At 38.7% G+C, this 144,179-nt stretch overlaps 1 protein-coding gene across 2 annotated transcripts; it reads left to right on the top strand.

Moving 5' to 3' along the window:
* The first annotated feature begins 39,834 nt into the window (after nucleotides 1-39,834).
* On the top strand, nucleotides 39,835-115,012 carry PRRX1 (paired related homeobox 1). 2 transcript variants are annotated; one of them, XM_032291406.1, is made up of 5 exons: nucleotides 39,835-41,807; nucleotides 95,660-95,835; nucleotides 101,811-101,992; nucleotides 105,873-105,944; nucleotides 111,645-115,012. In XM_032291406.1, exons 1-4 carry the CDS (start codon nucleotides 41,567-41,569, stop codon nucleotides 105,925-105,927), a joined length of 654 nt encoding a protein of 217 aa, XP_032147297.1. In that variant the 5' UTR covers nucleotides 39,835-41,566; the 3' UTR covers nucleotides 105,928-105,944; nucleotides 111,645-115,012. The 2 variants fall into 2 exon arrangements, with proteins under 2 accessions (XP_032147297.1, XP_032147296.1); XM_032291405.1 differs by lacking the exon at nucleotides 105,873-105,944 and having other exon boundaries at nucleotides 39,838-41,807.
* The last annotated feature ends 29,167 nt before the right edge of the window (nucleotides 115,013-144,179 follow it).

Here is a 144,179-nt window from a genome sequence, read left to right as displayed (position 1 = left end):
GTTCTGCTGCCCAAGTTACCACAAGTGACGGCTTCACTTTTTCCCCAACTGAATAACATCAATTTCTTTCTTTCATCTCATGTCAATTTTCTCACTGCCTGTTTCCCAGTAATACACAGCTTGTATTTTAAGGTTTTAGTTTTAGCAACCACTCATTTCAAAAATAAATAGCTGAAGTAGGATAACTAATATAAGTGCCATAAGAAGAAGATGCTAAGATCTAAAAGACTTAAAAATAAATTTAATTTTCCTTATGCTATATTTGATGTGGATTGGCAGTCTTCCTCAAGCTTGTAGCTATGCCATCTGGAATATGTGGCTTTCAGGTTTGCCAAGGCAAGGGAAGATAGAGATGCAGAAGGCACATTTCTTTTCTTTTCTTTTCTTTTTGACATGGAGTCTCGCTCTGTCACCCAGGCTGGAGTGCAGTGGTACAATCTCAGCTCACTGCAACCTCAGCCTCCTGGTTTTAAGTGATTCTCCTGCCTCAGCCTCCCCAGTAGCTGGGATTACAGGTGTGCCACCACGATCAGCTAATTTTTGAATTTTTAGTAGAGACGGGGTTTCACCATGTTGGCCAAGCTGGTTTCGAACTCCTGACCTCAGGTGATTCACCTGCCTTAGCCTCACAAAGTGCTGAGATTACAGGCAGAGGGCACATCATTTCTTAACTGCATGAGTCATTTTTACTCACAGTCCATTGGCCAGAATTTGTCATATGGCCCCAGTCTGACTACACAGCTATCCCACACTAATAACTTAATATGGAGCCACTTGCGTTTTTTGCTGTGATCACATCCTTCTGTATATAAATAATATATTCATAAATATTTATTTAGAAATATAGCATTTCATCATTGTTTATTTTATAATAATGGAATCAGATTTATACTTTCTGCTTTCTTTTTACCAAATATCTACTGGAAATCTCTCCAAAACAACTGCTCAACTTCTCATCCTTTTTAATGGCTCCATAGTATTCCATTATGTAGTTGTAATCTAATTTGCTCTGTCATTCCTAACCTGAGGTACATTTACTTAACTATTTTATATTATTGCCAGATCAACAATGCTTCAATATATATATCTGTTTATACAAAGTTCATTTTTAAAAAATTAGTGGCTTTCACCTCATGACGTAGGTGGACACCAGCAGTGGGATTTACTGAGTTAAAATACATGTGTTTAATAAATTTTTATATTTTGTCAGATTGTTAGTCATCTGAAACTATTCACATTTTCACCAACAATTTATAAAAGAACTCTTGTCTCAATGAACCTGATAGCAATGGATATTTCAACTCTTTCTAATTTTGGGATCTAATGAGGAGTAAAAAGATGTCAGAGAAATGCAAATTAAAGTAAGAACATTTCATGTGTTGGTTGGGCATTTGTTTGCCTCTTCATATTCTTTTTTATTGGACTTCACATCCTATTTTTGTCATTCAATAAGAGCTTTTGATTATTATAGTTAGTAAATATCTGTTGATCTGCATTGTAAATATTATTTCCCAAATAAATTTTGTAAATTATTAGATATTTTGTATGATTATGTATGAAATTTATTTATTATATAACATGCCTAACATTATAATACATAATATATAATTATCTTGCCATTCAAAAGTTTAGGTTTCATTTGGTCAAAATGTCTTTTATGAAGACAAAAATGTTTTTCCTTCTCCTGGATTGTACTTGATTGTATACTAGGTTTTCTTCCCATATTTTATTTCTTAAATTTATTTAAGGGTTTAATCTGTATGAAAACGATATAGTCTAAAATAGGGTTTAATTTTATCTTCATTCTGATAGGTAGCATTCTGTGGCAGCAGTATTTACTAAATAATTCATTATTTTCCCTCTTAATTAAATATCAAATTAAGTATTTTCTGGACTTCTCTATTCTGTTCTACTGATCCTTTTTTTCTTCTTATGCCTTTGACTATATTAATTTTATTTCCATTTTCAATAGTATACTCTAATAGTAAGGCAAGTCCTTGTTCACTATCTACCTTTATCAAAATTTGTTTGACTATTCTCCGAAATGTTTGCTTTCCTATATATTTTGATGTCTTTTTACCTGCTTCCTCCAAACCCCTGTAAGGACTAAAATTGAGATTACATTTAAGTAATGATTTTTGGCAAATTAACATTTTCATTATTCCAGATCTTTTCATAAAAGAAAATTTAAAGACTTTTAATTTATGAATTTTATTTTATATCTATCAATAGATTTTACATTTTCTTCACATAGAACCCGTTCCTTTAAAAAAAATTATCTCTAAGTACTTTATAGTTTCCTCTATGTGACTTACTTGCTAAAATCTAGCTCCACAATAATGATAACAGGATTTGCACTTACCCCTATATTGTTCCTGAATTGTATTGAAATTGTTTTAGTGTTTTGTCATTTGGAACAACCTTAGATGTTGGGTTTAATAAATTATATTTTAAATATTATAAATTATAGCTGAATTATAAACTAACTTTTTAGCAGCTAGTGATATAATTACATGGGGTTTTACTTTCAAATATTTGATGTAATGGATTACCTTGATAGATAACAAAATAGTCTTTCATTCCTTCAGTGAGCCCTACCTTTAAAAATATATGTTTGATGTTTGTTCTTTTCATGCATCACAAGATTCTATTTGGTAATTCTTAATGTTTTGTTTTGTTTTTTCCATAGCTACCCACAGGTGCAAATGGCCTTTGTTTTTCTTCTGTTTGCATAATTATTGTTAGGCTTTGATAGGAAAACTCTGCAGGTTTTGTTAAAAAAATTAAAGAATTTTAAAATCTTTTTCAATGACTTGAAATAGTAACACTAACATAGAAGTTAACTATTTTTAAATGGTTAGATAAAACTTGGTTGTGAATTCATCTGCTCCTGGTACTGTTTATAATAGTAAATCTTTAATCGTTTGACAATCTCTTTTATGTAATTGATCTATGGATGTTTTCTGCTTCTTCCTATGTAATCTTTGGTAATTTTATTTTATTTTATTATTTTTTTTTGAAAGAAAAAGAGGGAGAAAGAAAAAGGGGGAGAGAGAACAGGATTCTTGCTCTGTTGCCCAGGCTGGAATGCAATCTTAAAAAGGTATTAAAAACCTCTTTTATGCCAATAATTGCACTTAACAACAAAGACAAGAAGGAATAAGGGAAGAAAATAACAAACAAATAGCCAACCAATATTTCATTTAAGTCTGTGAGATGCTATGCAAATACTGAAGAGTAATTTACTTCCAATTATATAGTCACTTTCAAAATAGGTGTAATATGATACTGAGAAAAATGTATGTTCTGTAGACTTGGGGTGGAGAATTCTATAAATATTCCCTGAGTTTACTTATTCCAGTTCTAAATTCAAATCATAAATTTTCTGTCTGATTGATCCGTCGAATATTAACAATGCAATGTCAAAATCTCCCACTATTATTGTGCGGGAGTCCAAATCTCTTTATATGTCAATAAGAACTTGTCATATGTATCTGGGTACTCCTATATTGGGTACGTATATATTTATGATCATTAACTCCTGTTGTTGCATGATCCTTTTACCATTATATGTCCTTCTTTTTTTCTTTTGGTCTTTGTTACTATTAAAGTGTCGGAGACAAAAGTTACAACTCCTGTTTTGTTTTGTTTTTCTCTCCATTTAATTGGTAAATCTTCCCCCATCCCTTTATTTTGAGTCTTTGTGTGTCGTTGTGAGTTAGATCTGGATACAACGTACCAATAGATTTTAACTTTTTATTCCATTTGCCTGTCTGTGTCTTTAATTGGGGCATTGAATCCATTTAAATTTAAGATTAATATTAATATATGTGAGTTCAATATTGTAATTTAATGCTAGCTGGCTATTTTGCCCATTAGTTGATGTAAATTCTTCATTATGGAGATACTGTTTACATTTGGTAAATTTTGGGGATTACTGATACTGGTTGTTCCTTTTTGTTTGTAGTGCTTCTTTCAGAAGGTCTTGTAAAGCAGGCCTGGTGGTAATGAAATCTCTGAGTGCTTGTTTGTTCTGAAAAATTTTATTTTTCCTTCATTTATGAAGCTTAGTTTGGCTGGATATGAGATTTTGGATTGAAAATTCTTTTCTTTGAGGATATTGAATATTGACCCCCCACTCTCTTCTAGATCGTAGGGTTTCTGCTGAGAGGTCTGCTTTAAGTCTGATAGGCTTCCCTTTATGCGTAACCTGACCTTTCTCTCTAGCTGCCCTCAGAATTTTCTCCTTTATTTCAACCCTAGTGAATCTAGCAATTATGTGTCTTGGAGTTGCTCTACTTGAGGAATATCTTTGTGGTGTTCTCTGGATTACCTGGAGTTGAGTATTGTCCTACCTTACTAGGTTAGGAAAGTTTTCCTAAATAATATCCTGAAGACTATTTTCCAACTTGGATTCATTCTCTTCATGACATTCAGGTACACCTGTCAGTCGTAAATTAGGCCTTTTCACATAGTTCCATATTTCTTGGAGACTTTGCTCATTCCTTTTTACTCTTCTCGAATCTTGTCTTCTCGTTTCATTTCATTAAGTTGGTCTTCGACCTCTGATATCCTTTCTTCTGCTTGATCAATTTGACTGTTAAAACCTGTGCATACTTCACGAAGTTCTCGTATTGTACTCTTCAGTTCCATTAATTCACTTATTTTCGTTTCTAAATTGTCTATTCTCATTAGCATTTGGTCAAATCTTTTTTCAAAGTTCTTAGTTTCTTCACATTGGGTTAGAACATGTTCTTTTAGCTCACAAAAGTTCCTTATTATCCACCTTCTGAAGCCTAAATCTGTTAATGGAACACACTTGTTCTCCATCAGGGCTTGTTCCCTTGATGATGAGGAACTGTGATCCCCTGTAGAAGGAGAGGCATTCTGATTCTGGGTATTCTCAACCTGTTTACGCTGGTTTCTTCCCATCATTGTGAGTTTATCCACCTGTCGTCTTTGATTGCCAACTTTCAAATTAGGCCTCGGAGTGGGCGTCCCACTTGTTGATTCCCAGCGCCAAAATTCCCAGCAACCCACTGCGCCGGCTAAAACAGCGGTATTAAGATTCGTGGTGCTTTTCTGCTCGGGAATCTCCGGTCTGGCTTCCCTCTTGAATCCCTTTTTTAATCAGGTAAATGGGTAACTCTGCCTTCCCAGAGCTCCAAACGTCGATCAAAAGGGGACCCAGTCCCTTTTACTCTGCACTGAGAACCACAGCGCCGAAGCGCCAGCAAAACCGCCACGCTGGCCACAAGAGTTGCGCTGGCGACCCATCGTGCTCCTCTGCTGGGAATCTCCTGGTCCGTGAGCAACAAAAATTCGTCTCAAAGTGTGGCGTCCTCTCTTTCTGTGAGCTTTCTCTGGGAGCTACAACCCTGAGCTGCTAGTAATCGGCCATCTTGGATCTCTCTCCATCTTTGGTAATTTTGCTTGGAAATTATTATTTGACTTTTTCAAATTTGTTGTTAAGAGTTGTGGGAAATATTCTTTTGTAATTATTCTCAGCTTTAATTAATCTATGATGTCTCCTTTTAAACTTCTGATCATTAATTATCACTTCTTGCTTTACCTTTTTCCCTTAAGCAGTTTGTGAGATAATTTAGTTATATTACTTTTTCTTTTTCAAAAATTTATTTTTTGGGGTTGTTTCTCATCATTCTTCAATTTTTTTTATTTTTTTATTTTTAGAGACAGGATCTTGCTCTGTTACCCAGGCTACCGTTGTGCAGTAGCACAATCTTACCTTACTGTAGCCTTGAACTCCTGTCTCAGACTCCAGAGTAGCTGGGACCATATGTCCCATCACACCCAGCTAATTTAAGCCTTTTTTTTTTTTTTTCCCGGTAGAGATGTGATCTCACAAAAAATTTTGCCCAGGTTGGTCTCAAACCCCTGACCTTAAATGATCCTCCCATCTTAGTCTCCCAAGTAGCTGGAATTACAGATGTGCACCACCATGTCTGGCCTCATAAGTTCTTTTAATTTGCAAATTAGACCTTTCTTTAAATGAGGAAAGTCTATTATTTTCTCTTCAGTGCTTTATTTTATTTTGTAGCTCCTTCTTCTAGAAGTTCTATAATTCACATTTGGGATTCCTGCTCTATCCTCTAAGTGTGTTGTGTGTGTGTGTGTGTGTGTGTGTGTGTGTTTGCACGTGTGTACATGTGCGATTCCCATGTCTTTGAGATATTGTGTGGTACTCTGAGATACTATTGTACTTGATATTCCACATCACTTATTTTAGTCTCATCCAATTCATCAACTCATTTACTAAATTACTCAATTCAGAAGTGATGGTTTTGGATACAAGAAGTCCTTTGTGCTGCATTTAAATCTTTTTTTAAAATTGTACTTTAAGTTCTGGGATACACATGCAGAACATGCAGGTTACATAGGCATACATGTGCCATGGTGTTTACATAGGTATACATGTGCCATGGTGGTTTACCCGTCATCTGCATTAGGTATTTCTCCTAATGCTATCCCTCCTGTTTCCCCACAGCCCTCAACAGGCCCCAGTGTGTGATGTTCCCCTCCCTATGCCCATAGGTTCTCATTGTTCAACTCCCACTTATGAGTGAGAACATACGGTGTTAGGTTTTCTGTTCCTGTGTTAGTTTGCTGAGAATGATGTTTTCCAGCTTCATTTATGTCTCTGCAAAAGACATGAATGCATTCTTTTTTATGGCTGCATAGTATTCCATGGTGTATATGTGCCACATTTTCTTTATCTAATATAGTCTATCATTGATGGGCATTTGGGTGTGTTCCAGGTCTTTGCTATTGGGAATAATGTTTCAATAAACATACATGTGCATTTGTCTTTATAGTAGAAAGATTTATAATCCTTTGGGTATATACCCAGTAATGGGATTGCTGGGTCAAATAATGTTTCTAGTTCTAGATCTTTGAGGAATTGCCACACTGTCTTCCATAATGGTTGAACTAATTTGCACTCCCATCAACAGAGTAAAAGAGTTCCTATGTCTCGACATCCTCTCCAGCATCTGTTGTTTCCTGACTTTTTAATATTTGCCATTCAAACTGGCGTGAGATGGTATCTCATTGTGGTTTTTGATTTGCATTTCTCTAATGACCAGCAATGATGAGCTTTTTTTTCATGTTTCTTGGCTGCATAAATGTCTTCTTTTGAAAAGTATCTGTTCATATCCTTCACCCACTTTTTGATGGGTTTTTTTTCTGTAAATTTGTTTAAGTTCCTTGTGTATTCTGGATGTTAGGCCTTTGTTGGATGAATAGATTGCAAAAATTTTCTCCCATTCTGTAGGTTGCCTGTTCAGTCTGATGAGAGGTTTTTTTTTTTTTCTTTGTTGTGCAAAAGCTCTTTAGTTTAATTAGATATCATTTGTCAATTTTAGCTTTTGTTGCAATTGCTTTTGGTGTTTTAGTCATTAAATCTTTGTCCATGACTATGTCCTAAATGCTATTTCCTAGGCTTTCTTCTGGGGTTTTAATGATTTTATATCTTACGTTTAAGTATTTAATCCATCTTGAGTTAATTTTTGTATAAAGTGTAAGGAAGGGGTCCAGTTTCAGTTTTCTGCATATGGCTAGCCAGTTTCCCAACACCATTTATTAAATAGGGAATCCTTTCCCCATTGCTTGTTTTTGTCAGGTTTGTCAAAGATCAGATTATTGTAGATATGTGGTGTTACTTCTGAGGCCTCCGTTCTGTTCCATTCATCTGTATATCTGTTTTGGTACCAGTATCATGCTATTCTGGTTACTGTAGCCTTGTATAGTTTGAAGTCATGTAGTATGATGTCTCCAGCTTTGTTCTTTTTGCTTAGGATTGTCTTGGCTATGTGGGCCTTTTTTTTGGGTTCCATATGAAATTTAAAGTAGTTTTTTCTAATTCTGTAAGAAAATCAATAGTAGTTTGATGGTAATAACATTGAATCTATAAATTACTTTGGGCAGTATGGCCATTTTCACTATCTTGATTCTTCCTATACATGAGCATGGAATGTTTTTCCATTTGTTTGTGTCCTCCCTATTTCCTTGAGCAGGGATTTGGAGTTCTCCTTGAAGAGGTTCTTCACATCCCTTGTAAGTTGTATTCCTAGGTATTTTATTCTCTTTGAAGCAATTGTGAATGGGTGTTCACTGGTGATTTGGCTGTTTGTGTATTATTGGTGTTTAGGAATGCCTGTGATTTTTGCACATTGATTTCGTATCCTGAGACTTTGCTGAAGTTGCTTATCAGCTTAAGGAGTTTTTGGGCTGAGACGAAGGGGTTTTCTAAATATACAATCATGTCATCTGCAACAGAGACAATTGACTTCCTATCTTCCTATTTGAATACCTTTTATTTCTTTCTCTTGCCTGATTGCCCTGGACAGAACTTCCAATACTATGTTGAATAGGAGTGGTGAGAGAGGGCATCCTTGCTTGTGCCAGTTTTCAAAGGGAATGCTTCTGGCTTTTGCCCATTCAGTATGATATTGGCTGTGGGTTTGTCATAAACAGCTCTTATTATTTAGAGATATGTTCCATCAATACCTATTGAGTGTTTTTAGCATGAAGTGGTGCTGAAATTTATCAAAGGCTTTTTCTGCATCTATTGAGAAAATTATGTGTTTTTTTTGTCATTGGTTGTGTTTATGTGATGGATTACATTTATTGATTTACATATGTTGAACCAGCTCTGCATCCTAGATATGAAGCCGACTTGATTGCAGTGGATAAGCTTTTTGATGTGCTGCTGGATTCAGTTTGCCAGTATTTTATTGAAGATTTTTGCATTGATGTTAATCAGGGATACTGGCCTGAAGTTTTCTTTTTTTTTGTTGTGTCTCTGCCAGAATTTGGTATCAGGATGATGCTGGCCTCATAAAATGAGCTAGGGAGGAGTTCTTTTTTTCTATTGTTTGGAATAGTTTCAGAAGGAATGGTACCAGCTTTTCTTTGTTCCTCTGGTAGAATTCAGCTGTGAATCTGTCTGGACCTAGGCTTATTTTGGTTGGCAGGCTATTAATTACTGCCTGAATTTCAGTACTTGTTATTGGTCTATTCAGGGATTTGACTTCTTCCTGGTTTAGTCTTGGGAGGGTATAAGTGTCCAGGAATTTATCCATTTCTTCTAGATATTCCGGTTTATATGTGTAAAGGTATATATAATATCTCTGATGGTAGTTTGTATTTCTGTGAGATCAGTTGTGATATCTCCTTTATTATTTTTTATGGTGTCTGTTTGATTATTCTCTCTTTTCCTCTTTATTAGTTTGGCTAGTGGTGTGTCTGTTTTGCTTATCTTTTCAAAAACTCAGCTCCTGAATTCATTGATTTTTTTGAAGAGATTTTTCTATCTCTATCTCCTTTATTATTTCCATTCTTTTGCGTTTGTTGAGGAGTGTTTTACTGCCAATTATGTGGTTGATTTTGTAATAAGTGATATGTGGTGCTGAGAAGAATTTATATTCTGTTGATTTGGGGTGGAGAATTCTGTAGATGTGTATTAGGTCTGCTTGGTCCAGAGCTGAGTTCAATTCCTGAATATCCGTGTTAATTTTTTGTCTCATTGATCTATTATTGACAGGGGGGTGTTAAAGTCTTCCACTATTACTGTGCAAGAGTCTAAGTCTCTTTGTAGGTCTCTAAGAACTTGTTTTATGAATCTGGGTGCACCTGTATTGGGTGCATATATATTTAGGTTAATTGGCTCTTCTTGTTGCATTGATCCCTTTACCATTATGTAATGCCCTTTTTTTGTTGGTTTCAAGTCTGTTTTATCAGAGACTAGGATTGCAACCCTGCTTTTTTTTTTTAATTTCCATTTGCTTGGTAAATATTCCTCCATCCCTTTATTTTGAGCCAATATGTGTCTTTGCACATGATATGGGTCTTCTGAATATAGCACACTGATGAGTCTTGACTCTTTATCCAATTTGCTAGTCTGTGTCTTTTAATTGGGGCATTTAGTCAATTTACATTTAAGATTAATATTGTTATGTGTAAATTTGATCCTGTTATTATGATGCTAGCTGATTATTGTGCCCATTAGTTGATGCAATTTCTTCATAGTTTTGATGTTCATTACATTTTGGTATTTTTTTTTTTGCAGTGGCCAGTACTTTTTTTTGTTATTGTTGTTGTTTGTTTGTTTTTTCATATTTAGTGCTTCCTTTAGGAGCTCTTGCAAGGCAGGCCTGGTGGTGACAAAATCCTGTAGCATTTGCTTATCCATAAAGGATTTTATTTCTCCTTCACTCTCTGAAGCTTAATTTGGGTGGATATGAAATTCTGGGTTGAAAATTCTTTTCTTTAATAATGGTGAATATTGGTCCCCCCTCTCTTCTGGCTTGTGGGATTTCTGCAGAGAGATCCACTGTTAGTCTGATGGACTTCCCTTTGTGGATAAACCCGACTTTTCTCTCTGGCTGTCCTTAACATTTTTTTTTTTCCATTTCAACTGGTGAATCTGACAATTATGTGTCATCGTACTGCTGCCTGTATGAACATGAGCCCCATTCTTAATTACAAGCTGTTTTTATTGTTGTTATCTAGATGACATCAAGATGTGTGAGATTAAACAGTGCCACACACACTGTGTAACTATTGTAGCAAAATACCATGTTTTCTCAAGAGCGTGAAGAGTGATTTCCTCAGTCGACATATTAATGGCTAGACTTTCAAGGCTGCTACCATTATACTGTTGCTATTCTGAAAACAACAACAAAATGTCACTCTGTTGAGTCAAAAGACTGTCTTGAGCTTATCTTTGAACTCATTTTATTCTGTAATTTCAATTTTTTTGTTTATGAAGTTTATGTCTGGGAGAGTTTGAAACATGAGTTTTGAAACAGATTATTATTAACATCGAAGACTATTGCGTTCACTTATATATAATAGGAATATAGAGTATATAATACTACACGTTTATGTATAATCTGTCTACTTTCAAAGAAAGAATTTGAAGTAGGCTCTTCAGAGTTAATGAGCTAAATACAATCAGCTTTTTCTGTCTGGAAATTCAAGAATCTAACAAGTGCATCCAAAGAATGGCAAACATGGCCATTTTCTTCAGGATTGTCACAGTGCCCTGCTTCCAAAGGATATGACACCCAAAGAGTTCACAGCTGTGCTGTCATTGCAAGCTTAAATTTAACACTGGTGATATCATAACCATGGAATATAATTTTTAAAAAATATCACAGCTGAATTTTTAGATTACTTAGTATCATTAAGTGAGCTCCACAAGGTTTGATAGAGACTACTGACATTAACAGCACACATGAAAGAAATTTATTTAAAAAGCAGCTGTGTCACATACTGTGTTAGACTTTCATACCTATGATCTCACTTAGCCTCACAACAACCCCGTAAGTTAAGTAGAATTATCCTTATTCTGTTCGCTAGTAACTTAAGATTTGAAGAGGTTAAAAACCCTCTCCAGGATCACACAGCTGGTAAACGACTGGTAAACGAACAAGGAGGCTTACCCAGGTCTTCCTGATTCCAAAGCATGTGCTCTTTCCATTACACATGGAATGTTGGGAATTCAGATTATATTTCATTTTGGCCTAGGTTAAAGCCCTTCTCTGGACATTTCTCAAGAGTCAAATAAAATAGAGGCTAATGAAAACAGTGAATTCATCTCCTAACAAAGCCTAACACACGTCTGTAGTAAGGGACAGGGTCTCACTATTGGAATAAAAATTAGGACATTACCAAAAGCTCTGTTCTCAGCCATTCCCTCTCATAAATGTAGTGATCTCTTAAAGTCCACTATGAGTGTTCCTTCCTATGTCCTCTTTAAAAATTAAAATTATCCCTCTGGGAGACAGGAAAGAATCATATATGAAATAAATTCACACTCAAGTGCTTAGTGACTAATAGCTTTCTTCTAAGAAGAAAGGCAGTCAACACATTCTTGGTGTGTGAAGGTGATATGGCTGAAAAGCAGAATGGAAATCTGGAAAGGAAATGAAAGAACACTCTGTCTATTTCACTTTCTGCTTAGGTCAAGTCTTAGACACAGTACTTGGAAAAAGAAGAGAAAATGAGATTCTGGTGTTTTTTTTTTCTTGAGTAGTCTGGAAACTTGCAATGGGTCAAATTTGTAGCCATGTGCTTGATTTGAAAGATGTCTACCTGAAGATAATCGTAGTTTTAAACATTTTATTTTAGTGGTTACTGATAATCGGTATTATTTTAAAGGTTAAGCGTTGGCATCAAGGTTTTTTTCTAAATCCTTTGCTTTTACAATTTTAATAATATTATACATGAAAGAAACATTTAGAAAACTTAGGAGATTTCATCCTTTCATCCTTGTGAATTTGACTTTTGAGCTGTCATTAAGTTTGAAGTCCAAATTATGGAGTTGACTAAGACTGGTACTAGATTAAAAAAGTGTGCAAAACCATGGGATTAAAAAACCTAATGAGTCATTCTGTGTCATTGACTTTCCTGCTTAACTGAATACTGGAGAGTATTACGTAACTAAATATAGGATGTACCACAGATCTTAAAAGTCAAGAACAAGATTCCAAGCACTGTCCATAGTTGATAAAACACTAACTTCCACTTTAAAACAGCATTTTTCAAAGCCTTTCAGAAATTACTCTGTTCTCAGGAAGTCCTGCCGAGGGCTGTCACAATGAGACAAGCCTATGGAGTTGGCAGCCATCTTGTGCAGTGAGAGACGAAGTGTCTGGCTCTGAGCCAAGGAAAGCCAAAGTGATCAATATTACATCCTGAAAGCACCAATGGACCCTTTGTCCCAGAACTAGCACTTCTGGGAGATGTGCCAGAAGATTCACATGTGCACATATGTGCACACAAGGTAACATGATGATTCAGGAAATTCAGTCATATGGGAAGATCAAAAGCACAGCAGGATATTCCTGTGACTCTGGCATTGGTCAGCAGTACTTCAACCTCCACATCCAAATATGAAGGCAGCTTAAAGAGCCTACAGATGAAAGATAAAAAGAAACTTAAAAAAATGTACTAAGACAGCTTATTTTTCTCCTGTTGTCCTTACACCTACCATGAACACTGGTGCCTTGCCAGTCACTCTTGTACCACTTTGAAGTTTGACTCTGTCCCTGAATCCTACAGAGTGGATGCCAGCCTGGCCTGATCTCACCTCTTTAAGCCTTCTGCCTGCAGTGTGCTCACAAGTGTTTGGAACATGTATTGGGGATAGAGGGGAATATGATCCCAGACCCAGGTCCAGACGGCTACTAGAACATGTCATGTGTCTGGCATTGAACAAGATCACATTGCCAATTTAAAACCAACGAAATGATCTCAGTTTTCTTTGGAAAGAAGAAAGAAAGACCATGTGTCTGATAAGAGAACAATGAAAAGATAACTTACACACACAAATATCATTTGCCTAAAAATCCAGGCCTTATTTGGGATCAGAAAAGTATATTCTAAGTGGATAGCATTAACAGGAGGGCTTAATCAGGCACTCTTGCTACTGTTGTCTTTATGGATACGTTTTAAGGACAGGTGGAGCCAGGCAGGAAGTAAATATTCAATTTAGATCGTTTCATACATTTAATATCTGCCTCTCTCATCATGTTTGCAATTTTTACAGTCTTTGTTATGAATAGCTTCTCATCACATTTCTAAGAGGGAGATCATCATAATTACAACCTTATGTTTTGGCAGAGCAGAAAGAAGTGACTTGGCAAAGGTCATGTGGCAATGCAGTGTCCTAGACAGGAAGGGAACTGATATATCTGGAAACCATTGTGAGTTTTGCATTCCAGTGTGCATGGCAGAAAGCAAGGCTCAAGTTGCTCCAGCCAAAGCTTAGAGCTTTTTCTGAAGCATGAGTGCTTGGTATGGATATTACCAAAAAGAAAAAGAAATTAAACTTTAGTAGTAACAAGTTGAGCAAAATCCAACTGGGAGAAATTTCCAAATTACCATTACTATTATGGGTATTAGGAATAAGATACAGAAAGGATAAACTGACCTTTAATAATAGACTTTTTGATTTGGCATTTAAGTGGTCACAACATCTACTCTTAGCCAACAGTTTACTCTGTGCAAAAGTGTTATTTTTATTTATTTATTATTTTTGAGACAGAGTCTTACTTTGTCACCCAGGCTAGAGTGCAGTGATGCAATCTCAGCTCACTGCAACCTCTGCCTCCCAGTTCAAGCAATTCCCTACCTCAGACTTCTGAGTAGCTGGGATTACAGGCGCCTGCCACCATGCCTGGCTAATATTTGAATTTTTAGTAGAGATGGGGATTCACCGAATTGGCCAGGCTGGTCTTGAACTCCTGACCTTGTGATCCACCCACCTTGGCCTCCCAAAGTGCTGGGATTACAGGCGTGAGCTATCGCACCTAGCCAAAAGTGTTATATTAATTTAGGTAAGGATGGTACCTCTTTCATGAGACTCTCCAGGGGTTACTTCTCAGTGTTCTTGTATGGTCCACATGGCTATATAATGAGCCAACACATATTCTAATATGCTGCTTTGCAGTAGGAATTAGATGTTTAAATAATTTTAGAAATGAAATATCATGAAGTCTATAATTTCTACACAATAATTGAGTCATTTTCAGATCCTTATAGTTATTCTTTTCGCATTAAGAAGTTCCAGAATAAAAATCCCCTATGAATAAATCCTTATTCCCACAACATCTAAGAGAATAAGACTGAAAACTCAGAAGAGAGAAACAAAGAGAATTATAGTCAGTATATTTTCAGAAAATACATGTTTCCCAGTAAGCAAATCTCCTCCTAAATATAGTCGATTAAAAATGAAAAAACAAAAAAAACTCTGAACTTACTGTATGAACTTTGGAATATTTAAAATGGAGAAACCAAGAATTTTCTGTAATCAGTATTAAAATTCTAACATATGGAAGTAAAAAATTTAAATCCTAAGATACAGGACAAGACCTTCATTCGGACAGAAAAGGTCTTACTAGGGAAGACTATGACCCAAACTGGATAAGGACAGATACATCTTCCTTGGCCAGATCTGACAAGTGGCTTTTCCCAGTTGTCACACAGAAAAGAATTAAATGTTAATAACCTATATGGTTTATGTTTCTAATATTTAAAAAAGAGGTGACTGTAAAATATTTCAAAAAACAGAAAATAGTATATTATCACCCGTCATATTTTACATATTTTAGCACCTTCCGTATTTGCTTTAGATTGAATTCATTGTGGCCAGGTGCGGTGGCTCTAACCTGTAATCCCGGGACTTTGGGAGGCTGAGGCAGGCGGATCACTCGATGTTAGGAGTTTGAGACCAACCTGCCCAACATGGTAAAACCCCCATCTCCACTAAAAGCACAAAAATTAGCCAGATGTGGTGGTGGGTGCCTGTAATCCTAGCTACTTGGAAGGCTGAGGCAGGAGAAGCGCTTGAACCCAGGGTGTGGAGGTTGCACCACTGAATTTCAGCCTGGGTAAGAGAGTGAAACTCCATCTAAAAAAAATCATCTTTGTAAGAAAGAAGACATAGCAGATATATTAATATTTGAAGGCTACAGTAGAAGACCATCCTTTCCTGCAATTTCATTTCCTTTTTTCCCTCCATGGTAGTACCTGAAATTGGTGTGCATTTTGTTGTTTTTATACCTTATTACCTCTAGATGTATCAACAATCATTATGTAGTAATGTTTGCACATTTTAAAATTTTACTTAGATAATATTTTGTTGTTTTACATTTTTCTATGTGTTTTTACCCTACCATAGTTTTTAACATTTATCCAAGCTGATATATATATTATATATTATATATATATATCTTCTAATTATGATAACCACTAAAACTAATCTACTTATGTGTGTTGGGGAAATACTATTTAATAATAGTTACCTATTATTACTTTTCATTGTTGTTGTACTTTTTATTTGGTATTTCCTTGATTATAGTGAGATTATTTTTCTTTTCTGTGATTTCCCTTTTCATTTCCTTTCCCCATTTTTCTCACTGGATTGTTTGACTTTGTGAAATTAATTTCTAACAGTTTTTTATATATTCGAAATGCCAATTCTTTGACAATTACATGCCTTGGAAATAACTTCTCTCTACTATGTCTCTTTAATGATTTATAGACTGCTGTATATAATGGCACATTTCACCTCTATTCCTTAAATCAGCCCCATCCACTATGCATAGTTGATGTAAAAAAGGAAATAGTACAGCAATTTCACTTTGATTTTCTATCAACCTCATTCTTGTTTAATTCCAGTTATACCTTGCTTCTAACCCTTGGCTCTGTTTTGCTTTGGCTTCAAATCCAATCTTTTGTATGACATCTGAACTTGCATATCCAACTTTTTATATTCTGTGCTTCCTGAAAAGGTTCTTTAGCACTCCACCTTTGTCATCTCATCTTTTTCCTTCTTGTGTAGATTCTCTGGATTTTACATAATTCATAGCCCATGTTTTCATGATGTGGCAAGCTAGATCCTTTGGCCTAGCATTGAACCTTCTCTTAAATGCTAAATCTTTAATAAATGAATGTGTTTTCTTCAGACATATATTTCTAGCATAAATCATCTTATTCATGTATTTTATGACTTCTTTATTATCTATTTCCATACTATCCATCTGCTTACAAGAATGTAAACTTTATGGGAGCAAGAACTTTGTCTTTTCACCATAGTATTTTCAATATTTTTCGGATGCAAGAATAATCCAGATAATGTTTTTTGCATGATTTCTGAGTTTTGGAAACCCAGCACAAATCTTTCTAACTAAGGTTCTATACCATTCTCACACCATAATATATAGCTAGTCAATCTTCATTAATTATTTTTGTTGTAATTTCATTCTCATAGCACCTTTGATAGGTATGGCAGTTTTAAAACATGACTGTAAATTATTTGCCATTTCTCCCATAAAGAGGTCTGATTTGTATCCTCATTCTTGATTTGGCGAGTTGGTGGTGCTACAGGAGTTTTGAGACTGAGTCATAAAAAGTCAATTTGCACCTTGTTTGCTGGAACACTTGCTCATGGAATCCTGAATCATCATGTGATAAGTCCAATGACATATCATGAGGCCACCATCTTGTGAGGAAATCCAAGCCATAGGGAGAGGTCACATGGCAACATGTAGGTCACATGGTCACATGTAGGAGTTCTAGTTGGCAGCCCCTGCTTAGCCCAGCCTTTGACTCACTCCTGACCAGTTCCCAGACATGTAAGAAGCCTCTAAATGATTCTGTCTCTCAATTGTTCAAGTCACTCCCAGCCATTTAAGTCTGTTTAGCTGAGCCCACATATACTTTGAAGCAAAGACAGAACATGTCCGCTGTGCTCTGCCTGAATGCCAAATGCTACCTATATAAAAAAGATGGCAAATAATAGAATTTTGAGGCCAAAATTATATTATGGTAGAGTGAAAAGACCAGATAAGCCACATTTTAAATTAAAATTTATAACCAAGCTGACAGTAACCTGGATTTATTGCAAATTAAAACTCCACCCCAATAGATAAACTTAAATAAAAAAATCTTGTTTTCTATATTTTTGGGCTATTATCACATCTCAAAGGTACAGAAGAAAAATAAAAAATTGAAGAATTCAGGAGGTGTTTCTAAGATTTCTGATTTGAACAACTCATCTTGGAAGAATACTTTATAAAGTTAACCATCATTACAATACCCTCAACCCCAAAAGCAGTCTAGAGCTTGTATACTGTAGGCCCAAGACTTCATTATAATGATGTAAACTATTGTGTCAATACCAAAATCCCCAGCAAAGGCTCTTAGTATATAAATGGATGAAGAGTCAATACAAACGAACCCATATTCAGCACATATTCTTGTTTTTCTGTAAATCATCCTCTAAGACTGATGGGACATTGTCAGCTCATGCTTTAAATATCACTCAGGGGCATTTTATTCTACTCATTACTGTCTTCTAAAAGCTCTCCTCTCCTTGGGAATCTGTGACACTACTCTAGTGGTTTTCCTGCTCCCTATCCAGGTTTTTCTTCCAAGTCTTCTATGGACACCTGTTCCTAATGTTACTCCAAGCACTGTCTTCAGCTGTTAGTTCTTCTCAAAGTCATTCATGTGAGTGGTGTAATCTACCTTATACATACTGATGACCTTGACATGTCTACCTCCAATTCAGATTTCTCTTGAAGCTAAACACATAATATGCCCTTGGACATACTCCCTTGGAGATAGAATCTTCTTTCTCCCAAGGCTGGCTTGCTTCAGGTGTACTGGTCAAAGCCTAGGAACCACCCCACCTCTGGCTACGTGTGTTGACTTTAGACCATAGTGAAGGTGCATGGAATCCAAGATGTATTTCAGGGCCTGGTCCTGGACTGGACACAGTTGTGGGTAAAGGAAAAGGCTGAGTCTCCAGTAAATGTTAGGGAATCAACAGGAATTTTAAGAGCTATGTATAAAGCTTCTTGTAGAAATGCCTACCTTGATGTCCTATAGAAGCTTTAATGTTTTAAAAAATTGAATTTGTTCTTAGACTGTAGGCTGTATGAGAATTTTGTCTAATTTGCTCAACACTGTATATCCAGCACTTAAAAGATTGCCTGATCCAGGGTAGGCAGACAATATTGACTGAATAGATTAATGTATGAATCCACAAGTGAATGAAATAGTCTCAGAATTCTTTTACTGCCAGTATTCTCTGTTTTTGGAATGGTGGCATCACCTGTTTCCATTTTCCCAAGGTAAAAATCTCAAAGTCCTCCTAGATCTTCTTCTCCTAGCCCTCACATAGCCATTTGATCATCAATTCTGTCAGTTCTACTTTCTGACTATCTTTCCCTCCTCCCTATCCCCATGACCATTGCCCGAGTTTATCACCAACCTCTTCATCTTCTACATGGTTGTCAGAGAGATAATTCTAAACACAAGTGCCACTATGTCACATCCTACCAGGCTCTGCCACTGAGCTGAATGACTTTGGATGAGTTACTTAACCATGGTGAGTCTTGCAGCAGATTGTGGGGCTTAAACAAATTAATAAATGTAAACCATTTAGAACAGAGCCTGAGACAAGGTAACAGTCCATAAATGTTACCTAGTGCTTTTGTTATTATAATCCACTGTTCTTCAATCAACCTGATTTGTCTATAGAAAAGAAAAAGGCCAGGCGCGGTGGCTCATGCCTGTAATCCCAGCACTTTGGGAGGCCAAGGCAGGCACCTGAGTTCGGGAGACCCACTAATTTTAGAGGATGGCTTATGGAAAAACAAGAATATATCCTGAATACGTATGATCACCCGAGGTCGGGAGTTCGAGTCCAGCCTGGCCAACATGGTGAAACCCTGTCTCTGCTAAAAATTAAAAAATTAGCTGGGCATGCTGGTGCATGCCTGTAATCCCAGGTACTCAGGAAGTTGAGATGGAGAATTGCTTGAACCTGGGAGGCAGAATTTGCAGTGAGCTGAGATCACACCACTGCATTCCAGCCTGGGTGACAGAGTGAGACTCTGTCTCAAAACACAAAAACAAAAATCAACACAAGTCAATTCCTTTGCCAGACATGCAAGACTTTTCTTATCTAACTCTCACTGGTCCAGCCTCAGTTCCCACTCTTCTCCTCTAAACTTGAGTGATACCAAATCACTTTGTACTCTTTTTTTTTTTCCACTCTGTTAACCAAGCTGGAGTGCAGTGGCATGATCTTGGGTCACTGTAGCCTCACACTCACAAGTTCAAGAGATCCTCCTGCCTCAGCCTCCTGAATAGCTGGGACTACAGGCTATTTTTTGTTTTTTCTTTTTTTTGGTAGAGACAGGGTTTCACCATGTTGCTTAGGTTGGTCTGTAAGTGATCTATCTGCCTCAGTCTTCCAAAGTGCTGAAATTACAGGCATGAGCCACCACCCCTGGCCACTTTACATTTTTGATACATGACATGCTTCTTTATACCTTTGCATACACAGTTGTCATCCCTTTGTAAAATCCTCTTACATTTACATTTCAGTTTTATTGCTGTGTCCTCTAATGAACTTTGCCTGATGTCTTTAAAGTCAGATGCTTCCCTAAAAGTGGCACTTAACTTGTGTTTATGACACTCATGTCTTTCACCTCATTGTATTATTAAATTCTCAAGCAGCATTTCTCTAGCTTTATTAAACGGCATATTTCTTTTGGGGAGAATTAATTCTTTCTATCTTTGTTCTTTTTTTCTATTAATAGTGCTGGAGTCTAATATTTAGCATACATTCAATAATTATTTGTTGAACAAATAAAGAACCCTATTATTAAATCATTAGAAATGACCTATATTATTGATACGAGAATAAAATATTGAGAACGTTAAAAATCATTTAGAATTTTTGATTGTCTTCTGAGAAAAACTTAAGTTCTGTGTATTTAATGATTTAAGTAAGTCAGCTCATCTTTTGAAGAGGATCCATAGTTTGTGGTATTTTACCTTCATATGTTTCTTCTCTAACACTCTGCCTTTCTTTATATACTTTCAAGTATCTAGCATATCAGGTTTCTTCCTTCTGAAAAAAAATCTTTTAACATTTCCTGCAAGGCTTCTGGTGACAAATTCTCTCAATTTTTGCTTGAGAAAATCTTTCTTTTACTTTCTAAGGATAAAGAATTCTAGACTGGTGTTTTTTTTTCTTTAATTCATTAAATATTTCACTTTACTTTCTTCCTGTTTGCATGGGTTCTGATAATAAGTCCAATGTAATTCTTTTTTATTTGTTTTTTGTTTTTTTCTTTATTCTAAAAAAAAAATGGAATACATGTGCAGAACGTGCAGGTTTCTTACGTAGGCATATGTGTGCCATGGTGGTTTGCTGCATCTATCGACCCATTATCTAAGTTCCCTCCCTTATCCCCCACCCCTGAAAAGACCCTGGTGTGTGTTGTTCCCCTCTCTGTGTCCATGTATTCTCAGTGTTCAACTGCCGTTTATGAGTGAGAACATGTGGTGTTTGGTTTTCTGTTCTTGTGTTAATTTGCTGAGGATAATGGCTTCCAGCTTCATCCATGTCCCTGAAAGGGACATGATCTCATTCCTTTTTATGGCTATATGGTATTCCATGGTGTATATGTACCACATTTTTTTTTATCCAGTCTGTCATTGATTGGCATTTGAGTTGGTTCCATGTCTTTACTATTGTAAATAGTGCTACAATAAACATATGTGTGCATGTGTCTTCATAGTACAATGATTTATGTTCCTTTGGATAAATACCCTGTAATGGGATTGCTGGGTCAAATGGTATCTCTGGTCCTAGATCCTTGAGGAATCACCATACTGTCATCCACAATGGTTTAACTAATTTACATTCCCACCAACAGTGTAAAAGTGTTCCTGTTTCTCTACAGCCTTGCCAGCATCTATTCTGATGTTTTTTGACTTTTTAATAATTGCCATTCTGACTGGTGTGAGATGATATCTCATTGTGGTTTTGATTTGCATTTCTCTAATGATTAGTGATGTTGAGCTTTTTTTTTAATATATGTTTGTAGGCTGTATAAATGTCGTCTTTTAAGAAATGTCTGCTCATATCCTTTGCCCACTTTTTGATGTTTTTTTTTTTCTTGTAACTTTAAGTTCCTTGTAGATTGTGGATATTAGACCTTTGTCAGATGGATAGATTGCAAAAATTTTCTCCCATTCTGTAGGTTGCCTGTTCATTCTGATGATAGTTTCTTTTGCTGTGCAGAAGCTCTTTAGTTTAATTAGATCCCATTTGTCAATTTTGACTTCTGTTGCAATTGCTTTTGGCACTTTTGTCATGAAGTCTTTCCCCATGCCTATGTCCTGAATGGTATTGCCTAGATTTTCCTCTAGGGTTTTTATGGTTTTGGGTTTTACATTTAAGTCTTTAATCCATCTTGAGTTAATTTTTGTATAAGGTGTAAGGAAGGGGTCCAGTTTTAGTTTTCTGCATAAGGCTAGCCAGTTTTCCCAGCACCATTTACTGAATAGGAGGTCCTTTCCCCATTGCTTGTTTTTGACGTGTTTGTTGAAGATCAGATGGTTATAGATGTGTGATGTTATTTCTGTGGTCACTGTTCTGCCTCATTGGTCTAATGTCTGTTTTGGTATTAGTATCATGCTGTGTTTGTTACTATAGTTTTGTAGTATAGTTTGAAGTCAGATAGCATGATGCCTTCAGCTTTGTTCTTTTTGCTTAGGATTGTCTCGGCTATATGGGGTCTTCTTTGATTCCGTATGAAATTAAAAATTTTTTTTTCTAATTCTGTGAAGAAATGTTAATGGTAGCTTGATGGGAATAACATTGAATCTATAAGTTACTTTGGGCAGTATGGTCGTTTTCACAATATTGATTCTTCCTATCCAAGAGCATGGAATGTTTTTCCATTTGTTTGTGTCCTCTTATTTCCTTGAGCAGTGGTTTGTAGTTCTTTTTGAAGAGGTCCTTCACATCCCTTGTTAACTGTATTCCTAGATATTTTATTCTTTCTCTAGAGAATGTGAATGGGAGTTCATTCATGATTTGGTGGTCTGCTTGTCAGTTATTGTGTATAGGAATGCTTGTGATTTTTGCACATTGATTTTGTATCCTGAGACATTGCTAAAATTGCTTATCAGCTTACGGAGTTTTGGGGCTGAGTTGATGAGGTTTTCTAAATATACAATCATCTCATCTGCAGACAATTTGACTTCCTCTTTTCCTGTTTGAATACCTTTTATTTCTTTCTCTTGCCTGATTGCCATGGCCAGAACTTCCAATACTATGTTGAATAGGAGTGGTGAGAGAGGGCACCCTTGTCTTGTACTGGTTTTCAAAGGGAATGCTTCTGGCGTTTGCCCATTCAATGATGTCGGCTGTGGATTTGTTATAAATAGCTCTTATTATTTAGAGATAGGTTCCATCAATACCTAGTTTATTGAGAGTTTTAAACATGATAGGATGTTGAATTTTATTAAAGGTCTTTTCTGCATCTATTGGGATAATCATGTGGTTTTTGTCTTTGGGTCTGTTTATGTGGTGGATTATGTTTATTGATTTGCATGTGTTGAACCAGTCTTGCATCCCAGGGATTAAGCTGACTTTATTGTAGTAGGTAAGGTTTTTGATGTGCTGCTGGATTTGGTTTGCCAGTATTTTATTGAGGATTTCTGCATCGATGTTCATCAGAGATATTGGCCTGCAGTTTTGTTGTTGTTGTTGTTGTTGTGTCTCTTTCCAGTTTTGCATCAGGATGATGCTGGTTTCATAAAATGAGTTAGGGAGGAGTTCCTCCTTTTTAATTGTTTGGAATAATTTCAGAAAGAATGGTACCAACTGCTCTTTGTATTTTCGGTAGAATTCACCTGTGAATCTGCCTGGTCCTGTTTTTTTGTTGTTGTTGGTTTTTTTTTTTTTTTTTTTTTTGGTTGACAGGCTATTAATTACTCCTTCAATTTTGGATCTTGTTATTTTGTCTATTCAGGGACTGAACTTTTTCCTGGTTTGGTCTTGGCACGGGGTATGCATCCAGGAATTTATCCACTTTTTCTAGATTTTTCTAGTTCATTTGTGTAGAGATGTTTATAGTATTCTCTGATGCTAGTTTGTGTTTCTGTGGGGTAGGTAGCAATAGCCCCTTTATCATTTTTTATTGTGTCTATTTGATTCTTCTCTGTCTTCTTTATTAGTCTAGCTATTGGCATATTTAGTTAATTTTTTTAAAAAAAAACAGCTCCTGGATTTATTGATTTTTTGGAGGGTTTTCCATTTCTCTGTCTCCTTCAGTTCTTCTCTGATCTTAGTTATTTATTGTCTTCTGCTAGCTTTTGAATTTGTTTGCTCTTGCCTCTCTACCTCTTTTAATCGTGATGTTAGGGTGTCTGAGATCTTTCTAGCTTTCTGATGTGGGCATTTAGTGCTGTAAATTTCCCACTTTTGGGTTTTCAGCATTGTTGTTTTTTTTTTTTATTCTTTTTCATCTTGGTGAGTTTGTCTAGTTTCAGTCTTTGAGGCTGCTGATCCATCGATGGGGTTTTTGTGGGGACTTTTCGCTGTTGATGATGATCTGTTGTTGTTGCTTTCTGCTTGTTTTATTTCAATGATCAGATCCTGTAGGGGTTCAGTCAGGGTGGTGGAAAAAGTTATAAGAGAAAAATTATAGAGCAAAGGATGCGAACCTTCTTGGAAGGCCAGGAGGTTTTTGCAAAAGCCTTAGGAAGGAATGAGCTGAAGGTGGCAGTTCTTACCCAGAGGCAAGTAGGCAAGAGTAGGTACAAAGGAATGTAAGGGAGTTTACTAAGGAGCTTGTTTACTCATGTGGTCCTAATACCGACCTTTGAACATCCATGGGTGCATGACTGCTCTCTACTTGGGGGGTCAACAGTGTTATTACCCAAAAATGGTGTTTACTTTAGTCCTTAGAACCTGGTCTTTAATCATTTGTAGGTCTACTCTCTCCAGAGAGGGTGACCACTTTAATTATGCACAAGTATGTTGACTCAAACCTCTGTCATAAAGCCTATACTGAATAAATGCCCGCAGTGCCACCTGGGGAGGGCCGTGGCTGCTAAGTCTTTACCAGACCCTTCTCAGCATCTGTGAGTGGCCCAGCTGCCTAGTCCACTCTTTCACTGGAAATTTGTGTCTGAGTGCATTTATTCATCTGTTGCTGGGTCAGGGTCAGCAGGTCAGACTTGACAAGGTCCCTCTTCTATAGTTCTGCTGCAGTTTCTGTGGGTTCACTTCAGGACCAATTAATCTGATTAACTCCCATGCCTGGAGAGGTCACTCAAGAAGGCTAGAGAACAGCAAAGATGGGTGCCTGCTCCTTCCTCTGGAACTTCTGACCTCAAGGGGCACCAAACTGTTGCTAGTAGGATTGCTCCTCTATAGGGTGTCTGACAACCCCTGTTGGAGGGTCTCACTCAGTTGGGTGGAACAGGGAGCAGGACTCATTTAACAAAGCACTTTGTCCATAGGTGGAGAGAGTGTCTTTTGCTGGGGGGAAACCCACTCATCTGGGCTGCCCAAATTCCTCAGAACTACCAACAGGAGAGGCTAAGTCTGCTGGTCCATAGAGACTGTGGCCACCTCTCCCTCTAAGGGCTCAGGTCCAGGGAGATTCCAATTCTGTCCCTGAGGCTCTAGCTGGAGTTATTGGAGATCCTTCAGGAAAGCCCACCCACTGAGGAACGATGGGTCAGGGTTAGGGCTGAAGATGCACTCTGGCCGCGGGCTGCCACAGCTGGTCTGTTGGGCTGTGGGGACAAGTCTTGGGACTGAGCCATCCATCCTCCCTAGCACCAGCAGGGGAAAAGTGCACCCTGGAGCTATAGACTTGGATGCCATCCTTCCCTCGCCCAAGGAGCTTAGTGTGTTAGGCAGTTGTGAGTCCCAGTGCTGGCTGCTGCCCCTCCCCAAAGGAGCTCAAACAACTTAAACAGCAGGCACCTTCTCTTCTTCACATTCAAGGTTGCTAGTCCTCCTCTTGTTACTCAGGAATGATGACACAGGGCAGGGAAGGAAGCAAACACAGACCAAAGTCATTCTGCCCATTGTTTCTAAAAGTCCAAGCTTCAGAGGAAATGATTGGTTGTGGAGTTTGCTGAGGAGGCAAAAAGATGGAAATTCTATAGCATGAACAAATTGAAAATGATTTCGATTAGGTTGAAAATCACTCTGCCCCTTTTGAGCTAGTGGGTGGAAAGAAAAGAGATTTGTGACTGTTGGAGTAGAAGAGACCAACATCCTGCTTCTCAGAGCACCAGAGGAAATGTTCTGAAACCTCCTAGAGGACATTGCTGAGTAGTTTTCAGCCAGAGGGACACACAAGCCATGTCACTAAGAAAGTGTCTGTGCTGGAGACATTCCAGAAGCAGTAGGAATCTGTTGGTCCTGAAAGGGTCATGTGGGCAGAAGACGTTTCCATGGCTATCAATGTGGCAGAACAACTGAAGACAAGATGGCTCACCCCCCATCTTCACCCTGAATAAAATCTAAAACTATAATATAAGCCAGTATGGAGAGGTCCAAGAAATATTAATGTTTATGTTTTTTGCCTCATGCGTTGCAATCTTAAAATATGAATTAAATTGATTTGACAGGGAGGTTGCAACATTTCTTTCTGACCTGAATTTGTAGACATAGTCACACTTTTATTAGATCCTTATGCTCTCTTTAAAAACTTTTATTTTTGCCTTAAAGAGTACAAACCTAGCATTCAAATAATTTTGAAGAATTGTTTCTTTGGCTCTCTTTTAATAGAATTCACCATCTTCAGAAACTTAATAGACATGGAACATGGAAATCTTTAGCAAAATAGACTTTATTGCTGCAAAAACTACCTTGGATTAAAGCCAGTCTAAATTAATTTAGTATAAAAGGAAAGGAAAAAACACCAGAATGACAATAAATAAGGAGCTCTGAAGGGTCAAACATGCTAATATTAAATAATATAGTTCCCTGATCGTGAACAGTGTCACAACTTGGCCTTGTTTTACACCATTACTACTGCAGCTCTCCTCCTGTTCAAATGTTTTTTTCTTATTTATTTATTTATCTATTTTTTGAGTTAGAGCCTCTCTCTGTTGCCCAGGCTGGAGTGCAGGGCACGATCTTGGCTCACTGCAACCAACTTCTGCCTCCCAGGTTCAAGCGATTCTCATTCCTCAGCCTCTGGACTAGCTGGGACTACAGCCACATGCCACCACACCCAGCTAATTTTTTTTTTTTTTTTTTTTGCATTTTTAGTAAAGACGAGTTTTCACTATGTTGCCCAGGCTGGTCTCAAACTCCTGAGCTCAGAAAATCTGCCTGCCTCGGCCTCCCAGAGTGCTGGGATTACAGATGTGAGCCACTGTGCCTGGCTCTTGTTCAAATGTTCTTGCTCCTTTAACGTCTCCTGACCCAAACCTTATTATCATTATGGACATCACATAAAAAATTACTACAATTATTGGCATTTCAGCTTAGGAATTATTCCAAGTTTCTGATCATTCAGGGTTCTTTGAACCCCATCATGAATGGGTTATCTTAAATCTCCAGTCTCCCTTGCCTTTGGATCTTGGCTTTCTCATCTGCTGCTTGCCCAACCTTAGATGATCCTTATTGTTATGGAGTGAATAGTATCTCACCCTCTCCCCTCAAAAGATATGTTATAGTCTTATCTCCCAGTGCCTCGGAATATGACCTTAGCAAATGCCTAAAGATGGAGTAGAGTATTCACAGAGGTAATGAAAGTAAAATCACTGGTGCTCAATACAACTGGTATCTTACAAAAAGGAGAGAGAAATACATAGAGGGAAGAGGATGTGAAGAGACACAGAGAGAACACAGCCAGCTATCAGCCAAGGAGAGAGGCCTAGAACAGATTCTTCCTCACAGTACTCAGAAATAACCACTGCTGCTTGCATATTTATTTCAGACTTCTGGCCTTCAGAGCTATGAGACAATTAATGTGTGGTGTTTAAGGCACTCAGTTCATGGTACTTTGTTATGGCAGCCCTAGCAAACTACTACACTGATCTTCACCTGACACCACCTTCCAATAAGGCGCAGAAGCTAAAGGCAGGATGCCACTACTCTATGAAACACAACAGCAAAACAACACACACTCCTTACCCTTCTCTTATCAGAAGAAGTAAACCGGATAGCCACCCCTTGGACTTCAAAAATATTTGTGCTTTATAACTCTATCTATTTAATAGTAATACTTAGGATTAGTCTCTTTCAAGCACATAATTCACTATTTCATTAACTCATAAACATTTTCAAGTGTATTGTTCACCATCTCACCCATATATCTAAATAAAATCCCATGTAAGAAACATCTTCGGAAATTTTAGTGTTTTACAATTTGGTGATATCTATAAAACTTTGAAATGTATTGATAATCTGTGACTGAGCAATTCTACATGGCTCTTAGGTAGGCAAAAGCTCGGAATGTTTGTGGAACATGAAAAAGGCCAGCCTTAGTCTTTAGGTGCTTTAAGATATGGATCTTGGCCAGGCACCGTGACTCGTGCCTGTAATTACAGCACTTTGGGAGGCTGAGGCAGGTGGATCACTTGAGCCTAGGAATTCGAGAACACCTGAGCAACATGACAAAAACCCCATCTTTATCAAAAAATACAAAAATTAGCCAGGTGTGAAGACAATTGCTTGTAGTCCCAGATACTGAGGGGCGGGATGCTGAGGTGGGGGAATCGCTTGAACTTGGGGCAGGGCAGAGGTTTCAGTGAACCCTAGTTGTACCACTGTACCCCAGCCTGGGTGATAGAAGAAGATGCTGTCTCAAAAAAAAAAAGGATATGGATATTTCTGGAACTGTCTGTTTGTTCTTCATCGTAGTGTACAATCAAGGTTAGAGCAAAGTCAGAAATATTCCTAAAACATAAAATGCACACCTATTTATTATCCCAGCACTTTGGGAGACTGAGGAGGGCAGATCACCTGAGGTCAAGAGTTTGAGACCAGCTTGGCCAGCATGGTGAAACCCCATCTCTACTAAAAATACAAAAATTGCCCAGCCACAGTGGTGGGCACTTGTAATCTTAGCTACTTGGGAGGCTGAGGCAGGAGAATTTCTTGAGCCCAGGAGGTGGAGGTTGCAGTGGGCAGAGATCATGCCATGTGCATGCACCCCAGCCTGGGTAACAAAGTAAGACTCCATCTCCAAACAAAACAAAACCAAAAAAACAAAACAAAATATTTTCTGTTTGGCCCTTTTGGCTCCTTGGAATTTAGAACGTTTAGACTGAGAGTTTCAGTTTAATACAGATCTCATCTATACCACATAGGTGTCACCCTTCACGTTGTGGGTCCTCAAATATGAGATTAAGGATAATGATGCTGATATGATTAAGGTAACAGGATAGAGGCAACCATCAGGTATGTCTTTCAAGCAGTTCTATAGCATAGCTGAGATAGCCCTCACACCATAGATATGACCATGATGATGGGCTGCTTGTGAATTTGTGTGTGTGTCATTTTTTCAATGGACAAGTGAAGATTCTATACATTTATGATGTACAGCATGATGTTTTGACATACGTATACCTTGTGGGATGTCTAAATTGAACTATTTAACCTAGGTACTACCTAACATACCATTTTTAATGATGAGAACCTGTAAAATCTCTCCTAGAAATTTTTAAGTATAAAATATATTGTTCTCAATTGTAGTCACCATGATGTACAATGGATCTCTTAAAGTTATCCCTCTTGTTTATCTGAAATTTTGTGTTCTTTGACCAATATCTCCCCCAATTCCCCACCTCCATCCTATGGTAACCATCATTTTACTCTCTGTTTCTAGGAGTTAGACATTTTTACATTCACATGTTAGTGAGGACATTTGGTACTTGCCTTTCTATGCTTGGCTTATTTCAGTTAACATAATGTTCTCCAGGTTCATTCGTGTTGTCAAAAATTACAGGATTTTCTTTCCTAGTATGGCTGAATAGTATTCCAGTGTGTATATATACTATATTTCCTCTATTAATTCACCCACTGATGGCTATTTAGATTGATTCCACATCTTGGCTATTGTGAGCAATGCTGCAATGAACAGAGGAATGCAGTTATCTCTTCAAGAGTCTAATGTCATATATGCCCAGTAGTAGGATTGCTGTATCATATGGTACTTCTATTTTTAATTTTGTGAGGAACCTCCATACTGTTTTCCATAATGGCTGTACTAATTTACATTCCTACCAACAGTGTGTGAGGGTTCCTTTTTCCCCACTCCCACTGGAATAAGCCAGTTTCCTGAGGCTTGGTTCCATCAGGGCCAAGATTACCTACAGTTCAGACAGGGTGACCAGAGATTAAGTTGGTACAGGTTTTTAAATGAAATATGAGTTATCAAATATGAATTATTAATATTAAAATTGATGCCTTATTATACACCCAGAAGAAACAAACACTGTACACCTGCTTCTGTAACCCTTATGTAAGTGAAAGAAGTGCTGTGCTTTAGACTTTATTGTGGTTTCTTTGGCCTGTCTCTCCCCCAAAGAAAACAAATACACACACAGCTGTTACAGCATTTGCGTTCTGCTCCAGAAAAGGGTAAGTGTGGAATAGAAATATTGGGTGCCTTCAGACATTGCCTAATAACTAAAAATGTCAAACAGCAGGACTCTCCTAGTTCCCAGTAAGGAGGCACTAATTCATTATAAAAGCAATCCTGCACCTGCAGTGATAGATGTTTTATGCTCATCTGTGTACTGGAGGCTGCCCTTGCATAACTGTGAGTATGAGCCTGAGGAAGTAACATCACTACTGTGACCCTGGAGAAAGAATGCACAATAGTGATTCCAAATCCAAAGGAGACAGGTTTTCAGTTCCACTAGGATAGACCAGTTTCCAAGGCTTGGTCCCATCAAGACTAAAAGTGCTGCCAGTTCAGAGGTGGTAAGCAGAGATAAAGTCTGTGAAGTTGTTTTTGAATGAAGCATAAACTAAAGACTTGAGAATTGCAGTCCATGCCCATTTGAAATTCTTTCAAAGGGTGCGTGGCTGAGGTTGACAATGCCAGTGAATTTAACCTTTCTTTCAACTGTTATTTCTCGTAGTAATTATTGGTGGTTTTGATAAAGGATTAGGTGATAGATGAAGAATGTTTCTTTGGCTTTATTTTAACACATCCCATTGGTAACAGAGAGATGGACTGTCCTTTGAAGTTTCCTCTAGAAAGCGCTTGTCTTTTCTTCCTACTATAAATCAAGTAATCTTGTAGTGATTTTAAATATGAATTATTTGGCATAAATGAAGATACTAATCACAAATGCTATGTAGCATTTTACAGAAACATATTTACTCATTCATCCAACCAACTTTGATTGACCCCTGAGGGCCAACTACATGCTGTGCTAAACACTGGGAGAACAGAGATAAGAAGAACAATCCGTACCCAGAAGAAACATACATTTTAACATGGGAAGATAGGCATGTGAACTAATAAAAGCAATAGAATGTGATATATTCTATGATAAGAGGGTAAACTGTGATTCAACAGGGCTCAAAGATGAGAGTGATCAAATATATCTGGATTTGTAGAGAAAGTAAATTGAGTCAATTTCCTGAAATAGGACCCAATACAGGTTTTCAGGAGAAAGATAAATTCTCCAGAGAAAACAAAAATATGTGAAAGTAGAATCTGACACAGTTATAGAGCTGAAGATAGATTTATTTAGAATAAGGGTGCATCTCTATATTTATTTATTAAACAAGTTCCTTAGAGTAGTGAACAAGATATGTTCAGTCTGTACCTATAGGAAAACTACATTACAGTAGTGAAGGTAGATTTTTAAAATCACTATGTAAATAGATAAATAATTACAAAGTGTAAGTGCAAATAAGAAAAAGAAAAGTGGGGGCTGAGATAGGGATTTGGACAAAGAAGATGAGGAGGGACAGAAGTATTCCTTGGAGTTCAGGACGTGTTCTTGTGAGAGGTGGCTTTGAAATTGACACTTGAAGAATGAGCAAAAGCTAATTTTTAGCAAAGTAGGTGAGATAACCATTACAGACAAGTAAAGAGCACAGCCTAAGTCCCTGATACTTGAAAAGGAAGGTAGAAGGTAATGCTAATCTAGTCAATGAAAGGAAGTGCATGTCATCACTGTACTAAGATACTTATCCTCTCTTTTATTGGCAATAATGAACCACTGGATAATATTAAAATAGACAAATATGATAATATTCATTTTAAGAAATCCACTTTGGTGGCGTGGTGGAGAGCTATTAGTCTTAATGAAACCAGTTACCAAATTACTGAAGTCGTCCAGTCAATGGAGACAGAATTGAGGCAAACAATACTAAGGAAAGAGAATTGACAGGACTTTACTGAAAAGAAATAACTGCCCTCCTGAAGTTCTATGCCTAGTGAAAAAATGCCTGTCCTAGTTCTTGATATTTTTAAAGAAAGCTAAAAAACATAAATTTATTTACTCTCTCCACAATGCCAGCCTTCTGAGAATATTGTCACAAAAATGACTAAAAAGTCCCATTTTTGGAAGTCAGAAGTTGAATGTCAACTATTTTCTTGCTTTTTTTCTTTTTCATTCCTATTTACCACTTTCTGGTAGATTAGTATTTCTGAATAACTAGAAAGTTGTGTGTATGGAATATAAAAGAAAGGTATACATTTTACTATGTAGACTGAGTAAGGCTCAATCTACATGCAATTTGTTTGCATTTGTAGGATGTAGCTTTCCAGTACTTCTAACATAGAGCCTGGAGTGTTTCTTATGGATTCTTCTCCTTGGCATGAACTTCAGTTTTAGTCTCCTTAGTATTGTCAAGTTGCAAAAATCTCTGATTTGCCATTATTCACATTGTGTTCTGCTTCTTAGCCTTTTGCCTGTGCAGCTTAATTGGCTTATTCCTTGTGGAGAAAACTGATGTGAATGTTGGTCTCACTTGTCTCAGCCTCCCTTCTCTATAAAGTCTCATCAATACCAAAATCCAGTTTCTCTTCCTGCAAGGGCCTGCAATTGCATAAATCTCTACTGTTCTCCTTTTTTAAACATATACTTTTTCTTTCTTTCCTTCTCTAGTTCTATACAAAAGTTCTCCAAATAACCCAACGATAAAAATAGAATAAAACAAGTCTGACTTGCCTCAGAACATCCTTGTCTGGAATATATGGTTGCTCAAGTCTTGATTGCCTTGGCAGGTCTCTGATATTTGAAGTGAGGAAGATATAAACATTTTTAGGTTCTTAGGTTGTTTTTGCAGGGAGCACTACTCTTCTGCTCTAAGCTACTACATCATCGACAAAAGAATTTCTGAACTAACTTTTATTGAGTATTTATTACTTGCCAGGAACTACATTATGTCTAACTTGTTATCTTTTTTTTTTCAGATGTACTTTGAGCTTCTGAGACTCAAAGTGTGAGACTCAGAGGAACTAAGTTACTTGCTCAAAATTTCTTTAAAGAGGTGGAAGCAAACAATAAGCTTTCAAAGCCTCTAAAGCCTCTAGCCTTTACACTACATTAGGCACAAAGTAGGATGTAATACATTATTTGGTAATGGTTAAAGATTAATGGTGAACTCCTACTTTATGTCATTTGGTCCAAAGTAGAATATAAATGTTGATACGTTTGATCCTGTGTAATGATTTTTAATGGAGACTGAAGCATACAACAATAATGAATATTAGAGAGGTCACTAAATCTCTTTTTATATTTTGAAGGAAATAATGCTGACTTCTGGCTTAAAGGAGCAGAAGATGGCTCAAAAGAACAAGTCAGGAAAGAGGAAAGAATAAAAGGGTAAGTGGCAAAAGGAAGTATTTTTTTGTTTGTTTGTTTGTTTTTAGTGTGCATTTTGGAGATAGGTAGTTCTGGTGCTTTAAATGCAGAGCTGGGTACCAGGTTCATGAAAGACAAAGATATATATTGTATAAAGAGGTGAATGGTGGCTTAACAAAGTGTGGAAATAATAGGTTTGTCATCTGCAAAGTGCTGATATAACAGATTATTTTAGACTTTTTAAAAATTAGTTTTATTTCCACTATATAAATCTTTCTTTTCCATAGTGAGGAAAGGCAAGAAAAGAATGTCAGGAAAGAATGACAGCTGAAGGTAATGACAAATGTAACTGCTCTGATATACAGTCACAGCTTTTACACTGAGTTCTTTACATACACATTATTTCAAAGCATCATTTTGAGGCAGGAAAGAAAAAAAAGTCTTTGAAATTTTGCTACTACTATTTACTGTGGAGAAAAACTTGAAGTAAGGTAGACCTAGTGCTTTTAACAAGATAAAAACAAGAAAAATTTGGGTAAAATATATACCTAACTTAACAAGTATTACAGAACAAAACAAGTTGCAACCAGCTTCGATGTTTACCTATGAACTAGCATTATAGGAAAAGTGGAGAACTGGGAGAAAAGAGAGAGACACTTTTAGAAATGTAGAGATTTATAGAAGGGGAAGAAAGCAGGTGGAGAAGTGGCCTGTACTTGGTTCCAGATTTATGGGAGCAGCAAGCCAAGGAGGGTTATCCAAAGTGGCACACCCGCCAGGTATGCTATAAATAAGCAGCAAAGTCAGCTGAAGGACCTTATGCATTTCAAATCAGCCAAACTTACCCAGGTCCAGAGCATTTTCTATTTGTACTGTCAGATTCCATCTCACATCTGCCTGGCCTGGAAACAGAGCTTCAGGGCCCAAAAGTTGAAGATCTTGCAGAGGCACCAACCTGGCCTGGGATCTCAGCTTAGATGTCTTATGCAGGGCCAATAACCTGATGAGTGTGCAGGTTCTCAAATTCTCAGAGTGAGACACACAAAAAATCCACCAGGCACGAGTCCTTCCTGCAAAGGAATGAGGGGTTGGCATTGATTTCTCTTCCAGCTCTGTGTGTTGCTTCTTGCCTAGAACCATTCCCAGTTTTAAGCATCTAAGTTACATGCATAGCCCGTCCTTAAAGGATTTTTCTAAAATAGGATGATAGCAAGAATTAAGTCTCCTATTATTCTGTGCAACCCAGAAAAATCTGAGCATAAGGTAAAGAATGGAGGAAGGGAACTAACATTTGTTGAATAATGACTATGATAAGGCATTTTTCCTTTATTCTCTTTCTTAATCCTCTCAATAGCCATTTGTGGTACATCTGAATCTGCCTGGTGAGTGAGGTTTAGGCTCCTCAAGACAGAGAAGGTATGGCACCTGCATACCTATATTTCCTCCTGGAGCACCTGACAAGACACCTTGCCTACTAACTGTTGTTATGTTTATATAATACAAACACACTATGATATCATACCTACATATTCACATACAGGGTTACCTATTTACCTCCTTTATTTTCAGTTCCAATTCCACAAGCATTTATTGGCTATTTTATACTGGGGTTGATGCTAGCCAGATAATATAGGCAGACCTGGAGGTGGTATCAAAGAGGAAGGAATTTGGGATAATTCCTAGGTTTTCTACTGGGGAAAGAGTTTGTTTTTTTCTTCAATAAATGTGCATATTCAGCAAGGAGATAGCTATTTCTTTTTTCTTCTTTGGGGCTTCTTTTTTGGTAAGCTTTGTGATAAATTGATTGCCTGCATTCTTATTCAATTTTCACAAATATATACAGTAGGTGCCATAATTAGCATTATTTGAGAGATGAATTAGCTGAGGCTTGGAGAGGTAACTTGCCCAGTTTGCACAAGATGACAGTAAGTAGATGGACAAGCTTAAGGTTTACATTTTGGACTAATTGACAAACAGGTGGTAGTTAATTGCTATGGTTTGGAAATGGTTTGTTACCACTGAAGCTCATGTTGAAATTTGATCCCCAGTGAGGGTGAGTTGGGGGTGGGGCCTAGTGGGGAGGTGATTGGGTTATGGCAGTGGATCCCTCATGAATGGCTCAGTGCTATTCTAGCGTTAGTAAATACATTCTTGTTCTCACAAGACTGAATTAATTTTCAGGACAATGGATTCTTATGAGCAAGTTGTTATAAAGCTGGGATGCCCCCCAAGGTTTCCTTCTCTTCACACATGTCCACTTCCTCTTTTACCCTCTCTTCTATATTGTGATGCAGCAGAATAGGTCAAACCAGAAGCCAGGACTTGAACTTGAACAACTTATCCTTGAACTTCTCAGACTGGAGAAGTTAAATAAACCTATTTTCTTTATAAAGTACCCAGTCTCAGGTACTCTTTTATAGCAACATAAAACAGACCAAGACATACCCATAAAAATGTATGATATCTTCTAAGAACAACCTATGTATTTTGAAGGATAGTAAAATAAAGACCAGAACTCTGGAGAATATAATATTTAAGGAGTGAGCAGAGAAAAAGGAATATACTATGAAAACCAAAATAAGTGGTCAGAGAAATAGAGGACCAGGAGAATAACATTTTTAAAAAAAAAACAATGGTCAACACTATCAATTATAGCAGAAGCATTTAGCAAGCTAAGGCCTGAGGAAAACTTACAGCATTTGTCAATGTGCAGGTCACTGATGTCTTTGGCTAAAGCTGCTTTCAGTGGTATATGCAGAGTGTCCAGCCGGTGGTTTGGGGAGAAGATGGGCTTAGTGAAACTATTCTATGTTCCAACTGAATATATTGGGCCTCCCAGCCTATAGCAGAGTAAATCTGTTACCAGATCATTACTTGGAAATGTATTTTTAGTCTGACTTCCTTTGATTATTAAAAAAATTTCAAAATAATTGAGTGGAGCTATTGGATAAAGAATAGAGCATAGGAGAAATGCTCCTGAAATAACAGTTATTGTTACAATAACCAGAATTGGAAGGGTAAAGGAGAGTTCCTTTCAGGCATGACATAAAGACTCCTTCTAAAAACACTAAAATATGAACCCTGCAGAATCCATCTTATATTTCAGTCTTTTTACCTGTGTCATTGTTAATGAATATGTACTAGATTGTTCACCATAAGAAGGAAAGCATTTTTATTCCCACAGCATGTTATTTCCTAAGAGCGGTGCTGTCTTCTTTTTGTGTCATGGAACCTGTGACCTGTCACCTGATTATCATGTCAGTTTATTAACATGTCAGGGAGTGAAACTCCTGGCTTCCACCTCAGAGGGGAAATTGCTTAGGGTGGGAGACATTCTGCTAGCCAGATAAGGCAGAGTTCTGCCAACTTTCAGTGCCAGGGAAACCCTAGACAGTAATCAATACCAAACCTAACTATTAATAGGACCACCCAAAGGCACATGGCTGGGAACCAAACCTCTGTCTTACCTTGGTCTGATCTATTGGCAAGTTTACTTGCTAGATCTAGCTTTGCTCCCATTTATATGGGGAGGAATTTAAAAACAGGAGTTATTTTAAAGGTGGTAGGGCAGAAGGAACAGTTGAAAAGTGGGTCTCAGATGCTGGAAAGGTCACAAGGGAGAAGTTTCTGGTTAGTTACATCATGCAGGGATTCAAACTTCAAAAAATAGTAATTGATGGATGGAAGTCAAAGCTAAAGCCAAAGAAAGGCCTACACATGTTTAGAGATTTTGAGTTAGAAATTCTCTTTTTCCAGCTCTCTCTCCCACCCACAAAAGTCACATGGGGAAAGCAAAGTGGTGATTACGGAACTACAGGGGTAACAGCCGGCTATTCTCTGGGGCCTTCTCAATGCCCAGGCCAAGTCTGCCGTCTGCTTGGGAGATGAGTATGTGCTCTCTGCCAAAGCTTCCTCAAGTCCCCTCTCCTGACATCTTTCTGCCAGATGGCCGTTCAGATTCTCAAGGTGCTTGGCCTTCCTGGTTCCTGCAACATCAGCCAAGCCCAGGGAACTTTGGTTCACCAATTTCCCCCTTGCTCTAAACCCTTGAAAGCAGGACCTGGAATCTGAGGGTCTAGTGGATGCTAGGAGCAGTGACCTGTGGAGCTCTGAGAAGGAGCTTCTGGCTTGCCTATGGGTGCCTAGAGCAGAACATCAGCTCTGGCTGGGAGGGTTCTGGGAGCGCCAGCTCAAGCATGCCTTTTGTGTTTATGAAGTGAACGCATTCTCGGCTCTGTCTTGAATTTCCCTGTAGGGCTATCTCGATATTTTAAAATTACACTTCAGACTCTCAACAAATTGCAAATGTGTGTAAACATAATCAGAGTGTGGATCCAATACACTTGTAATTGCTAATAGAAAAAAAGGAAAAGGAAAAAAACCCACAAAGACCTAAACAAGCAAAAAAAGAAGAAAAAAATTGGTGGGTGGAGAGGGGATCAATTCTGCAGGGTTTGCCTTTGTGATTTGCTCCCTAGGGGACTCTCCCAACACGTCCCGAAGCCCACCCTGCCTCCTGACTCCCTGCGGTGATGTCGGGGCTAGGGGAATTCAGGGATTGGTCCCTGCAGCTGAGGCCTACGGGATATCTCGGGAAAAGGCAGCCTCACCACTCTCTCCGAGTGGTGAAGTGTCCCTCAAGCCTTCGCGCTTTGGTGGCCTCCGCGGACTTCTGAGAAAAACACTGCGAAACGGCGGGAGAGGGCCCTGCTGCTTGCCTCGCGCTCCCCGGGGATGGTGACTAAGTCCCCGAAACCGCTCTTCCCTTTCCCCGCGTATCCTGGGACTCTGCCCCAGAGTTCCAGCTCCGAGGATTCAAGGACACTCTGTGTCCCTCACTCTTCAAAGGCCACCTCCATTTCTATTGGAGGGCTCCCCGACCTTGCGCTTTTAAAGCTGCAGGAGCCACGCTGCAAAGGTCGGACAAGCCCAGCACTTTGGCCAGTATTTGAGCTCCGAGTCCGAAAGACATTTGGGGAAAACATTGCACATGAAAATATATATATAGAGAGAGAGAGAGTCCATAAATTAGCAAACGTGTCCGGTGTTTTTCTCGAAACCGTTAGCATTCTAGTCAGTATTGGTAGGATTGGTTGATATTATCACGAATGACAAGTGGGACAAGTGGGTGATTTTCAAGAAGCGCCTGGTCCCTCTAGAACATGCGTCCGAATATCAGCGGAGACATCTGCGTTTGCCTCCGGATGCTCATCTATAAACTCTCTTCCTTGTGGCTACTCCACGCTCACCAACCATACTGACTGTTCACCCGAATAAGGCAAAACTTCCTCGGAAGGACGATCTCCCCCTAACTGACCGAGGACACTGGATCTTTAGGGGTAACATCGTGTCTTGGGGATGCCAAAAGTCCCCAGCCCTTACCCAGACCTTTGTCACGAGGGGCAGTTCGGTCCTTGTAGGGGACAAACAGCAACGTTAAAACGCAACTGTAAATGAGGATGGAGAAAGCCAAAGGAGGGAGAGGCGAGGAGCTGCTCCATTTCTAGGGAGGGTTTGGGGAGGCTGATCTGCTGCAAGGGCAAACCGCTGGGAAGGGAGAAACGGCCCACGTGGAACGGATGCCTGGTGGAAACCTCTCTACGCTATTAGATTGCGTCCAGTACAGCAGATGGCACGAGCGCGTGCGGCGCTCAGCTTAGGTTCTTGGAGGCAGCTGAGCTGGAAATCCCGACGGAAGGCACCCACAGGCTCCCACTCTGCGCTGGCCCACCCGCGTGCACGCCCGCCCCCTGCCCCACCACTGCCGTCCAGTTCGTCTTGGCTCAGGCGCGGACAGATGTTTACTGCTTAGAGCCGGTACCGCTGGGGAGATCGAGCGACCTGCGCAGCGCACAGTGCAGCCCTGGCAGAGCTCCGGGCTCCCGGTCGGGGGTTCCAGCGGCCCCGGAATGGGGGCGGGGGTGGGGGGAGTGGGAGGGGGGCAAAGGACTGCAGAGAGGAGCGGGGAGTGGGTGGACTAATGATGAAAAAGTCTCCTCCATCCCTGCTCCTTAATTAAATGCATGGAAAGAACCGAGGGGAGGACATCTGGTTTCAATCTGCAGCCCTTTGATGGCATCAAATGTTCTTTTCCCAGATCAGGGCTGGAAGTTCTGGGCTAACTATAGCTGTTGGAGCCCAGAAACCATTTACACACACTCGGACCCCTCTTTCTCTCCAGTCGAGCCTCTCGGCTATAGAACGAAAAAAAGAGTCTAGCAATCAAGGGAGGGCGGATGCATGTGTGTATGTGAGCCTTTAAAGAACATAAAACGCCACAAATAAGCACTTAATATTTTACTTAGTCATCATATAGTAAGTCATTTCTAATGAGACTATTAAAGCTGTTACCAAATTCCAACAGTTCATGAAAAAACTGCTCAGCACCTCTCTGTCTTCCGTCAAGTTAGGACTCTGCAGACGGACGACAGAGCATTATCCTTAGACTTAGATGGGGGTTCCTCTGCCCCTCTCTGTCCTCCCGCTACCACAGCCAGGCCTGACGCTGAAACGCACGGAAGCCTCCCCGACTCCTGCCTCTGGGAGTGCTCCAGCCAGCTCCAAGGAATCTGCGCAGCGGGACCCTCTGGGTTTAGCGTCCTCGCCTGGGGAAGCAACCTTGGCGGTACCACAGAGGTTACAAAATTGGCGGGGGTAGGGAGAAAGATTAATATATTTCTGGAGTCCTTTCCTCCAGCTTAATAGACAAGTATATTTCTCATTGCCCTAGCCCTGGTATTCCTAACGGCGGGGAAAGCCTCAAATAATTTCGGTGCCCTCTAGATCTCCCCAACCTGCCTTTAGTCTTTGCGAGAGGAGTGAGAGAGCCTCCTATTACTATCCCTTTTGTTATTTCATTACATTATTTAATAGGCTCCCTCTACAGAACCAAAAATAGCCTTATTTTCTCCCTGTACTCACCCCAAAACTGTTAAAACAGCAGAAAATCTTTTTTTTTTTAAGGTTGTGGGGGAAGGCAGAAGAAGAAAATTTGATTGTGATAGTGGTGGATTTTTTCCAATTTCCCCACAGCTGTTATCAAAACATGCAAATGAGATTTTCCAGCAGGATCTTAAACAAATCTGGAGGAGTTAATGCCGAAGCAAAATAATCAGCGCGTTTGAAGTGACTGAGTTTCAGTTTGTCTTTTCTCCCCGATATTATTGCAGGAGAATGATAATTAGACCTTTAGAAATCCAAAGGGTCTCTCTTGATCTCTTCCCTCTCTCATTTCTTCCCCCTCCTTTCTCTCTCCCTCCCTCTCTTTCTCTCTCCCTCCCTCTCTCTTGCTCCCTCCCTCTCCCTTTCTCTCCGGCTCTGAGGTTGGCAAAGGGGGTTTTCTTAATCAGACTGTTTTTGGACCCAAGGAAAGGAGGAAGAAGGAGGTTGTGATGGAGAAAGGGGGTCTGTGAAACGTCAGGCACGGCACAAAGGCTTTGCCACGTAATTACAGGCTCCTATTAAGTCGAGATCTGCCCTCCCAGGGGTCTCCAATTTTCTTGTATTCCCTACAAAGCCTCCTCTGCATGCCAGTTTGTGCCTTTTGATGTGCCAGAGAGCTTCTTGATCCAACTGAGAAGGAAAAAGGAGCCCAGCAAGAAGAGGGGGAGAGAGAGAAGGGAAAGGGGGGAACCCACCAGCACCCTCCATCGGACTCTTGAAGCCCAATTTTTTTTTAATTCTTAATTTTTTTTTAACTCCTTACAAAAAGTAAAGTGAGAATCCTGCTCTCTAATACATCTGCAAGACATCACCCTCTCCTCCTGAAACTTTAGTCACTCCTGAGAATCCACAGGAGTGCAGAGAGGGGGGAACACGTTTTCTTGAAGATGTTTTAAAGCTGGAACAAGCCTTCTTCTGTTGGTGCTTGAACTCTTGCCTGGGAATAACTTTTTTAACCTTTAAAAAAACCCTCCACTTTGATTCTTCTCTCCCACCCCTTCTTCTCTCTTCTTCTGTTTGCCTAACTCCCCCGCCCTGCTGGCCTCCGCTTTCCTCTCTCCCCCTTATTATTATTTTTAGTCTGTGCCTGTGGATGCTTTTGGAGAGTTGGAAGGGATTTTTTTCTCCTGACTTGAACATAGGGTGACTTTTTAATATTGTATTTTGGTGTGGATTATCTCTTTGGACCGCGCCGGACTTGGCCTCAGGAAAGCAACCAAGGCTACGGAAGGCGGCTGGTGCAGAACGCTCTGCTCTACAGAAGGGGGTCCCCCGCCCTCTTTTCCACTTTTTTTTTTTTTTTTTTTGGCCTTCCTCTCTTTCCCTCCCTCTTCCTCTCTCTCTCTCTCTCTCTCTCTGTCTGCACTGCCCCCCTCTTTCTTCCCCACTCGGCTCCTCTCCCCCCTCGCGCCCACAGCGTTTGGTGTTGATTCGAGCGGGAAGAGGGGGGTGGGTGGGATCGGTGGGGGAGACCATGACCTCCAGCTACGGGCACGTTCTGGAGCGGCAACCGGCGCTGGGCGGCCGCTTGGACAGCCCGGGCAACCTCGACACCCTGCAGGCGAAAAAGAACTTCTCCGTCAGTCACCTGTTAGACCTGGAGGAAGCTGGGGACATGGTGGCAGCACAGGCGGACGAGAACGTGGGCGAGGCTGGCCGGAGCCTGCTGGAGTCGCCGGGACTCACCAGCGGCAGCGACACCCCGCAGCAGGACAGTGAGTGAGGGGCGCATGCCCACGGGGGTGTGTGCCCAGGACAGAGGGCGGGGACCGGGGTAGGGCAGCGAGGGCCCGTCCGGGGCCAGAAAGAGAAAGTCCTGGGACTAGTAGAGGTTGTGGGAGACTTCAAAGGAAGGGCCAGTCACGGGGGAAACCAGATGCGAAAAGCGGGTCTCGGCCGAGGGCATAACCAAGGAGGAAGCTAGAGAGGCTCCGAGGCCCGGGGACACTCCGAGGCCCTGAGGTCGGAGGCAGGGACTCTGTCTGCCGCGAACTCTCTTTACTTCAGCCAGGCTCGGGTTGGGTTCATCCCACAGGCAGAGCGGCGGGGCAGGGCTGGAAAAAGGTCTTATCGCGGCGCAAACTCAGAGAGCCAGCAGTGTTTGGGAAAGCAGCGGGTTAAGGATGCTGAGTTGGGCTGGAAGGACTTCTGTCAGGCAGCGTATGACGGCTTCAGGGAGGGCACCAGGCACAGGCAGCAGGACTGGCGCTGCTCGGGCTGCACACTCCACGCGGGCACAGAAGGCCGAGCGCAACGGGGAGGCCACGAGAGAACGCCCTGCCCGAGACGCTGGGGCTACTCTCTGCCCCCTGCTGTCACCTCCACGGCAAATGGGTTTGAGACCCGCAGAGTCAAAATCCCGGCTGACTCGGGCAAACTCAGGCCAAGCCAAGGGAATGTCCTTTATGGGTGAAACCTGAGATTCAGCCCCGCGTGATCCCGCACAGGGGAGCTGCATCCTGGAGGCGCGGGCTTCTGTGCTGAGGCCAGTGTCACCTTCGAGGAGCAATCCCTATTGCTTCTTAAACGTCCGGAAAAGTAGTTTCCCTTCCCCATCCTCACCGACCAGCCTCGCGCCCCTGAAAATCTCGCTTCGCTTTAGTAATGGTGCCTTAAAAAGAGACGGCAATTGTATCCCCGTGTCCCCGAGTCTGTAACAGACCGGTCACCCAGTTCATCCCAGGTGCAATGTGCCAGACACGCATAGATATTCCCTCTTCTTGAGGTTGCAAGAACTTAGCTGTAAGTTCTCAAATGAGGCTGATCGCTTTCGATGTCAATAGTTGCTGGTTACCATTTTGTCTTAAAATTTGGAAACCGTGGAACCAGGGGTCTTGCCAGCATTCTGTGATTTTCGCAAAACATTGCCTATTTCAGACCTTCGAAAAATAGACATACAAATCAAACTGAACATAGAAACAATTGGAAACGGGGCCTGGGCACAGTGGTGGCCCCAAGGGCCACGCTAAAGCAAGCCGCAGAGAGAGCCTATGGCGTGCTCAGGGCGCCCGGTCTTCACCCTGCTTCCTTACTGGCCTGGGCACCCCTCGGTGTTTTTCGCCAAAAGAGGCCTAGGGCTGAACCACCCAATGCACTAGCAGAGGGCTGCAGAAGCTGGATGAGGAAGTCTGGCCTGGACACCAGAGAAAAGTGGCCAACTCTGAGGAATGAAGAACCGGGTGTCCCCAGGTTCCACATAAAGGGCTAAGTGCAGAGGTAGAGACGTTCTGTTTAGCGTTTTGGTGCTAGAGGGGCTGCTTCTGCTGCCCACACCGCAGAGTGAGTTAAGTGTTTGCATGAGCACTCTTAGCTCTAACAAAATGCACTGAGAAATACTATGGTTGTTTTTAAACGTTTTACTAGGGAAAATGAAAAACTAAAAGAGTAAGGAGAATAGCATTCCATGTAGACCCCAGCTTCGTCAATTCTGCACGTCGGGTTGTTTCTGTTTTGTCAGGACTACTTACTAATCGCGACATTTACCACTGTTCGAACACCAGAGGTTGGACTCACAACAGAAAACAGGGCCACGAAGAAAATTCTGCTTAGAAGACCAGAGTGGGGCAGGAGAGACTAGATGTTGTTTTGCCCTATGAGGAAACAGGAGGATGAGAAAAGCAAGGCCAAGGCCAGCTGCCTCAGCCAGCCTGGGGACCGACCCAGCCCTGATGGCCCCGGGATACTGCAGGGGAAGAGGGATGCAAATTGTACCAGTTGTTTGGCTCTGAGTGGACACCACGAAAAGGGAGCTTGGGATTCAGGGATTTGCTGTGGCCTTAGAGTGGGTATGGAGCGGGACTGGCCAGAGGAAGCCAGAGGTGGAGCACCCCAGAGCAGATTCAGAGGCTCCGAGGAGGCCTATAGGAGCATGTGGCCTCCACAGGGGCACGCGAGGACAAGCTGAGGATTGCGGGCAGAGTTGGGGACTGTGTGTCCCGGGAAAAGGGGAGATTCTAAAACTTGTGATACTCGGGCCCATCTCAGAGTTACAATGACTAGAGAGGCCTTGTGGGGAGAGGACCCTGAAAGGAAACTGAGGCTCAGAAAGAGGATGCTCATCGGAAGCATAACCAAGAGACAGTTTTGGGAGGAGGCCGCAGAAGGCAGAGTGATGTGATGGGGACGATGTGACAGGCACCTGGAGCTAGGAAAGTAGCGCGGGCGCACACACACACACACACACACACACACACACACACACACACCAGGCCTTGCTTCCCAGAGAGATGAGAGTAGTGTTCTAACGAATAGTTCCTTGCTTTTATAAGCACTTTCCTCTTTTTTTTCTCCACTGGGATGAGAATGGGAGAGTCTGGAACCCTAATCCCTAGTTCTTGGTCTCCCAAAAAGAGTCACCAAGAAAGCTGTTATGAGCCCTCTGGAAGTCAGGACCCCTTGGCCTCCAGCCTGAAATGACAATGAAGCTCAGACTGTGAATCAGGGAAGAGGGGAGTGTCGTGGTAAAGGATGGCTAGAGCAGACTCTCCCCCATCCCCAAAGTAACTCGGAGATGGAACCGGGAGTCTAGCGCTCTTTGCACCCTGCTGGAAATCTAGTCTAGTGGGAAATGATTGTCTTCTTCAGAGAGACAGAGAACATTAAAAAGAAGCATTTGATTCCTTTAGCTATATAGAAACAGTCCTTGACCTTTCTAAATTTTCTCTTCAGTTGAAATTAGCAAAACAAACTCCACTTACACCTTCAATATTGGATTTTTAATATTGCAAAATTTCTAATTACAACCTGGGCCGAATAGAGCTAAAAGGAATTAGGTATTGTCTAAAGTGAGGGCTTCTCCCAGACCCTCCCCACCCCACTCACCATCAGCAATTCTGTCCCCACCCTTACCTTGGTTGATATTCACTACACTGTCCTCTCTGAGGAATGCTTCCTTTCCCTTTTTACTGAGTCTCTCAGACAAGTAAATTCTCCAGCTTCTGGGCTTAAATACATTAAGTGTTCAAAGAAATAATTCTTTTAACACTGTTTGGAATCCAGTGGCTAATGGGATAGTGTGGAGTGTGAATGGGGGTGGTGGCAGAATGTGGTTAATCAGGGATAGGAAAGAGGAACGGGTCATAAAAATAAGCAGACCTACTCCAATGAGGACAGTGCATCCCGCTGTCATTTCTTAATTTGAACTTCTGCAAACTCTTAAAAAAAAGGGGGGGGGGCCTGCCTTCCACGTTCCCAACCTCTAAATTAGTGAAACCAGATTGTCCTAATAAGACCTTTTGTTGGAAACACATGTAGTCATAAAAAGGTAGACGGAAAGTCAATTAGACACGCGCGCGCACACGCACACATTCACAAGCCGATGCTAAGTGTATACCGGGCGCAGCTGGCTCCCGGGCCGCGGCGGGACGCAAATGCAGAACAGCAGCGCGGGAAATCGATTTGTCACAAAGGGAGAGGTGTAAACGCAGCGCGAAGGAATTGCCTGCCCAATCCACCAGTCACACTCTCCGGGGACCTTGCCCGGCCAACTTTTCTTCGCCAGAGAAACGCCCAGGAGAGCGGGAACATTTTCTAGGGCGCTCCCAAGTTGGAATTCGCATCACAGTAATATCAACCCCTAGAGTCTCAGCGTTTGCAACAACCCTTGCGCCAAAAATTTTCTTATGCAGCACCACCCTGGGGCTCTGGAGTCTGTGTTGGCAGTCTAAATTTGGACTTCAGTTATCTCGTTGAAGAGGGGAAGCAATGAAATATATCGTTTTAAGGTTAGCCTGGAAACATTTCTCTTTAGAGGAGGAGGTGAAATACAGGATCAAGGTGCATCAGTGAATCCCCAAAGCCGAATGTCAAGGCCAGCCAAGAGGTGGTGATTTTGGTTTATTTCACATGCAGAGGTAGGGGCCCGGGTGATCTCCTTCTCTTGGAATTTTGGAGAAACTGATAGTCCAGTGACTCCTACCCGCTTTCGGGTGAAGGACGACTTGGGAATTTGAAGTGTGGGGTGATAGGCCAGTGAAGTCCGAAGCCCTAGGCTGCCAGTACTCACTGGGGCTCCAGATCCCCCAACTCTGGAATGCAGTGAATTTCCACCTCCTCCGTGCTTCGGAGCGCCTCTCCCGAGTGTTAGACGTCGCTCAGTCCCGCATTTTGTCTGAAAGACTTAACCCCAGTGCGCTCAGGTCAGAGCGCCAGGGCTTCAGGGAGACAGCAATGGGTCACACGGGTCCCTATAGTTCTTTCCTCTTCCCAGGACTGTCATTTTAGATTTTACAACAGGAGGAAATAAATCATCTCCAAATCAACAAAACATCACCTTAACCTCCCCAGCCCTCGCAAAAAAAAAAAAAAAAAAGTCAATTCAGCAGCACCTATTCCGCCGACCCAGCTTTGAATGCCTCTCCCAGCCAGGAACCTTTTCCACGAAATAACGAAATAACAACCTGTAGATTTTCAACTATGACAATCTCTAAACCAATTTGATTGTTTATCTTAAAAGGCATGTTTCTTTTACAATCCCTCTCCTGCACACTGTTTCCCTCTCCATCCATCAGCCTACCACACCACCAACGCAGACCCCTAACTCCTGGAAAACCTTCCTCCTTGGCGGAAGCGCCAGGACAGCAGGTACCGGGTTGTTGGGAAGGTCTGTGCCTGCATTGCGACCAGCGCGCCTCTAGTTCTAGGGCCGGGCCCACTTTCAACAGCTCTGGGAATATGCATATATTTATTTCCTCTTTAGAAGAAGCAATATGAGGAACAACTTTTTAAGATCAAGAGTGGTGTTTGTAGAGGAGATAAGGATTGCATTTCGCTTATTTTTCTACAGGCGGTGGAAGTGTTTTAGGGGTCAGAATATCCTCTCAAAGAAAAAGTACAGCGTGGGGGCTTGGCATTCTCTACCCAAACCTTTGTAAGTTTAATTAACAGGATCCTTAAAGTATTCCTTAGAACTACAGATAAAACTTTACAGTCAATATTTGGATAAAGGGCCAACTCTTCATGTCCAAACATTTAGAGAACTGCCTGTGAATGCACACCATTGTCATCTGATTGGGCGCCCTTTGTCGAATTCCATTTTACTTTGATGCCTTCTGAGTACCAATCCTATCGTTTGGGTGCCCTTTTACTCCTTTTACAACAATATATTAATAAAGAGGATGCATATGTCAACAGTGTTATGTATCCATTTAAAAGAATTTGGATTCCTTTAAAATCAAATGGCTTGGTGAGCAAGCTAAGACTCAAAACCCAATAGTCTCAAACACTAATAATAATATCAACAAATGGCTGCAATGTCCCCCTTTTCTCCAAGTGCTGTTTATTTTTAAATCAATAAATTAGCTACACTGTAGAGAAATAATCATCAGTGGTTCAGCGTAGGCAGGTTTGTTTTTCAGGTGTAGAAGTTCTTGAGTAATACCTCTCCACTGTGGACTGAATATTAGTAGATTGTGTTGTGATTTTTCTAATTTACTGTGGCAGCTTCAAGGAAGTACTCATCCAGACAATTATGGGGTATTGATTTTAAGTTTAAGACTTAAAAAAAATACCATATTTCACTTGCTCTGGGACTACTTTTCTTGATGAAAAAATATCTGGGAAGACGATTTCAGGGCCACATTAGCATAGGGGAGGGGAATAAAGGCACAAATGGTGGTTGGTTAAGGAAATGTTATGAAAGAAAATAAAGAAAACATGTCAGAATAAATCAATCAGATGTACAAGTGAGTTAGAGGAATCTGAGGACAACCAGAATCTTGGGGATTCTTCTGTTCCTGTGGTTCTCAAATATAGGAATAAGGGTCTGAGTTATGCCCAGAATACATTCGTCGGGTACTGGATGTCCCAGTCCCTTAGCTGTGCCACGTAATGAAGACGGTCTAATTCCTGAGAACTTTGGGGCTATTTTTACCATTATCGATCCCCCCAGGCTCAGCTCTCTTAAAAAGGGATAAATCTGAAATTTGTGTATTAATTTAAATTCCCAAGATCCGAGTTAGGAGAAAGGGCAAGGGCAGGTTCTATTCCCATTTTGTTTACTTTCACGGAGTTACTGTGAAGTGATTGGAAACTTTCTTAACGGACAGAGAGAGAATATACCGAAACTCAGTTGCAGTAATAAAGTTGACATGGGGTCGGAACAGGAGGCTCTTTCTGAATCTCACCTTTGCTGGGGATTGAGGGTGTGGAATGGGTGGAAGAGTAATTAATTCAATGAAGAATTTTAACATTGAAAACAGAACCCACAGTATCTTTGGTTATAATGGTGTGGTCTCTGCCTTGGCAAAGAAACAAACACTCCCTTCCCATCTCCGCTGTTCTCGCTGCCGCACCGAGCTGGGCGCGGCTTTATGCGTGGGGAAGGAGCGGAGAGCCTCGCCAGACGCGTTCCTCCTTGCCTTCTTTCCCCAAAAGGGGGCGCGCTCCTCCCAGGCGGCGAGGGGACCTATTCTGCCTTCAAAAATCTTTGGGCTCCTGCAGGAGAGTCTCTTGAACACAAGTAACAAGACATGGGAAATAATAGCTTGAAGACACTTTAGGGACTATATGAATGTAAGCTGCACACACACTTGCATCTTAATGGAAACACGTAGAAGGCTGGCAGGCGCGCTGGCTGCCTGCCTCTCCTCCTTTGAAATGAGGGTGGTCTAGGTTCCAAGGTGAGCTCGAGGGGAGTGGGGCCAGATGACCGTGGATGGAATTGGTGGATGCTAGGACTGGTGCCTGGGTTCCATGGAGGAGAGGGTTTGTACCCATGGAGCCGGGCGGACTTTTCTGCATACCTACTTGAGGTATTTAAAGAAAGAGGGGCTGATCTGAGCAATGGAGACCTGGCTGGTATTAGTGAGATGTTGAGAAAACTGCCATAGAAGCCCTCACAGTGCCCGGAGTGTTAAGACACAGAGAAAACCTGGCACTATAGAGTTTTAGGCTCTGGAATCAGGGTAACCTTTCCTCCTCACAAAAGAACAATAACTGCCCTGAGTCTTGTGTGAGCCTGCAACTTGGGTACCTAAAGCCATTTCCATTCTGCAAATATGACTCCTGGCCGCCACTGATCCTCCCTTTTCAAACAAGAATTTCAAGAGACCCACAGGACAGATGAGGATAAATTCTTAACCCTTCTGTAAATTTAGGGATTTTCGACTTCATACCACACCCTGACATTGGGAGGTCAACAAATCTAGGCAACGGTGGGAGTAACAAACTGGCAGAATGAATATTTTGTCTTCATAGCATAGAAGATGGTTAATATGTACCTTCCAAGATCATCTGAGCTGAGGTGTTCACTAGAAACAGAAGCACAAGGCCAAAACTGTAAGGGAAAATGCTTTCCCACAAACGTTTGTCTGAGAATGGGAACATTCACACCATTCACTTAATTTCTCATCATCAGTCATGTCATTGTATTTTCAAGGACCTAAGAGCACTGGAAAGTGGTGTAGTTATACATAAGCATAAAAACAGATGGGTGCTCCCAGTACTCTAAATATATACAGGGAGGCCAAATCTTTTAAAAGAGAATTCAGATATACAGTTTAAAGGCCAAGGAGCCCAACTCAATCAAAATTTGAGCCAGGGTGTGCTAAGTTCAATCAGCTTGACTACAGGCAAAGTGTTAGATGTAGCCAACACATCAGATATCTACAGAAAACCATATTTTCTCAACTTTCTGTTGTTATTTTCACACAAATTTAGTGTTAGTCTGCAAAGGGATTGATAGATTTGGGTTGGACCCAGAGGGTGGTGAGAGTCCCCACCCCAGCCTCCTGTCCTTGTCTACTCCCCCTTTTTGGGTACTCTCTCTGCTTCAACAGTTGGCCGAAAATCTGTGTTGCAGAGAAAACTGACATCTACAGTCCACAGAGGTCTCCTAAATGCTGTTTTCTAGGATCCTTAGAAAACAAGAAGGCTGTTGAGCTCAATTGTATGTAATATACCAGGTATCTTTCTTCTCTGCTAATTCATTTTATAGTAGCCAAGTTAGAGACTTCTTGGGGATTGAAGTTTGGGGGACTGGATATCTTTCTGTTTTATTTTCAGGTAACTCATAAATATATGAGGTTGAAAATTCCCATGGAAGTCGGTATTGAATGTAAACCTTTATACCTGGGCATTTTCACATATCACCATTAATTCAGACTGGGAATTAACATTAAATAATTATGTACATTGTGACTTTTCATTTTCTACCAGTGCTGCTTCCCTAAATACTGGTCTGGATTCCAACAGTCATATACTACTGGGACAGTTGCTAAACTGTTGTCTGTGTTCAGGTAATGCTTACCAAGTGAGAGAATGAGCTCTCCATTCTTGGTGGAACACCTTTCTAATCTAGCCTAAGTACTAGCCACCTTACCCTCCCCTTCCCATTTTATACCTTTTGCCTAGGAGGTATCTTTTAGGCTCACCATTTTAATAGTCATCTATATGCTAATCACTCCCAGTTGATAGCTTCAAGACCCTCCATTGGAGCTGCAATCCATATCTGCATCCACTTTTTTGACATTTCCATTTGAACTTCATTGCAAACGTGCTTCGACCTCAAAATCAACAAAACATGGAACTAATGAGCTCTCCTTCCCCAATCTGGTCCACCTACAGTTTCTCTGTCTTCCTGTATGGTAACATGTGGGTGCAAGACTCAGGCACTTCAGACTCATCCTTGACTCTTTTTTCTTTACAATTCTGTTCCATCCATCCCCAAATCCCAGCAAGTTACCTTCTAAAATCACTTGAATTCATCTACTATTTAAATATCTATCCTGGCTCACCTGCCCTGCTGAACCACCCTCCTAGCCTGTGGAAACTCTTGCCTTTGCTGTACTGGTGACAAAGACTGGATATAATAGATCCCTAAAGAATATTTGTTGAATTTCCAAATGACAAATGCTAGTGTATTTTTCTACAAATACATTACAAAAATCATGTCATGTTCTTTCCTTACAACTCACAATCACTTTTCATTCTTTACATCAAAACTGAATTATCTTGTTTTTTTAAAATGACATTTGATAGTCTACCTTCCCATCCCTGCTCTAGCAGCCTGCCTGATACTCTCTCTCTCTCTCTCTCTCTCTCTTCCTGTTGTTCCCTAGTATGCTAGCTAGGCTAGTAGGCTAGTATACTAAATCTATGTGCTCTAGTCTCCTTTCATGTGCTCTGGTCTCATTTCTGCTTCTCTGACTTCTGATGCGAAGTGTTCTTGCTCTGTGCCTCATTTTTGCAAAGCTTTCCATGCTGTCTTCCAAGGTTTTGCTCCCATCACACCTCCTTGGGAATCCTTCACTGACTACTTTATTCCAGACCACACGAATTTCTTTTCTCAAGACTTACTATGGAAATATCAATCAGTAGCTCCACAGTAGTGCTCAGTTATTTTCTAAATATTTTATGATTATCTAGTTTTTTTTTTTAAGATTTAGAGACTTTTGGGGAAAAGGCATATTCAGCAGTATATAGCACCACTGTAGTAAGCAAATAGATTTTTTTTTGTACAATGCACTTCTACTGTTTTTGTAATCCTTTTTTTCTCCCCTCCTCCCCACCTCTGTTTTTGTAATCTTTAGCTGCAAGTGATTTTTAAAATTATAAGTGATACCAAAGTGTAATACATGTTCATTTTTGAAAATGTATTATTGTACATTTAAAAATTCAAACGGGAATGTCAAGACACCAAAGTTTCACCACTCTGAGGTAGATACAGTTAGTATTTTGGTGTTAAAATATTTTCTTTTAAACTTTTTACACAGTTGGCATCATACTGCATTAACATTCTTAATTATTGATTTTTCTTTACTCAGTGGAGAAATTTTTAATCCCATTTTCAAAGACTGTATTTCTCTAAAATTAAAAAAAAATGCATAAGCATTTTACCCACTTGCTGTGATCAGAAAAATTAAACAGATTAGCACGCACAACACGAACAACAGTTCTCCAAGGATTGTGGAAGCTGTATCAGTTAATTCCCAGCTTTCTCAAGTTCTGATGGGTATGTTTTCCAGCAGTGAAGTCCTTCAGAGTAAACAGTTTCTTTTTCTTTTCTGCTTGTTCTAGCTGGGAACCTTCCCTAGGCATGAGCACATGTCTTTTTTTGAAATTGGAAAAGCCTGCATAATACCTAAAGGACGTTCCTAGACCACAGTTAGAGAATTACTGCTCCAAAAATCAATTTCTACATGCTTTGGTAAGGAAGAGCTTACAGAATTAGTGGTCAGGGAGGGAAGTTTTGTAGCGCACTAAAAATTTTCTATTACTCCTGGTCTCTGAATCTTGAATTTTTAAAATTAAACGTCTTAAGGATCATACATGCTTTTTAAAAGAAAGAAGGAAGAAAATTACATTTATTTCTTTATGCCTTTTAGAGGTATAGGTAAGATAGTGACATCTTCCAGGAATGGCAGCGTGGTTTGACAGATGAAGAAGCACTTATTAAAAAATTAAAGATCGTGTATTTATCCAGACATGAGCATCTACAGCATCTCAGCTTTTTAAAATGTGATAATTTCAGGGAAACAACATATTTTATTATTATGAAGTCTATTTAAAAATTGTTCCCAAGCAAGTGGACATTAAAACGTTTTCTTGATGAATACAAATATTTTATTTAGGGAAAGTATTAACAAGTGATATAAAATTCCATAGACCAGAAGTTTAAAATTATGAATATATGTTAATAATTAATCTTTCTCCTCATGAGAAAGGGAGAATAGAGAGAGTAAACACAATTTTTGAAAACTAAAAATCACATTTGCCTAATAAAAGTTTCTGAAGTTCCCCCACATTGTCTATTTCTAAGAGAGGAAAGAAAGAGAACCACCCAGAGAGCTCTTTGCCTATAACCAGATGTGCTGTTCAACAGCTCTAATCCTCCAGATCAGGCGAAGACCTCAGGATGAATCCTCAACACATTTAAGAAATAAAATGTAATTTAGTTCATTAATCATGGAACCGAAATCTGCAGTTTTGCTAGACATATTTCAAAGACTGAATCCCTTCTGACAAGAGAAATAGAAAAAATATCACTGCACATTTGACTGTTACAGTCTGTTCTTAGCTTCCCTCAGGGAAGAAATTTTTCCTGGTATGATCGTTTTTACTCACAATATATGGGCTGCAATTTAAATTTATATCTCCCCCCCTTTTTTTTTCTTTACCTCAACATTCTTTTTTTTTCTCAGGGTGGTGAGAATATATGTTTTGTGCACTGTTTTTGGCTTTTTGATTTGGAGATTCAGAGCTACCTTGAAGGCCAGGAAATTCAATCTATATAGGCCTTGAAATATAATCATTTCAACTGAATTAATATACTCAGACTGCTGGTTTATTAAGATGACCTACTTTGTCATAAAGAATTAATGTTCTTAATATGAAAGATAAAGTGGAATAAAACATAAAACTGCTTCACAAACTTTAAGAACATATGCAAATGCTACTGTGTTCTATAAAGCCAATTTTAAGAAATAAGATCGGGATAAAGTAATTATTTTCATTTTACAGACAGGAAAACTGTGGCTTGGAGCTGTTCTGATACCATTTTATTTATTTTTCATTATATTCCATGATCTTTGATGTCAACCAAATTTCTCTAGATGAAGTATTATCTAGTAAAATAATACTGAGAGGAATGAAGAGTATAGCATGCCATTTCATAACACATTGCCATGCTGCACAGTCCTTTTTAAATTCCTGAGGTTCATGTTCTTCATGATAAAATTGGCATGTGACTGCTGCACCTATCTTCTTCATGCTAACATAGCAGGCCAGAAAGAGACTGCGTTTGTGAAAATATTTGAGAAAGAAAGGGCTAAATCTATGTGCATTATTATACTATAAGGGAGTGAATGGAAAATTTTCTAAATTGTCAAGAATACAAAAATAAGAATGCATTTCATTGGATTTACAGCATGTCACTGAGTCTATTTGTTTTTTATCTGCAGTTAGAAACTGATGCCTCATAACTTTTAGGGACACTTATAAGGCCGCACCATGAGTACCTGATAGAGCCAGGAGTTTGTCTCAGAAGTTCCTGATTATGGTCATCACCTTTAGGCCACCCTTCCTCCTTTAGCATGAAACAATAACAGATCATTTTATATTTTTGGATGGCACTAATATTAAAGATTGTACTCAATATTAATGATTGGTGCCATCTGAAAATATAATAATTTATATTATAAAAATTATGTAAATATAATAAATTGCTTCATTTATCACTGCAGACTTTACAGGGATTGAAGAAGAAAATTTCCCTCCCTCTATTTAGCTTCTGAATTTTATGGAGACTATACGACATATGCTTGGGACACAAGGTGTTAAGACTTCTTATTTCAGACGTGACATTGCTAGTAAATTTCTGGAGGCCAACCACGTTAAATTCTCCCCATCACGTAGTGCCTCTTACACAGCACTACCTTACTACTCCACTGAGATTTCTGTGGGTTTACTTATTTTTTTGTACATGAATAATGCTCACCATGTTAACTATAATTATACATAAAGTTGCCATTCTTTTGCCAACTTAGATTTCCTAAACCCAGTTGAGTAAGATAAACATTCTGTCCTCTGGTTGATATGTGACCTGTTTTCAGACATATGTTCCTTTGAAATCTGATAAGCCTGGAAGATATACAGATGGCACTTCTACATCATGAAGCATCCAGAACTCACTCTCTCTCTTTTTTTTTTTTTTTGCCAAGCAATCAACAATTAAATTTATCTGGCAGTCTTGAGCAATAGATCAGTGTGGCTAGCAGTTGTGGTATATGTGGAGAAAACTGGTCACTATGGGTGAGGCACTTTGACAACTTTATTGCAAGGCTAGTGTGCTTATGGTCTAGGGAAGTAGTTTAACATGTGCCTTATGCGAGAGAGAAGGGGCAGGTCAGCCCCAACATTCTAAGGGAGTGTTAGGCAAAGCTTAGGAGCACAGCTCTGTTGGCAATAGCAATTCTAATATATGGAACAGTGTTTGTGTGTGTTTGCTGAAAATTCTGTCAATATTTTATCATATTATGTAGCATCTCTGATTGGGGGTGTAGTAAACCCTGGGTCTCTGTTCTCTAGAACACATGAAGTCCTTCTTCATCTAGGAATATTTTCCTTTGGCTATTGTTTTTCTTCTTCTATGTCTCTCCCATATGTGCAGTTTATTTCTAATAATTTAGAAAATAGGGATAAAGAGAAATAACAGATTATGGGAATCTTTCTCTAATGTGCTTACACTCTAATCCTGCCTATCTTTGATGTGATGCTTGGTTCACTTGCATCAAAATGAATTGAGGTTTCTTAAAATGCAGATTCCAGGGCCTCACTCATACCCAATGAATCAGAATCTCCACAGAATATGCATCTTAAATATCCCAGATGATTTTCATATCACACAGTCTGAAAACACTGATCTAGGCCACTGTCTCCCATAGCAATTGGTATTGAATAATGTTTTCCTTGTGACATCCACTGCATCCTGTGTGTTCCATTATTAAATAACACTCCCAGTCTCATCTCTTCAAAGGTGTACATACCGTTTTAAAGACAAGGGCAGAGGCAAACATTTTAAGCCTCAGAGTACTTATCATGGTGCTTTTTATATTATAAGAGGATTAACGAACAGTTACTGAATAAACAAATATGTGAACAAACAAGTGAGAAATAAAGAGCACACATATAGCACTTATTAGGCATCTGGCATTTTGCTAACCACGCCACATAAAACCAAGAAAAACAATGTGAGACAACTATTAGGGGATGTAAAGCTTCTAAGTAAGACTGTGTTACTTGATTTTTGTCATATATTGACAGATTGTAGTTGTATATGTTAAGATTAGTTTTAGGTAACTGTTAGCACTTATTCTAAAAGAAAAAACGTGTCAAAGAAGTGGCAATCTATTCCACAGATAATGTTCACAGTTTAATTTTAGTTTTAAGTATGTTTTTAAATGAAAGTATAGCTTTACCTTCTTATAAAGTCCTTCCTTACGTTCAGACAGTTGATAAAGCACAATTTTTCTATTTTGAAATTTTGTTTACTTATCTTTTTTATGGTCTGATAAAGCCAAGTTTTAATTTCCCCTTTTTTCAGATGCTGAGTTTTGAAAAGGTCATATATGAAATTTCAACATAACCTTTCCAAATGTATTATTTAAAGACAACGGCATTTAACCCACTGGTGGGTTTTGGCACATGCTAAAGTTCTATTTCAAATATCCCCTTTTAAAGTATGTTTCAGGGCTCTTGTCCTAAAGTGATTTTCTATTAAATATCAGGCTTTGTTTTTTTTTCCAATGAAGTATATGTAATCATAAATTGCTGTCCAAAGGATGTATTTGTTGGTCTGTCTTGAATGACGGAGGAATGAATGAATTAAAAGGAACTACATTTAGAGAAGCAGGATAAGTATGATTTTAGAAAACTTGAAGGAAGAAAACAAGAAAGGAGGGCTCTTATAGAGATGTGAAGGGGTGGAAAACAGAGGTGACAGGGTTTCCTGGACCCATGTCTGTAGTAGAGACCACTACTGAGTTACAGGCCTCTAAACCCATCTGGGAACCTTTGGTGACATGAACTTTGCTCTAGTGGTTTATGACATCACTGGAACCCCCTTGGTGGAATTACAACTTCATAATTCACAGTTAGCTCTTGTTTATTTTATATTTAATCATTTGTGGAGCATACTGGCAGCATTCTCAGGGGAACCATGTGGTTATGCTCCTGCAAATCTTGTTGTTGCATAATTAAGTACGTCAGAAGTAATTCCCCAAGTGTCATAACATCCCATATTTCAGGCCTTGCAGATGCTGGTGTTGGTTGTGATTGTTCTGAAAGTTATCCTGGCTGAATCACCTTCTCAATGAATTTTCCTTTGGGAGGAACAGTTACCAAAGACAGCTGGGCTTTCTGGTTTAAATAAAATAAGTTTTCTGTGTAGCAAGCATGATGCTTCCATAGAAAGATAACTCCAGAACCATATAAGATTGACTTCTATAATGTGACTGTAAAATGTGGTTTTAGGCCTATTAACTGATGGGGATGTAAAAATGTGTCAGTGAAACAACAAAGGCAGTTTCTAGGTGAGCAAGGAGACTTTCGATTTGTCTCCATATTTATTTGTATTTGGCCTTGAGGCTCAGAAGTGATTCCACTTAACTTGTGCCTTTGGGTCTCTTAATGGACGAAGGGAGCTAAAGAGAAGAAATTAAGATGTATTGGGTACCATCATGGATCAGGTACTGTGCTGGGTAATTTATACTAATTATGTTGTTTAAATTTTCACAATAATGCTGAGTGATAGATATTCCACCTCCACCTTACAAATAGGGCTTTGAGACTCAGAGGAACTGTAGCAATGTGCCTGAAGCGTCAAAGTTACTTATTGACAAACCAGAACTTGTCTTGACCCCTCTGTTCCACTGCAATCCAGTATCTTCTAACTTTTCCTCCAGTGGCTAGAAAATTAGAAGGAAGTGGTTGAGTTGAATGGTTTTTCAGTGGCATTTATTCAGTGGAACATAGAACTCTTGTAACTGAGGTACCTGACTGTGCTAGAATTACAAATTAAAACATGCAAATAATCCTTCAGAAAATGTTACCTTTGCAAAAAAAAAAAAAGAAAAAACCCTCTTGATAGCACTAGACGTTTAGATGTCAGATAAGCAGAAAAACTGAGGTCAATTTCAGGGCTCAGTGAACTTAAATGAAGAAGGGAGTTGGAAGATAGTACTAGAGAAGAAATAGGTGAGCCAAAGAGCTTTCCTGAAGGTGAGGAGTTTTGACCACTGTCCTTCCCACAGTGTGGCCTTGAACATGCCACCCAACCCTTCTGAGCTCTAATCATGGGAATAATAGGAATATCCTCTTGACAAGTCTATTGAAGATTAAATCAGATATATATTTATCAACCTTACCTCACTGGTAGAACCAAGCTTCTAATTTGCATCATCTAACATTGATTTGTAAAACACTGACAAAAAAAAGGGGACAGAGTCAACATTTCTGATTATGTTCTCTGTTGCTATGGAAATGAATTTTTGTAGCCATGAATTGAATTGTATTTAAAATATTCGGACAGTTGTTTCTAATTTGGCTGTTTGGAACTGGAAATTCATTTCTCCAAATGCGATGTTTTAATTTGTGATTAGATTCCTAGGAAAGCTCCAGAAGAGTAGTGAATGGATGATACAGTGGAACTGTAGTGTAAATAGAAGCAGCTAGTGTGTTGCATCCTGGAAGAAATAGATTTGTGGCTCAGAATGAGGAGGAAAGGGATGGCCCTTCTCTCTTTACTGATATAGGACCAAAATTTAGGCAAAATTTAGAACTAGATGAATTTAATCTCTAGGCAGCCTTCTCCAAACCCCTTCTCCCCGACCTCTCATGTCTGAATTCAATGTTCCTCCTGTATGCTCTCAGTTACCCTTGATAGTATTGTCACACTGCATGGCTTCTTTAAGAATGCCAGTGAGGTTCTGGTGCCTCAGTCACATCCTACCCACCCCTTTTCTCTAGAGTTCCCTGTAAGGAAGAGAACCACATAGAACAGTAGCTGAAGAGGAAATAAGGAACTGAATTACCATCATCTAGGCAAACACTTCACAAACTCTGGGCACCCCATGTCCTCATCTCCTGGGATTTGTTAGCATAACAAAGCTGGAGACCTAGGTTTAAATCTGTTATGTTTATAGAACAGACTTCCATTCCTATCTCTTTTTCTTTCTCTCTCTCATTTTTTTAATACATATTTGACAAATGTGTCTTGAGTACCTACTTTGTGCCAGTCATTATTCTAGGTTCTGGGGATGTAGTGGCAAATAAAATAGACACATTTCTTTTTTTCATGAACTTTGTATTTCCTGGGAAACAGAGGCAATAAAAAAATAAACGGACACACACCTAGAAAATGCATTCAATTGTGATTAATGATAAGTTCTATGAAAGAAATGAAACAGGCTATTTGAGCAGGGATATGAAAGAAAAGGAGAGTTAACTATGTAGAGAGCTGGGTGAAAAGCCTTCCAAGCAGAGGGAGCGAACAGCATGTGCAAAGGCCCTGAGGCTAGAACAAGCTTGATATGGCCATGGAACAGAAAGAAGGTCAATGTGACTGGAAGGTAGTAAGCGATGGGACTTGACAAAGTCAGAGAGGTATATAGGGGCTAGGTGACAGGGACTTGTAGGTCACAGTGAGGAATTGTCCTTATATTCAAGCTATGGGAGAGATTTAAACTGGTGAGTTCTGTAATGTGATTTATGTCTTTACAAGAACAACCCGACTGCTATATAGAGAATGTATATTATAGGAGGAAGGAGAAGCAGTCAGGAGGTTATTGCAACAGGCCAAATGAGAGATGATGGTGTCTTTAACCAGCCATTTAAGTGAGGATAGAGCAGCAGTGGTAGGCACCTAGAGTGTGCCTCCAAAGGGCTCAGGAGGCTAACCAAGCCAGCTGAGTTTAGTAAATGAAAGAGGAAAAGGGGGGACATTGTCAATGAGGCTGTGCAGCCTGGCCTGGCCGACTGACCTAGGACATTCATCTTTCCTAGTCTTATTTTTTTCTGTTTCTGTACCTGGGTTTTCTCTCAAACTTCCAAGCCTTACCATGGTGGGCTCCCTGGAAGCAGCTGCATGGGAGAAGGAGTGGTTGTGTGCAGTGGAGTATGAAATAGGAGCAATTTATTTTGATTTTGTTATTTGAAAGGTTAGAGCCTATAATTCAGGTTCTGCCTGTAATTTTCCCAGAAAGGAAGGGTTCTGCTTTAAATTCTGCAAAAGTGGCCTCTTTGTAATTTAGAAAAACATCAGAAGGCAGCATTGCTAAAGACTGCAATTCAGATATGTGAAGACTTGTATAACTGAAATTTCTTCAGAAGTTATTAGTGTTTCCCGGGTCTGAGGCTCTTCTTTTTAGTGTGTATGCATCAATGGAGTCAAAGGTCAGAATTCAGTCAGGTCTTTTCTCCAAACAAACAGTGAAATAATAACCAAAATTCAGAGGAGCTAAAATCAGAAAATTATACCTACCACCAATTTTTTGGCTAACAAGTATGTGTTGTACTCAGAATCATGCCAAGCACTTTGGAGGATATTAAAGCAGTGAATAGCATGGCCTCTTGCCAATCATCCAGCGGGTGAGATGGATCTAATATTGTGCCTCACATAGTTCATATTCAGCATAATTTTAACGTGTCTGCTCCTGGGGTCACAGATCCTGTTCTTCCTCTTTTCCCTATCACTCAGTGGTCCCTCATGCTCTCAGGTGGCATCTGCTCGAAATGTCAATAGCAACCTCAACTCCTTTCTGTCTTTTATTCTGTATGCCTATTTCTCAGGTTTATCCTCTCTTTTCCAAGACAGACATTTTATCTCAGAGACTTACTCAGATCTTTTCTTGTAGTTTCTTATAGATGAATCTTTCCATGACCCTGAAGTGATTCCAGGCTATGAGAATTTTAAACTCATAAGAAACTATTAGTTGGAAAACTATCAGAAGAAACTATTTGTATAGATACGTCTTGCTCTTAAAGATTTGGAATCGGCAGGGTGCGATGGCTCATGCCTGTAATCCCAGCACTTTGGGAGGCCGAGGTGAGTGGATCATTAGAGGTTAGGAGATCAAGACCAGCCTGGCCGACATGGTGAAAACTCATCTCTACCAAAAATACAAAAATTAGCTGGGTATGGTGGCACACACCTGTAATCCCAGCTACTCAGTAGGCTGAGACAGGAGAATCACTTGAACCCAGGAGGTGGAGGTTGCAGTGAGCCACAATCACGCCACGGTACTCCAGCCTGGGTGACAGAGTGTGACTCCACCTCACAACAACAACAAGATTTGGAAACTCAGGTACTTCAAGCATTCTGCCGTTTGTAGCACTATGAAGAGAGATAAGAAATGCCTCACTATCTAATTTTTCTCAACATCTTGAGCCTTTCAACATTTTTCAGGATTTTAAAAATAATTTGGCAAATGATAAGTTATAGTCAACATAAACCTATAGTTATGCCATTGATTAGATAGACCATGCAGAGAAGTTTAGTATTTGAATAGAAAGACTGGACATCATGCAAACTGAATGTTGGAACAAGATGACAGTCATCTGACTTTCAAATTACAATTCAGAACCTACCAGTTTATTAATTTCTTGGCACAGGAAATTTAATCAATATTTTTCTTGATGCTGAAATAATGGCTTTGGACCAGGGCTTATTTGAGGTTTATCTCTCCTTTTGAGCTTTCACTAAGGTATTTATTAATGATCTGAAACAAGGAACGGAGAAGAAAATTGGGTCAGAATAAGCTAGTTGACATCATTTGTGGCTGGACTCATTATCCTTGCTCACCTGCTGATGCAGGAGAACACCAAGGACTGTGTGAGATGGGTAAGGCCACAGCTTGGGAAGTCTTGTCAAAGGGTGATTCAAGTGTGGATTGGCAGCTGACTCAGGAACAACCCAGCAGTGCTTGGAAGGCTGACTCAAGCTAGGGAATTTGTTAGGCCATCTGCAGAACACATTTAGAGGGAAAATGATTTGGGAATTAAAGTGCTGTCATCCAAACTTGAAAGTTTTAAAAAGTACTCATTTTGATAGATGGGGACTAAAAGATTTTGGAATTTGCAGTCAGAAAATCTAGATTTCAATCCTGCCTCTATTTCTGCCACTTTTGGCTTCTGTTACCTACCTGCAAAATGGAAATGGTAATGCCTGCTTGATTTCTTTCTTCTTTTTTTTGTCATGAAGTCTCAAGAGGGCACAATGTGGAGGAAAAGCTATATACGGCTTGAAGTCTAATGAATACTACTATAAAGCTCTAATATAAGAGGGTAAGAAGCTGCTAGGGATTCAGAGGATGGACTTTTCATATCTAGCAAGGATATATAAGGACAGGCCTTGAGTGCAGAAGGCAGCATGTGAATGCAACTTGAGTGTAACTGATTTTTTTATTTATAAGTCAGACTATTGAGAGTTAAGAACAATAGAAACATGAAACAAGCAAATTCAGTTTGACATATACCTGTTCAATCCCACAAGAGCCCTGGGGTGAAGCCTGTGGGTTTCATTGGCAGTGGTCAGTATAGCTTCACTTTGTTAGAGCTAAAATATAGACCATCTGCCTCCAAGGCTGTCAATCCGGCACCTTTCACCAGCATTAAGCTCACTTAAAAATGATTTGAAACAACATTACATTAAAAAAAAACTTGGTAGATCCTTAGTTAAGGGTACAAAAAAACAAGTTGCTGTTTGCGTTTCAGATATTTTTTAAAAATACTGTCTGGTGAGTGGAAAATGGCAGCTTGGAAAAAAATGCTGGCTTAGAGGACCAAAAACCTAAGAGGGCAAGAGCAGGCAGCTCTGTGTTTCATAAGTGAGCTTTTCTTTAAAAGGAGCTACAGCAGCACTGGGGCATGGGGGAAGCAGAAGGGAGGGAAGAGACGTGGGGAATAGAATTTCTTGTTCAAGTAATCCCATAGTTTTCAGCAAGGTCAGAAGTCTGAGAGTTGTGTAGAGCCTTGGGGAGTGGGTCTAAGGAAAATGTGACCTGCCAAGGTCAGCAATTCTGACACTGATTCAAATTCTAGCCTTAGGGGGTAGCTATTTGATGAGAACGGAGAAGGAGGTGGCATGAATAGATGACAATTAACATTGGTAGGAGACAGACGGCTGCAGCAGCTTGTACAGTCAATTCCATGAGAGATATTTCCAGAACAAACACAGTCACCTCTTAATTGCCTGCACATGGATTTATCACTTGGTGCATTCTTTTAAAATCTATAGTTGACACCTCTCTCTAATTTGCACACTCCAGAGTTTCTTCATTTCACTATCAGAGAATCTACACCTTGAGAATTCAAAATCATTTGGAAATAAAACGAAAATGAGGAAACTATGTAATGTGGGAACAGAACTGTAATAACATTGGTTGAGCGCCTTATAAATGGTTATGCCTTGCTGCTCTCCATTAGTTAGAATAAACAAGAATTTACTGGACGCTTCTCCATCCCCATACCAAATGCTTTTCATTTAAGTTTTCTTACTAATTAAGTAGCCTGTTTTTCCCCCTCAGAGAACCACAAGGTTAAACAAAAAGCATGATTTATATAATAAGAAAGAGCTTTTTACAAAAAGATCACCTTGACCACTTAGGATTTCTCTGTCTCTCTCAATCTCTTTTTTATTTTACAAGTCAGGGTGTTGTAAGTGAAGAAAAAAATAAACATTAAACAGGCAATTTTCAAAACCCCATTTGTGGAGGCTGGTTTTTAAACAATGAGAAAATGTCTGCATTGTACATTTACAGTCTGTTGAAAGCATATTTGTTGAATGAGCCCATTGGAGGCATTTATTGAAACTAAATGAGAACTCTTGGTCTACAAGTCTCCTTCAGTAGCCTCTTAAAAGCAATTTCTTTGGATGCCCAGGGATGCTCCCCAACTTTTGTGAATTCTGTCTTTTCTTTCCTGCCTTACACCAGCAGTAGATGAGCTTTGCTTTGGCAGAGCAGCAGGACACAAATGCTGAGATCATGGACTTGGTATAGCACCCTTCTCCCATCAATTAATTGTTCTGAGAAGTCACATTCTGAGCCTCACTTTCCTTTTCCCTAAAATAAGGATTATAATACCTCCTTTATAGGCTTTTTGTGAGTATTAAGTAAAATAATGTATAGGATGTGGTTAGCATTATGCCTTGTATGTAGCAAGTCCTTGCTCAGTAGAAGTTATTTTATAACATGCACTTGATTCTTATTTTACAATTGAACAGACATTGTGGAGTCCATTATCACTCAGCCATAAAAACTGTGTGGATAGATCCTTGAAATATTTGTAAACATCTGGAAACAATTTAGTCTGAGGACACTTTAGGTAACTAAAGGGACTCATTCTCAAAATGAATATATAGTCTCTGGAGACACCAGGGTCAAAGAGCAAGTGACCAAATACTTCTACTCAATTCAAAAAGCTCTGTGGTGAGAGAAAGGGGAAAAAGAAAGGAGAAAGGGAAGGACTGGGAAAGAGAAATACCTAATCAAGAATATTTTGATTGAGAAGCAATGCGTTGCTTACTCTATAATTTAGAAGTCAAGCATGCAGGCTATACATTCATTCACTTGCTATGTGACCTCTAAATCCATTGTCATACTTCTCAAAAATTGCTATTATTACTAATTATCTGTTATCCTAAAGATTTTGAGAGATAAAATAAATCCTGCAGCTCCTTGTTGACTTTGGACCCAGAAAGCCGTATAAAGTAAGAATGTAAGGAAAACTAATGCTTCAAGTACAAAGTGGATCCAAAAAATGTAGTGTTATATATAGTGTTAATATACATTTCTGAAACTGGACTGTACTGAGGCAGAAAATTAAGGTATCCATTATTTTTCCATTTGTCTTAAAAATTGTTTTTATTCAACCAACCCATTTGAAAAAGCAATAGACTTTTTAAAAGTTTGCTCTTAAAGATAGCTTTGTCAGGTATCTGCCAACAGTTTCTAACCTTTAATTTTCCTTGAAACAATTTCAGATTAATGCTCAGGGTTATACAGATTTATGAAATTTATTTACCAATAATATTTTAGTTTAAAGTATATTTACTTCTTTAAATAGACATTTAAATAAATCTCCTATAATTTGCTGACTATATCATTTCATAGAAGAAAGAATATTATAAGACCAAAGTAATAAAATGGTTGTACTTGCAAAGTAAAATAAGTGGGCACATTTAACATATAAAACTTTACTATGTGTGCTGATCTTTGCACCCATTTTATTGTGGAACTTGAAAAGTTTGTCTTTGTTCTGTGAACTGTTTACAGGAAATTTCTGATTGGCATTCTTTTTTCTTCCCATATCTTAACTATATACTTGCTAATTTCAGTACTGAAACTTATTTGATAATTTTGTGCAGACCCAAGTTCAAGTAAAATTCATATTATTCTTTATGCATCTTTTGGTTTTTAGTTCTGTGACATTAAAATTGTTATCAGTATAGATTAGCAATTAATAGCATATTTATAACCAGATGAAAGATAATCTGAGCTAAATGTAGATATTTTCTTCAAGAATTATTGATTTGAAGTTATACTTAATCTATCTGCGTATGCTTTTTCTAATCCATTGGTTCCTAATCTCAGATTCCCTAACTTCTTGGGGCAGTAATAGAGGACCTTTTTTTTTCTGTTATTTTAAAAACATTAGTCAAAATGTATGTTTACTCTCTATAAACAAAAAGAACTTTAATATTTTTGACAGGATTGATAATAATTTAGTGAGATTCTTTCTGTGGAGCCATGTATTGTTCTTAGAACAAAGTAGGGACTCATTAAACAGCTGAATAAATCAATGAATGAACAATATTCCTGGCTATCACAGGCTAAATGATATCACAGTCTGACAATTTTGAATTTACTTAATGCAAATGACAAATAGAGTTGATTTAGTAGAAAAGGTTTTAAGTCATGGAATCTATGTGGGAAGGCAGTTCGTGGGGCTGAAACGATTGAGAACATTCATAAAGATGTGAATGGAAACAAGGGTGAGTTTTAAGGAATATTTGTGTATTTAATCTTTATATGCCTGTGACCAGATGTCTATGCCAAGAAGCACATGTTTTTGTTTTTGTTTTAAACTTTCAGTTTATAGTTCCGAGGTCCTGATACTTATCAGCTTTAAAAAAAATCGTTTTCATTTCTTAGGTATTTTTCTTGCTTTCAGGCACCAGGTGGCGATACAGAGTGAGGTGGGGGGGGGCATGGGGCACAGAGGTTGGATTGTCATAAAGATCAAGCATCTGTAGAGCAAACTGATGAAATTTAATATTCCCTCTGTGTGTATGTGTGTGTGTGCGTGTGTGTGTGTGAGAGAGAGGAGACAGAGGAGAGAGAGAGAGAGAGAGAGAGAGAGATCCTAAAGGAGAACTTCGTGAAGATTTGGTTCCATTTTGTCTGAGAAGGATTGTGTTGGCATTCCTCATCTGTATGAAACACTTTTCTTAACAGATTCCATACAATATATCGCTTGGAAAATTCAGGAGCTGCTAGGTCTCTAGCTCTTGCTAGCATTTGATTAGCATTTCACAATACATAAGATCCTTACTCCTCCTCTCCCTCACATGTATTCAACATTTACTGAGCACTTATAATGTCCCGTGCAGTGTCCCAAACAAAAAGTTGTTTACTCATAAGCACAATCTGTAATAAGCATTAGAAATATTGTATCAGATAAGGTCTGGTCCCTTCCTACTTGGTGCTTATACAGTAGAGAGAGACATGTGTACCCTAAATCAGCCTCATGTTATGGCTTCTAGGATGGAGTCAGGATCAAGGCAGGTTATAGAAGGGTCACAAGGATGAAATTGTAGCCCAATGGATAAAGAAAGCATCATGGGAGATGTGAACTTTAAGCTGAATAGTGATAGACGAATAGATGTTCATCACTTAGAATCGACTGGGAGAGAGAAGTTACAATAGTCATTTTTGTCACTTTGAACCCTTTAATTGTGTGTGGTGTATGTAAGAAGTTGGCTGGATCTTAGCATTTACTTACAGCAATACTCATAAGTACAATCTGTAGTTAACATTACTAGCCTAATTTTTGAATGTGAAAAAGTGAGAAAATACATGTTTGGAAAATTCAACTCCTCCACTTCCTCCCATGTATGAGAATTTGTGTGGTAAGAGTAATTTTGATATTAATTAGACTTTATTCAAATGTTTTTATTGGGTCAGGACAGATTAAATATGTGTCACCTGAACTTTGTACCAGAGAGGCCCTGGAAGTATGACTCTGAGAAAGGTATAAATAAAATTAAATTTAGAAGATATTCAGAGAGATGGACATTTCAGGAAATATAAGAGACTAAAGAGAGAACAGTAAGTTAGATTGATGCAGTCTCTGCTGTGAGCATCAAAACAAGGAAATTTGTGAACTGGTCAGACATAGTCCATCAGAAAAGGCTTGATTCCAAAGAGAGGGTATTTGTGGTTTTAACTAGAAAGACAAAAGAGTCTTGAGAGGATAATATAATAAAAAGATGCTTGACAAAATTTGGGCATGCATAATACACTAATCTAGGTTTTAGAAAGCTATGGAGAGAGCGAGGTAAGCCTTTAAAGTGAGGGTCATATCTTATTCACTGCTGTTTTTCCAGTGCCAGTCACAGGCCTCACAGATCTGGAAAATGGTTGTGCAAAAGGTATGTGTTGAGTGAATAAATTTAAGAAATAAAGCAGATGGTTGGATGTTTGCAACCAAACAAAATTGGATTAAAAAATGTTTATTAGGCAAGCATAGAATGAAATATAAAGTAATGTCCTTTAGAAACCGTTGATGGATTTAATCAGATCAAACTTACATAAATAATGAGAAACAGCTTGCTTTTATAGAGTTGCCACTCAAATGGATTCTAACATCCCTAAGAAGAAATGTATTCCCTCCCTCCCTCCCTCCCTCCCTCCCTTCCTTCCTCCCTTCCTTCCTCTCTTCCTCTCTCCCTCCTTGCCACCCTCTCTTCCTCCCTCTCTGTCCCTTTTTTTAAGTTCTTTTTAATATATTTGTTTTTATTTCAGATATATTGTTATGTTAAATGCATTCTTTAATTTTATTCTTTCCTCTTCTCCTTTCCTTTCTTTTCCCTTCTCTTTTCACCTTTTCTCCCCTCCTCTCCTTCCCTCTTTCTCCTCTACTCTTGTGTGTTGTGTCAAAGATAGTATTGGAAATAAACAAAATGAAGCATAGTCCCAATGGTTTAATGTAAAGTATGAAAATATTAACCCTGTGCCCTGGGTTGTGGTCAAGAGAGTTCCAGCAGCAGGTTTCAGAGCACCATGGGACCTTCTGTTAGGGTGAGGGGAAGCAGTGTTCTCTAAGCCTGCCTTATCAGCACATGTATTCCAGAAATATTTAATGCACAGTTATTGTGTGCTTGGTATTGTGTTAAGCGCTATGAGGAATACAAAGCTCCCTGTTCTTTAAGAAACTTAAGAGGTCATATATGGGTCTAGAATCTAGACTCTGGATATACACACAAAAATAATATCAAATGTAAAGTGATGCCATGAGAGACGAACCAATTCCATAGTAAAGTTGTTTTTATCCTGGCAGACAAAAATTGAAGTTGGATCTATTCAGGTTTACATTTCCAGGAAAAATATACATTTGTATTATTAATAACAATTGTCCAGGACCAGAAAGCCCTTTCTAATAACGGACATAAATCCTTATGGGGTAAGAACCCAATTTATTTTTCCATTGTTTTAATACTTTTGATTAAATTCTTAATTTGAAGGGTTTAACTCAAAATAAAAGCCTACAAACTCCCAATAAATAGAATTGTTAAGCCTGTTGGGATATCTTTCCTTAATTCACTCTTGACATATTTTAGAATGTAGCTAACTTTCTAGAATGCGGTTAAGGGATTATCTTACATTATTATTAAGTTGTTGAGTATATTTGATGAAAAATTAAAGCAGTTTTTTTTTAAAATTCAGGCCACTAGAGTTCTACTATTATTAAAGAACCAGGTCTATCCTAGTTAAAACATTTTTTTTCAAGATAGGAAGTAATAACCTACAAATAATATTGAGGATTAAAATGGGTCCAATAGAGAATCTTCATGGAAATAAATGGAAAAAAACCCTTAACTAACGAATTAATCCTCTCTCTCTCTCTCTTGCTCTTGCTCTCTCGCTCTCTCTCACACACACATACATGCACACACATGCATCTCTCACATTTTTCTGCAACTGAGACTTCTAGAATTTTTATATCATCAAAAGGCTTCCCTTCTGCAGAAAGCCCTTGACCCTGAGGTGCCTTGGGAAATCTTAGGACTTGGCCTAATCCTATATATATTCCAGACAAACTTTGACAGCCTTATTGCTTTTCATCATTAAGTGATCCTGGAACTTTTCCTAAATATTCAGGCATGTTAACACCAGCATCTTGATTCACTTCCAACGCAACCTTCAATTTATTCCACTTACGTTGGTCATAGCATTTTTCCCCAGTCCTTCTGTGACCTAAGCCATTCTAGGAGACTGCTGTGCGTGCTATTAATATTTGTAGAGTTCTCAGGAGACAGAAGCTATAGGAAAGCTAAATACCATGGTTTTGTTATTACTACTAATTACATGGCTCTACCTCAAAGGAATCAGGGTGAGAAGAGATGAATTAGCGTTGATAAATGACTTGCAAAATAGAATATGCTGTAGAAAGGTTCTAAATATACTATAAAGAGTGGAGACAGCATGCAAATGTGATTAGGGAGGTGGGGTCAAAGGGCAAACACTGGAATACGGGTGTACTTAGGGTCAGTATAACCAAATTCTAGTATGATGTAATTTCCTGCACATACCAATCTCAGAGGCAGGCTCTCAGGAAACAGGATATTTGATATGGCAGTGCAGCCTTTCTTATGAAGGGTACCAGGAAAGAACAACAGTTGACTTTTTTGCTGGGCTGTGATCTTCCACTTTCTTTATCCGCCAGCCCCCGACTAAAATCAATAATCACTGTTGTAAATAATTTGGAAATGCATGTTTTTAGATAAAACTTACTCATCCAGACTCTTAAAAACTATTATAAATAAGAAATTTGATAGTGTGGATAGTATGATGGAAGCTGGCAATTTATTATTTAAAATTTCTTTGGAAGTTGGATCAAAAAGATGAGAAGCTCAGACCTTGAATCAGACTAAACTTACAAGAGGAGACAGAAGATCGAAGGACATTTATTCTCTAAAAAATCTGATCTGAATGGGAGAAAATGAGATGAAGTGGCAAGGCAATGAGTCTGTACAACTCAGGCAAGGTTTGTACCCACAAAGAAAAATGATTGGGAGCAATAATTCCATCTTATTTATACATATTTTATTACTAGTTTTCATGTGTTCACCACACAGAGATGCCATGAAGCCAAGAGAGGCTTAGTTTTGTGAAGGACTTTGCAATTTTCCTGTAGGAAAGTTGTCGCCACGAAGGACTTTATTACCACGTACTTTGGTTTCCAGGTGCAAGTGTGTCCAAACCCCAGGTGCAAATATATCCAAATTTCAGCACCATAAGGTTTCAGTTTCTCACTTGTGTTTTTTATAGTACCTGCCAACACACGAAACACAGTAGAAAGGTTTGATCAATTTTTAAAATGAATTTAGAAAAAAATAGTAACTTGCAGAAACTTTGAATTCAGAGTTGAAAGAGCGCTTATAAATGATCAAACCAAACCTATTCTTGGAGCCGAAATTCCTTCTCCAGTATTCCTGGCAGACAGGATCTGGCCTTGCTTAAAGATTTTCACAGATAGGGAGTGGCTATCTCACAGAACAGCTGTTTTCTTTGTAAAGTGGAAATTATTCTTATGAAATTTATATGAAAATTCTGTGACTGTGTGTGTGCCTGCCTGCATAATTTATATTTCCATCTAGGAGAGGCATATTCCCTATATAATTGCATTTGCTTATTCAAAAGCTAGTCACATGGGTTGAAAAGTATGAGGGCACTTATGGGGAAAATAAGGCAGAATTGGGATAGTACTTTAAATCTGGGAAATGTGCCCACAGTATTTACTGCTGTTTTAAGAAAGCACATTTATGCTTTTAGTACCATGCAGATCTTTTTGTTGATTTAGGACTTCTATTTTACAATGAAAGAAGATTGTAAATGAAACTTTACTGATTTTCCTTTTCCTGTAATAATCAAATGCTCTTAGCCACTGGATTTAATGAGTAACAGCTGTGCTTGAAGTGTTCTTATAAAAATTAGACGTATGATAACATCTAAGGATTTTGTTGTTGTTAGAATAACAGTAGACTTAGGAATTAAGAGGAGGCTAAAGGCATCAATTCCTCTAATATGTCCGTCAGCCTCTTCCTGTAGTAAGTTGGAAACTGACATAGTCTAACAGATGCATTGGGAGATATGCTGCGGTGATGTGACCTTACTTGCAGTTGCAAAGACTTGCACTGGAAGAGTCTGCTCCCTGGTGATGGTGAGGATGGTTTGCAAATTGTCCTTGGAGGCCTGATTTGCAAGATATCTGATGTTGTTATAATTAAATCCAATAGCCATACCCCATGAACTATTAGAGACAGAAGGAGCTAGAGAGAGTGCCCTTCCAAATCTCTTATTGGCAAAATGAGGAAACTGAAGCGATTTGCACAAGATCAGCCAGCTAGCTGCACAGCTGTGACTGGAAACTGAGCCCCTACATAATGCTTATTATGTTCCACCAATGGCTTTTCCATAGCTGCATTATGGATGTAGCCACTCTCAACGAGATGCTATATAAATACTATATACCTAAAGGTTCAATCAGTTGGGTGTTTTTCTCTTTTTACCAAAACCTTTTTAGAACATATCTGATGTTAGTGTCACTTGTCTGTTCACATAAGCCTGGTGGAAGGAGTAAGTATTCTAGGGTAAAAGGGCTATTCTTCTCTGCTGGGGATGTATGGGATCCTCAGTCACAGTTGGATAGAAGAGAGTATTTTCTTCTTCCAAGTCAAGACCAAAATTCTTTATGTGATCAGTCTTTATGAGTTCAACTTAATTAAACATAATTCCAATTAATTATATTTCCTATTAGTTCCAACTCACTTCTCTAGTAAGAGATCTGTAGAGTCCCTGAGTGCCTCCCCTCTCTCACACACACATTTCTTTGTGTGGTAAGTATGAATGTGCATCTTTTCCTTTAAATGTCATGATCCCCATTCTTATTTTCTCTTTTCTCTTATTTTCCTGAGTATGCTTTTTTCTCCCTGTCTACTCTCTGAGACCTTTACTGGAACCTTTATTGAATGCATAGCACATGCTTGGAGCAATTTAGGATGACTTTTCTAGGATCACCCAGATGTCCACTGTGGAGAAATAAAATAAAAACATGCTTTTCTCTAGATTTCAACATAAAGGCTTTGTTTGGCACTTTAGTTTTTTCTGTCTGTGGCAGTATGCATGTCCAAAGACCAGTACAGAAAGAGAGGCAGAAGGGATCAACACGTGCCTTACACCTGCACTGGTCACTCATTCAAGGTGCAAGGTAGGCAGGAGCAAAGAAGAGAGTGACACATGAAAAGTACCCAGGCCACATGGCAGCAGGACAAGCCAGACATGCTTGTCTATGGCTATTTGTAAACCCTGTGGGTGTTATCCCCATACTGCAAGAACAGTGATAAATACCTCATTAACCATGCCCAGCAGTGACATGTCTGCGTTAGATAAAAAGAGGCAACCTTGAATCTTAACATTATATTGTACATCTTACGCTGCCTGTTCTCTAGTGTGCAGTTCTCAGAGAGGAATGTGCCATAGTATTCCAGTAGTTATGAAAAGATAACATAAAGTGCAGCCAGCAGTCCAGAAGAGATGTAGTTAAGATTTGTCAAACTATTTGAAGTCATTTCTAAGTAAAAATACCTTACTCAATGATTCTCACGGATCCAATTTTCCAGCTAAAAAAAGGCAAAGAATACATTTTGCCATTTGTACTAGAGATTAATATCCCTTTATGTGCAAATTACTTTAAAAGGTAGGAAAACCTATAAAATTTTAAAAGTTCCACACTGGGGGCTTACTCTAAGAGTCTTTGTCAAATAAAATGAATTCTCGCAGATCTGCTTTGAGCTACTTTCTTTGCCTCTAAGCACAGCCTCTCTTAGAGGAAGGAAACAGTAAAGTTCTCACAGAGAAAGAAAGCGTTTACCACTCAGTAAAAATCCCTGGGCCTCACTGTATGAAAGCTTTAATTTAGCTCGGCTCATTCCACTATGAGTTAATTTAGAACACCAATAAAAGGAGATTATTTTTGGACTGAGAATCTGCCTGGCACATTTTTTGAACTTAATAGAGCTAAATAAAACTATCCAAACTCCTGTGATTTTTGGAGGAGGTCATCTACAAGCGATAGCCCTGTGATAGTTTTCATGAACATAGCAGACCAAACGTGAAGGAACATTCTCTAATCTGGAGAGATTAGGGGCCTCATACATGAATAGACCCACTTCTTAAATACACATTAACTGGAAAAGATACGGAATGTGAACATGCGTGCACACGCTCTCCAGGCAGGAGACAGCCAGGAGAAATGGAAAGCACAGAGGCCGAGGAGTAAGATAAACCATGTCTTAGCATTGGCTATGCCGGGGAACTAATTTCCATTGGGAAAACAGCTTCATCTCTTTGAACATCAGTTACTTTTGTAAAATGGGAACAATGATCTCCCTTGAAGGGTTATAATATTGCATTTGTAAAAGTTTTATAGATTCATAATCATCTTCCAAATGTAATATTTTTGTTTTGATTGATTTACTTGCCTGTATTGACCTTTTCTATTCTAATAATAAACGTAAGGCAAGCTTATCATAGAGAATTAGAGAAATATATAGAAAGGAAGATAAGGGGAAAAGTGTTCATTATTGCATCATTCAGGGGTTTTTCTTCCAATCTTTGCATTAATCAAAGGCATTTTCTTCCAATCTTCACTGAACAATTTCTTATATAGTTAAGAAGATATCATATTTATAGGTGGAATCCTTAAAAACATAATTTTATAGATCTATAATATAAATATATAAAGATATATTTATATATCTCTACACATATACACATATATATTTATATATGTATTATATGTATCTAGATATATATATGAATATGATATATATTCATATATATCTATATACATATATGTATATATGTCTAGATACATATATGTATATATGTGTATCTAGATACATAGATAGATAGATAGATAGATAGATACATATGTTACTCCTCTCAGCTGCTTTGCAAGGCTAATGGTCAGGAAAAAAAAAATAGTCTATTTTAATAAGCAAAGGGCCTCGACTCTGATTCTAAAACAACCTTCTAACCTTTGAATAGTGCCTAGGTATTCTTGGAAGAAGCCTTTTTGCACTGGTGTAATATATATATGTAAGTATCTAGATATATCTATCTCTAAATCTATATATATCTAGATCTATCTATAGATCACTGTGTTCTTTTGTATTACCGAAAGGCCTTTTTATAACGTAACTTTTAATACTGCATCTTCTACCTTCCCATAATCATGATCTTTATCAGTATCATCTCCAAGTCATCCTTATCATCATTTCTTGACTGCTAGGAGCCAAACCACATGTAAGTGGTTTACACGTATTGTGTTGTTTTACATTTTTTCTCAAGAATTATTCGTGTTTGTAAATGGAGACAAATATAGCCAATGAAAACAAAAATATTGAAGAGAATAATAATCATCTGTAAGCTTTGTGTTTCTGAGAGAAACTCCAGGACCATTTTAAACTAACTTAACTGGCAGCAAGGTGACAGAAACACTGATTATTACCTTGTACTTTTTTGGAAAGTTAAAGCTAAATAAGGCTATATACTTATATATGTTTCTTGAAAGAGATTTCTTACCATCATATAACCACTTGAGAAAAACACTTTTTTAAAAAATTAAAAACTGAAAAACAAAGCATCTCTTTATTTTTCTGTTCCTAAAGAATGGAATCATTTAAAGATGGGGTAATGCCTCAGCTCAATGCAAAAAGTCTTCTTCCAAGAATACATAGGCACTATTCAGGGTTTAGAAGGTTGTTTTAGAATCACAGTAGAGGCCTTTTGCTTATTAAAACAGAACTATTTTTTTCCTGACCATTTAGCCTTGCAAAGCAGCTGAGAGGAGTAACACCATATTATTTCTTCAGCTTTCAGACATCTAGTAATTTCCATTTTCATCCACAGAACACATTCAGTGCAGAATTGGAGTAAAGTTGTTGCTGATTTGATTTGGCCAATGATTCTTAAGAAATGATGGTGGCACAAGTGTCACATCTTTCTGCCAAAACCTTGTCAGTCCAGCAGTCTCCACTGGATGGAGGTGAAGGGAGACGAGGGCTAGAGATGGGAGAGTCCGTCCTGAATGGGGAAGAGGGTGGCTGAGGAAGTCTCTAGAGGGTCTCTGGAGAAGGGGCCCCTGGCCATTAGCTGTCTAATCCTCCCCTCAGCAAGGCCTTTTGGCTGCCAAGACTGTTATCCTGAGTGCGGTGTTGATGGTCTGTAATCCTTTGTCAGGGTAATTGACGGTGAAGTCTGCACTTTTGCAGCTAATGATAAATAGAGCTTTTAAAGGTTGTAATTTCTTGTTTAACTGATGCCAGTTGCAAATACTTTGTGCTGAGGAATAATTCCTCTCTGCCAAATAAAATACAGTGGAAGTCTGTGGTGTGTTTTTCAGCTTATTGTTAGTCACAGCTTTCCTGACAGAGCACTTTCTGTGCAGGAGATAAATGCTCAGGCCGTCCGGCTGCCAATTTCAGCACATAAAGGACTTTTCTTGTGGAAAAGACTTTTCTGTTTCTCCAGTGAACATTTTATTTATTTTACTTTTTTATTTTATTCTTTTACAAAATCCTTTCAGAGGGGCAAATGTTTGCTTCCTTGCAATGAGAATTATTTGAGTTTTTAAATGGGTTTCATTTTTTTCTCTGTCCCATTCAGGAGCTCTGGTTTGCACACAGCTCCTCTAGATAAATGGCAGGAATATGGCTCTCTAGTCCGTTCACAGAAAACCATTATGGGCAATGGGATTGGGGAAGGGCTTCCCCAAGGGTTTGCACACCACAAGACTGAAGGGAAAATTATACTATAAGGGGCCAAAGGATGGCAAAATGGAGAGAATCAGGTTCCTGTGGGCTCAAAAGAAGATTGCCTTGCTTGGATATAAATTGAGATTAATACCTTTCACAATGAAACAAAGCAACACAAAAATGCACTGAGTAATACCAGCGTGCCTCAAAAGTACAAGTGAATGGATTTTTTTTTTAGACGGAGTCTCACTGTCGCCCAAGCTGGAGTGCAGCAGCACGATCTAGGCTCACTGCAACCTCCACCTCCTGGGTTCAAGTGATTCTCCTGCCTCAGCCTTCTGAGTAGCTGGGATTACAGGTGCCCATCACCACGCCTGGCTAATTTTTGTATTTTTAGTAGAGACAGGGTGAGGCTGGTCTTGAACTCTTGATCTCACGTGATCTGCCAGCCTCAGCCTCTCAAAGTGATGGAATTACAGGTGTGAGCCACTGAGCCCAGCCAAGTGGATGGATTACAAGGGTTTATATATATATATATATATATGTCTATAATCATTTAAATGTATTGAGGGGTTACAAACTTAACATCCTATGGCCAATTTTTTAAGCAAATGAAACACCATATTCAATTTTATGCATTTGGAAATTATTTGTAGGGTGGGAGAAACTTTAGGATATATATTCAGCCCAATTGGAACATCCTTCAGAGTTCTTCCATACATTAAAAAATTACATGTCCTCCTGTTCTGAATTCCTGCTTTACCTATCTAGTAGCTTGGATACATGTATATATCATAGACCAAAAGAAAGATGACCAGGAGAGTTAAAAACAGACTTAGACAGGGGAGAAAGTGGAAGATGATGGACAGAGATATTATGGTGAAAGCTTAGCAATCAGAGAGGCCTTGAGCATCCTATGCACTAAAAGTATCAGACAGGCCATATTATTGGTACCGTCCTTCTGAATCTGTAAAGCATTAATGTTTGTCTCATGCCCAGCCAAAACCAAGCTCCAAGTTACCGGGATGCTACCTGAAGACAAAACTGCCCCATGATCCACTTCCCTGCTGAAAACCCATTACTGACTCCCCTATGCTGGAGGATGCAGTTGAAGAGCCTTAGCATGCGGGGAAAGGTCTTCTTATCATCTGGCCCTACTTTCCCACTACAACTTCATCTTCTCTTCTTAAAGCTCCCAATGCTCGGCTGAGGCAACAGGGAAATCCTGATCTATCACTTGTCAGTACTGCATTTTTGAGAAGTCTACTTTTCTGAACCTCTAAAATTAGGACAGTGACATGGTTCTTCATAGGGCTATTGTGAAGAATAAATGTAAAAATTCACTATTAGGAATGAGTAATACTGCCTTTATCAGCCTGCTCTGTCCATTACAAACAGTATTTTTCCACTAGTCAAAATGTATATTTTTCCATCAAAATCTAGTGCAATTAGTTCCTCTTCTTTATGACTCATCTGTTATCTCATCTATTAAGGTACATTTGATCCTTCCTTTACATCACAACTTTCCAATATATATCCTCCATTATTTTACATAACTCATTTTTTGGAGTTACTTGCTTATATATCTGTTTTTCCTCACTAAACTTTGAGCTCCTTATGGGAACCATTGACCTTTCATACTCATCAGCCAGTATTCGTCACAAGTAGTAAATATATATTACATTAAATAGAAAGAAAACACAACATAGGAACTCTAAATTGTGACTCGTCATTGCAGCTTACTTTGAATTCCATGGTTTAAAGGCTCATATACTCCTTGGGCATGAAATCATTTTAACTGGTAGGCATCTGATCATTCTATCTCTACTCAGGCCAAATGTTTTGCTTGTTTTGTTTAAGAATTACAAATTCAGAGTTTATAAATTTTCTTTCTAAAAACTATTAAGAAGTAGAATAATTAAGGAAAAATTTTATTCACAAGGGTTATTGCAACAAGGAGAATGCTTCAACTACAGGTTTTAAAAATGTCCTAAAATCACACAAAAAATAAGATTTTCTTTATTATTATTTTTAACTGGCACATTATAATTATACGTTTATGCAGTACACCATGATATTCCGATACATGTGTACAATGTGTCATGATCAAATCAGAGTAATTACTAGTAGCATATCCATCACCTGAAGTATTTATCTATTTTTGTGTGTGTTAAGAACACTCAAAATCCTCTTTTCTATTTGAAGATATACATCAATTATTTTATAGTCACTATAGAATAGCAGACCCCAACCTTTTTGACACCAGGGACCGGTTTCATGGAAGTCAATTGTTCCATGGATGAAGGAAAGTGAGGGTAGGGGGCGAGAATGGTTTCGGAATGAAACTGATCCACCTGAGATCATCAGGCATTAATTTAGAGTCTCATAAGAACCCGTGACCTAGATCCCGTGCATGCGCAGTTCACAATAGTGCGTTCTGCTCTTAAGAGTATCTAACTCTACCGCTGATTTGGCAGGAGGCGAAGCTCAGGCATTAATGCTCACTCACCTGTGTCTTACTTCCTGCTGTGTGGCCCATTTTTTAACAGGCCATGGACTGTTACCAGTTCATGGCCCTGGGTGTTGGAGACCCCTCCATAGAACACTAGAATAACTCCTCTTATCTAGCTGTAATTTTGTGTCTGTTAACCGACCTCTCCCTATCCTCCCCTCCCCTCACCCTTTCAAGCCTCTAATAACTACAATTCTATTCTACTTAGAAGAACTTTTAAGAAGTGAATTTGTCAGACTCCTCCCTACGGAGTTGGCAGTGCTGTACAGTGGGTGTGTGTGAGCGCAAGGCAGATCCATGTTTCTGTTAACAAATGTAATTTATAACAAGTTAAAAAAAAGAACTATTTAAGTTAATTTCTTAAGAGTGAAGCTAACTAGTTCCCAAGATTGAGGCTTTTGCCCATGTTCATATAAGAAGGTCAATTTCGTTTTCCATTGTTCTATCACATGAGCACCTTCTAAAGGGTAAATGCTCAAATTTAAAATTTTATTTTATGGTACTTAAGGCAAAGACAATATAATGTGGCTCTCCCATAAATGGCAATAGGGGAGTATTTTTTAAAACTTAGAGATTCCATACAGCTGAGGTTGCAGGAGTTCAATGATTTATGACGTTGGGTGAAATGGATGGGTAGGAGATCTATGCAATTACCTTGTTCCCATTGGCTTTGTGCACAATCAGATTTATGCTCCCACTATTCTGAGAGGGATTTATAACCATTTGATCAAGAGAAGAACAGAAATATCTTGTGGGCTGGAACTTCAGTTTGCAAAGCCAAATCAAATGCTCAGAGGCATTTCTTTGAAGAAAACACCTCTTATGAAAGTCATAGAATTGCAATCCAATCATATCAAGAAGTTTATCTAATTTAATTTCTAGGTTAAAATTATACCCAATACACTGTCATGAATTCCTATCCACTTCTGAAAAGTTCTTCCACTTCTTAATAGTTTATAGGAAGAAAAAATTTATAGCCTCTGAATTGTTTCAGGATCGTTGGTTCTATGAATGTCAAGCGTTTCAGAACTTGGGCTCTGTAGCCAAACTACCAGATGTCCATTGTGTGCCCGATGCTCCCTAAGCCTTGGTTTCCTCATCTGCAAGACCCCCTAATGTAGTGAAATATGAAATGGTCCATGTACAGCACTTAACAGAGGTTCTCAGCAAGTACTTAGTACTCAATAATTGTTTGTTATTCAGAAATACTTATTAAGTGCTTGGTAAGTCATATTGTTTTGACATCACATTAGTTTCTGGAAAGTATATAGGAAAAGTACAAAATATTGTCTGTCTTCACAGTGTTTATAGCAATAATATATAATAGTTTTTTAAAGTCATCTTATTTGAACCTCACAACAACTCTTTAACACATTTAGTTCTTTTTACATTTGTTTTTTACATTTTACTTCAGAACTTGGGCTCTGTAGTCAAACTACCAGACATCAGCTGCATGCCCTGGGCTAAGGCAAGAAGAGTGAGTTTGCTGAAATACAGTGAGTGACAGGTATGGATCTCAAGGCTCTGTCTTCTAACTAATATCATTTCCAGTCCATACCAGCCCTTCCCCCTGAATACCTAGTTGAGACCAAAATACGTAGAAAACAAAGAAGACAACATGAAACTATACAGTGATGTGCTAAATTATGTGAGTTGAGTACTAGCTCAGAGTTAGGGAAGGAGAAAAATTAATGTGGCCTAGAGTACTGGGGAAAGCAAAGCAAAAATAAAAATTTTAATTCAAGGTAAAACTAATCAACTTACCCTCTGACCATTTTTATTCTGAATTATAACTAAACATTGATTCCCCCAAATGTTAAATTAGATAAATGTAACTTTGCCTAGTTTTGTGAAAATTTATTAAATTAATACATTTTTAATTAAAATTGTATTTGTGTTATACTGTGAAGACATATAACATACGTGAGGTGTTTTATGATCTCTGAAAGAAAGGCCTATATAAACGCAGCCTCTCAACACTCAGAAGTTAAGAACACAATTAAATTTCTCTCTCGTGGAATTCTTTTCTTTTCAACTGCATTGAGAATAAAGTGGGAGACATAGATTTCTACTTACTTTTCTGAAGTTCAACAATCTCTAAGCTGTGGTTAACTTTTGGCTTGAAACCACAAAAAACACACTCCAAATATTCATCATATTCATAGGTTAAGTAGGGTACACAAGATGTAATTGATTTATTGGCCATTGGTCACTGCAGTCATTGTATAGGCCTGAATGCAAACTTGCCTACTCAGCTGTACTGTGTTCTTAAAGGAACCTTGTGAAGCAAGATAGACTTTGGAAAGCTGGTGCCGTCCATCTTTCCTGTTTCCTGTGTTTAGCCGTCACAAATGATCTTGGAGAAACTCAACTTCATAAGAGTCTTTGTTGGAACAAATAAAATGGTAAATAGATTTTCCCCAACAGATCTGCACCCTGTATGTAATAGACTATACCCAAAACACTTCCAAATATTAAATATTGGCCCTTCACACTCAGTCTGGAGAATAAGTTGTTTTTCTGGATCCTCTCCTTTTGGAAGAGGCATCATTTTGGGATCGAACTAACAGGCCTAAATTCTGTTGTTACTGGATGCTTTGTGCCGTTATTTTTCCATCCCTGACAAGAAACTTCTCTTCTAGAGGGACTCATAAAACTTACCTAGTGACTTTGGTCTGGACTTTGAAACATACACTGCAAATAGTCCCAAAGGCACACATATTATTTGGGTCCTTGTGGAATGGTTTCAACATGTAAACTCTCACAATTTAATGGAAGAACATCCTTAGTGATTCATCTTTAATACACCCCATTCCTTTTTTTGTTGCCATGTTGCCACTTTCCTTCTCCATATTTGCATGATATAGCAATTTAAGACCTCATTTATATAGCTCATGGTTGTGCCGACCAGCATAATCTGGCAATTTACTTCATTCAGTTGGAACCTTACATCCTCTGCCTTGGTTTATTTAAATTTTAGACATCATATATATGTGTGTGTGTGTGTGTGTGTGTGTGTGTGTGTGTGTGTGTGTGTGTGTGTGTGTGTGTAATATTTGAGATATTTGAGACAGGGTCTCACTCTGTTGCCCAGGCTGGAGTACAGTGTCACAATCATGGGCTCGGTGCAGCCTCGACCACTTGGGCTCAGGTGATCTTTCCACCTCAGCCTCTCAGGTAGCTGGGACTACAGGAGCACACTGCCACACCCAGCCAATTTTTCTTATTTTTGTAGAGACAGGGTTTTGCAATGTTGCTCAGGCTGGTCTCAAACTCCTGGGCTCAAGTCATTCACCCACCCTGGCATCCCAAAGTGCTGGAATTACAGGTGTGAGCCCCCTCGCCTGGCCCTGAAATATCTATTTAAAAAATATATATTTTTGTTTATAGCTAAGTTCAGCAGGCAGTGATATTATGTGAGCCATTGTCTGGGAGCTCCTACCAGAAACTAATATGTCAAAGTCAGCTACCAGACACAGTTAGTACTGGACTAGGTAATGACAGTAGGTCTCAGCAGTTTTTGTGGGCTATGCAAAGAACTCAAGTAAACCTTTCACATTGCAAGAGGTTGTTCATTTTCACCATGGGCAACTGAATCTGCTTCTAGTTGTCATGTTTATAGGACTGTTGTTACCAGTTCAACTATAAGTTCTCTGAGCTAAGTCACACATATACCCACATAGACACATACACACATACAAACATTTTATAAGAAATTATAAATGCCTCCACCCTTAAATGTTAGATTATTTTAAAACTCTAGAACTTTATAAATAGTTTTCTTTGGTCTCTTGTTAAGTATTTGAATACCTGCTAAATCTGAACATTATCTTTAAAAATTATCTAAAAGAAAATAAGCATTCATGCAATGTTGAAATAACCCTTATATCTGCAAAGATCATTACTAGTGTTATTTAAAAACAATCAAAGACATTGCAGATTTGACCACAGGAAGATTTGATCCATAGAATTACACGGTATCTAGTTAATTCATTGTTAAATTCACAGATTCCAAAAATGGAGATAATTAGTAATTAAGTGTATTATTCTTTACTATATACCTCTTTGAAGGCACAGATTTATTTATTGGTCAAGTACTTGAAGAGGAATTTGTAATTTAAAATTAGAAAAAGTTCTTAAAAACAATTTAATACTATGCCCTTTTTCAACAGGAACAGTAATAGAAACCTAGATTGGCAAAGTTACATTTTCAAGATTGCATGACTTTCTTAGGCCAGAGACAGAGAACTCAGGTTGCCTAGCTCCACTGAAGTTCCCCCATACCCCATTATACAAAGTTGACTTCTCATAAATTTCTATGAAAAAACTTACTAATATTGAATTGCTAAAATGTGGGAAAGAATATAAAGTTATTATTTTATAAATTTGGTCTGGGGCTATGATTAGAGATAAGTTTCGATATAAAAAATGGGTTCTCTCAGGTCGAGAAGTTACTTATATTAATATCACTTGGTGACTATCTACACTTAATGGCCAGAAAAGCTCAGTGCCATTTGGCCTTGGGAAGACCTGAGACTGGTACTAAAACCGGAAGTCTCAGTAGAGCACTATGATTTCAGTCTCACCTGTAATTTCAGCACTTTGGGAGACTGAGGCAGGAGGACTGCATGAGGTCAGGAGTTCAAGACTAGCCTTGGCAACATAGTGAGACCCCGTACCTACCAAAAAAAAAAAGGTGGGCATGGTGGTATGCATCTGTAGTCCCAGCTCCTGGGGAGGCTGAGGCAGGTGGATCACTTGAGCCAGGTAATTTGAGGTTGCAGTGAGCTGTGATCATGCTACTGCACCCTAGCCTGGGTGACAGAGTGTGTGACCCTGTCCTTAAAAAACAAAAAAGAAAGAAAAAGAAAAAAAAATCCCTGGATGTCTCTAGGAAAGAAAATCATAATAATCCTTCTAGCCAAGAAGATTTCTCCTCAAACTAATAACAGATTTATAGGAAAGCAATAAGTTTAATGACATCATCAAGGAAGGTATGACCACTACTACCAAAAAGCCCCAGTACAGATGTAACCAAGAACAAAATGAAGGAACCCAGCAGGGGTCTGCAGAACACAGCTAAATAGCAAGAAAGGAAAATATTTCCTTTTAACCCTTGTTGGCTAGATTAAAACAAAAAATTAAAATGCAGCTTAGGATGTCCCCACCTTTGCCCAAATCAGTTACCATGCACACATCTTCTTTAACCGATTTAATGGTAACACTGTGTTTATTAAATCCGATTTTCCCAAATCCTTTCTTCCATCTACTCACCTAATCAGTATATGTTTTCTGTAAGAATCTCCTGAGTCCATGAAATCTTCAAGTTTATTCCCAGGATACTTGATTTTACAGGTGCTGACTTCTGAGTAAATTAACCACATAATTACAGCCTGTGCCATTTTAATCAAATAGATTAAAGAAAAGAAATAAGAAAGCTGGTAAATGAAACTTTTATCAAATGTTGGGAATACTCTTGCAATGGAATTAAACTCTAGTCTATCCAGTTTGTCATTGTTCTTGGTTCAACATATTACTATCAAAGTCCTTTTTAAAAGTAATTCAAAAATTTGAAAACTTTTAGAAATAGGGAAAACCTGAAAAAAAGACCCAAGGTTATAAGAGGAAATATATCTGTAATTGTCATGGAAGTCACGTTGGAAACAGATGCCAATGAAGAGAATGACCCAGGTGGTGATTAAAGAGTCATTGTCCTTCCTTAACCTTGATTATCTTCCTTCTCTGGTTATCATTTTATTTTTAATCAATAAAACTTTTTATTAGGTCTTTCCTCCATCCTACTTTCTTCCTGTTATGAGTTGAGCAGTGCAAATTCTTGCCAAACTTCAGATGATGAGGATTTGGAAGTGTTTGGCCACGACATGAGTCACAGTGACACATAGATTACTCATAGATTTCCACTCCAGGCAGACAGAATGACTATTAACAAGGACTTTTTTAGGACTGTCCAACAACAGGGGACATGATTCAATGGAATAAGATTATTCCACATGAATTTTTGGGTGTTTTACCCAAATGTAACTTTTTTTTTCTCATATGACCTTAGTGCATCGGCTTCCTTACTAGTTAAAACAGTCACATATCCCTGGAGAGGAAATCACCATATAATTAAGGCTTAGGTGTGGTTGACAGTAATGTTTCTGTATATTGGAGAATGAATTAGCCAGGCTTTTGTCCAAGCTTTTTTGCCAGCAAAAGGGAACAGAAAACACGGTGACTGGAAATGACTAACTAGAAGAAAATACAACCTCAAGCTAAATATGTTTTTTAGAACATAGAAATAACATATCAGGTCATGCCTTTTGGGACTTCCTTTGTCTTCTCTAGAAGCAAGATGGTCAATAATTCCAAATGTGTCATCATTAGCAAAGTCAAACATTTATTGAGCATAACTAAGAGGTTTAGGGCTCTGTTCTACACACTTTGTTCAGCTGCCTTCCAGGTGTACATTCTAATTGGAGTAATTACTGCTGCAAAGTCATGCACTGAGAAAGTGCATGAAAAACCTACATAGCACTTGATCCTGGAATTTACATGTCTTACAAAAAAGCAAGAAGCTGGAAAATTTGTGTGTCAAGACCTTATTACAAAAATGGATTCCTGAAACAGTGGTCAGGTTTCGTGGCTGAATGTGAATTGACCAGAGTGTGCAGAATAGGCATTTTCACCAAGCACAGTCTAACATATTAATTTAATACTTCTAAGAAAGGTATCTAAAATATGGAAGACTAATGCCAGATGCCAGAATAGCACAGTTAATGAGACAAATAAGGTGCCTACCCTCATGAAGCTATACTCTAGTGTGAGACAATCAACATAAATAATTACATATTGTCAAAAGTGTTATAAGGCAGATGGTTAAGATGCTGGATGAAGAATAGTGAGAAGGCGACTTCTGGTTGTTGATCACAGAAGGTTCCTGCAAAGAGCTGACAGATCAGCTGAGACTTGGGGAAGGAGAAGGAGCCATTAATATAAAAGTTAGTAGATATGGGTAAAGTCTATGGTGTGTTATTAGGCAAAGACAAGGTCAGAGAAAAATATAAATGAAAAGGACCAGAAAATTATGTTTTCATCACCATTAGCAGTACAACTAGAGTGGAGTGATTGGGTGGGAAATAACAGGTCAGCTGAGAAAAGGATGCTAAGCTTCAGGTATGACAGAGAGAGGCCCATGCAGTGTTTTCTAACCTAACACTCACTTTGGTATTTCTGTCCTCCATCCTAGTCCATTCCTGGCTCTGATGGCCATCAAATGCGCTGGAGTATTTTTTTTTCTCTACTCTTTACTTTTCAAGAGGTTTAGGATTCTGTTCTACATACTTTGTTCATCTGCCTTCAAGATGTAAATTCTAACTGGAATAATTACTGCTGCAAAGTCATGCACTGAGAAAGGGCATGAAAAACCTGCATAACACTTGATGCATAACACTTATGTTTCAAGCGCTTGTGACTTCTTTCCCCAAATCAGTTATAAAGTATCTTAAAGAGCAGACGACAGACAGCATCTCTCTCTACTCAGAGTATTTCATTGCTTGGCATGTAGTAGGTGCTCAATAGATATTTGTTCAAATGAATGAATAAAGTGATAGTGAGAGGATGCAAAAGTCAAGATTGAGTGTAACCATTGTTAGTGGCATCAATTTTGGAATTAGCCTGAAATGGCTGATATAGACAGTGTCTGCAGCAAGGCTAATGCCACTTGACTCATGATTAGGAGGTCAAGGATGGCAGAAAAAAGAAGTAGGTAGTTACTCTTATTTCCTTTTTAGTAAATTTAGAAGATAATATAACTCTAAGAGAGTTGTTCTGAAAAACAGGGTTCTTCTTTCTCTAGACTGTGGTTAGAGGTAAACTAATGTCTTCTGAAAATTCACATTGATTTCAATCTGGAGTGTTATCCCTGCAGAGTGCTGTAGGCATGGAGGAATATGTCAATCACCGCTTTCTCCATGCCTGGTAATTATATTATAGCCCCTAGGCAAGATAAAATCCAGCCTAAATTTTTCTCAAAAAAATTAAAAAGCACCACCACCAACACCATCACCACCAAAAGAAAATAATTCAGTCATCACCCTAAATGAGCAATTATTGAAAGTTTTTATTGGGCTAGGCATCAGAAATGTAAAAACTATCCTATAACTCCATTATGCTAAATTTAAAAGAGATCTTAGTTGCATAGCCCGATCTATAATCATGCCAGTTAGGACACTTGAGGGCTAACTTCATAGGCTTTCTCAGTAACTCCCCTGAATTAGAATCAAAGCCTCCTTATTCCCAATCCAAAGCCATTTCCACAATTGCTCCATAATATATAATATATTTTACAACAAAATATAAGGAAATGTGTACAACTAGTTGTCACAATTTGTATCATTTTAAAATATATATATCACTTGTATCTTAAAGCAATTGTCATGGACTGAACGTTTATATCCTCCCAAAATTCATATGTTGGACCTGTAACCCCCAATGTGATGCTCTCCATCAAACCTGAGGCCTTTGAAAGGTAATTAGGTTTAGATGAGGTCACATGGGTAGGTCCTTGTGATGGAATTAGTGGCCTTATAAGAAGAGACCAGGAAGCTTGCTCTCTTGTTCTCTCTGCCATATGAGAATATAATAAGGCAATTGACTGCAGGCCAGGAAGCAGCCCTCAACAGGAACCCAAATAGGCCAACTCCACATCCTGAGACTTTCAGCTTCTGAAACATATTTCTGTTGTCTAAGCTACCCAGTCTATAGAATTTTGTTTTGGCAGCCTGAGCTGACTAAGCCAACAACCCATTTTACAGATACGGAAATTGAAAGCTTCAGATGTTAAAGAATGGTATTTTCCTCAAAAAAAAAAAAAGTCAAGCTTTAAGCCACTGTTTACACTATGACTTTTCTTATTCTTTAAATAAAATTTGAATTTTTGTTTTTTTAAAGAGAATTTTATTTCATCTAAAAAGTATCTAAAAATATCAAGCTTGTTATGTTGACCATTTTATCATGTTTTTATCTTCAGATTTTATTTGGTATCCAAGATCAGAGTAACACCAAGAGGAACTTTGATTTCCTTTTCAGACCTCTTCATTTATTCTGTATAGTGTTACAGAATTACCCTTGGTTCTATCTCTTGTTGTGATGAAAAGCTAATTCTCGGTTACTGTGGCTTTCTCTGCTCTAAGCACCTTGTTCTTTTAATACAAATTAAAAATTATAAGAAAATATAAGTCATGTGTTTGTTCTCACCAGTTCAAATGCCTCGTAGCTGTCTTTCTGTCCAAGCAGAGAACCTCTGCTCCATCACTCCTTTTCTTCTAAGAGCTGCGCTTACTCATTAACTATGTTTATACATCTCCTTCAGTCCTCTCTGTTTCCAGTCGTGTTTTTTTAGAACCTGTGTTTACCAGATTTTTCTTTCTTTTTTTTTTTTTTTGAGATGGAGTCTTGCTCTGTTGCCAGGCTGACGATCTCAGCTCACTGCAACCTCTGCCTCCTGGGCTCAAGTGATTCTTCTGCCTCAGCCTCCCAAGTGGCTGGGACCAGAGGCACGTGCCACCATGCCAGGCTAATTTTTGTATTTTTAGTAGAGACGGGGTTTCACCATGTTGGCCAGGATGGTCTCAGTCTCTTGACCTCGTGATCTGCCCACCTTGGCCTCCCAAAGTGCTGGGATTACAGGCATGAGCCACCGCACCCAGCCTTAGATTTTTTTCTTTAGAACATTACAGATTATAACCAAAAAGATAAGGAATCATTGAAAAAGATGACATGATGGTTTCCTTTCATGAAAACACTAGTTTCTATTGCTAATGGCAAGATTGATGTTGTTTCTTTTACAAAGTGGCAGCAGTCTCACTGCAAAGGAAAAAAATCTCAGCAGAAGAAGACAAGAGAATATGCCTCATCCTGAGCTCTCTTTGTAGTCCTAGTCAAATTCCTAGTCAAATACCAGGCACTTCCAAGGGGACCACACACCCAGAATATTGAAAGTTTAGAAAGCTTTTAAAATCTCAGTCAGAACTCACTCTTTTCCCAGAACTTTGCCTTCATTGGTTTCTTTTTATCCTTTTGGAATTTACCAAAATAATAAGACATTAAAAAAAAAAAGTCAGAGTAAATAGTGAGTAATATGACCGAACTTTTGTGTTTTTAGTCATATGGCAATGAAATTAGTTAACCCAAAGCAAATAGGCTGGGAAACAATTGAATTTTCATAACCTGTCTTTAGCCCTTGGCCTTCTTTCCTTTCCTGTGTTTTTTTTTTTCTTAAGTAATTTCTAGTGAGATTACTTGTTAAAGGTACCAGTTGCTTGCCCATACAAGTAGTAGAATCTACTTGCTTTCTAGATTTTTTTTCCCCAAAATTTGAATTTAGGAAGGCAAGTTGGTTTTTTTTTAGAAAGCAAGGAATTGAATAATGGCACAAAAATGCCCCAAATGGAGCTTTTGGGACAAATATCTATGCATGATTTTCTTGTACAATTTTGAGTCTACCCCCATATCTCAGTTCTTGCTAATTTTTAAAGCTTTTATTCATTTTTCCAGTTTCCTAGTTCAGTTATGCTCTCCATCAAAACTGACCAAGCCATATAAACATATTTGAATGGCTTTCTCACTTTCTCTGCAGTTATTCTGTGATAGAAATCTTACTGAATAGCTAAACAACAACAAAGAGTGAGCAGAAGAGTAGAGTAAAGGTACAGCAGCAATGGTTTTGAACCAGTCCATTTCTGAGGAGACGTTATAGCAGCAGTGGTAGCAGTAAGATCCACCACTTGTCAAATGCCAACTATATGCCAGCCTATGTGCCTTTTATGTGTTTATTAAATTTTCAAATGACCCTGCGATGCAGGTGGTCTTACTCCCTTTTTATCATTTTGGAAGCTGAAGCTCAGAGAACTGAAGCAACTTATTGAAGGCCACATAGTTAGTCAGTGGTAGGGTCTGTAGGAGAACACAGGTTATTATTTTTAAGCTGGTTTACTTTCTATTCCACTCCACTTCCAACTATGCTTCCATCCCAATTATAGCTAGTTGGGTATGATAAAAAAATTCTTACTTTCCCTTTTTCTGGAATCCTGAAATAAACTGAAAAATGAGTAAATTAGTAATTCATCCATAGAAAAATTGAAGGTAGCTTATATATCTGAAGGCAGAATTTTATGTCTTTATCAAAGAGAAGGTATTCTGTTATTGAACAGTATTCTTACAGTAAGAATGCTAATGTATCCATGAATACATTAGCATTATTATTAGAAATACTATGTATTTATGAATATATTAGTATTAGTATTATTCGTGTCTGATTATTCACTTACTGAGCATTGATAAGAGCTTCAACTGATACACACACAAATGTTGTGATCTGGAATTATAGTCTAAAACAGATTCATCATCACACAGAATGTGCCCACATTGGTGTGGGGGGGGAGGATTATCAACATAGCCTCAGAAGTAAGTATAGTTCCAATATGGAACTACATGGGAAACCTTGCTTTGTGTTGGATATTCTCAGGGGTTCTGATCGATAATCCTTTAAGAAAAATGTCTTAAGAGAGTCAACGCACCTAAGGTGATATGGAATGTGTTAACATTTTTTGGCTCTATGGAAATATATTTGTTCTAGAGAGGTGAAAGGAAATATATAACAAAGAAGCTAAAAACAGTGTAAATCACATTAGAATATCTCATATTCTTTAGCATTTTCCATTTGGAAGGAGGGTTGGCTATATTGAGAGAGTTAAACTTGAGCTATCTACACAGAACCACTGACTCGTCTTTTTGATCAAAACCATTCAAAATTATGTAATTTCACACTTCTTAGAGAATTTTGTTCTCCAAAGAACATATGACATTTCCCAAATTACATATAAGGTGTTTTAATCCTATTTGCTAAGGCTTAGACTGATATTTGACTAAAAATAAACCAAGTCTACACCAAGATGACAGTTAAGATCACCATACAAAGTTCAGGGGCTTTAGTGTGCTACAGTTCAGGTAGCTGTGATGTGATAATGCACCTTAAAATGAACAATAGCTGCACAGTGGGGTATTTGTATTGGCAGAGATGTGTTCATTTTTAATACTTTCTGGGATTCAATGGTGGAGGACTGCTGAAGGACTTGTGGGTGTGCTGCTCAACTTGGCTTTGGTCATTGTGATGCAGTAAGCTCAATCTGTATTGCAACAGCCTTCCCAGTTAAGTGACCCATGTGCCGTTTATCAGGGCACATATTAGAAAGATTCTGTCCTAATTTCAGTTAATGCTAAATGTAGCCAAGAAACTCAAATGAATGCCACAGCTCTATTTCACTGCTTTTCATAGGCCTTGCAATAAAAGCTAAACGGTTTTTAGTGGCTTTTGCAATTACACTTCCTTTCAATTTTCCAAAGGTTACAGGGCCTGAACCACACAAATCCCATTAAAGTAAGTAGCTGTTGTGCAATATAAGTTCCTTTGAAAACATTCTTCAATGCCCATAAAATGATCAGCGGGCTGCACTTTAGATCCGCTTGCCTGCCATGCTTTCAACCAAAAGGCAGATGACAAGCTTTGATGTGGTAGTTGGTTTTTGCTACTGAAGCTGGCATTTTATCTTCTTGCATCAGATTTTTTCCCAAACTGATGTGACCCAGGCAAAGGAAACACATTTTTCTTCATATTTTATTCCTAAAATATGTTTTTACTATACCTTTAAATTACATTTGGCTGACCAATGATTTGGGATGGCTAAGGTTCCTCCCACAGGATGCAGAACAGAAGAGGATGAGGGGCACTGGAGTTCACTGAAGCTTGCACGGTGAGTGCCAGGCCTTAGTGAATAGGGATCACCACATGCTGTCAGGTCCCCATGCTTTAGGATGGCACTTCAGTCCTTCTCCATTCTACCTCTAGTGCAACTTCAGTAGCCACGAGGAGTGCAGAGTGAACTTCACACTAGAGGCAAAGTCAGGGCTACTGTTCTCTTTAACTCATATTTGAATGCACAGAGGGTATCCTACCTTAGGCCTTCTTTTCTCAGGAAGTTCTTCATATGTATTCAAACATTGTGATCCATTAGAAACACCCATCTTTTTTAATACCTCTTTCTTGTGTATGTTCCTGGTGGTTTAAATAATTCATGTATCCTGGAGCCGCTTTTCTAGTAAAGGATAAAAATGAAAGAATAATTCCTACATTTGCAAAGGAATCAGACCACAAAGCATTTTCCCTCTTTAAATCTGGTGACTATCTTACCTGATAAAGAAACACTATAAAAGAATTTTTCCTCTGCAGGTAAAACTACCCAGAGACAAAAGACAATGCTCACAATATTACTTGCTATGTACTGTTAAAAATAATAATTGGAATTCAGAAATTACTCGGTCCTTTAAAACCTCAAATAAGTCACTAAGGTTCTAATATTCTGGGACTGCTTCTATACCATAACACTACTGTAACTCTTTCAACTTTTACTGAAATGTAACATGTCAAGGAATCCTATCTCTTCTTTATGAAAATACCTGAATGCATTAAGGTGACAAAATATTTACATAGAAAGAATTGAACCATAACTTTTAAAAAGCATTTGATAATATGCTGATATATATATATAGAAATTTGGAGACTGGGAAATCAATATGAATTGGCGCTATCAGAAAAGTTTTATAGAGAAGGTAAGATTTTAGATGTGTTTTAGGAACATAGAGATTTTAAACTGTGTCCTAAAGCGAAAATCATCTCCCATAATTGTGGGAGAAGACTGAAGATGGGGCATACTGCTAAGCTAAAATAACTCTGCACTTACTTAATTGATGAATCAAGGACTTATGGATACCATTGTAAAGAAAAATGCAGGAACATCTGGATCAAACTAATGTCTAGATGAGAATGGTTGCATTTTTTAATGGCTATTCTGGTAGAAAGGACAACATGTGATATTCATCTACCCTCCTTCTCAGACTCTCTTTATAACAGCTAGTATGGAAAAATCTGTCTTTCCTGTAAATATTTTCCCTGGGTAATGGTTTCCAATTATGTGTCAGATGCTTATCATTTCTCTCTTACACAGCATGTATGTTATCATTTGTTCTTAAGAGTGGAATGGAATTGGGAATTCTGGTTTCTAGCTCTGGCTAAAAGTTCCAAGTCTGCATTGTGATTTTGGGCAAGTCACATTGTTCTAGATCTAATTTAACTCACCCGGAAAATAAGATGGTTGAATTAGACAATTTCACAGGTTTTATTAGATGCTAATATTTTATGACTCATGATCCCAAGCAAGACTACACCTATTTATTAGGCTGTTTTGTTTGTTTTTACTAAGAGTGACAACATTTGCATATTTTCAGTTTGTTCAATCATCAAAAAAATTATAAAATACATAAACACCTTGGATTTGAAACATTGTGACTTTGACAAAAATGTATTCATGCTCCCCCTGGTTATTCTGCAGCTTGCTGAATCCTTCCCATTTTAGAATGCCAAAGAATGAGATACATCCTAATATCGAATTGGATGTCAGTATCCTCAGACACATGTTTCGCAATCAACCTTCACTGTAGTTGTTCTTGCAAGAAAAAATGATCCTCTTGTAACTGGTAAAAATACACTGCTTTCTCCCCTCTGTATTCAACCAGAGCCAAGAATCTGATAAATGTGTTTATCACAGGTCCTTCAGATGCCCTGCATTTGTAAACCTCTACAGTGTTTATGTTTCCTTTCGAACTGCTGAAGATACTGTGCTGGGTCCTGTTCTGCATTCTTGGGAAGAAACAGGGAGCTCACACTTTGTGATTAGTGAGCAAAGACAGACAATCCCCAGGACTGCCACTCAAGCTGTCTCCATAACCCGCTCATCGTCTCTTTCTATTATACTTGCACTCTGAAGGACATTTGCCAGAGCCAGACTCCCTGGGCCCCTGTTATTTGTGTCTTTTCTCACCTTCAACATCATCTGGACTAGTGTTTTCATTTGTTAAAAACAACAAGAACATTCACTGGGAAACTTTTGTTGGAATTGTTTCAGGTCATCATAGCTATTTATTCCCTGTCATAAACTATAATTCTCCATTTCCCTTACTCCCACGTCAAGGGAGTTGGTGGTTTATGGTGGAAAGTCAGTGGAATTTGATTGGACAGTGGAATATTTCAAAGAACTACTGAGATTATGTAGCAGGTTGTAATACTAAGAACAAAACACAAAATATTCTTGGTCTTGATCGCAGTTTGCAGTACAAGAAGAAATAGGCTTATAAAACAACATAAAAGATTTACAATTTGTGCTTGTACCTAAGAAAGAATTTTCTTTGGAGAAGAAAACAAATCCTGGGATTGGCTTAATAGGGATTTTCTCTATATGATTAAAAATAATGGCTTAGTGTATAATTGGTCTCAGTTAAAAGAAGGTATAGAAGCTAAGAATTTTTTTTTTTGCAGACTTCTGTTTTGGGGGCATGAAATTCAAATTATTGTGCTATCACAAGGGCTTATATGACCTAGAAAGACCTGAAGTACAAAACAAAATGATTTGGAAAAAAAGAATAAGAATGGGAGGAATGCTTTCAAAGATTAAATAGGAAGGAGAATACAAGTGCAAGGTAACTACTAAAAGGTATTTAATACCAGGTGTTTGAATTCTATAGTACTGATCTTATTGTTAACTAATTTTGCTAATAGCTAGTGGTATAATCAGTGATGTTAGTTGGAACATTTTAGGCCTTGGTAGATCTCAGAAATTATTATTAAATTTGCTCTGTTTTCAAGATGCAGCTGATTTTACATTCTTACTGAGTGTCACAGACGTGCTACTAAGGCAGGGCTGCTAGATGAGGCACCACAAATGTAAAAAGCCAAAGAGAAGATCTGCGCAAAACCATGAAGCAGAGAGAATGGTGTGGTAGCTTCTTGGCTGGAGGAATCTGGTTGTGATCATATGACATGCTTTTCTACAGAAGCAGTCTTCGAAGGCCAAGAGAAGTTTCATGTTTTCTCTGAAAACATATTCAACAAGCATTTACTATACCTGGGTGCTTTAATTATCAAGCAGAAATGTGCAGTTTCTATTCTAAGCTTCAAGGGTACTCCTGGTAAGGAAGCATTGATGAAGAAGGGGTCTCATAGCGAAAAGACTTAGAGGCTCAGTTGTCAGGCATCTGAGCTAGGAGCTTCTGGATTTAAGCTACATTTTGACTCTGTACACAAATCTAGAACATTCCCTCAATCTGTAATAAGAACAATATTATAGCTGAGTTAGTTGTCATTGTGACTCGTGCTAATAGTTTTACTGAGTGTGTTGTGTTTATAATTGGAGAGAATCAGAAGAATTTACATGTTAGAAGAGACAGCCAAGAGTACTTTCTAAATAGTGAATGGCCAAGCTTTCCTTTCTCCCCATCCTCACTCCAACGACTCATAGATTTCTTTTGGGAAAAGCTATGGTGAATATAAATCCAGTTCATTAGATGAAGCATGTGACTTTGAGTTTTGACAGCATAGTGTCGCAAATCTCTGGGAGCTACACAGAGTTTCTGCAGAGCTCAGGCCTTGGGGTGATAGTTGGATGGAGGTGTCAGCACAGTTGGTATTCTGCACAGTTTCACATATCCATCACTCTTGACTGGGCTGGGTAGGGGCAGCAGGATGGGAGCATACTTCTCTCTGACTGCTATGGACAACCTGGACAGTTAGCTCACCACACTACCTTTAGGAAAACTCAGAGAAAACCAAGGAAGAATTTTGACAGGTAAAAATGGAGTTGTGATTCTTCAAAGGTCTGTAAGATCTCTGGGTCCTAGAATTCAAGTTTGAGTGAAATGTTTTCAGGGATCTTTCTGAACTGTTTCCTGTTCTTCAGCCGCAGGCTAATGTTAGCTTGGGTTGATGGCACTGTAGCACTAGTCCTGATCTAGGCTGAGGCCCCTGAAGCCTGCCTTTGCAACAGCATGGAGCCTTGAGTGAATGCTGTTAGAAATTACTTGCTGCTTCAAGGAGAGTGAATGGTAAAATAAATCCCTCTAATGTGGTTTGAGCATAGTGTCTTCTCTATAACTCTACATGTGTGTTCATGTATATATGGTAGGAGAGAAGGAAGAAGGAGATAATTGATCTACTTGATTATTAAACAACATGAGTGAGCATAATATTGCCAAAGACAAATAAGGTACAAAACCATCTACTCTTCTTCCTTTATCTCTAGAGAAGTCCAGAGAACATGGCAGGGGTAAGATTTTCCTTGACAAACAGGCATCAAGGAGCATGCAAGTACTGTCTCTCTGACAGTTTAGGCCTTGTCCCAGATTCAAAGGCAACAGCCAAGCATTAGAATTGCTAGAATTCTTGACATATGAACTTGAGAGCACTAATGCCCACATTTGCACATGCAAAGTGGCATTTGGCTATAGGACTTTGATAAAGATGTGAGCAAATGAAACCATATCTCACTATAGATATATTGTAAAAAAAAAAAAAAGTCTTAAGTGGGACTCCTGCAGTGAATTTGGCTTCTTTTCATCAGTGTGTTGTATTCCAGATGATCAGCTGAACTCAGAGGAAAAAAAGAAGAGAAAGCAGCGAAGGAATAGGACAACTTTCAACAGCAGCCAGCTGCAGGCTTTGGAGCGTGTCTTTGAGCGGACACACTATCCTGATGCTTTTGTGCGAGAAGACCTTGCCCGCCGGGTGAACCTCACTGAGGCCAGAGTGCAGGTAACTCAAGCTGTGGGAGGCTGGCACCAAGAAGTCACCTCCTCAGAGGCACATCTCTGAAGGTTATTTAAAAACACACATTATAGCCCAGCACGGTAGCTGCAGGCATGGTGGTGTGTGCCTGTGGTTTCAGCTTCTTGGACAGCTGAGGTGGGAGAATCACTTGAGCCTGGGGGACAGAGGTTGCAGTGAGCTGAGATCATGCCACTGCACCCCAGCCTGAGTGACAGAATGAGACCCTGTCTCAAAAATAAATAAATAAATAATATACAAGTTATAGGCTTCATATGGGAGCTGGTACTCGTAAGAGTTACCGATGGTCAGCATGCGGATAGAATCCTGTTTCCAGCTATGTTTCTTTGAGGGCAGTGAGTATTTTTAAAAATAAAATTGAATGCCTTCAGGTAGGGCAGAATAATCCTTGCTACAGGTTCCTCTCCCCGCACCCCTTTGTGTCTGACCCTTCCAGATTTACGTGATATACATTGTCCATCTGAGCATTTTAATCAGCACCCTTAGATTTCAATTTGAGCTTGATAGTGGTTAAAGAGATGAATTCTCTGTCTCCTACCTCAGTTCTCCTCTCCAGTCTTCAAGAAACTTGTTGTAAGTACACATGATATGAGCACTGACGGACTGGGAAATGAATACTCAGGAACTGAGTTAAGAGCACACTCAAGTGGATGATTTTGTTTACCCTCCAAATCTCTCTGTGAACTGAAAAAGGGTAAGAACATGAAAGGCAGGATAACGAGAATAGCCATTCTTTCTAGCATTATTGCCATGACACACCAACTGCAAGCCAGATCTCTGGAACAAGATATAACTTGTGATCAAGTCATAACAATAACAATATTTAATAACTAATACTACTTGAGCCCTTACATGGCTAGTAGTGTTCTTTACATAAGCTATTGATTTCATCCTCACACCCATTCAATGATGTGGATAGTATTCTTCATTTTGCAGATGAGAAAACTGAAGTACAGAGAAGTTAAAGTATTTTGCACACCATCACATAGCTAGGAAGTATCTGAAATGGATTTAAATGCAGATATGCAGAACCAGAGTTCATGCTGTTAATCACTAAAAAATGAATAAGTAAAAAACAAAAAAATGAATGAATGAGAGTCTCCTGGCTAAATGCCTTTTCCAAGTAGTACTTTGCTGTCTCTGCTGAAAGATCTTATTGTCTTCCATATTGCCAGTAGCAAGATGCTGTCTTGATAAGGTGGGGAGGTCCAATCTGTCTTATGAAATTATTATTTGTATATCTATGTTCAGTCTGAGTGTTAAGAATTTCTTTCTGCAAACAATAACCTTCTTGACCAGCTGGAACTTGAGCTAGACCCCAAGGTAGATTCCTACACCGTTGATTAGGGTCTGTGCCCATGCAGGAGGCACAGTACACAGTGGGAGACAGCTGTGGAGTTGATGCAGAGATCCTGGTGCTCCCTTCAGCCTGAAAAGAAAGCATGGAAGCTTCCCCATGGGGAAACAGGGACCTCACCAAGAGGTGCTCCCCAAGAGAAAAAAGAAAAATGTCAGTGACAAAAGAAGAAAGTCATGGCAGCCCCGGGTGGGTTAGGAGGAAGTATGAGTGAAGGTGCCCCTTTGGGCTCAACTGAGAGTGACCCATAGGGACAACACTCACACTCAGTTTTGCTCTCCCATTCACCATCCAGTGCAGATTATGAAATTTGTCTCCCACACCCTCTTCCCCCACACTACTTACTACAAATCTCCAACTCTGCTCTTAAATCCTTTCCTCTCTCCTCAAACACGCCATGTCTTTTATGTCCCACCTCAGCCTGCAGTGGTGTAATGAATAATTTTAGTCCAGTAACCCACAGCACACTACTGTGCCACTTTTGCTATGGTGATCTAAATTTTAAATAAGGAAACCTGCAGAGGACAATGGTGGACATTTCAAAAAAAAAAAGTGAAGGACCAGTTTTGGGGTTGGTTGGGGGACTGTCTCACCCCTATCATGACAGGGAAGTGCCTTTCTTATATGTTGGAACTATTTTTTCTTTATCTCTTCCCACCTTGCTATAATTTAATGACTTAGAGCTGTGAACATTTCCTAAGTGAGTAGGACAGAGTTCTCCCTTCATGACTTTATTCTTCCCCCATGAAAGCCTTCTTTTTCCCCATCTGAACCAATCCCTTCTGACTCTGGGCTTCTTTATATTTACGGCATTTAACATAACATGAGATGTCTTATATTGAGTTGTATCTGGGCCAACTTCCCCCACAAGACTGAGGAGGTCTCTTGGATGGAGGCCATGTTTAATTCATCTTTGCAAAATTTATTTTTTTCTTCTTTTTCCTTTTTTTTTCCTCAAACACTTATCAAGCACATATTATGCTCTTGAACCCGGTTTTGGTTTGCTGGGGATAAATAAGACACTGATCTTCTCCTTAAGGATGTTTGGACTGGGACAGAGAAGAGAGGTGTGCGAACCATACACTTGAGATATCATAATATGATTCCTATTCAATGGTATGTAAAATAATTAGTGATAGATCAGATGAAGGAATGATTAATCTGTCTGGGGGAAAAGGGAGAGAATTTATATTTATTAGGCACCCATTCTGGGCCAACTCTCAAAACTATCCTGTAAGTTAGATATTATTATTATCTCCAATTGATTAGGAGACAAAGGAGTAGAGAAATTAAACAGCTCCCAGGACAAAACTTGAAAGTAGTGTAGCCACTATTTTTATCCAACTCTGTTAGACTTTTAAGAGATGTTCGATGTTAAAGTTGAATTTTGAAAAAAATATGTGGGCTTTGACACCTGGACAAAGAGGGGAAGAGTATGATAGGCATATCTGGTATGAATATTTTTAGGTGGGAAATAGCCTAACACATTTGGGAGTCCATAGGTAATCTTCAGCACAGGGTAGGAGCTGGAGCCATAGGGGGCCAGTGCATGAGGTTAGAGTGATGTGGCTTGGGGCTGGATCAATGGACAAAGAGCTAATTCCTGAACAGTCTTTGTTCTGTGGTAAAAAGTTTCTATTTTATTTTGTGAGTAATGGGGAGTCAGTAGATGATATAAAACAAGGCATTAATGTGATTAACATTTAAGATGATAGCTCTAGCAGCAATGTGAAGGCACATTAGAAACAGAAGAGCCAGGAGTCGGGGAAGACAAGTCCAGATTCCACGTTGGCCAATTTCCACACAGGAAATTGGCACTGATCACATGGTATTTTATGTGTATGTTGTCCCTAGAGCTGTACAGCTGCTCACTCCACAAAAATAACTTTCTTCTTCTCCATTACCTTGTTATACATTTCTGTAATTGCACTTAAAATATTGTTTTGTAGTTTTTCAAATTTTACATGTCTTCCTTTAATAGATTGCGAGCTGCTTAAAAGCAGATAATAAATTTCTCATCTCTCTCCTTCCAGCATTTAGTACAGGGCTTAGACCATAGCAGGCACTCCATAAAGATTTCTTGAATGAGAAAATGAATGAGTAAAATTCCATAGCACTCTAGAAGAGTTATATGATCATGAGATGGATGGCCTTGAGTTCAAAAACTCAGCCATGTATTATTTATGTGAATTTCAACAGATTACAGTCATACAGTGCTTAACAATGGGGATCTCTTCTGAGAAATGAATTTTTAGATAATTTTGTCATTGGGCAAACATCATGGAATCTACTTCCACAAATGTAGATGGTATAACTGACTGCACACCTAGGCAATAGGGAATAGCCTATTGCTCTTAGGTTACAAGCCTGTACAGAATATTACTGTATTGAATAGTGTAAGCAATTGTAATAACATGGTAAGTATTTGTGTAGCTAAACATATCAAATAGGAAAAATTTGGTATTATAATTTAATAAGACCACCATCGTATATGAGGTCCATCATAAGTTCCTTGTAGATTCTGGATATTAGACCTTTGTCAGATGTATAGGTTACAAAAATCTTCTCCCATTCTGTTTGTTGTCTGTTCATTCTGACAATAGTTTCTTTTTCTGTGCAGAAGCACTTTAATTAGATCCCATTTGTCAATTTTTGCTTTTGCTGCAATTGTTTTTTGACGTTTTTGTCATGAAATCTTTGCCCATGCCTATGTCCTGAAAGGTATTGTCTAGATTTTCTTCTAGAGTTTTTATAGTTCTGGGTTTTATATTACGTTTTTAATCTATCTTGAGTTAATTTTTGTATACAGTGTAAGGAAGAGTTTCAGTTTCAATTCTCTGTATATGCATAGCCAGTTCTCCAAGCACCATTTATTAAATAGGGTATCCTTTCCCCATAGCTTGTTTTTGTTAGGCTTGTTGAAGATCAGATGGTTGTAGATGTGCAGCCTTTTCTGAGTTCTCTATTCTGTTCCATTGGTCTCTGTGCGTGCTTTTGTAACAGTACCATGCTGTTTTGGTTACTGTAGCCTTGTAGTATAATTTGAAGTCAGATAGTGTGATGCCTTCAGTTTTGTTCTTTTTGCTGAGGATTGTCTTGGCCATGCAGGCTATTTTTTGTGCCATATGAATTTTAAAGTAGTTTTTTCTAATTCTGTGAACAGTGTGAATGGTAATTTAATGAGAATAGCATCAGATCTATAAATTACTTTGGGCAGTATGGCCATTTTCATGATATTGATTCTTCCTATCCATGAGCATGGAATGTTTTCCCATTTGTTTGTGTCCTCTCTGATTTCCTTGAGCAGTGGTTTGTACTTCTCCTTGAAGAGGTGCTTTACTTCTCTTGTTAGCTATATTCCCAGGTATTTTATTCTCTTTGCAGAAATTGTGAATGGGAGTTCATTCACGATTTGATTCTCTGCTTTTCTGTTGTAGGTGCATAGAAATAATTGTGATTTTTTTGCACACTGATTTTGCATCCTGAGACTTTGCTGAAGTTGCATATCAGCTTAAAAAGCTTTTGGGCTGAGACGATAGGGTTTTCTAGGTACAGGATTATGTCATCTGCAAACAGACAGTTTGACTTATGTAGCAAACCTGCATATCCTGCACACATATCCTGGAACTTATAAAATAGAAAATAAATAAAATATTTTAATTTATTTTTGATAGGTTTATTATTAGCTGTAGCAAATGCTGTCAGCTGTCTGTCAATGCTGTCCATTTCCCTTGAACCCTACAATTAGGTATAGTCTTGTCAGCTTCCAACTTTTAATCTCCACATTTCTGTGCCAGCAGTGTCTTACTAGAACTTCAGGAGACTGCCCTGCCTCCACATTCCAGATGTGCTGGAACATTAATAGCCAATGGCTGACAGGATCCAGTGCACACACACCCAGCTCCATCACCCCCGAGAAGGATAACTCTGAAGTGTGTGTCCTACGTTAGTCTTAGTCTTCAACATCTCTGAATGGGATTGAGCCGCCACAGAGACAACTTGTTTAGTAGTACACTCTTTAGTGATTACCTTATCTTCTCTGTTACTTCTTCACTCCTCTAATGGTGTTCCTTTCACCTCCCAAATAAAACACTTTCTTCTTAAATCTTTGTTGGAACATCTACTTTTGGGAGATCGGAAATTTCCTTAAAATATCTAATAATTATTATGAAAGCAGATGCGATTTTCACATTTTGAAGAAAGAATTTTGAAAAAGTTTTTAGAAAAGTCATTATTTCAGTGGCAGAAGTCTAATGAGATTTTTCTTCATTTTTCTTGATTACCATTGTAACAGGGATTATAACCCATATTTTGCTGTCCTGTGGGTCAGTCACAGATTTCATCTCTGGAGACCTGATTACTGGAGAATTGTATGGTCCTGTTAGAATAGCCTTGAACTTTAAGAATGGCCCTCATGAGGGAAGGAGTATGGCATATTTCTATTGTTCTAAGGAGAATTCCATAGCCATCTTATTCTTCCTTTGGAAGGTGTTATATAGTAAAATCAACCAGAATTTCATTCATGTATTCCCTTCTTTGTTTTTCCTCTTTCCTCATGCCCTCTCTCCTCCTAACAATTTTCCAGGTGTGGTTTCAGAACCGAAGAGCCAAGTTCCGCAGGAATGAGAGAGCCATGCTAGCCAATAAAAATGCTTCCCTCCTCAAATCCTACTCAGGAGACGTGACTGCTGTGGAGCAGCCCATCGTACCTCGTCCTGCTCCGAGACCCACCGATTATCTCTCCTGGGGGACAGCATCTCCGTACAGGTGAATGACTGGCCCACTCTCCCTTGCTCCACTTCCACATGTTTCTCAGCGGTTGGTCATGTTTCAAGCTGCTTGTGCAGGTCACTGACATTTCTTACTGGGTTAATCTCTTCAGAGACATTCAACTTGCTGGCATCCCCACATTTTCCCAGGAGATTATTAGCTGCCCCAGGAGCAGGGTTTGGGGCAGAAGTGAGAGGGGCAGGCTATCTCAGCAATCTCCTCTTGGACTCAGGAACTCTTGCAAAGGTTTCAAAGATGAGGAAGAATCTAAAAGAGCAGATCATTAAGCTATGCCCAGTGTCCCTCTTGTGACCGTTCTGGAACAAAACTTTACCCTGTTTCCAAATTTAAGATAAATTTGTTGTATTATGCAAATGTAGGGACTTTACTTGTAAGGCTCCAAGTATAGGGCCAAAGGCAAACTTTGCAGTAAAACTGACTTCGAATTTAAAAAAAGAAGAAGGAAGGAAGAAAAGAAAGAAGGAAGGAAGGAAGGAGACAGACAGAGAGGGACTATGACAGAAAGGGAAGGAAAGAAAACCCAAGTTCATTCTGATCACTTTCATGGCCAAAGTTCTTTGTTAGTAGTTGTGAATTTCTTATAATGCCAAGTGCCTTCCTAATCTATTGCTAATTCTTGTCTACTTGTCTGAAGGTTTCTTTGGGGGTCAGTTTGTGTATATTTGTGTGTGTGTGTGTGTGTGTGTGTGTGTGTGTGTGTGTTTCTTTTAAATAAAGGAATGTATAATTTACACTAAACTTTTATATTAAAAAGTTGAACATTTTAAAGAAACAAATAATGGAGTACTATTTCAATCTCATAGAGAGGCTTTTAACCTCCAATTATTATGCTATTCAGAAAATATAGGCTAATGCCAGAAGGGAAGCTGAGACACAAGTGCCTAACCCATTGGATTAGTCTAGAGTGCCTTTCTTTGAAAGTAAACCTGAGTACTCTGAGAAACGAGGTCAAGCCTATGTGTTCTCCCTGGCTGATTTTAGTGGAGGAAGATCTATTCACAAATTCATTTATTATGCTTTTGTTTACCTTTTTATTGTCAAGGTTATTTATTGGCTTAAGGAGAGGTTTTAAATGAAATATAAAAGATTATGTCTCAGATGAAGTTGAACTCCTGATGTGAAATGCCACATCTTGAAATGCAAATGTTTTTCAAAGGTTGACAGTTTTAATCAAAGCAAAAAGCCTCATCTAAATGTTTCTTTCTATTCTAAATCAGTTCATTTAGAGAAACATGGTAAATGCACTTGGAAATTTCTTTTTTATCTCCTGTTATAAAATTAGCCTGAATTCTTTTGGTCTTAGTATATAGAGACCCAGTGTCTGGGGAAGTCTTATTCTGGGCCCTGTTGCACTCAGATGTGGTAGGCCTTGCTGAGCTTGAAACATTAGTAATATCTGTGTGCCCTATTTTAAATTTAAACTCCTCTCCTATAAGATTTACTAAAAACACATTTTTTGAAGATCATTGTGAAATCACATATTCTCTAATATTTTAAGTAAATGGAGGCTGCTTTATTTCTCATATATATTGGTATAAGAGAAATTTAGTGTGTTCAAGAACATGCTTAATGGATTGGAAAATGGGTGTGGTTCAAAGCCTGATGTTTCAAGATCTCTGGTTTGAATTTGATCACAACCAAGAAGTATTGCTCCTTTTTCTGTCTGGGTCCTCCATAAGAACTTTTCACACCAGTCATAAATAAGCCAGATGGCTGTCACATGGTCCTTACCAGTGAGAGGCTGCACACAGCACACTGCATGAATGGGGATGAAATCCTTCCTGATTTAATATAGGGTTATATTACTTGGACCTCAGCCGTGTGAGCCTCAGTGTCTGTATCATATGTGTTTAGCATATGGCAATATTAACATGGCAATATTAACATGGCAATTTATGCATGCCTTTTTTGGAAATATTCTATTTTAATGGAAAGAATTATGTAGAAATACTGGATACATTTTTTTAAAAATCCATAATTTCACCATCTTGACATAAGTAGTATATTCATTTCTGTGATTAGAGTTCAATATTTTATACAGGTATAGCCTTAGTGTATATATTATTTTGTATCCTGCTCTTTTCACTTAAAATCATATAACCTAGTAGGTTTTACTCATTTCATGGTATGCTTTTATATCATTTCTCTCTTAGAAATGGAATTTGTAAAAATTAAATATCATAAAATCTGATTGTTCATATTCTGTATGAAGAATAAATTAATCTTCAGATATAAGTAGAAAAGTGATGTTAAAGCAATAATTTAATCAATGACAATGTTTTTTGAACCAATGTTGACTGAAGTGTTTATATTTTGGTTAATTTCTAAAAGTAGCAAAAAGCTATTCTGTTACTTGGAGAATTTTCTACTATGTTTAGAACCAAACTATGTTATGATTTCACACTTTGAAACCTGATAGGAAATATTGTTAAGGAAATAAAAAAGAAAAACAAGTGATTCAAAGCAAAGGAAATGATAGACCTTTTGTATTATGAAAAATTAACTCACTGTTCTTGTTGGTACTATTACGTAAAGTTAGTTATCTCACATGTGACACTCATTAAAAGGCATTTCTCTTGGTTAATTCTTGGAACACTCCTGTGTGATAGCTCTGTCTTGCTCTGCTTCCAAAGAAGAGACTAAATACTTGCCCAAATTTAAGCCTTCAGCAAGCAGAAGTAGAACTAATGCTTGCGATCCCTCTTTTTATACAACATGTTAAGCCACATGACTGTATTTTCATTCAAATTAAACCTTGCATTGTATCAAAAATAGTAAAAAAAAAAAAAAAAAAAGTATAAGATTGGAAAACTATCTGAAATCCCCTTTTTATTCAAGAGCTATCTTAGATCAGTGAGGCATACCTGCAGCTGGGGTCCACGCTCTGTGGGGTGTGGGCATACCATTGGACTGATAGATGTGGCTTGGTCATACAAACCAGGGACAGTGAGAAGACAGTTTTGCCAGAAAGGATAGTTTGCTGACTTCCACAGTTATTCCCTGAAAAAAGAAAGGAGAAAAACCAAGGCACAAAAGCAGTTATTTGCATATGATCAGAATTATGGGTTGGAAAATAGCCAACACATTTTTTTTTCTAGGTGTCTTTTATATCCAGAGTGGTAGCTGTATAATTTATTGTTCAAACTGGGATTTTTTTAGAGTGAAAGGGGAGTGCTATTAATAATTATACTAGGACAACATGTATAAACCAGATTGTCTCTGGCAAACTGGGACATATAGTTTGCTCTAATTATAGCACATCATGACCTCACTCATTCCCTTGAGCATGTTAGAGGTGATGACATTAGGCAGGCAACTGAGACATCAGGGGCACAAAGCGTTCCCTAACACAGACACTGTTGTCTGGCAGGTGTCTTCTTTACCCATCCTTGGCCAGTTAAAGGAAGCTTGTTTTTGGCACCCATACCCATTGCTTAACTCGGAACTGTTTTTCTTAGGCAAATTGTAAGAATTAAAGCACACGCAAGCACCAGAATTATTCAGACTCACTAATCTTGCAGTGCTTTACTTCTTGGGTAGCAGTGATCAACCAAGTCCTGAACTTTTGACTGCTATTTGAGCAGAAGTAGCCAAGAAACATTTTCCCAGAGACATCCTTTCCTAGATGAGGTGAATAGTGAATGGCCTGGTTTTGCAGCATTGACCTGAAGTGCCATTTCCAGAGGGAGGGCTGGGCTTAAAAGGAAGCTAGTGATGAGTGAAAGAGGCCAACTATCTCTGTCCAAAGCTTCCCTCCCCATCCTTCTCCCCACCTCATTTGATCGTGGTCATGGTGCTGCCTGACATCTGCTGAACGCATTTGGCTTATTTCTCCCTTTCACACTTTCAAAAATAGATCCTCGTCCCTCCCAAGATGTTGTTTACACGAGGGGCTTCATAACGGATTCTAACGGAAGACACTGAAAAGGTAACTTGTCAGAGGGGGAAGAGGGCGGCTGCTTGGGGTAGGGTTTAAGTGGGAATTTAGAGTGTCTAAGAAAGCGGGGTTTGCAGTTCTAGAAATTTCAGCAGTGAGGCCCTCAAGTGAGGAATACTATTGGGAACCAGAGCTGTGAGAAAGCATATCCACAAAATGAAGTGTAGTATGATACTAGTCTAGAGCAGGGCTCTTCAGAGATTGCTGTGCACAGGAAGTATCTGGGATCATGTGACTGTGCAAGCTCTGATTCATTAAGTCCAGGGTGGAGCTTGGATTCTGTATCTCTAACTTGCTCCTAGGTGATGCTGATGCTGCTGACACTTGGTACACACTTTAAATAGTGAGGCTTTGTAGGTTACAGGACAGGGTTTGGAAGAACTATGTTCTTGTCCTGGCATCTGCTGCTCCTCAGGTCAGTGAGATCATTGTTCTCTTATGTAGCTTTGTATCTAACATGAAGCTAGCACTAGTTTCCCCATTGCTTATTTCACAGGGGTGTTTGGAACCTACCAATAAGCAATGTGCACTTCCAAAAAAAAATCTTGCAACAAAAGAAAGATGCAAGAGGCTCTGTATATGAAAATATTTCTAAAATGAAAAGCTAAAAATGGCAGAAAAATCACTGAAAATATAGTACAAACTGAAAGCTTACTAATGAAATGTACAAGTGTGTTCACTTTAAGAGATAAATATACGTATTAGAAAATCAACTTCTGAATTTCAGTACAGAAGTTAGAAACAGAAGTTAATTATTTACATCACAAAAGATCCCTTTCAAAAGAATTTACCAGATCTCTTTATAAAAGTAAATTTCCCTAGGAAAACTGGTATTACATTTTGTCAGGTGAAGCAAGTATACCTCCGTTGTTCTTGCACTGACAAAAGAACTAACCAAAGAGACTTTCTGCAACTTCTATGCATCACATCTTGAACACCATAACCCCTATAGTCTTTGAAAAAATCCTGAGCTGGTGAAACCCAAGGATTTCATAGACTTCTTAGGCTGACAGATTTGTTTTTAGGGTGAAATTTTAAACACCTTGCCATCATTTGTTCAAAGGGCCACATAGAAAACAAAGAGCTAAAAATGAGTCTGGTATTATTTTTTCCCCAAGCTATCCATTGTTTTGTGATTTTCAGGACTTAACACTGTAGGTTTTTAGAAAGCAGAGAAGCAGCTGTTCATAAGTTTCCCGAGTTTAAAATCATAGCACGAATAGTATTTTCTGTACTTCCTCAATGTTTGGTAGTCATTTTAACATATTTTTTTCCTCTCACAGCTTTCAGGGTAGATTGAAATGATAAAAATGATTTGTCCCCAGTGAAAACAGTACTCTAACCCTGCTGGTGGTTAGCATTCTGCTATCTATGGCTGTGCTGCATCTGCTAGGAATCTCCAAATAAGGAGATGGAAACATTTGAAGCTGATTTAAATGTGTCAGCTCTGTGTAAGTCCCAGTGCAGACTAGCTGAGTCAACAGATGGGATCAAGCATTTATTATGAATCCCTAATTTCTCAATGCACTTTATTTAGTAATGTGGTTTCTTGGTCACTGACACAAAGAACTTTACTAAAACTAACTAAAAATGGTTCTTTAGCCAAAGCCTAGAAACTCAGTCCCAGGACTCAGCTTATGTCTGTACCCTACTTCCAAGAATAAATGGGTTTTACTTAGAAGGCAAGACCAACAGGCAGGATCTCTGGTGCTGTTAAGCAGGCTCTTGGTTGTTGTCATGTGCTTAATCTGTACAGATCACTTAGTTTCAATCTCCCCATTTTATCTGAGCAAGCTGAATCCTGTATAGGAAGGACTGGCTATTTTACATGCTCTGAATGGCTCTATAAATTGGTTGAAAACAGTTAATTACCCTCATTGGACCTTTAAGAAAACATTTCAGGGTTCTTTTTCTTTTCCTAAAGCAGAACTTTAGAAGTTTCCATGACATGGAAAGCAGATGGTCATGAACAATTTCATATTGGCAGCCGCTCAAGGCTGTCTTGCATCTGTTGACACTTTAGGAGACAGGTCCTCTCCATCTTACTTCTAATGCCATATTTGAAGAATGACTAAGCTACTCTTAGAGTACTCACTAATTCTGTCTTTTCTGACTTGTAATAATAAGTTTTGCTTTTCACTGGTGTGTCCAAGGACTGCTCACTGCTTGCCTATATGGCACCCTTAGCATAAACTGAGAAGCTAGATCCATGTCAAATTACTGGAAAACAGACTTGCAATTATTTAATATGTGCCCAAAATATTATTGGAATCCCTATTTGTAGGATTACATATTCTAAACTTTTGTTAAGAGGCTATGAATTAAGATGGCTTCAGTTCTTTTAGCCTACTTCTTGTGGCTATGGAATGCTGGAACAAATTAAATCAATTTTGAAAGTTTATACATTTCCTAAGCATTTATCAAGTGAAGATGTTATCACCTATCAAGCTCCTAGAGAATTGCAAAATTCATTCACTAAAAACAACTGCTTTTTAATCCTCAAGCTCCACTAATTTGAGGGATACCTATAAGGCATTGTCACAGACTTGCCTTTGGTGATGTTTTTATAATAATGTCATCATATAATCAGACAAGGGCACTGTTCTTTACTGTGGAAAAGTGGGCTGCCATTTACGTGAAAAATGTTCCTGTGAATATCCAATCTCCCAGGCAATCGATGATCTTAATTCCCATTAATTTGTGTTTGAGATAGAAAGTGCATCAACATTCATCTCATTTGGGATATTACTGTCCTGCCTACACTCGAGAGAGAAACTCAGTATTTCCAAGAAATATGTTCCCTACTAAGTCCTCACTATAATATCAGGTCGTAAAGGTAGTTGACTCTGAAATCACTACAACAAAAATGGTCATATAATAGGCCACTTGGAATCACTACTATGTAGACATTTCTGGGAAACAGCAATAGTATCTTCAGTAAACTAAAGATTCCAAGGTTCCAATCTTCCTTTTCAGCTAAAGAGATGGAATACAACTTTGATTATCTAAGAAAGAGCAAATTTTTGTTAAATAGGACTTTGCTTGTCCAGAATCTCAAAAAACAAAAAACACATCCCTCAAAAAATTAGACCAAGTACTTAAGAGCACAATATTCTATGGCAATCTACAACTTAGCATCAGAGAACTATTTTATGTAGTTTTAGCCTGTTTTCCCAAGCCATCCAAATTTATTTCTCAATACTTGCAAATAATATAGACAACTCCTAATTCCAATTTCTCTTCTGTGTGTTTAAAATTATACTAACTGTGCATCATCTTTAGGGCTTAATTCTCTCACAGAAAACTGATTGAGAAAGGTTGACTTGGTTGATTTTATAATAAACTATGACTTAGGAACATTTCCCAAATCCAATAGTCTTTTTTTCTCAGCTATTTAGATGTTTGGGTTCTTGGCATATCCTAGAAATTTTTTGAATATGGGTTTTGTGAGTTTACATACATTTATTATAAGGTCTTGAATGGAACCATGAACTAAATGATAATATGTATATGGATTTTGAAAATAAATGACATTTCTTGGTACATTCTTAAAAAAAAAAAAACTTGTCCCACCTTAGTGGATTGTTCTGGTCATTTATCTCACTTCTAACTTAAACCTACCTTAACTGGGAACTCTTCTGCTTCTATCATTTTGTAGGCAGTGGTAGAAGTGATAGTCTATTCTAAAACTCTAGATTGTACTAATAATTTCTTCAGTTTTTATTGTGAAAGATATTTTTTGATGGATCCAAGTATATACAGTCATCAGCTACTGCTTCTGTCATATGCTACTGACTTTGCTCTTTCTATTAAGATAGTAAAATTGACTTTAAGGACCAGTTCCTATGAATAAAAGCATAGTGATAAGATTTTTTTTTTTTTTTTTTTAGAGATCGTTACTCTTAGCAGAATGACAGAAACCAATGACATCGAGCAGGAATCAATTTAATCATATTATATCTAACTATTTTTAGTTATCTGTCTATTCATTGAACATACAGTACTAGATATGGTGTCATCTCTACCTGAGGATACACTTGTGAACAAGGCCGATGTGGTGTCTGATCTATGGAGTTCATAGTTGAAACAGTGATAGATACTAAGCAAATTATTAGCTAAACTTGAATTAAATGCTAAAAGCAAAAGTTCAGTGTGCTGTAAAAGAACCTAACCTTGTCTAGAGGGTTGAGACCAGCTACCACAAAATGATGAGAAAGAATGAAGCACGCAAAAATGAAATAGAAGAAAGTAGGATCCCTTTGTAACCTTTCTTTCTCCTTGTGTCAGAACACATACATGTATGTGTGTAAACACATACACAACCATACACTTAACCAGGTCTATAAAGATTTTTAATTAAAGATGTGTATTTCTGGAAAGACCTAGTGATCTGGGACTCATTATATTTCTTTAACTTAATTTTCTTGAGTTAATTATTAGTAGCTGAGCTGAAATAGGTTATTATGAGTTTTGACTACATTGTGTCTCAAATAAGTATCAATGATATATTCTATTTGTGGAGTAGCTTTACTTTTCTCTCTTTCTGATCTTGTCACTTGATCCCCAGAACCACAAACTCTTATGTGACTGACAAAATTCCATTGGAATGCAGGCAACAGAAGAGCACATGTCATTCCATTTATAAGTCTATCTCATTCCAGCCCTCACTTGAAAGGGATTTTGCTAATCTTAGAAGCAACTAGAAACATTTTTATTTAATTAAAATGAGTACACTTTTAACTATTTAGTAGAAAGAGTAATTTGCTACTAAGTCTATGAAACCATTTCTTTTTCTTTTAACAGATTCATAGATGCAATTAACAGAAACCCACCAATGATAAATTTCTGCCTAGCAGTGTTCTCAGGTCTTAATTATAAACTCTGGCAATGAAAAACAACTTCAGATCTTTCTCAGCAATAAGGACAGTGAGAAACAGTTACCTCTGAGGTCAAGAATGCTGAAAATGGAGCCTTTGATAGTTTATCTAAGAGATTTAAACATTTCCAAAATAACTGACCCAAATGGCAGAGTGTGCTATTCAAGTTCTTCTGAAGAGAGGTTATAAAATCAAGGCCAGTGGGTTAGTAACCTCTTGATTCAGCAATGCTTGGTGCTATCAACCAGTAAATCAAGGATGGCAGAGAACTTATCTTGGATTGTTTAACTGGTTCTCCATGCACATTATTTATTATGGCATTTGTTGATTATTTAAAATGTGTTAGAATTAAGGTCAGCTATCTATGGTGAAGGAGCAAAATTCCCTTTAATTTATTTTCAAATGCTTGTTTCTATTCCTCACTGCTCCTACAGGCTGGGGAGGTAGGCAGGAAGAGAGATTAAATAGCGTTTTAATTAGTCAGCGGATGAAACACCTGCTATTCAACTTGAGCAACTTTCTTCTCTCACCCCAGAAATAAATCATTACTCACTGTTACCAACACAACAAATACCTCTCCTTCCCTTTCCTCACTCTACATCACTTTCTCCTGCTCTTCAAAACACGGCCACTCTTCTCTAAGTACCTTAGATGAATGGAAAGCTGGGGCTGTAAGGGACCCTAGAGGCCATCTAGTCCAAGCCATTGCCCCGGCCTGCCCCCATGCTGAGAGTACATCCATCTGGGGCACGGACTTGCAGCTTTGTGAAACTAATGCCTGTTATTCTCCCTGCTCTCTCCTTTGTCCCTACAGCGCCATGGCTACATATTCTGCCACATGTGCCAACAATAGCCCTGCACAGGGCATCAACATGGCCAACAGCATTGCCAACCTGAGACTGAAGGCCAAGGAATATAGTTTACAGAGGAACCAGGTGCCAACAGTCAACTGAGGAAAAAATAATTAAACAGGCCTAAGAAGAAATCAAAAACCATAAGACACCTATCCCGCTCTGTTATTTCTTCATCTGCTGGGGGAAAAAAGTAAATCACAAACAAACAAAAAACAGAACTAAAACATTGGGACCATGGCAGAGAAAAGCAGGAGAGGAGCAAAATGAAAACTAGTTAACAAATGTTCTTCCTCCCTCTGGGATACCACCACCACTTGTTTCTGTGTGTGCTTATTTTGTTTTTCTTCCTATTCATGCTTTGCTTAATATACTCCAAGCTTCTTCAGCTAGGTTCAGCCCACCCAGCCACCCCCATGAGTGTATAAAGTTATTTTAAAAACTACAGCAGCCAAAGAAACTATATATATATATATCCAGAATGATTGCCTCTAGTCTCCTCATTGACTTGTTTGAACCTGAGTGCCTTACCTGTCCTCTTCCCAGTTCTCTTTATAGAAGCTGTAGCAGCTTTTGAAAAGCCAAAGTCTTTCTGAAGAATCTGTGCCGGACAGACATAATTCCCTTTCTCATTGTCTCCATCTTTGTTGGTCATGGTAAGGTTTTTCCAGCAGCCTCTGAAAAAAGAGTTGTGCACAACATCTGGTCACTGGACTGTCTGAACCAATGTAATTGGCTGTGTCTGGCTAATTCTAAGTACTAAGCTCTACATCTAAGCTATATATTTAAGCTCGAAGCTATAGATTATATCACTATCACCACCACCCCTCACCCCACACAAACCATCAGTTATCTTAAGTTAAAGATATTTGTTGTGTTTAAATGATTTGCTATCACAGACCATTTGGTATAAGAAATACTTTTCACATGAGAGAGGAAGAGAAATTTCTCTAGAAACACAAAGAGTGAGTCGTAAAAGCCATGCCTACATCTCTTTGGTGCCTTAAGGATGGTGAGATGCACAGTTATATATGTACTGTGTGTGTGTGTGTGTATATATATATATATATATATGAATATATATATATATGAATATATACATATATATATATATATATATATATATATATTGCGAACTTGAGTTTCCAGTTTCCCAAACAATACAAAAAGCAAATTACATACCATCACCACTGTTCTTCTCTCTATAGTGATGAGACATTAATTAGGGATCCTGCTGCTTTTCTTTTTCTACACAAAATTCTCATTAAAGCCAGAGAACAATTGATAGGGCAGCTGTTTGAGGACAGGTCTCATTTTCACATTAGGGCTTTAAATGAATTAGAAACTATTTGAGGCTATAAAAATGTCCTTGAGTTTGGAGCCTGAGCTCTGGTGAAATGTTGATACATCTGATCTATCATGGGAATTGCAGTTAGTGAGAGGAGGGAAAACTATTTAGTCATCTACGCTTTCTTCACTCAACAGGAATATGAAAGACACATGTTTAAGTGGAATACCTAAAGGTTTTTCCAAATTCCAACATTTAAAAGGCAATTGTGGGCTATTTTTATTTTTTAATATTTTGAAATAAAGTTTAGTGTCTAGGGCTGGGAGCCAGGACTGATCTTTCATTTCTTTTTCTTTGTTCCCAGCCATGCTTTTGTAACTTACCAGGTGGACTTGACCAACTACATTACTACCATGCTGTGCCTCAGTTTGTCCATTTGTAAAATGGGGTTAACAATACTTACCTACCTCACAGGGGTGTTGTGAGGCTCTATTCATTTGCTCCTTTCTTCTTTCCTGTATTCTCTGTATGTCCAGCACTTTGTAGCCATGGGAGGAAGGGACTAAAGTGTACAATGTAAATGGGATGATACGGTACCTGGAAGCCTTGTTTTCTAGTAAGGAAATGCTACCTTGCTGTACATACTTATAACCTTGTATTTGGAAATGAGAAATAGGTTTATATTTTCAGATCTCTCAAAAATCACATCATTTGACCAAAGAATAATTTAAGACACATAGAACAGAATATTTTTAATTTATATTTTCATCCTGACCGGCTTAGTTCTAATAACTTTTAGTTGTGAGTAATTAAAAAACTTTGGATCAATTTTGGTCAAATATGCCAACTTTGTACTCTGAGTGACAGACAAGGATTTTGGGGTTTAAGATGCACTTTTAGCACATATTTGTATTTCCCTTGGCATATCAGATTGAGCTAAGGGTGATGTTATTTCAGTCTAATAGCCACCAATCTGAAATTGTATTTCAAATGTTGATTCTGCAGTTCTTTAAATAATAATGAAGCTCATCTTATACATTTTGCTTTCACCAATTGATTCTCTCTTCTTTTAACCTACTATTAAAACATTTGTTACTGAATGATTCAAGTAGGCTTGCTGAACAGCACACATTACATGCTTCCTGAAGAGTTTCCACATTCATCCATCTGTCCCATTAGTTGCTGTGGATTATCAAGTTTTGAAAGAACAGTACATCCCAACAGACTGAAACATTCTTAAGTGAAATGAGTATAACCCAAGAAAATGGTGAACTTTGGAGGTTTGGAGTTCGGAGAGAATGGCTAAGATTTGAATTATAGGGAGGGAACAGAAATCATACATGAAAAGATTTTATTGAGAAGGGAGAAATCTTAGCTAGAGGGATATGTGAAGCAAAATCATTTGGAATTTTCATTTGGACATCCATTTCCAGTGGTAAACAGCAAAGCCTGAACCCACAAACCCAAATGACAGGTGAAATTGGGGGGTTCTATTCAATGTCTCGGGCAAGTGATGTCTGGAAATATCATAGAGTAACCAGTGCTGGTCAGCCAAAGTAATATTCACTGCTGGTGAACCAATACCACAAGCATCTATTATCTAAGCACTTGATCAAGAAGTATACATGTAGTGCAGGCTCTCAAATTTGTTCATTTATTGTCGATTTTTAAAAATACAAGTTTGGTATGTGATTTGGAGAAGAAGTGGTCTGGATCTTAAGCCAGTTGTCAGTGGAGGGCTTCAGGGCCACAAACATCAAGACTTATCCCTGTTCCTCACCATCATGATACCAGATACAGGTGAATACATAGGAACTGTCTGTGTCCTCAATCTCCCTCCAAACAAGATGCTGATTTGTAGGGTACTTGGCAGGTTAAATTAAACCAGAAGAGGTGACTTAATAAAAAAGGGAATGACATTTAGGGTATAAAGATCTCATAAGAAATATAATATGTAAATTATATCTTGCTTTATGTTGTAAAATATACATTGTTTGCGCTAGAATAGAAATGATTTCTTTTCAATAAAAAGAAAGAAGGATACTACCATGTCTTTTGTTATATACATTTGAACCTGTGGATTCTTTTCTCTTTGAACTTCAAAAAACAGATCTGCTAGGATCTGAGATTACATGCAGAAGAGTGAAGGTAAGAAGGGCTTATAGACAAGAAAACTTTATCTGAGTGTGATATTATTTTCTATGAAACAGGAAAATAATCTATTTTTCTTCAGAAACAAAGACAATGGTCAGAGGAAGAGAGGACATTGATTATTATAACAGATGAGAGTAGAGTGGAACTTTTATTAGAGTTTAGCATTTTAAAAATCAGTATCTTTAGCATTCACAATACCAGACACCATATGAAAAAAAGACTTCATACAAGCATGGCTGTTTGTTTTGGAGTAAAGAAATAGAAAGCTAAAATTTCTTTTTTTTTTTCATATGTTTTTTTGAGACGGAGTTTCGCTCTTGTTACCCAGGCTGGAGGGCAATGGCGCGATTTCGGCTCACCGCAACCTCCGCCTCCTGGGTTCAGGCAATTCTCCTGCCTCAACCTCCTGAGTAGCTGGGATTACAGGCACGCGCCACCATGCCCAGCTAATGTTTTTGTATTTTTAGTAGAGACGGGGTTTCACCATGTTGACCAGGATGGTCTCGATCTCTTGACCTCGTGATCCACCCGCCTCGGCCTCCCAAAGTGCTGGGATTACAGGCTTGAGCCACCGTGCCCGGCCTGAAAGCTAAAATTTCTTAAGGATCCAATGTGTATAGCATGGGGTGTGTTGTCATGGGGAAGACAGAAAAACCAAATTGTGAGACATAGATACTGTTTTCATCCCAGCTAAAATCTGGTATAAAAAGCAACTTTAGCATGCAAAAATATGTAACAGTTCAAGATAATATATTAATAAGTATCAAACAGTATAGATAAAAAAAAGTTCAGAGTAGGAAGAAAGAATATGCTGTGAGCTGAAGTGGGAAACGGGTTTTACAAAAGAACTAGGACTTAAATTTTATCACTAAGGTTCTGGACAGGTGAAGAACAGGTGATGGCCGTTCAAATGAAGGAGTGGAGAAGAAGCGGTGAAGGCAGGGATATAGGAATGAGGAATTTGTGTTCAGAGATGTATGGCAAGATGGACCTGGAAGAGATGGAGAGTTAATTTTAAAGTCGAGTAGAATAAAATACTAGAGATCAAAGTTGAGCCTGTATTTTGCAGGGTACTCCATGTCAGACAAAGATGTTTGGACTTTTCCTCAGGCCACAGAGATACATTGAAGGCTTTTGAGCAGGGGGAAAAAAACGCCATGTGAAAAAAATGCTACTGTAGCAGGATTATTCTGGTAAAAGAGTGAAGGTAAACTAGAGCAGAACAGGAACTGGAAGCAGATCAGATAGAGGTTGCTGCAAGGGAAACAAAAAACAGGATGAATAGGAATCATCTTACAATAAAAGAATCATTGGGACATCGTAGCAAGAATAATAGAATGGAATCAAAGGTATTATTTGTTTAAAACCTGGGGACTCGGAAAACGAATCACTGACAAAACTGACAAAATCTACCCCAAATGGGAAAGACCCAGCTATAGAAGATAAGTGCAATTTTTGTGGTTTCATTGAAGCTGAAAATTCAAATGTAAGCATCCAGTAAGTGAAGACATAAAAATGGAACTTGGTATCAAAGTCAAAGATGGAGATAGGAGTTTGAAATTAATCTTTAAGGAGGTGATACTTTGAGGTATAAGAACAAATGGGTTCATTGAAATGAGAGAGCACTATTATGACTCAAATAATTATTCCCAGTAAATGGCTTTTGAAAATGGTTTCAGCCAGGAAGGACGATTATACTTTGAAGAACATTTCTAGTTGGGGAGACAGCTAACAAAGTCTATTTAAATGAAGCTCTTTGAAAAATAGGAGGAGCTTTAAGCTTATTTATTATTCCAGAGTTAAGAGAGGTTTTCAAAAAGAAGGGAATGTTTAACATATGCAAATGCTATAGAGAAGATCAGCTACTTGGGAATGGAGGAAAGGCCATTGGATTCATGACTTTCAAGAGTATCTTTTACCAGAGTGCTGGAGGAAGAAGGTTGATTTAGAAAGTTATGATAGAAATAAATGCTTTATAAAAATCGAACCACTTGTTTGGCATTATAAGCTTATTAATAAGGATTCTTTCAGTTGCAGGTAGCAGAAACTTATCAAACTAGTCAAATTTATAAAGAGGCTTTATTTGAAGGACAGCTCACCCAGCCAAGACGTGCTGCCAGAGCCAGGACAGCCCCAGGGATCCTAGACCCTGGAAAAAAGCCTATTCCTGTTTTCATCAAGTTGGGCTGCTGTAACAAGATACCATAGACTGGTAGCTTTAAAAACACATATTTATTTCTCACAGTTCTGGAGGCTGGGAAATCTAAGATCAGGAGTCTGGCAGAGTCGTGTCTGCTAAGGGTCCTCTTCCTGAGACAGCCATTTTCTTGTGGCCTCCCATGGCAAAAAGAGTGAGTTCTAGTTTCTTTCTCTTATAAGGACGCCAATTCCATTATGGTGGCTCCACCCTCATGACCTCAGCTAAGTGTAATTACCTGCAAAGTCCCTACCCACTAGTAATATCCGATTGGGGGTTAAAGTTTCAACATACGAATTTAGAGGGTATACAAACATATAGTCCTTTTAAGGTAAGTGTATTAGTCTGTTGTCACACTGCTAATAAAGACATACCTAAGACTGGGTAATTTATGAAGGAGTGAAATTTAGTGGACTCACAGTTCCACAGGGATGGGGAAGCCTTACAATCATGGTGGAAGGTGAAGGAAAAGCAAAGGGATGTCTTATATGGTGTCAGGCAAAAGAGCTTGTGCAGGGGAACTCCCATTTATAAAAACCATCAGATCCCATGGGACTCATTTACTACCATGAAAACAGTATGGAGGAGACTACACACATGATTCAGTGATCTCCACCTGGCTCTACCCTTGACACATGGAGATAATTACAATTTGAGGTGAGATTTGGGTGGGACACAGCCAAACCATGTCATTCCACCCCTGGTCCCTCCCAAATCTCATGTCCTCACATTTCAAAACCAATCCTGCCTTCCCAACAATCCCCCAAAGTCTTAACTCATTTCTGCATTAACTCAAAAGTTCAAGTCCAAAATCTCATCTTAGACAAGGCAAATCCCTTCCACTTATGGGCCTGTAAAATCAAAAGCAAGTTAGTTACTTTCTAGATATAATAGAGGTACAGGCATTAGGTAAATATACCTGTTTCAAATGGGAGAAATTGGCCAAAATGAAAAGGTTACAGACTCCATGCGAATTCAAAATCCAGCATCATAGTTAAAAGCTCCAAAATGACCTCCTTTTATTCCACGTCTCACATCCAGTCACACTGACACAAGAGGTGGGCTCCCATGGCCATGGGCAGCTCTGCCCCTGTGGCTTTGCAGACTACAGCTCTCCTCCTTGCTGCTTTTTCACAGGCTGGTCTTGAATGTCTGTGGCTTTTTCAGGTGCACAATGCAAGCTGTCAATGGATCTATCATTCTGGGGTTTCAAAGATGTGGTGCTCTTCTCACAGCTCCACTACACAATGCCCCACTCTGCGTGGGGGCTCCCACCCCACATTTCCCTTCTGTACTGCCCTAGCAGAGGTTCTCCATGAGGGCTTTGCCCCTGCAGCACACCTCTGCCTGGATGTCCAGGCATTTTCATACATCCTCTGACATCTAGGCGGAGGTTCTCAAACCTCAATTCTTGACTTCTGTGCACTAGCAGAACCAACACCACTTGGAAGCTGCCATGGCTTGGGGTTTGTACCCCCTGAAGCCACAGCCCAAGCTGTATCTTTGTCCCTTTTAGCCGTGGCTGGAGTAGTTGGGATACAGGACGCCAAGTCCCTAGGCTGTACACAGCAAGGGGGCCCTGGGCCCAGCCCATGAAACCATTTTTTCCTTCTGTGCCTCCAGGCCTGTGACTGGAGGGCTGCTGTGAAGGTCTCTGACATGTCCTGGAGACATTTTCCCCATTGTTTTTGTGATTAACATTTGTCTCCTTGTTATTTATGCAAATTGTTACAGCCAGCTTGAATTTCTCTTTAGAAAACGGGTTTTTCTTTTTTATTGCATCATCAGGCTGCAAATGTTTCAAACGTTTATGCTCTGCTTCCTCTTGAACACTTTGCTGCTTAGAAATTTCTTCTGCCAGATGCCCTAAATCATTTCTCTCCATTTCAAAGTTCCAAAAATCTCTAGGGCAAGGGCAAAATGCCACCAGTCTCTTTGCTAAAACATAACAAGGGTCACCTTTGCTCCAGTTCCCAACAAGTTTCTCATCTCCATCTGAGACCACCTCAGCCTGGACTATATTGCCCATATCACTATTTTGGTCAAAGCCATCCAAGTCTCTAGGAAGTTCCAAACTTTGCCATATCTTCCTGTCTTCTTCTGAGCCTTCTAAACTGTTCTAACATCTGCCTGTTACCCAGTTCCAAAGTCACTTTCACATTTTTGGGTCTCTTTACAGCAATACCTCTCTCTACTGGTACCAATTTACTGTAATAGTCTCTTCTCATGCTGTTAATAAAGACATATCTGGGATTGGGTAATTTACAAAGGAAAGAGGTTTTGTGGAACTCACAGTTCCACATGACTGGAGAGGCCTCACCGTCATGGTAGAAGGTGAAGGAAGAGCAAAGGGATGTCTTACATGGTGGCAAGCAAAAGAGCTTGTGCAGGAGAACTCCCATGTATGAAACCGTCAGATCTCATGAGACTTATTCACTTCCATGAAAGCAGTATGGTGGAAATCATCTGCATGATTCAATTATCTCCACTTGGTCCTGCCTTTGACACATGGAGATTATTAAAATTTGAGGTGAGATTTGGGTGAGGATACAACCAAACCATGTAAGTAAGCTCTTACCCTTCTATCAGGCAAGGCCTGTGTACCGTCCCCTGAGCCTTACCTATATTCCTCTGACTGTGTCCCTCCCCTGAGAAAAGAGTTTATGGGGCCACCTGCATGTGCACCCCTGCAGCCTACACCCCTATTCTTGACCACACTCCATGTACTTGAGACTTGAAATTCCCTAAACAAGTGATCCCAAGCCCACTTTCAGGGCCTGAACAGGCCTCCTCTTCTGGTTCATATCATTGAGGGATAGTCAAAAGGCTACTGTTGGTGGGGGGAGAGTGTGCAGGTAGACCTGGGGTATGTGTGCTGTAGTTGCCACACACACACACACACACACACACACTTTTGGTGCATGGTGGGACTGGGGTAAGGAGCGAAATGGGAAGGCCACAGGCTGGAGCCAAGGTCCAACCCCCTTCTCCACCACTACCATGTTCTGGAAAGAAACCCCAAATAGTATGAGAATCCTAACAGCAAACCTGGCTTTCCAAGTCATTATGAAGGTATGTTTGTTATAGTATGAGACTAGAACATACTTTAACAGTCTGTTAGCTTGATTTATAACATAAATATATGGACATAAATATGCAGCCCTTCCATTTGTATGCTCGCCCTGGGCACAAGACTGGACAAGGGCTCAACCCTCCAGCATTCTTACTATTTCCATCTCTCTTTTTTTTTTTTTTTTTGCCTATTTCTCTTAATTCTTTCCGATTAATCAGCCTTTGAGCAGAAAAATAGTATGGGTAGTAGCTGCTTTAGGTTCACATTCTTAGGAGGGGTAAAGAATCTTCCATGATGGTTCTAAGCAGAACAATCCAGGGGAAAGATTCTGGTTGGCCCAGCGGGGGTTATGTGGCTTTCTGAATCAGCACTGTGATCAGGGAGTGGGGGATCCTCTGATTGACCAGACTGCTTTTTGAGGGACACTCTGATCCCCAGATCCATGAGTACCCCAGGGAAATAGATGTGGAGCAGGAGCCGCCTTCCATAAGAGGGGAAGATACTATCCCAGAAGGAAAGGGACAAAGGACTAACAAAAGCAGCAGAGACTCAACACATTCTGTGCTGGGGGCCCCAGTACGCACAACACTTTCTTCCCATTCATAGTGCCTCTGCTTAACGTGATGCCAAAAACTCCCAAGAATACTTATCTGAAAACTCAGAGGCACTCATATTTTTCAATTAGATCTGTAGGTAGTTTACTATGATCCTGTCTTCTATAGCTAAGGTATTTTAACCATTCCTAATGGGTGTAGAGAAGAGAGGCTAACAACAATAATATTTTCATTTAAGTAAATGGGAAAACATACCTAGTGTTCACTTGTCTGCAGCATGCAACACCAGGAACATGGAGGACTCAATCCCTTGACAATAAAGTGGTTTCCTTGGCCAGTCTATCCAGCACCCACATCTGCCTACTTCACCCTTTGTCCCCCATACATGCCCAGGCCTGGGAAACAGGAACTGCTCTACTATCCCAGTAGATGAATGACATATACCTTTTAAAATCTGGCTTGACTGCTTTTTGATTACATTTCTGGAGATTCCATAATACATACTAATATTGTTGAGTCAGAAATATTGTTGGGTTATATTCTTGAGTCTGAACCCATCCCAACCCCACTTTTTTTTTTTTTTTCTTGCTGGGACTCAGAGGTCTGCATATTCCTAGGATCTCAATTTAATCTTCTGCCTTTGGATAGAATGACACAAGAGTTTTGGGCAGAGGTAATCTGCCTCTGTCCTCAGGCAAGATCCTAACAGATTGCAATTTACAATGGGAGAGGAGTAGAGTTTATTATGTTGTAATAGTCTGGCCTGTGGGGAGCAAGGACAGCAGGAAGGGATTGGGAAGGAGCTGAGGAAAGAAGATTTGCTGTCATTTCTTGAGCGCCTCTTAAGCCTCAGTACTTTTCGCTGTGCTTCACAATTCCTGACTTTGTTTGAAAGTGGGAAAATGTTTCTGCCATTTGGAAGATTCTGACCCTCAGTCTGATGCTCAAGAGTTTTGGGGAGCTGGCTTGGAGTTGAGATCCTTCGGTTCTTTAAACTACCACAGGCCATCTAGTTCTAGATTTGAAGGCGTGTACTTATTAACACTCCACTTTCATCTATCCATTTTTATGTTTCCATTCAGGTACATTTCAGTTGTAAGTGGCAGTAACCCAACTCAAATTAGGCTAAGATAGAGTATTTATTAGATGGATGGGGTGTGGTCATAGGATGAAAGGGAGATTTGTAAGATTTGCAAGGGTAACTCTGAGAACCTCAGGTCCTGGTATTGAGACTTGATGTCACCAGGATTCCATCTCCCACCTCTGCAGGCAAGTTTGCTCCTTCTAGTAGGGAAAAGGACTGCTTGAAGGTGCAGACTTACCTCCATTCAGCTTTGGAAGAAGGATCTTAGAAACAAGCTGCTATTATAAAAATACTGAGGGATATTTAGTAGAGGTGAGGTTTCACCATATTGGCCAGGCTGGTCTTGAACTCCCACCCTTGTGATCCGCCTGCCTTGGCCTCCCAAAATTCTGGGATTACAGGTGTGAGCCCCGTGGGAGAATTCTGTAATTCTGACTTCGTGTATGTACATTCATGAACCAATAATTGTGCCCTGAAGGTGCAGGTAACCTGTCTCAGACACCACTTGGGTTGCCAGTGCAACTCTTTTTATCCCCATTTGTAGCCCAGTCATTACTACAGTGCCCACTCCCCATGATATTTCCACCAACCTTGAAGATAGAGCTTCAACTGAACCAATAGATAAATACTCCCCACATTTTGTCTACATGCATACAATTATTGACCATCAGTCACCACAGAAGTGGTGGCCACCTTGATCATGTATCCTTTTTACCTGTATTCTCTCAACCGTTCATTCCTGCTCTGTGGGATCATTTCCAAACAAACTTCCTGCATATCAGCCATTATGTTCAACTCTACTTTTTGGGGGGCTCAGGCTGCATCCTTACCAAAACTGGGAGGACTGGGTAGTGGAGATCTGTTATCAGAAGATAGATGAGGAAATGAAATGTAGGCAGACAAAAATAGCGCAGGTACACCAGTGAAAAGAAGAAGATAGAGAGCACTTTTGATTGCAAATTGTTTTTAGCTCAATTGGTATTACCTATTTCTTCTTACTAATATTGGCAAATATTTGCTGCAAATACTTCAATTAAAACTGCAGCAATTCCTTTTCTCTTTCCTGTGGAAGAGAAAATTTGCATATTAGCAAAGTCCATTTGCTCTTCCATCTGGGAACACAGGTAGATTTCATTTCCCAGCATCTCTTGCAGGTAGATGCGGTCTCATGACTAATTTCTGGCCAATGGAATGCGAGCATAAATGGTATTTGACAATTTCAGTCCTGGCTCAGAGCCCCCATTCACTCTTTTTGCTATTTCTTCCATCTGGCTGACTGAGATGACAACTTCTGATCAACTTGGGGAGCCATGTTTTAAAGTCAGTAAAGCAATAGCCTGGACCCAGAAAAGTGACTGCATAAAGAAACGCTGCCACCCTCACTGACCTGGAACCATCCTGGGGTGTTGTACGACAGAGAAATAAAGTTCTATTCTCTTGAACCATTACATGACAAGGTCTATTTGTTACTGCAACTCAGCACAACATAAAAACATCTCCTTCTTCTTTCTTCTCTCTCCCTCCTTCCCTTCCCTTCCCTCCTTCCTTTCTTCCTTCCATACCACCAACATTTCAACATCCCTGTGGTAACTCATGGACTTATAGCTCTCAATGAACAGGATAAATTATTCTCCCACATTGGACTTTGAATATGTAATACATAGTCTTGTGGCATCTTGTACCCTTTGGATTATAAACTAATAAAGTAAATTGAATGTTGTAGTAAATAAATACACTAAATAATCCTTTCAAGAAATTAATGCCTGACACTCTGGAGTTCATGGGAAATATTTCAAACTGTTATTTGAGTTATAAAAAGTGAGCATTCCTAAAAGGAAGATAGCTAGGTCGTGGACAAATTAAAGGCATCAGACAACTATTTCCTAGACTTCCATGTTTATTTGTTTGGTGTCATTCAGTTAAGCAGAGGTAAAATAAGGCTAGCAATCCTGGACAGTTAGAGAAACTCACACATGTGCACAGGAAGACATGAACAAAAATGTTCATTGCAACATGATTTGCAATAACAAAATATTGGAAACAAACAAAATGTCCTTCAATAGGAGAATAAACACACTGTGACATGTGCAATGGAATACTATTTAGAAACAGAAAATGAAGGAAACACAGCTACATTTATTCACTTAGAAACAAAACTTTGAGGGTAGGACATGTAAAAAGGTGTGTGATGCTTTATAAAAAGTTTAAAAATGCACACTGTAATAGTATGCTGTTTGTAAACATATACGTATGTAGTAAAAATGCAAAAAAAATCATAGAAGTAAGAAATGATTTCATAAAACGTCTTGTTTCAGAAACAATTTCAGCAAAAACAGCTTCTGAACAAGGGAGTGGAGGATAGGATTGGGACAGGTATACTGGGTGCTCCTAATACATCTGAAATGTTTTACTTCTTAAAAATGAGAAGAAAATATGACAAAATATTAAATTTGATAAAAGCTGGGTTGTGAGTACAGCTTGTTTATGATATTAATCTCTGTACTTTTCTGTGCTTGTTATAGTTCAAAATTTGTTAAGTGTAGACAGAAAGAATGGGCAGGTATATTTTACAACCTCAGCACAGGGAGATGTGGAGTTGGGTGAGTGTGTTGATGTAATCCTTGTCTTTGCTTTAGCCAAGCAGGGAAGAGGGACATTGTAACATATTTTTAAGAAAACTACAAAAAGTTTTTTTGCATATAGTTCAGTCAAGCTTTTAGATGTAAAAGAGTCAAAGTGCCCAGAAGACTTCTACCAAGAATGTCGCCCTTGGTTTACTACCGTACCTAAATTGCTACAAGCAGAGACTTATTCCTGCCATCACTGCACAGTTTCCAGGAGTCTCCCATTATTTCTGCTGCAAGGGGGGCATAGACTCAACTCATGCCTTGAGATGATTATTAAACATTTCCACAACTGCTTGGTTTTAAAGGAATAGGACATAATTTTGATGCATGAGATGGGGCAAAAGAGAAGTACATGTGTGGGATCTGAGGGGATTCTGCTGCACAATAGCAAGCATTAACAGGAATTCTACAGAGGGGAATTTCAGGGGACAACATGATGTAATGGAAAAAACATGGATCCTGGTTCCAGTCCCTGCTTAGCTACTTACTTTCAGTGTAATTTTGGGCAAGTTGCTTATCCCCTGAGTCTTTTTTCTTCTTTTGTAAAATGATAACCTACATCAGAGATTAGCGGGAAAATTAAAGGAGACAACATACATGAAACAAGAACGCAGTAACTGTATCACACTTTAGGTTCCCTTTTCCTTCCATACTATCAAAGGACAACTCAGATACAGTGGCAAGAGTCCTGGGCTGCAGATCAGGAGATCTGAGTTCTCTGCGTGGCATTCCAGCAGAAGAAATTCAAAGATGAGGGCAGTGTGGCAGTGAGAAAAGGAAGAAAACTGCAGAAAGGAAAAAAGGGAGTACACAGAAATGTGTGTGACTGCTCTGCTCTTTCCAGAAGTATATACAAGATGTTTTCCCTGTTGCTTAGCTACATAAGGTTGAGGGTTTGGGATTCTTCCTTCTTACATATAAAAAGGGCAGAAGTTTAGAAGCCCCTTTTCCCAGCCCAAGGGAAAGTCTACAGAATACTGAGATGGCTTCTGAAAAATTTCTTTTTTCTCTAACAAAATAACCTATTTTCTAGTAACAAAATAGCCTAGCTCCAAAGCAGTAGAGTGCAGAATTAATTTTTGAGTGAATAAAAATTCCTGGAAGTCTATTGTTTCAATTTCCTCTCCCTGCTATTTATGCAGTGCCCCTTCTTGTCAGGGATGAAGTGTTAGAAGCCAGTTAGTTATGGAGAACTTTCTTCATTCAGGCAAGCAGTCCCTACTTCTCCTGACCTAGTCAATCCTACCCTTCCTGGCTCCAGGTGAGTTTTCAAAGTGCCTACTTTATGTTAATGCTTGGTTTTCCATCAGAAAGGCAGAAAGCAGGCATCACAGGCCTATGAATGAACACAGAATTGTCCTCCAAGCCTCAGAAAACCAGTATCTGGGCTGGCTCCCATAAGTCCCTGTGATGTGTACCTTTAGGTACCTAACTTAGCTTCTGCCTTCTCAGAGAAAGAACGCATCTCCTTCTCCATCTCACCCTAGCACCAAATACACTGCTGGTGGTCAGATGGAATTTAAATATTTTGCAAATATGCTATTGACAGGAGATATATAAAGTGCAAAGACAGAATTTTGAAGATAAAAGTGTGAGAAAATACACATCAGATTAATACTAGGCAAAAGAAATCTAGTCTGGCCATGTCAATAACAGATAATGTAGACATTAATGCAAAGACCACTGTTAGGGATCAGGAAGGTCATTAGATAATGGTAAAAAGACAAAATTGTTCAACATGAAGTGATAACAATTTTAGATAACACTTAACAACACTGAGTAACAGAGCTTTAAGATTTATAAAGAATAAATCAATAGAATTACAAAAAGATTTACAAATCCACAACCACATTTGGAAATTTCAACAAACCTCTGTCAGTAAGTGATAAAAATTTAAAATTAGAAAGCTTATAGAAGAGTTAAATAAGATAATAACCATAATCTTTATAAATATTTATAATTTTAAAATCAAAGAACTAATTTTTTATTGTAAATTAATTAAATATAATTAACAGAAATTATGATGGTGTAAACGTCACAGCCCATGTTTGAAAAGTTATACACAGTAGAAAGAATTACAGAATAGGAGAACCAGGAAGATATTTCAACATTTCAAGGAAGGGAGATAGCAGGCATTATATCTATTATGTATTATATAGGGGACAGGCCTCACAGCCAGTCTAAGGTTTTGTTGACTTGGCTTCAGGGTACACTAGAGCAAATCCCTTTATTTTTATCCCACTGTATTGATTTCAGGAGTGTACCTGGACTGGGCTAATATTGGTCTACACAGACTGAAGGAGATGCTCAAAGGTACTATACCGATCTGTACCCAGTGATCATATAACATATTGTATAGCAGTAAGTTTGATTATCTCAGGCATATATGCAGACCAGTCTATGCACAGACCTTCTCTGGTTTTATATATGATAGCCTGGAGAGGCATAGCAGCTAGGCTACCTGAAGACTGATGTGACCCTCATTCACTTGGACATTGTAATCTATAAAGGTACAGGATTACTAGGGTGTGGAAACTTATTCTTCCATCTGTCCTGGAGCATGAGCCGTGTATCCTAACAATACTAACTTTCTTTCTTTTTAATGTATTTTATTGCATTTTAGGCCCTAGGGTACATGTGCAGAACATGCAGGATTTTTGCATAGGTACATACAAGGCAATGTGGTTTCCTGCCTTCATCCCCTCACCTATATCTGGCATTTCTCCCCATGTTATCCCTCCCCAACTCCCTATCCCCCACTGTCCCTCCCCTATTTCCCCCCAACAGACCCCAGTGTGTGATGCTCCCCTCCCTGTGTCCATGTGTTCTCATTGTTCAACACTTGCCTATGAGTGAGAACATGCGGTGTTTGATTTTCTGTTCTTGTTTCAGTTTGCTGAGAATGATGGTTTCCAGATTCATCCTTGTCCCTACAAAGGACACGAACTCATTGTTTTATATGGCTACATAGTATTCCATGGTGTATATGTACCACATTTTCCTTGTCCAATCTATTATCAATGGGCATTTGGGTTGGTTACAGGTGTTTGCCATTGTAAATAGTGCCACAATGAACATATGTGTGCATGTGTCTTTATAACAGAATGATTTATAATCCTTGGAATATATACCCAGTAATGGATTGCTGGGTCAAATGGAATTTCTATTTCTAGATCCTTGAGGAATCACCACATTGTCTTCCACAATGGTTGAACTAATTTACACTCCCACCAACAGTGTAAAAGTCTTCCATTTCTCCACATCCTCTCCAGCATCGGTTGTATCCAGATTTTTTAATGATCACCATTCTAACCGGGGTGGGATGGTATCTCAATGTGGTTTTGATTTGCATTTCTCTACCAACCAGTGATGATGAGCTTTTTTTTGTATGTTTGTTGGCCTCATATATGTCTTCTCTTAAAAAGTGTCTGTTCATATCCTTTGCCCACTTTTGAATGGGTTTGTTTTTTTCTTGTAAATCTGTTTTAGTTCTTTTTAGATTCTGGATATTAGCCCTTTGTCAGATGGGTAGACTGCAAAAATTTTGTCCCATTCTGTTGGTTGCCGGTTCACTCTAATGATTGTTTCTTTGGCTGTGCAGAAGCTCTGGAGTTTAATTAGATCTCATTTGTCTATTTTGGCTTTTGTTGCCAATTTGGTGTTTTAGACATGAAGTCCTTGCTTATGCCTTTGCCCTGAATGGTTTTGCCTAGGTTTTCTTCTAGGGTTTTTATGGGGTTAGGTCTTATGTTTAAGTCTTTAATCCATCTGGAGTTAATTTTAGTGTAAGGTAACAGGAAGGGCTCCAGTTTCTGCTTTCTGCACATGGCTAGCCAGTTTTCCCAAATACCATTTATTAAATAGGGAATCCTTTCCCCATTGCTTGTTTTTGCCAGGTTTATCAAAGATCAGATGGTTGTAGATGTGTGGTATTGCTTTCAAGGTCTCTGTTCTGTTCCATTGGTCTATATCTCGTTTTGGTACCAGTATCATACTGTTTTGATTATAGCATTGTAGCACAATTTGAGGTCAGGTAGCATGATGCCTCCAGCTTTGTTCTTTTTGCTTAGAATTGACTTGGCTATGCGGGCTCTCTTTTGGTTCCATACGGAGTTTAAGGTGGTTTTTTTCCAGTTCTGTGAAGAAGGTCATTGGTGGCTTGATGGGGATAGCATTGACTCTATAAAATTACTTTGGGCAGTATGGCCATTTTCACAATATTGATTCTTCCTAACCATGAGCATGGAATTTTTTCCATCTGTTTGTGTCCTCTCTTATTCACTTGAGCAGTGGTTTATAGTTCTCCTTGAAGAGGTCCTTTGCATCCTTTGTTAGTTGTATTCCTAGGTATTTTATTTTATTTGGGGTGGGGAGTTCTGTAAATGTTTATTAGGTTTGCTTGGTCCAGGTCTGAGTTCAAGTCCTGGATATAGTTGTTAATCTTCTGTCTTGTTGATCTGTCTAATATTGACAGTGGAGTGTTAAAGTCTCCACTATTATTGCGTGGGAGTCTAAGTCTCTTTGTAGGTCATTAAGAACTTGCTTTATGTATCTGGGTGCTCCTGTATTGGGTGCATATATATTTAGGATCCTTAGCATTTCTTGTTGCATTGATCCTTTTACCATTATGTAATGTCCTTCTTTGTCTCTTTCAATCTTTGTTGGTTTAAAGTCTATTTTATCAGAGACTAGGATTGCAACTCATGCTTTTTTTTTGCTCTCCATTTGCTTGGTAAATCTTCCTCCATCCCTTTATTTTGAGCCTATGTATATCCTTGCAGATGAGATGGGGTTTTCTGGATACAGCACACCTATGAGTTTTGACTTGTTATCCAATTTGTCAGTCTGTGTCTTTTGATTGGGGCATTTGGCTCATTTACATTTAAGGTTGATACTGTTATGTGTGAATTTGATCCTGCCATTTTGATGCAAGCTGGTTGTTTTTCCCATTAGTTGACACAGTTTCTTCATTGTGTCAATGCTCTTTACCATTTGGTACATTTTTCGAGTGGCTGGTACTGGTTGTTCCTTTCTATGTTTAGTGCTTCTTTCAGGAGCTCTTGTAAGGCAGGCCTGGTGGTGATGAAATCTCTGAGCAATTGCTTGTTTGTAAAGGATTTTATTTCTCCTTTGCTTATGAGGTTTAGTTTGGCTGGATATGAAATTCTGGGTTGAAAGTTCTTTTCTTTAAGGATGTTGAATATTGGCCCCCACTCTCTTCTGGCTTGTAGGGTTTCTGCTGAGAGATCCACTGTGAGTCTGATGGCCTTCCCTTTGTGGGTAACCTGGCCTTTCTCTCTGGCTGCCCTTAGCATTTTTTCCTTCATTTCAACCTTGGAGAATCTGATGATTATGTACCTTGGGGTTGTTCTTCTTAAGGAATATCTTTGTGGTGTTCTCTGTATTTCCTGGACTTGAATATTGGCCTGCCTTGCTAGGTTGGGGAAGTTCTCCTGGATAATATCCTAAAGAGTGTTTTCCAGCTTGGATTCATTCTCTCTGTCACATTCAGGTACACCTATCAAACGTAGATTAGGTCTTTTCACATAATCCCATATTTCTTGGAGGCTTTGTTAATTTTCTTTTTACTCTTTTTTCTCTTATCTTGCCTTCTCATTTTATTTCATTGAGCTGATGTTCAACCTCTGATATCCTTTCTTCTGTTGGTTGACTCAGCTATTGAAACTCGTATATGCTTTGTGAAGTTCTTGTGTTGTGTTTTTCAGCTCCATCAATTCATTTATATTCTTCTCTAAGCTGTTTACTCTTGTTAGCATTTCGTCAAACCTTTTGTCAAGGTTCTTAGTTTCTTTGCTTTGGGTTAGAACATGTTCTTTTAGCTCAGAGGAGTTCGTTATTACCGACTTCCTGAGGCCTGTTTCAGTCAATTCATCAGACTCATTCCCATCTAGCCTTGTTCCCTTTCTGGTGAGGAGTTGTGATTCCTTGGAGGAGGACAGGCATTCTGGTTTTGGGTGTTTTCATCCTTTTTGCACTGGTTTCTCCCCATCTTTGTGGATTTATCTACTTGCAGTCTTTGTAGTTGGTGACTTTTTGATGGGGTCTCCGAGTGAATGTCCTTTTTGTTGATGATGAAGTTATTTCTTTCTGTTTTTTAGTTTTCCTTCTAACAGTCAGGCCCCTCTGCTGTAGGACTGCTGGAGGTCCACTCCAGACCCTGCTTGTCTGGAGATCACCTGTGGTGGCTGCAGAACAGTAAGGGTTGCTGCCAGTTTCTTCTTCTGTTATCTTTGTCCCAGAAGGATACCCGCCAGGTGTCAGCCTGAGCTCTCCTTTATGAGGTGTCTCTTTGGATATACAGGGGTTGGGGAGCTGCTTGAGGAGACAGTTTGTTCCTTATAGGAGCTCAAGTGCTGAGCTGGGAGCTCCGTTGTTCCATTCAGAGCTGCTGGGCAGGTACATTTAAGTCTGATGCAGCAGAACTCATACCCGCCTTTTTTCCCCTGGTGCTCTGTCCTGGGAAGGTGGGGCTTTATTTAAAAGTTCCTGTCATTCTGCTGCCTTTTTTCAGAGATTCCCTGCCCAGCAAGGAGGTAGCCTAGTTACAATCTGCCAGCAGAGGTGTTGCTGAGCTGCCGTGGGCTCTGCCCAGCTGCTGTGTGAACTTCCTTGTGGTTTTGTTTATAGAGGTATAGTTAGAACTGCCTCGGTAATGGCAGTCTGCCTCAGTAATGGTGGACTGCCTGAGTAATGGTGAACTGCCTTAGTAGTAGTGGGCTGCCTTGGTAATGGCAGATGCCCCTTCTCCAACAGAGATGGAGCGTCCTAGGTCCAGCTGCACGTGCTGTGAAACTCTCAATCCACAGTGTTTCAGATTGCTGGTCTTTGCAGGGGTGGGACCCGCCAAGCCAGATCACCTGGCTCCCTGTTTCAGTCCCCTTTTATTCAACTGAGCGAGCAACTCTGTCTCCCAGCCATTCCAGGAGCCAATTGAAACGGCTTCCTAGATTTGTGTGAGTTTTTGTGTGGAGACCCGCTGTGTAGGCTGAAACAGCCACGCTGGAGACTCATGGTGCTTTTCCGCCCAGGAATCTTCTGGTCTGTGGGCAGTAAAAATTCGTTTGAAAATGCGGTGATCACTCACCCTCTGTGTTTTTGCTGGGAACTGCACTCCAGAGCTGTTTCTATTTGGCCTTCTTGGATAGCTCAATACTAACTTTCTTTAAAGATCTTTTAGAAAAATAAATCTGATTGATTTACTGCTGCAATTGTCTGTGTTTGGTTTTTTGGTAAATCCAAGCCCTTTACTAAAATTTGTTGTAGTGTTTAATTTTGCTTCCCAGAAACCTATTGAATGTATCATTATTTTTTTTTTGAATAAAAAAAGCTGGGGAGGGGGGCAGATTATATGGACACAAGTGGGTAGTAAGTGTTCATTATGCTTTTCTAAGTAAGAAGAATTCGTAAATTGGTGGATTAGGAGATTCTGAAAACACTTGCTCATCTTCATTTTTGGAGGCCTTAAAAAATTAGGAAATTTATTACGTCAGGGCTTTTGTACTCTTTTACTTGATGACTTTATCTTTATGCTGGTAGCTACAAAGCTAAAAATGTCCAAGAAGATTTTGAGTAAGTTTCTCATTTCTCAACAGGAAAAAAATAGACAAATATGAGACAGATGATGATATTGTACAAATGAATAAAAATTTTTACTGGCTGAATAATCATGCCCAAAGTTCATGCTTATTCATTAGCATACTTCAGGACTTTTTTGTAGGTACAATTTTACTCGATATTTTAATCAATTACTTGTGTAAAAGTAAGGAAAAAAATCTATTTTTCATCAAAATAGTTAAAAATCTTGTGATTCAAGTGCATTAACTATTTTTTAAAGACTATCTTTAAAAAATAAAGACTTTGGGTAACTTTAACCTGAGTCTTGAAAAAATAGTTAATGCACTTGAATCACAAGATTCATTTGAGATGGTCCTCACTTAAAACAGATATTAGATAATGAATGGGTTAGTGGGCTCTTATTTCCAGAAGAAACAAAACCTTCCTGAAGCAACGATCTGTACTAGTTTTAATTTCCACTACACACTCATTTGAATGCCCAAAATTAGGGAGATTAACAATACCAAATACTGGTAAAGATGTAGAGCAACTAGAAATCTTAAACATTGCTGGTGGGAATTAAAATTTATAGAATCCATGTTAAAAGCAGTTTTTCAGCTTCTTACCTGGGTGAAACACAGTCATCATAAAACCAAGAAATTATATTCCTAAGTATTTTTCCAAGAGAAATAAAAATGTTTATCTATATAGAGACTTAAACACAAATGTTTGTAGCAGTTTTATTCATAATAATACCAAATGGAAAGAACCTAAATGCCCACAACAGGTGGGTGGGTAGACATTTGTGGTATATGCATAAAATAGAATACTGCATGACAATAAGAAGGATCAAATCACTGATACAGGTGACAACATGGATATATCTCAAAAACATTAGGTTGAGTGTAAAAGATAAAGCAAAGGAGTGCATATATTTAATTCCATTATGTGAGATTCTAGAAAGGAAAAATCTATACGAGTAGAAAGAAGTCCAGTTGGTTGTCAGGCTAGGGGTTGGGGAAATTGACTGTGAAGGTCATAAGAGATCTGTCTGAGCTAATGGGATTTTTCCCTATCAAGGCTGGCATGAGGGTTACATGAGCATACACATTTGTTAAAGCTTATTCAACTGTACTTGTGAAATATGTGCATTTTATTATACGTAAATTATGCCTCAATACAGTTGATTAAAACAGTATAAATCTACAATAAAGTAGACAGACAAATTAAGTATTAGTAGTGGAAACAGAAGCTCCATGAATGCCCTTATGATGAAGAAGAGTTTGAGCTGTAAGAAGTGGAACTAGGAACGGAAGCTGAGCTGCAAAGTAATAAACTGTTGGCATATGTTGATTAATTCAATTAATTGGACATCCACACCAAAAACAAAATTCTCTCTGTGACTTCAGAGAATATCATATATACAGACATGCTTTTAAGGCCTAAAGAACATTGGCTACCATCTGACAACAAGCATTGATAATCATTATTATCATGTTAGTTATTATATTTGATAACATATATACTTCTCTTGGTGAATAACATTAATGTATCTCTATGATCACATTAAATTTCCTGAAATGTATCATAGCCTTACTGGAAGACAATAATGTCAATACCAAATACAAACTGAGGAAGATTTTTCAATGGAGATAATATGGTTCCATTTCACTTGAATATGAACTATCCTGTCAAGTAAGGTCTTACTGTACACCCAAGAATGACTATTATATGGAAAAATTAGTATTTAAAAAATTAAAATAGAAAGGATAGACATCAGAGCACGGAATATAAAAGCTAGAACATAATTTAGATAAAACCACAGACTGACCCCTACTGGTTCTGCTAAAATTTTCTCTGCAGAGACAGATGTGTAGTGAGTTCTAGGAGCAAGCCTCAAATAAGAATTATATATCAGACTGTCCAGATGGAGCCTCACCTGTTTGAATAATGAAAAAGTGACGTCTACACTTCATTTTAAATTTTAATCAGATACCTGTATAAGAGTAATTTTAAAATATCCTTTTATGCTATTCTTATATATCTTCAATGCTGAGTGGCATGGCACCAACATGAGCAAGATGCCAGCTTCTGATTAGCTAATACAGCGCTGATCTTTGGGTTCACTGTGGATCTTGCCATCTCTCAAGTTTCTTTGAGGTTCTAAGCCTTCTTATAACAAAATCAAACACAAGTAAGAAAAACCCCAACATATTTTACTTGCAGTGCAGTTCTATCACATAGATTTCAGAATAAAACCATTAGGGATGATGAATTTTCCTAATTATGCTTGAGAACCTGGCACACAGTTTTGACAGTGGCTTCATGTTGTGCTGCCCAGTTTAAACTAAAAATTATCCAACTGCTAACCCAAATATACCCAAGATTTGCCAAGAAAAATAATCTATTTTCCTATTTCCTGTGCTTCATCAGGGTACAAAACATAAAATAAGCCAAAATTCCTCCACAGTGGGCTTGCAATCTAAAAGAGACCATTATTTTTTATGCAGAAAGTCAATTTTTTTTTTCCAGGACCACTTTTCTTGCTAACTACATTGAGAATTGAGAAATCAGTGAGAGTCTTCTTGGGAAAAATTGAATTGATGAAGGAATTTGGCTTGAGAAAAGAGAAAGTGGGTTTCTATTGCTGTATATGGCCAGGAGAGAATGGGACTTCTAGACTACATTGTTGAACGTGTGTGAATAACCCCTGGAGAAAGTGACTATTTCTTTTGGTGCTTATCTAAACCAAAGCAAAGTTAATCCATCACTCCTCATTTAAGTACAAAGCTAGGCTAACATGGATGAATTTTTCTGCACTTTCTTTTCAAGGAAAAGAAGATCAAATTAGGAATGATCAATGCAACACTTTTAAAAAGTCTTTTTGTACAAACATATTTCATCCATTAGGGTAATGTTTTCTTCAGGCTTGTCCAGGAATAAATCCCAACCTTCTCCCCTTAAGATCCGAAAGACACAGCTGATTTGTTTTCAGTTGGGGCAATGAAATGTTTAAATGGGAAACACATGTCCATTTGGTCTGGCGAGGACATACTAGGGAGCTTCTTGTTTATGAGGCCCCTATTCAGGAATAATCTGACAGCCACAGAAAGACTAAACAAGCAACGAGCAATTAACTCCTAAATAATTCCTCTTCCTGGGAAGATAGTGGATTTTAATTCCATGTAGGATACTCATTACCTAATACAAGGTTTAAAAGGTCCTTTATCTCAAAAAGGAGGAAATATTGTTAAAAGCCTCACTTAGTTATTGCCCTTCTCTTTCTTGGAACACGAATCATCTGACCTAACTGCTATATGCAAATGCTCACCATCCCAGATTGTGCCTGTCCTAAGCAGTGTTTCCTCTCGGGTGTTTCTTCCCAGCATTTCTTTTAATATGCTTTGCTAAATCCTACATCCCAAGAAAAATCAGCTGAAAAGTTGGAGAACTGTGAAAAATGGTATCTTGTGAGAGAATTAAACTCAATGAATAGCATAGAGAAATTATTAAGTCAAATGAGTCTCAGAAAGTGGTGCCGCTTGGAGCGGAAGCTTAAGGTTTGTATTTTTGGTACCAGGACAGGAGCATGTAAGAGTGAAGTGGTCACAGTGTATTCAGTCTTGCATATTACTACTCCAGTGGTATAACTGTGTGCTTATGGCCTTGTATGCTGCTAATGGTGAATGAGTCTTGGAAATAAAATTAATATTTGTATGTTTATTTGCATTCAATATTTTATACAAATTCTATGAGTAGTGTTTCAAGAAATAATGGATTTGGGAAACAAAACAAGTTCTTATGTTGGTAATATTGATATGTGACTCTGTATATTCCTGTTATCTTGTTAGATAATCTGAATGTTACATTATTTAAATAATATTAATTATTTAAACAAATAATGTTTAGATATCCATGGTAATGAGTGAAGAGTGTAAAGAATGTGTGAAATGTGGGAAGTAATTTAAGAATAACTTATGACTTTTGAAATTTCTGAGAATTCCTAGAAATTCTCACCACTTGTTCCCTAAATCCCTAAGGTTAACAGCTTTCAGAATCTGGAATGCTAGTCCTATGTGAATTTAGGAAGAAGCTTCATTCTAGAATGGAATACTGGGACCCTGGTGTTAAATGTCCAGGCAAAGAATGCTGAAAACATTTTGAACTTAGGGACTGGAAGAGTAGAAATAGGCCCTCCTTCAGAAATTTGACCACTAGCTGGCCTTAAGCAAGTCACTTGGCCTCTTGTGACTCATCTATAATATGGATATACTCATACTTATTGGATTATTGATAATGCCAAATAAGGTTAGAAATTCTAGCCCTTTATGTACTCTAGATAAATACGGAGCACAAATTCAGGCAATAATCTCAAGTGATCCTCGCTAAATTTTGTGTGCCATGTATAAATTTGGAAAGGACAATAACTGGAGTTAATAATAAATGATTAAGTGTTATTTATTACTTATTAATAATAATTATTAAACACACATTTTAAAGCTATCCACAATAATGAATGAAGAGTGTCAAAATTGCTATTAGTACTTCAGGGCTGACTGGAAAATTGGTAGAAATACTTTCATGGACAGTTCCAAGTATGTATTTTGCCCCTGGTAAGGAGTCTTTCTGTGTACAAAATAGGATCAGGAAAGGGTGTGGTGAATGGCTGATGGACTTTGAAACCTGGGATGTTATTGGTTACAACTGGGCTCCAGATTCAGCAGCCTTTCTTTGTTCAATATTGGAAAATCTTTTACCAGCCTTAAAAGAAAACTCAAAGAAAAGATCGGCCAGAACAGAAAATCAAAAGTCAGGTGTGGCCCAAGAATGCTACTGCATTCTTTTTTATTATTATTATTTATTATACTTTAAGTTCTTGTGGTCATTAGGATACCATAATCATCTAGTTTTCCACTGTTTCCAAATTTCTGTTGTTGAAGTACCATTTTACACTTTCTGCAACATCTGCATAACACCTGTATTCTTACTTAGCATTTTTCTTTAATCTGGCCCATTTTTAAACTTAACTTCATCCCAAACAGTAATAAATCTGAAATTATTGATTGATGTGCAAATTATATTTCTCTAAGACACATTTACATAACTATTACATATATCATAACATATTGATACATAACTATAACACTAAGCAAATGTCCATCTGTGTACCATCAAAAACCATCTCATTAACTACTGGACCACACTTTGGGAAGACTCAGAGGCCATTTTCTCTGAGTTTACTAACAAAGCTTAAAGGAAAGCCATCTTAAGTTAGTAAGGGAAGCAAACCTGGACAGTCTCACAGGACCCTGCACTCAGAAAGGCCTCATGCCTGCTTTAATGCTGTATTAGTCTGTTCTTACATTGCTATAAAGAACTACCTGAGACTGGCTAATTTATAAAGAAAAGAGGTTTAATTGACTTGCAGTTCTGTGGGCTGTACAGGCTTCTGCTTCTGGTGGGGGAGCCTCAGGAAACTTACAATCATGGTAAATGGTAAAGAAAAAGCAGGCATGGTCTTCACATGGCCAGAGCAGGAGAAAGTTAGAGAAAAGGGAGGTATTACACACTTTCAACTCTCATGAGAACTCTGTCATGAGAACAGCAAGGGGAAGCCTATGCCCATGATTCAATCACCTCTCACTAGGTCCCTCCTAAAACACTGTGAATTACAATTTGACATGAGATGTGGTTGGGGACACACAGCCAAACAATATCAAATGCTCTGCTTCCACTTCTTGAAATTTTCAATTATTTGTTAATAAAAGATCGCACATTTTTTTCACCAGGTCTTGCAAATTATAGATCCGGTCCTAAAGAGGTAACGGCATATAAAAAGTATGGCACAAGAACATGGCTCAGCTGTAATACTGAAATTTGTTTTACACCAACAGCTCCTTTAGAGTGAATCATTAAATGGTCATTAGAAAAACTACCACCCCAAAGCTATACAACACATCCATGGAGGATAAAAACGAAATATTAGGTATTTTTTATCCAATATTAAAGCTTATAGTCAGGTTGAGGAGATAACACTGATATTCATTAAGCAATTAGAGATTCTATCATTAAGAGCTAGATTGTATGTTGTGGGTAATAATTATAATAGTAGTTTAGGAAAGAAAGACACCTTTGAGGACAGGAGCAGTGGGAGAAGATGTGAAAGGAAGGATTTGAGACATTTGATAGCTCACATATCTATTTTTATAAATATCTCTACTAAGCGTGTTACGTAAAACCCTTCAGAGTCTAGTGCCAACCTCTCTCTCCAGCTTCATCTTTGACCAGTCTCCTCAAATATAGAACTGTGCCTAACATTTACCAAACTCAGGTCAAGAGTGTCCACGGAAGCTCACATACCAGGTATTTAGATATTTAAAAGTTATAAGCAAGGCAACGAACAGTTAAATAAAACTCATCATACTATTCTATGTTAGTTATCCTATATTTATAGCAGTCTAAAAGGCTAGGTATAACTTTAGAATTCCCGAACTTCTAGGAGCTCTACTGTTGAACATGGTGGGGCAGGAATAGCTGGCTCTCAGCATCAGTGCTACAGTCTGCTAGCCCTTCTCTTTCTATGTGTGGTTCCAGCTTTCAGTGTGAGAGGCTTCATATACACCATGTGAACTGCAGCTCACACATCCAAGCTCATCCATAGCTCCAGAAATAGCTGTCCATCTCAGTGTAGGGGTGCCCACATCAGCAGCATGATCTGCCTTTAGACGGATGAACTTTGGGCAAAGTCTGTGCAGATCCTTAATTGGGTTTGGGGGCCATGTGGGCAGGGAATTCTGGAAACCAAACTGTGGTCTGCAAAGGCTGAAGGGCTAGCTCTGGGTGAGCCAGTTCTCTTGCCCATGGACAACTTCTTAGAAAGCATGTAGCTGAAAGAAGGCTGAAATCTGGCTCCCTAACACACAGGACCCAGGACAGGTATTGCCAGTATTTCCTGTATTCTACCCTCTCCCAGTTTCTCCTTTTCCCTAATAAGTGTTTTTGAGTATCTCTTCATCTTTGCATACAGTGCTGCACTCCCTCATTCCTTCTGACTTTCTTTTTTGTGTAAAACACTCATGCCTACTCTGTTTGAATAAGACCTTGTTCAAATGCCTTTGATCTTTGAAGCTTTGCAAACTTTCTTAGGTAGAGGTAGTTCATTTCTGCTTTGCAGTCCCTTGGCATTTTGTTTATATCTCTGTGATGGCCTTTGTTACTCTTCATTGGAATCACTGTCTTTCCCACTACACCATGACTGCTTTATGCATGTTTGGTCTCTTGTACCAAAAGAGTGATTGGTGACACATAGCATTCACTCTTATAAACATATCTACTGAGGGAATCAATTAATTAAATATACTCTTGTGGCCCCAAATATGCCACGATATGTAAAAGTTTATTTATCTTGAGGCATTACTTGTCTCTAAGAGTAGACGTAAGCATCTACATGACACTGTCCTAGTGGGAACTGGAAACACTCAGCCCATCCAGATGTTTGGTGTCATGTGGATAAATCTCCAGATGATTGACTGAATTTTTCAGTTTTCATTGGAATGATTGGCATTGTATATATATGGCCTTGTGTTATCAGCCCTGCACTAGCGCCACACTGGGTTCAAAAAGTTACTGTTACGGACCCACATGCTTAGTGAGCTGTTAATGGGACACACCATTCTTCATCATATGCTACTCATGTGAAAGCTGACAAGTTTGGTGCCAAAGGTGATTTCAGTCCATCAGTCCTCGTTGTCATTATCAACTAGCATGTATTAAGCATTCACATGTGCAAAGCACATTTTCAAATGAAAGACATCATGATAAACATTAGCTGATGAGAGGATTTTTTTTCTTAAGCTGTGGAATCAACTTTCTGGCTGCCTACTAAGCTATTTTATAAGAATTTGCCCAGGCCAGGCACAGTGGCTCACGCCTGTAATGCCAGCATTTTAGGAGGTCGAGGTGGGCTTATGAGGCAGGAAAATCACAAGGTCAGGAGTTCAAGACCAGCCTGGCCAACATGGTGAAACCCCGTCTCTACTAAAAATATTTTAAAAATTAGCTGAGAATGGTGGTACGTGCCTGCAATCCCAACTACTCAGGAGGCTGAGGCAGGAAAATTGTTTGAACCAGGACCCAGGAGGCAGAGGTTGCAGTGAGCCGAGATTGCACCACTGCATTCCAGCCTGGGCTACAGAGCGAGATTCTGTCTCAAAAAAAAAAAAAAAGAATTTGCCTAAAGAGAGCTCAAAGCATGTAGTACATTTTGATGATTAAAATCTCACTCATCATGTAAATTCTGGTTCCCTAGTTTCTCACCCTTGGTTATGCCCTTGCTCTTTATCCCAAACTCTTGTTTATTGGGTGTGCATTTTGTAGACACACTCTGCCACTTAGCTTAAGAGCTAAGGTGCAGTGAAAACACAGTATACTGAGAATCAGAAGCCTGAGTTCTACCTTGCCTCTGTCATTTGTTTATTTGATGAAAATTATTTAACTTACCAGACACTGATTTCCTGATTTGTAATTCTCAATACCTGCCTTACAGATTTACTGTGAGGCTGAATAAAATAATGTATGAAAAAGTACTCTGAAAACTCCCAAGTAATACTAAAATATTATGGATTGTTGTTATTTGACATTTGATTTGAGGTGTTGCCTCTCTTCTAATACAATCTTAGATGGAGTATAAGGAATTGTCCTTATACTCCATCTAAGGGGGGTCCAGATGTAACAACAAAATAGTGAAAAATCAATAAAAGTTAACAAGCAGTAATAATGATGCTTGCGATGGGGAGAAAACAAAGATAATGTTTTAAGCAATGACAGAAAATTTCAGGCCTGAAATTTTCCACAGGTCTCCAAGAGATCACAGGACTCATGCAAATCCAAGGCTCAGTGTGCTCCTTCTGTTGCACTGCCCTTTCCCAGAGAGAGTGTTCCCTTAAGGTGTTATAAAGTGAGACCTAATTTTTCATGTGCTTTTATGTGGCTCTCATGATGATGGAAGAGCTGGAGAGCATCAAAGAAGTGTCTCAGGGTGGTGTGTGCAAGTGATTCTGTCCTGATGGGGGCCTGTGGGGCCAAGCATTGCTATCCCATGTGGGGCTGTAATGAAAGGTAGCCAGCCAACAAATATGGAATTATCTCTCTTCCTGGAAGCAATGGCAGGGCAAATGTGCCCTCGTGGCTTTTTCTGGGAAAAAAAAAAAAAAGTCTGGCCAACCGTTTTCAACAGCTGCTGGAGGAATTTAAGAACACAAACACTTAAAAAGCCCCACTTAAAGGGTAAAATATAAGCACCTATTATAGAATCAACAGAGTAAAGTCAGAAAAGAAATTCCTTAGATGAGAAACTAGTCAAAAGAAAGGCCAGAATGCTAAAAAGAAGTTGTTTTAATTGCACAACAATACCACATGGTGGCTCTGGAAAGAACTGCACTGAGTATAAAACATCTAAAACCAATTTTCTCCCATGCAGGGCCTTTCTTCAAGGCATTGTGTGAATTTCACAAAAACACGCACAGCTAAAAACAGAAAATTTTGCTGAATATTAGGAAAAGTTTTGTAAATGTTTCAAAGTAGTATTTTAAATGGTCATATTTTATGGATCCTTCTCTGATGGTTTCCCAGGCAGACAGACATCTTACGATTCGCAGGCAGCCCTGGACAACACAGCACTCTGTGTTGCATGGTAATCGACCAGATTACTTGTCTTTTTCATCTAAAAGGTAGTAACTTTCTTAAGGACTGAGCTCTGTGTTTTATCTCTGAAAAGCAAGCTATTATAGTGGAAAGAGCCGGCGTTCCCGTGATGGCAGTGTTTCTGCACTCACTCTTCCAGAGTTAACTATATGATCATAAGAAAATTACTGACTTACTATACTAATTTTCCTAATCTGCAAATGGTTAAAAATTGCTACTTTTTCAAAGAATCATTGCAAGGAAGATAAGTTCATGGGCGAATGATGCCTAGTATACAGCAGGTAATTATTATCTGTTGTTGAATATTTAAATATAAGGTGCAACTAAAAAACATCTGCTTGGGTTTTTTATTTTGATACCTGTGGATCTTTTAAAAACTCAATGAAAAATAAGTATTAAAATAAAATGATCTTTTTATACATCCTTTGTTCTTTCCTTTAATCTTCTCTTTTACCATCTTTTCAGGAAGCCCTCACTGGATTATGCTTATGTAATTTTTCTAGCCTGTCTCTTTAATCTCTCCTACTACATGTAACAACATGCTCATAGCTTGCTGACTTGCAAATATTCCCTCGGCCTACAAATTCACTAACATAATCTTTTTTTTCTCCATTTTACTATCAAAATTTCCATGTTCCTCACATAGGTTCTCACATTGCTTCACTGTAAAATACTACAAACTTGCAAAGCTTGTTTATTACCCATTTTGCTACAGGAACTAAACCTACTCTTGAAGCTCTTCCAGTGACTTTCTAATTGCCCAAATTCATGAACTTTTATAATATTATCTTATTTTTTAACATTGGAAGGAGTAAAAGTTCTATGTTCTAGATCCAGAGCCATAGTTTATTAATTTTATAATATTAACCAAATCTCTCTAAAACTCTGTGGACCTTAACTTCTAAATGCGTGCATTTTGCAAACTTGTGAGAATAAAATGAGACAGACTCTAGGAGAGTTCTTTGGAAATTGTGAATTATTGTACTCATATTAAAAATTATTACCCTTAGTACTATTATCAAAGGCATAAGATTAAACAGAAACAAATTGTGTGCTCTAGAAGACGCCACAGTCTACTGTTGAAGGAAGATCTATGCAAAATAATTTTAAAATAGTCTGATGAATGCCAAAAAAAAAAAAAAAAAGTATAAATTTTTTTTTAGAAAACATGGGACACAGTGACTATGTTGTGACAGATGAGGAGTAGGCATTTGATTACCGTCTGTGGAATTGATGAGGGAGTGACATTGATGTAGAGACATCCTGAGTATAATCTAAAAGATTAATTACAACAATGGTAGGAAGAAGATGCCAGGTAAATATCCTGGTAGGATATGTGTGGTACAGTGAAAAGTAGCCAAGAGCCATGTTGCTTCGGGAATGTATATCATTATTACATCGTGCTCATTTCTGGCAAATAAAGTTCCGGAATGGCAACAAAGACAATTGTATATAGATATTTCTTTAGTCTCTCCCAGATTATGTTTTAGGGATAATTCACCTTTCTTCCAGCTTCCTTCAGGACAGTCTTAGCTGGGAACAATTTTGCCCCCCAGGAAACACTTGGCAACACCTGGAGACATTTTTGGTTGTCGAAACTAGGGGACTGCTACTGGCCTCTGGTGAATAGAGGTCGGGGATACTGCTAGGTACCTTTCAGTGCACAGGCAGCCCCACAAAACATGAAATTATTCGACCCAAATGTCAATCCTGATGAGGTTGAGAAATTCTGCTCTGGAAAAATCACTTCCCTTTACACCACTGCCGTTAGGGACACTTTGGACATCATTTGCTTTAATTATCTTACCTCCTCAGTTTATTATTTTATATGTCAATATCTGATAACCCTTCACATTATTATTTTGTATTTCCTTTTCTCAGATAGGTAATGTGGCTTCTGTTTCCTTCTAGGCTCTTTTGACAAAGCTAGAGCCAGAGATTGAAGATGCGTTTTCATGAAGGTTTAGTGAGGCATTGCATTAGAGGAGTTTGCAGTGGAGTGGAAATCACACAAGCAGCATAGCTTTGTCCTTAAGGTAATTTAACCATTATTAAACCCTGCTTACCCATTCCATGAGCCCTAGAAATCCAAAGACTTCTTCAAGACTCCTGCAAATTTCTTGGCAGAGGTAGAATGCAGAGCTGGATTAATATTCTAATGATTACCTCTGCTTTAGTTCAAATTGTGTCTATGTGTTACACACAGTGACCCAGATATAAAACATAGCTCCTTCCTTCTCAGCA

The sequence above is a fragment of the Sapajus apella genome, unplaced genomic scaffold, assembly GCF_009761245.1.
Source record: "Sapajus apella isolate SASKATOON/1434 unplaced genomic scaffold, GSC_monkey_1.0 scaffold25, whole genome shotgun sequence".
NCBI classification, from domain to species: Eukaryota; Metazoa; Chordata; class Mammalia; order Primates; family Cebidae; genus Sapajus; species Sapajus apella.
The sequence above is the reverse complement of the archived record's forward strand: the minus strand, read 5'-3'. Positions and strand labels throughout refer to the sequence as shown.

What these genes read in the sequence shown, in the direction of transcription:
- PRRX1 (XM_032291405.1), top strand. Translation starts at nt 41,567, where the DNA reads ATGACCTCCAGCTACGGGCACGTTCTGGAGCGGCAACCGGCGCTGGGC. An exon ending in CGACACCCCGCAGCAGGACA is followed by an intron (nt 41,808 to 95,659) that starts GTGAGTGAGGGG and finishes GTTGTATTCCAG; the next exon opens with ATGATCAGCTGAACTCAGAG. An exon ending in TCACTGAGGCCAGAGTGCAG is followed by an intron (nt 95,836 to 101,810) that starts GTAACTCAAGCT and finishes ACAATTTTCCAG; the next exon opens with GTGTGGTTTCAGAACCGAAG.